We start from the raw sequence: 144,179 nt of genomic DNA, 5'->3' as shown, positions 1-144,179 counted from the left end.
CCTCTTGTATGTCTAAACTCTTACTGTTTTTGACTAGATTTATTTTTAGCACTACGTATCTAAGATGGTAAAATAAAATTTTAATAGCTAAGTACATTTAAAAATTTAAATTATATATTTATGATTCTAAAGATGAAATTATAAAAATAAGCTATGTATCTCACCTTCACTTCATCATTATTTCAAATGATATTAGAACTTCATATTGTTTTGGAATGACTCTCTCGTCGGGCACGGCATCATGCTGCTAGGCAGTAGATAGAGATGGATCATAAAACTTAGCTTTGAGATGGGCTTTCTAATCCTTCCATTTCATGAAAGTGACTTCATAACCCAATCATAAGACAATGGATTGATGTCAGATTTGCTCTATAACGCATTGTGTCGATAAGTGTTATACGGATAAAAAATATCAATACATTAAATTTATAAGATATGCGGCCTTTTAATACGAGGACTATTTTCGACATACGATCCTTCTTCTCATCTACCATGGTCCTCTGATCTAAATAGTTTATTGGTGCCAAATCATCTCTTCAAGCAATTGTTCCAAAAAAAGTTGGAAAACTTAGATGCATTATTTTCTACTGATTGTCCTAAGTCATTACTTTGATTGGCAAATGCAAACACTGTGGTAAACTCCAAATATCTTTTCATTTCTTGGGGCCTCGAACACTCTTGTTGGTACATGCGGAGTCTATATGACACAAAATAAAAATACAAAATGAGCAATTATCATGAGAATATCTTTAGAAGTATGAAGACTACCTCATGAAGTCTTCTACAATTAGCCACTTATTTGATCCTGTTATTTGGTCAAAATATCATTATAAGTCTAATATCTTTTTCTTGATCTGGGTTATAAATTGCAGTGCTAATTGTGTCATGCAAATACGAACTACACCATGCCAATAAGAACTATGCCATGCCAGCAAGTTCGAAGTTCAAAAAATTTGTAAACAAAATTTTAATTAGAGGGAAATTTTAAAATTTCATTCATGAAAGAAGGGAAAATTTAGAGGGTTGGATTTGGTTGGTTTTAATGCTCAAAAAGACTTGTTATTAGTGGTGCATGCTTTCAGCATGTTGATTATAGCAAAACAATATAATATTCCAAAAGGATAAGAAAGAATAATCCAAGCTTTTTTATGGTAAGTGACTCAAAGTTGGCATAATATATTTAAAAGCTAAATATGATTACCAAAATCATACCATCAGATGTATCTAAAATATTTCAGTTATATGAAGTCCTGGACATGAACATAAGGCTCGTAACATAACTTATATAGTATGGTTAAACAAGCAATTATAGTTTCTAGACAAAACAATACCTTAAAAAACTTTAAAACTATGGTCATAAGGTCTTGTCATAACCACTTGTCTCAACTTTGACAAATCTTTGCCAAACATCCACTACTAAAGGATACCTCTTGCATCATACAAGCTTTTTATAGTCCTAACTAACAACTTCAATCCATAATCTCTTCAGCTTCCCTCTCATCTATGGCACAAATCTAAGCACCTCAATCCACTAAAATTGCTTTATTTTTTGTTTTAAATCCCTACACTATCTTTATCACTTCATTCCTCAATTGGCTATTTATAGATCATAGAGAAAATTAGGTGAATCTTATTATGTATTTTTTATTAGAGACTATCATAGTTAGATCTTCAAACTTTTTTTAACAGACTTTATCATAATCATAGAGGAGTGCCACTTTCAAGAAAATAAACATCTTCAGCTTCTACTTGTTCTTGCTTACTAGACCTACTTATAACAGATCACCATGTGAAAGCATATTCCACAAGTTCGATGGTGTCAAGATCTAGCTTTTTGATCATCAAAAAACCCAACAAATAATCAAGAAATACCAAAAAACATATAGTCATGGCTCTGAACATCATAGAATAGAAGAAGACAATGGAGGTTAAGGCTTCATAATTCCTATCAAAGTATCATTCTGTTTTTACATTATGGTATTGCAAGATCAGCTGTTGTTATACAAATAAAATTTTTTTCTGCATGTTATTGCTATTGCCTAGTGCATTGACAGAATTTAGTCTCTTTCCTACTTAGGGGTCATTGAGAGTGCTTCCCCTAAGCTATTGAAATGTTGTCGATAACTTCAAAAGCTGAGGCCAATGCCATGCCGTGCTAATGCAAAATGTGCTATGCCGTGCCGATGCAAAATATGCCATGACATTGTGCTCTTAATCCTACTCATATAGAATGGTGCTATTTAGGTTCAGCAAGTCATAATATGTATATATAGGCAGAGCCCTATGAATTGGTTATATTCCAAGCTACCTTGAGCACAAAACTAGATATGAAGTAATATGATCTATCCACATGATCCAGATTGCATGTCCAGATAGTTTAAGTTTATTATATATTGTATATGCAGGTGGTTGTGTTATCCTTAACAACATATTCAGAAATTTCAACTTTGCATAGTTTTAGCAACTTACAATCTTGTCAGCTTGCATAATTTGGCATAATAATGTAATTTTTTTCTTCAAATAAGCATTTTTAAATTCCAAGCCATAAGTATAGTTTCAGAACATCAATAGATTATACATTTTAAAATGCATTGGAGGATAAAGTATATATTTTGGAGGATACTACCTGGGCTTGAATATATATCTAATAAAATAATGTGAAAGAACATATTTAAGTACAGTTTCAGAAGAGTATCATTAGAGTATCATAGGAGGAGTAGAGTTTTTAGGAAGGCATTCTTTATAGCATTTTTTTCTGAATTCCTCTGTTTCATCAATGCTAAATATATAAGCTAATTGTTAAGCAAGAGTCTTAATTCCTATTTCATTAAAAAAAAAAGATTCTTATTTAGATAAAAAATTTTATATATACTAGACAAACTCATCCAAATTATATAATGAAGTTAAAACCTGATTTCTCGTAGTAACTTGGTGGAAAGTATTTGGGAATGCTAGCTCATTGGTGAAGGAGCAGGATAGCTCAGGTTCCTAGTGGCGCATCCAAAGTTCATGGGACACCCCTTAGCAAGGACAATGATTCTAGCAATGGTCTTAGAGAAGATATAGCAATAATTCTAGTGATGACATTAGCAATGATCCAAGAGAAAATATGGGTCCTAAATGACATGTACTTATGTGCCATTTTGGCGCAAAATGTGCCATGCCATTTGGGTTCAGCATGCCCTAATATGCCGATATGCATATATATATTTGATGAAAATCTAGTTGATTAAGTATGATTTTCACTCACTTGAGCTTGAACTTTGTTTTAAACCTCAAAATCATAATCAAGCTTTTCTCATTTATGTTAGTTTTTGTTTTGTTGAGCCTAGAATCAAATGGAGCATGAGCTAGTTATGGACTATGAATCAGTTGATAGCTATCTTGATTGGAAAACCATTTAGGCATGGCTAAGTCCTCATTAGTATTGTCGTTCATGATACTTAATGCACAGACTTAATTTTCTTAAAGTTTAGACATATTGCTCAAACCTTTTCATTCACTTGGATTGGTTCACATTATTTCTGAATATACGGCTGAAACTTTGTTTAATCATGATCATATTTTGCCATATCATGCCAAGTACTAATTCTTGGCACATACTAGCACATAGGGAAGTTAATATTTAAAAATCGCCTTATAAGGTAACATACTATATAATTCATAAATACAATCTAAATATGAGTATTAAAATATTGATATTACACATCTTAGGTATCAACAAGTTCAAAATTTATGAACAAAAAGTTGGCATATTTCAAAATTCATAAAAAAAATCATTTTTTGCACTTGGATGCCTAGACCAATATATAGGAAGTATAAACAAAATATACATTTATACCTGTGGGTGCCTGAGATGGCAGAGGATCGGAGGAGTGCAACAAGGCTGATGATGCTTGATGTTGATTGAAGTTAGTAGACTCTGTCATAAAGTTATAAAATAAATTATCTCAGTAAATGTAATATTTCTTAGAAGTAATATTCAATATAAATTAGATACATATATGAGCATGTGGGACCAAAGGAGTAGGGCTTGATTGGGGTGGCTGACTTGATGAGGCTTGTTGCTAATTCAAGTTTGTGGGCTCTATAATAAAGTTACAAAATAAATTAACTTATTAAAATATCATTTCTTATAAATGATATTCAATATAAATTAGGTACTTGCACAAGCATGTGAGGTCAAAGGAATTAAGCTTGATGGGGGATCCTGATTCAAGTTAGTGGGTTCTATGATGAAGTTATAAAATAAATTAGCTCACTAAATATAACTTAAAATGATATTCAATAAAAATTACAAACTTGCGCGAGCATGTGAAGCCAAAGAAGTGGAGCTTGATGGGGGTAGCTAACTCAATGAGGGGAGTTGATGATGGTGGGGTCTTGCATATGTAGAATTATACCGTTGTTGGAAGTATCTACCAAGTGCCGAATCGCTGCTGCTTCATTTCGATTTTTGCATGCCATGGTAACTATGTATAGTCCTAAAATGGAAAAAGCAAACTAAAGTTTATGGGCATGTAGAATTATACCGTTGTTGGAAGTATCTACCAAGTACCGAATCGCTGCTGCTTCATTTTGATTTTTGCATGCCATGGTAACTATGTATAGTCCTAAAATGGAAAAAGCAAACTAAAGTTTATGGGCATTTTTAGGGTAAAAATAGAAAGATCATTGTATTAGACATTAAACATGTATTATAGATGCAAATTATAGTTGAACAATCAAGAATATGATATTATTGCAGTATAAAAGCCACTTAAATAATCTTATATAGATAATACTCTTGCAATATGAAAACCACTTGCATACATAATTACATCTTATAAGCATCATCTGATATGACACATCAACTAAACTGTTTTACAAATAGAACTAGATGTCAAAAAGTGGACATTCAATTATCATCTCAATATCATCAAAGTCATCTTCTTCTCTAGGATCATCTACTGGGTATCTGCTAAATTCGCTTCAATGATTGTTCCATCAGCATTTGATTAATCCCAGTTTAATTGCATATGAAATGTGGTTATCTTTCATTCTTTCACCATTATAAAGGTCACTCTCATAGTAAACCTCCGAATCATTGGGAAGAACATTGTCACTCATTTCATACAAACCCCATGGCTTTGTCTTGATCATCACTTGCCAACTTTTATCTGTAGGGTCCTCTACATAAAAAATCTGTTCTACTAGGGATGCAAAGATAAAAGGTTTATTTGATACATTTTGTCCAATACTTATTAACCTATTGAAGTTGATAAGAGTAAATTCAAAGTCATCTTTGATTCTCCAACCTTGTGATGTCACATCTACCCAATCATATTTAAATAATACAACCTTAAAGTGCCCATAATAATAGAGTTTGGTAATATCCTTTAGAGCATTGTAATAAGTAATATCTCTTATAACTAGAGTATTATCCCTTGCACTGACAAAGCTTGATGTCTTTGCCATAACAACAACCCCACTATTTTGACATTTCTTGCTTCTTTTACGATCTTTAGTATGAAATCAGAAGCCATTTATGATGAATCTTGAAAATCTTCTTGCCACTTCATTAGAACCTTGAGATAGCCATCTAATTTCATTAGATACTTGAACATTGCTTTCCTGAAGAAGCTAGTCAATCTATTTACATATGAGAAATATTATTATAACGATTAAATTATAATTACCAATCTTAAAAAGGAGGGATATGCCTATTAGATTTTATCTAACTTGATACAATGTAAAACTTACATGATCCGCAAACAATTCGTGGAACATATTATTGTGCAAACATTTTATGTCCCTTCGTCTTGCATTGGGGTTTTGCATCTTAAGTATAGCAACATGCTTCCTATCATGCAAGATTATTTAATTGAGATCGAAGAAATTGTACCCGATTGTACATAAGGACTTTAATTGTTGAGAAAATTATCTTGCTCAAGATACATACTAATTACAGGATAGTTAAAAGGAACATAGCAATATGCTTATATCTTTGTTATATGATCAAGATCATAAGGCTCAATCTTTCCTATAGCATGACCTACTTATGAAAAAATCCCTTCTTGTGGCTCGCTAGTAATGTCATCATAGTTCCTTGATAACTTGTTAAACTTTATCTCCATGCCATGCAAGTACTGTGAGCAAAATATAATATATTCATCCACTATATACCCTTCTACAATTGAATCCTTTGGATGACTTCTATTACACACATAATTATTTAATGTAAGCAAGTACCTAGGCAGAAAAATTTAGAGATTTTAGAATAATGTAGGCAAAAAAGTATAATATAGAGGAAATTTTATGATATTAATATATACCTCTCGATCAAATACATCCAACGATATTGTACTGGTTCGGCAAGTCTAATCTCACTCGTCACTTGCTAAATGTATAGGTAAGTGAATCGTAATATCAAAGAAAGATGGAAAAAAAATTCTCTCCATATTGCAAAGTATTAAGTGCAATCTAATCCTCCAATTACTGAATATCTACCACTCAAACAACTTTGGAGCATATTTCTCTAAAAAATATACATAAATCTATAATGATGGAGCTGACATTTCTAGGCAAGAATTTTCATGTAGCTAATGAAAGCAGTTGTTGAATCAAAACATGGTTGTTATGGCTCTTTAACCCTATCATTTTGTGCTCTCTAATATTAACACATCGTGATATGTTAGATGTATAACCATCTGACACTTTTATCCTCTTCAACACTTAAAAAAAAAAATCTTTCTCCTTTGGTGTCATTAAAAAACATGCCGAGGGCAAGTATGCTTTCTTACCCCCTTCAATATACTTTGGGTGTAATGCATGCTTTATATTCAAATGTTCAAGGTCAAGATGAGATTTCATATTATCTTTCATTTTTCCTTCGATATTAAGTAATGTATTAAGCATATTGTTACATATATTTTTTTCAATGTGCATGATATCAAGATTATGACGTACGAGAAGGTTCTTCCAATAAAGTAATAAAAAAATATACTTTTCTTCTTCCACCGCTTTGGCTTGTTAGCATTATTATCTCTTTTTCTTTTTCCAAATGTACCTCCAATTTTCTTCCCAAATGTTATCACATAACCCTTTAATATCTTTAGAACATCAGCCCTAGTTAACGGAGTAGATGTAGAATCAATTTCTTTGTTGTTGTCAAAGGAGTAACTTTCATAACAAAATTTATGATCAGACTGCAAATATGTAATGGTCCATATAACAATACTTCCACCCAAACTTCAAATAGTGAGTGAGTATCAATATGGCATGAAGGGCAAGCATATTTGTCCTTTAGTGCTCTATCCTGATAGCACAACATAGTCAGAAAAGTCACTAATTGTCCATAATAATGCTACATGCATTTGAAAATTTTTCTTACAAGAAGCATCATAAGTCTCAACCCCAATTTTTTATAATTCTTTCAATTTTTTCATGAGAGGTTGTAGGTATACATCATTATCATTTCCAGATGCAAATAGTCCCTCAATAAGTAAAGACAGCAAAAGATACAATTGCTTCATGCAAAGCTGTGAAGGCAAGTTATATAGTATTAAAATAACTAGCCATGTGCTATATGGAATGTTCATTGTTCGAAATAGGCTAAAACCATCACTTGGTAACCCAAGTCTAATATTTTGGGGTTCGATGGAGAAAGATGAATATAAGTAATCAAATATTTTTGAAGCTAAAAACTCTACTAGGTGCCTCAACCTCCCGTCATGTGATCTATCTTTTTTATGCCATGTCATTAATAAGGCTCTCTTTGATGATATGAATTATCTCTGAAGCCTTGGTTTTAAGGGAAAGCAGCATAAAATTTTTGTAGAAATTTTATTCTTATTTTTGGATTATGTGATTACATAATCGTCTAAAGGCTTATCAGATGCTCTCCATCTGGAAGCCCCACAAATGGTACATAAGGATACATTCTTGAATTCTTTCCAGTAAAGCATAAAATCATTGGGATATGCATGAATCTTGTTATAACCCAATCTAAGGTTCCTCATTATCTTTTTGGCTTCATAATAGGTATGCGGCAATGTCTCACTATCTAGGAGTGCTTTTTCAGTAACTAGAGTAACAAGGTAAATGATTTGTTACTCCAACCATTCATATATACTTTATAAAAAGTAATCAAACTATAAAATCTAACTTACTATATTCCTTACAGCCTAGGTATAATTCTTGGTTGGCCTCTTCAATCAAATTATAAAATTTTTTGGCTTCAATATTAGGCTCCTCTATATGCTCATTAGTTGGATTTTTCACCACACTATCTGGATTTAAAATTGAAAATGCATCTTGTAACATCTCATATATGCCATCAGGTTAGTTTGATTCATCTCGATCATAAGAGGTATGAGCAGATGTAAAAAAAAGATGTGGCTTTCCTATAGAATATCCAATTAGTATATCCCTTAAAAAATTCATTGCATACCAGATGGTCATATACATCTTCTTGAGTCTTTCATAAGTTGTTACTACAATTTTTGCATGGACATAATATCTTTTTCTTATGCAATATCTTAAGTGATGCATTAGCAAATGCAAAATCTAAAAATTGGTTCAATCCCTCCAAGTATGTATCGCTCATCTTAAATTTTTGCACGATAAAAAAAGGACAAATTAAAGCAAAGAATTGAAATAAAAAGAATTGATATTCAATATTAGAATATACGTCTATTTATCCTAGGTTGATGGATCCACCATTTGTCTATAATAATATTGTATGCATGCTTTCAAAAGTCGACCAAGAAATAAGGTAATCTAATTGTGAGAACTGTTGGAAAAAATAATATAGAATTGAAATCATGAGTTTGAGTAGAAAATTTATGGTTTTAAGAATACAATACTGTATAATAAAGACTTGCTTTTTAGATCAAATCTACGTAGCTAATGCTATAATACAAATATCAAACTTATACTATGAAATTTTTAATTACTCTAAATAAATAATCCTTCAGATAGAAGACAATTATTATAGAGCCTATCAAAATAAAGAATATATGTTGATAATATTTGTGGAGTCATGTCAAAATCATCGCTTAACATAACCATAAGCTAGCCTACATTTAATTTTTCAGCAAGATAAATTTTTGCACAAGAGTGTTGTATAATTATTATCACAAGATGAATCTAGTAACCTCACCAACTTGCTTAATTATAACCTTGGTAATTTTCTATTCTTATATAATTGGTATTCAAATTTTTGGTTTATCCTGGCCTAATGTACATATGGACTTCTTTTCTTTGTTTTGTTCCATATAACCTCTTGTTGATTGGCCACTCTTGCTTACATCCATGTATATTTCTATTATGCTTTTAATAATATAGTTACAATTCCCATTTTACCAAAATAAATTATATATATGATACGAATACTTAATAAATATATATAGAATTGATGCATTAAAAAAACTAATTGTGTAAGAAATAAGAGACCACCTTGGATCTAGATTCTTTGATTTGTTTTTACCATGAGATTTATATTGATTTTCCGGTGCAAAAGTTTCTAGCAACAACAAATGCATATGCGAGATCAAAAATTTTTATGTACTATAAATATCAAACATCATTAAGGCTAACAAAATTAGAAAGCTTCTTTAGAATAGTGAAATGACATAAACATATATTGATAATTATTATATATGTCTTTGATTATCTTTATGCTAGTTGTATATGAAAGCTTACATTTTATTTTCATTTCTTGGGGATCCAAAAGCTTAGTCTAGTATTTCTTAAGTTTTAAGCTCCAAGGCAGGCACTTATTTGAGATGTTAAGGTGTAACATACTTATCAAGATGATTTAGGAGCTACTCTCATCTAGATTTCTTTGTTATTAATCAACTACTTGATTGTGCTTTTCTTAATATGCAGTAACAGAACAAACGAATAAAATTTTGTAATAAATATCTTTAAATATGACTTTTATGTTGTGTGAAAAAATACATGTGCAACTTGCATGGAGATTGTAAGTTGGTGCTAGTATTGCATGCCTTCAATTCTATAAATATTTTGAAATGTAACTTCAGTTTAAGAAGTAAGACAAACATAATGTTTAATAAAATCAATCGCCTATTCTTCAGCTGATCCTATGAGATCTAGTGGAAAACTTTCAAAAGATATTTGTTTGAGAGAAAGATAAGGAAGGAGAGAAACTTATGAGGTTGCAGCCACCAATACTTCATCTAGATGCTGATCAAAGAGGATTTGAAGTAGTTGGGAATAGTAAAGATTGATGCGGTTGAGGAAGAGGCAAGTGTGATGTATTTAATGATCAACCATGGAGCGAGAGGGTTTTAATCCTGATTGAAGCAGTTGAGGCTAGCAAAAATTGATGCGGTGGAGTAAGAGGCAGGTATGAGGCATTTAACAATTGACTATGGAGTGAGGGGGCTTTAGATCTAAATTTTAGGTTGGCACGAGTAAGATGGTGAAGAAGGGGAGGATGCATTTAGTGATTGACCAAGGAGCGAGGGGACTTTAGATCACGTATGAAATGGTGAAGAAAGGAGGACCTCATATTATTTTAGAAAACTTAGGTGAGAAATAATTGAATTAGAAAACATACGGCAGTGTGTTGGCATATCTCTATGAAATCAAATCTTCTCAAAAATTACAGCATCGTGTGGAGTCAATTGATTAACATCGCATCGCTGTCCATGTGATTTAAGAGGTGTGGAGTGATTGTATTGTTCAAAGAAAAATATGCAACATAGTTCGTACGAAGAGATGTGGTTTGTGTGAAAAAGGAAACACATCATGTGGTTTTTAGCGGAGAGGTGTCGCAAGCTTTTCTTTGCGATCATGACGTGATTGTACTTTTTTTTACTATCCAAGAGAGATCATGATGTGACAATATTTATTTTGATTGAAAATAGGCATATAAATAGGGATTCTCATATTAATGAGAAACAAATCAGGATTTGTCAGTTTTAAAAAGTCCTTCACAAATAGATTTTTTTTAACACTACATGGTCGCATAAAGGAACCATGACATGAGGGGTCTTGGGAAGTCTTTCAAAAATGAGGCATTTTTTTCGATCACCACATGATCACATTTCTTTTTACTATTTAAAGGAGTTCTAATGTGAAGGGGTTTGTTTTAATAGGATAGAAGCATCACTAATGGGATGGATTTAGGAAGTCTTTCATAAATGGGGCATTGCATTTAAGATAGAAGAAAGACATCACAATCAAAAAATAAATTAAATAATTTTATAGGACATCGCACTTGAGAGGGGACTTTTCATATTTGCTTGGGACTTCTTCACAAACTTAAACTCCTATAACTATTGTGAGTCATTCACAAACTCAAACTCCTAGGACCTTTCACGTTATCTAACCAACAATGCCTTCTCCAATATTAATCTAATGGTTATTCAAATTTCATGTATCCGAGATATTTTCATAATGAAGATTCTAACCCTTCCACAATGGATAAATTATAAATATATTTTTAATAGCAGCATAAAAGACAGATATTAGAAATTTGAATATGGAAAACACCACCAACCTTTCCTTCACATCACTTATATTCTCCACAACCTTTCCACCTCTCTTTCACATCATTTGTACTCTGCACAACCTTCATACTACTTAAAATATTAGAGCCCCAAGAAGACTACATGTACTATAGTGGGATGGTTTATGAAATAATATTAAAAAGGAATTGAATCCTATTGTACATAAAAAAATCATTTCTTAAATTTTACAAATAAATACTTAGCTGCTTGCATAGATATTTACCTTCTATTTCATTTCATATTAATTTTGTGAGTATATCAAAACCTCTGAAGTTTCTGAATGAAGCCTACTTCTATGTAAACTAACTATTCTCCTACCAGTACTCAAGATCGATTCAGATGCAATAATAGAGACAATAATAGTTAAAAAATCACATGCAATTGATTGCAAAGTGGGATATTTTATCCTATTTATCTTCCACCAATTAAGAATATCAAAGTTTCAAGTCTATGACAAAATAAGCTCCTCCAAGTAGTACTCTAGCTTTGACTTCACGTGCATTATAGATGATGTGGAACTAAAAAATTTAACCAACCTTGCCATACCCCCTTCCTCATCCGCACAACTAACAATGTCTCTTGTAATTGCTGATGAAGTTGATATAGTGGGAGTGCAAGAACTAGAATTGGTTGTTGAAATCCTATATTGGTACTTATGAAGCAAGTCATAACAGATATGTTTAATCATTTCAATCTTATAGACAACATCATAACCATAAATACTTAGAAAATAAAACTCCACCACCTTCAATTTGTATCTAGGATCTAACACAACTAGTACAATCATAACAATGTGCACTACACTCCAAAATTTTTCAAACTTTTCAAATATTTTTATTGTCATTGTATTGATAACTTTATTTGAAGAAATCATCCACTTAGACAAAGCCTCCCTAACCTTATAGATTTTGATAAAGTAAACATTTGCAGTAGGATACTTTGAACTAGAAAATAATTCAGTTGCATTGTAAAAAAGCTTGAGTTTCGAACAAATAATTTGAGTTAATTCTCAATCTTCTTGAAGAGGCATCCCAGTATAGTGTTTCTCTCTAAGTTTTCATCTAGAAAACACATCCTTATACTCCAACGCTATTTGAAGCATCAAATATGTGGAGTTCCAATAGATTTTGCAATCAAGAGATAACTTTTTAATGCACTGAATTTTCATTTGGCAGGCCATTTCTTCAAATTTTTTCACTCTTGAGGGGGTGGCAGATCGATATGCAACACTATCATGAATTTTTCAATTACATCTTGAATAACTAACAATCCGTCTTTCCCAATTAAATTTAAAATATGCACACAACACCTCATATAAAGGACCTTTCCATCAAGTAAAAAACTACCAAACAATTTTTCAATAAGAATATTTATTTAAAGTGCAATTATCTATGGTGATTGTGGAAAGCTTTGTCTCTATATTCAATTCCATCAAACCCTCCATCAAGTGTTGTGCGTGAACATCCATGATATGAGGTGTAGGCATATACACAAACCTAAATTTTTTCACATAAATAAAAACAACTCATATATTTGCAAATAAATAAAGTAATATTTGAAAGTAAAATAAAAGAATGCATGTACACATGTATTAAAAAGAAATTTGTTAGTTTAAAATTTAATGTTGCAACATCCAATTGTCATCAATAAAATGAGTGGTAATACTCATATAACCCTTGTTTTGATTAGATGTCCACATGTTGGTGGTGATAGCTATCTGATTCTGATTTTTCTTCAATAACTCATACATCTTTGCTTTCTCAATATCATAGATCTTAATGATATCACTTTTGATGGTATTACATAGACTATCTTAAAAAGAGATTGAAGGCTAGCAACAAATCTTCTAAAAGTTATATGCTTAACAATTACAAGAGGATACTCATGCATAATTATAGCACAAGCAAGTTTTCTCCTTGAAACTTCTTGATCGAAAATAAAGTTTCCAAACTAAATTCTCCCATCATTTTTTTTTTCTATACTTATTTATTTTTGATGATGCAAAGCAACTTCTATTGAATTATTATTCTTCGCAAGATAATTTGCCAAGTGATTATGTAAATTCTTAATCCCCCATTCTTACTAGTAAACTTAACATTAGACTTACAAAAACCATAATAGTATAATCTTCTCCATTTTTTTTATATATTTTTCATATAATTCCAAATTTTTGAAGTTAATTTTCAATTTTTATATGTCCCATCATGTCCAACTCCAATATTAGTATCAGTAGGATTTGAATTTGGTGGTCTAGGGGGACTTGAGGTAGGAGTAGGTATTTGAAGAACATAACCTAATGATGTACTCGAAGTTAACTGTAAAGAAGAAGGACATGAAGGAGTTGTTCAAGTAGCATTATTACTCTCACTATTTGATGACATCTTTTATGAAACCTAAGCTAAAAAAAGACCATATATAATTGTTAGTTCTAATGAATTGGTGCTGCAATTGCTAACATAACATGCTGATTTTGTGATGACAATTTGTAAAAGCTAATGTTTAGTAAGTAAGGAAAAGGACATGTTAAATCAGGTTTCTTGCACTGTTCTTCAATACTAATCAGGTTTCTTGCTTGAACATGATGCTCGAGTTTTGCTTTATTTTCTTCAATCAAATTTATACAGTAGTACAGTAGAAGGCCTACATCATCCACAGATCTTAATCACTTGGCCATGCATAGTTATAAATGATTCTCTACATCATCCACATAGTTATTATGATAACTCTCTTATTACTCAAAAGACCCTACAAAACATTATGCTTCTACCAAGATTATGCTCTCAAAACCCCAAGGGACCAACTGATACTGCGACAAATCACATAAAATCTCATATGCTCTCAAGTCTTAATAGTCAAAAGCACCAAGAAACCCATCTAATCTTCCTCAGATGCTTTTCTTCCCCATGGATCTCCAAAATAAAGAATGAAATGACAAGAAAAAAAAGCAAAAAAAAATTCATAGGAAAAGCAAATGAAATGATCGATCTATGTTGGAAAAACAAATGAAATGATTAATCTACAGGGAAAAAGGCCTTATCTTTAAATTTTTTTTTGTGGTTCCTTTGATTTCGTGGACTCTCAAACACCTCCATCCCTAGGAAAGGAATCACGATCGGGTGGGATTTGAGAATCATATTCGGTATTCCACTATTTTTTCCATCGTCAAGAATCTCAATCACGTTGGAGACTTTGGCTTGGAGGATGGAGCAGCAACTGAGAGGAGAGGTGAATCCAGATTAAAGCAGCGGCTTGGAGATTAGACCGTGACCTAAGGTTTTGAAAGAATCAATGATTAATATATATATATATATATATATATATATATATATATATATATATATATATATATATATATCCGAGTTTGGATAGTGGGTATCCGAATGTGAATCCTAAACCTATTCCAAACCCATTCGAGTTTTAATATTAAATCTCAAACCCCTTCCAAATCCCATAGGATATGCTAAATGGATCCTATTAGGGTTTGGGACAGATCAGATACCTGAAAATACCCGCCTGACTGCCACCCCTATATATACTATAGTGGGGTGGTTTATGGAATAATATTAAAAAGGAATAGATCCCTACTATACATATAAAAAGTAAATAAATAGATCCTAATGAAATTAAAACTTGGCAATAAGATGGTGAACATGTTTTTGCCTTTCTTCTTTTTCCTTTTTTGGGATTTTAGAGGAAGATTGCTACTGACAGATCATGGATTAATGGGTCATTACTCCATCTCAACAGAACTCTTTTCAAATAAAGTATATTTAAAAATTAATTTTTAATAAAAAATTTATAGATGATTATTAATGGCATATATTTATTATATGCCACTATGGTAATATCATATCTATTAAGTAACGATATTAATATAATCAATTCTGACAAAAAATTATAAAAATTCCAGACAAAAATTTGAAATAGCGATGCTTTTTGTATATGCCAGTGTTTTCTATTGGTCTAAAAGTTATATAGTCATTCCAAGTGTCATGTGAAGGGATTGCCTATTTTGGTTGGCAAGGACTACCATTGTGGATGGCCAAGATTTTGCAGAAGAAAATATAAATTGGATTCAATGTCACTTTTCTAAATCTCCAAGGAAAAAGATAGCTTAATTAGTGGGTTACAAAATTTGATCCTATTTTGAAGCATAGAAAATTAACTTTATTGAGAAGTAAATGATTTGCTAATTTTGTGGAGTAAAATTAATAGAGTAGACACACCCAGTCTAGCTTAAATCGTAGAAGGTTGAAGATATTTTTTAAGAACGTTGATCTTGACAAACTCTGACAATGATTGACCAAAAAATTGGTCAAATTGGGTCCAAGACAGGGCATCTTAGTGTTGAATTTAATCAAAATGAAAGAGAGATAATGAATGATGAAAGTGTGCAAATGCACTTAGACACCAACAAATGTAAGTCAACCAAAGGGCTAAGAAGTAGAAAGGTGTGGAAGGTGAAAGAAGGAAAAGAAAAGGTATTGACTTATCTAAGGAGCATGATTTTGGGAATTTGGCTTAATAGTTAGCTTCTTAGCAAGAGTGTCTTCACATACAAAGAGATATTGGTGAGGGTTTGTACAAAAACCATCAATAGATAATAAAGGTCAGTAATGCTCTTCAAAGAAATTCAAAGGAGTGGAGTTTGATGTCAATTTGCCATCAAGTCCACCTAAAAAATATTATGAAATTGGATGACTCAATCTTTAAGAGAACTAGTTTGGATCACTTTCCATTAATAACCATATGTTCTAAAGAAAATATTTTTATTTATTGCTATACTAGTGATGGACCCCCACTTCACGGCAAATACATATGGAATATAGGAAAAATTCCTCAGGTATTACATATTTTTCTATCAATCAAAAAGCACATTATGTTTTAGCAATTTACGTAACTATTGGTCCCTATCTGGTACGTAAATGCTAATTTTTGTTGGATATTATTTTCTTATTTAAACTATAAATATTGAAAGTAAATATTGCATTAATATATTGTGAAATTATTGACATGTTATAGTGCAATAAAAAGCAGCAATAATGAAAAGAAGTATATCTCGATAAAATTATATTACTTAATATGCAATCTTTTTGCTGGAGGTGCTACAAGAGATTTCCTATATGGATGATGCAAAATTATTTTTTCTTTCACAAAAATAATAGGTAGAGAACTAAATATCTCTAACAAAAGTTTCGTATCAAATTTTGTCAAATAACATTCTTGGAGTAGCTTACTCAAAAAGTTCTGACTGAATTAGTTTGTTAGAAATCTGAATCAATCTTCTTCCATAATTAATGACGAAGAGGATCCATCAACAATCTTTCTTCTCAAAAAAATTTTGTTATCTTAGAATTATGATTATTGGTACTGGAGTTCTATGAGTTAAAAATGATTTGAAAAGCACAGTAGTGGCTTTAATTTTTTTCAACAATAATTGAAAGAACAAATCTATCAGATTTTGGATCTATAAGCTATAGCAAGATTGTATGCTAGTATGTCGATTAATTGTTGAGCTAATTTTTTAAATATAATAAAAATTGTAAAGCCAATGTTATTTTCAATTGTTGCACTTAATTTGTACATTCAAAATTTAGGGATATAATGGAGATAGTTATTTAGAAAAAAGAATAATATTTTTTGATAAATAAATAATACAATGAAAAAGCTATTATTTTTTTATCATGGTATTGGAGCTTGATCATTTTTGCTATACTGATTGCACCAAAAAATATCACCATAAATTTTGATTGCAGATCTATAATTATAATATGCTCTATGCCACTATCCATAAGAGGTATCAATTATCCTTAACTTTGTTGTGCATGTAAATTTTACACTTATAAACAAAATACAAGGAAATAGGTGATTAACTCATTTTTGTTTATCATCGAATGTTCCTAATTTTTCAATCATACTTGATTGTTATATAGGTCTAGCTCCAATAATTCTTTAGTTACTTTTCTATTAGCAGTTCCTTCTTGTATAGGGTTAATAAATATTTTTTTCTATTCTAAAAATTCAATTGTGGCAACTTTGCTGATGATCATGTATATTAATCCATAAATATTTAGATTATGTCATACACAAATGTTCATAATTTTATAACAAAAAAAATCAAAATATTGGTTTCATAATTTGGTTTGCTATTCTTTATTAAGGATTTTGTATATCTGTATAATATTTTATTACAGAAGATGTTGATAAACATAATTTTCCTGTAAATACAAAGTATACAAAATATTTTAGTACAACTATTTTGAATGCACAACAAAAAATATCTTCGAAAAAAGAGATACCTCTATATATTCAATCAGATGTCTATTAGGATAATGATCACGATGCCTGCTTATTCCATCTGACGAATAAAATCCCTATAAAATTGTTCAGCAAATTTTTTTCAAAACATCATAGATACTTTTTATATATTATGTGTTTGATAAATTAAGCATAGTTATTTTATAGTACTATAACATTAAAATTTATATAAGAAAATCAAATAAAATATGTGTATAAAAGAAATGTCAGAAAAAAATTAAATTTGTATGTGTTACTTCAAATCTTATATTTTCACATTTCTTTTTTGAACCATTTTTGGTCTCATATTTGTTTGCTCAATATATCCCATAACTATAATATGGCCAATTATTTCTGCAAAATGAATGAATAAGGTCAATATAGTGATGTTTTTGCTTTCACAAATTACTATATATAATGTTAATACATATCTATTTGATAGAGATCATTATAATTCCTTAACTATAATTCCAAGAATGGGACAAAATCAAATTTTTGAAGCACTATGGAACAATCTTCATCATCAGTTTGCTGCACATTTATCTATCTATTAAAATAAATAATATATCAATGTGCAGTGGCTCTAAAGGCTTTTTTTATTTGGAGCTATATTAAATTTTTCAAAATAGTAAATATTTCCTTCTATAAGTAAGCTTTGGAATTATAAAGAATCTTCTTTTCGGATTGATGCTAGGATCATAGAGCCCTATATGGTAAAAAAATTATCATAATCATCAATATATGTGTATCACAAAGACATATTTAGAAATATTAAAATAACTATACTAACCTTTTCATCAAGTAAAATACTGTTAATACTGATCAATTGGTTATCAACAATTGGATTTGTTAAGTCCCAAATTCATATGACCCTAACTTTGATTCTTCAGTTGTATTTTTTCAATAATAATTGCGATAACATACTATATTTCATATTTTTCTATTCTCCCAAGTATCTATTTCTGGGGAATAGAAGAAAACGAACCTAACCCATCAACTCACTAGACCAAAAACCCACTAGCGCAACCTATTAATAGAGTAACTTGAATCTAATCATTTTCCCCCTTCTTTTTTTATCTTTTATCATCAAGCTTCCTATACTCTCTTTCCTAAACAGTCAGAAAAGGCCACTGCATCCGAAATAGGAATCTTTTAAATCTTTTTCTCTGATGATAGTTATCTATAAGATTGGAAAGTTGCCCTGTCACAAGCAGCTATCTCTCATGCACTTGATGAAAAAAAATTGACAGCAACTCTCTCAAACATCTATTGTTTTTTTTCTTTCATGACTACTCTCCTAATGTACCCTATCTACAAATGGAAGTGGAGGGTTGCTGCATCCACAATTGCAACCCTTCCAAAATTCTCTCAGATGATGTTTTTATCATTGTAGATTGATGAGTGGATTCTTATAATCCCATCTTTTTTTGGTCTCCGATCACCCTCTTCATGCACTCTAACTCAAAATAAAAAAAAAAAAAGTAGAGGGCTACTATATATATAGCAACAACCTTTCCAAACCTCTCTCAAATGATGTTCTACCTTAGTAAAATGATGAGAGAAGAAAAAAAATTCAAACTAAGATTCTTATGGCAAAAAGAAAAAAAATCTAGACCTATCCTCTTTTAGCAGGCATTGCCAATCCCACATTTCTTCTAACCTATAGAATCTCCCTAAATATTTCGATGCTGGAGAATGACCATGACATGACCAGCCATTTTTTTCCCACTCATTCCTTTCTTTTTTTTTTCCAAATCAACTTTGAAACTTTCTTTCCCCCTCTATTTTATATCTCTTCATTCCTCATCTTGTTGATCTTACTGAATCTGAAACTTTTTTCTCATATAAACGACAATCTTTTCCTTAATAAAGAGGAAAGAAAGAACTCTATTCCACCTACTCTCAAACCACATGTTCGATGGTTGTGCTCTTTTCACCCCCAATAGGTACAGCACAAATTGACAACACAATAATATAACATGTTAACTAGATAGTATAGAGGATATGATATACGAACATGAGGATATAGTAACCAACTACAATGGTATTGCTAGCTATATTCTGAATCAACAATACCTTCAACCTTGTAGATATTTTAGCGTAGTTGGCGTACCATCTCTATAAATCACTATAAACATTTTGATCCTATATCAAGTAAATAAATCTTGATATAATATTATCCTCTATTATTATATAGCATATTAATAGCGAGAGAGAAATCAGAAGTCCATCTCTTCAATAGTTTTCAGTGAATAGCTATTCAATCTAGCAACATGTGGCTTCACAAATTGGCAACACATATCAACATAGGAGAGTTTTGAACTCCCCTTCATATATTAGAAAGATGAGTCTAGTGAATCCTTACATAGCTAAAGCAAATGCATAATTTCAACAATAGAACCAAGCAAAGCATTAAAGATTGAATGGCCACTTCCCTATATGCAAGCCAAAAGGAAAAGGGGTCAAATACGATGACCAATTCTATCTTCTCCACTTCTCAATTCTTTGTAATGACAGAAAATTGATACCACTTCCATTATATGTCAACACATACTCTATTCCTCCCTCAATGTTATTCATATTACTAATTGCAATGATGCTATTGATCAAAGTATTTTATAACTTGTCACCATCTGGCATGAAATACCTAGATGAACTATTAATTAATACAAATCCCTCCTCTTGCGAGACAAATAATAGTGCTATGATAAAGATCTTGAACCTTTTTGCACAAGAAATCCACCAATGACGAAGTCGTGGATAGTGAAAGCATTGAATGGAATAATACTCATGTGGGTGTTGGTACTGTCAACACTAGAAACAATAAACCAAGCAAAGATCAAAGATCTTTTTCTTTTTTTCTTTTAGTAATATGGTGGCTATCTACATCACACGGGATTAAATTTGGGACCTCTCCTATAGAGAGTTGGGTGCCAACCAACTAAGCTAATAATAATTGTTAAGGGTCATCGATCATAAACATTGAGTTCTAAGAATTTGAGGGTTCTATCATCTATAAAGATTCTCATCCATACTCCTTGACTCCTCGTGAAAAGATAGCCAATGAGAGGAAGAGTTGCATCCATATTAAAAGGAGAATTCCTCGCATCTAGAGTAGGAATGCAATGAATATAAGAATCCCTTGCATCTATATTGGGAACATAGTAAGCCAATCGAGAACATTTCTTCTTTTGCTATGGTAGCTCCTGCTTCAAGCATTTTTTTTAGGATTAAAATGTATTTAATTTGCATGACTTCTCATTATTTGTTGAATAGAAAAAAAATCATACATTCAAATATTGCTTCACAAATGTGCATGTTTTCTTCTTTTTTTTTGGGGTGGTGCCTTTAGGCTTGGATCATGCAGCTTATAGCAATAGCTGATGGTAGAGAGCAATGGCGAGAATGAGGAGCTGAAAGGTGGAGAGTCTATTGTTGCCCAAATGTAGCAATCTAAGAAGAAGATAAATTAGGTTCTTTAAAAAAATTAAGGTGAATATGTGCACTAACTATAGTTTTGGCATAGGATTAACATATATGCAATAAGAATATGCAGAGTTAGGTTAAGAGATGAAAAGCAAAATAATAAAATAAAGCACAATCAGAAACATACAAAATTTATAGTGGTTCGGTGCCAAATCCTATACCTACATCCACTTTTCAAGATCCCTTACTTGAAAAATCCAACAATAATTACTTTTGATTATAGTCAGATTATTTTATCTGGACTTATAATCAACCGAATTGATTTTGTATAGAATCACCAATTAAAACCTTCCAACCAAGTCTCCCCAAGATTTAATTGGCACAACCATCTAATTATGAGCCTGGATGCTTATCTCATTAGTTTTTATCTCAAGAAACTTATGAAGAAAAGAAGATATACAATAAGATCAAGAGAAATGGACAAAAGCTCAAGAATTACAAATTTTTTGATGTAGTGCAATGAAGTTGTGGATGAGTCTCTTTGAAAACTTTGACTTCTACTTTTTGAAGATTGAGGAGTTAATTATTGATGATGATTTTCCTGTCTTGTAGCTCTAGGGAATAAAAGCTCTCATTTTCTCTCTAGCTTAAAAATTTAATACTATTTTAACCAGTGAAAGGCTACGGCAGCGGTTTGCTATAGCAGCAGTTGCAAAATCGCTATCATACCATTCTATGGTAGCGATTGACACAATCGTTACCATATCTCAAAAAACTGTTGTCATAGACCTACGGTCTTATTTTGTAGTAGGTACTTGAGTATCTTTAACTCTCTTTTCTTATTTTTCTTTTCACAATACTTCTCTTCTTTAATCTATCATTCCTTAATTAAATTTAAGCATTTATAGTTTGAAAAGATATTAGAGAGCCATTTTTTGCCATTGGAGATGAATAAATAGCATTAGAAGCCTTTTATATATTTTGTATTTGCAAAAAACTTGCCATTAAAGCTATTAGTTATAGAGGAGTCGACTTCTGAAATTAGTGAGTCAACTTTTGAAATCTTAAGGTCAACTCTTAAAGAACCATAATTGACTCGTGTAGCTCACAAGTCGACCCATGAAACATGTAGTTTTGATAATTTTGTCTTTCGCCTATGGCCATTCTAGGGTTGACTTATGGATGTTCGAGGTCAATTCATCTACTTTAGAAACTTCCAAAATAAATTGAATGGTTCTTCAATTTTATGATTTATTCTTCTAAGCTTATATATATATATATTTCTAATCTTTTAAACTCATGGAGCTCCCTATAAAATAAATTAACTATTCAAAGAATACACGATCATTAATATCATACTCAAATATTTTTAACTCATCAGAATCAAACCATTAGGTTAACAACTATGTTTTCCTTTTTCATAGTTTGAGATATGTAAATATGCTTCTTTTTAATAAGGATTAGTGTGTCAAATTAACTTCTAAGATTTCAACTAAATATTCCTTTTGGTGCCACATTTTGGCATCTCTTGCCCCTTTGGATGCACCCATCTAGTCAATACTTTAGGTTCTCATAGTAATTTCAAAATTCAAGGAAGTTTTAGATCACAATAAACCATCGAGAACCAGGTTTGTAGGTGAAAATTATTAACTATTGGTCTTTGTTCCCATTGTTGAATCTTTTCATCTATGGCCTGTGATTGTTCCCATAATTGCAAGTCTCAACCTCTTGTTCTATGTCTTCCTAGATATTAGAAGACAGAATTGTCTAGAAGATATAGTCTTATATGAAGAGATATTTTCTTGACAACTACAAGCTATGGCTATTTAAAACTATTATATGTCTTATCAATAATCACAAACAAATCACTTGTGGAGTTAAATTTAACATTAAAATCTTTTCTCAACTTTTTTATCAGCCACCAAAAAAGAAATTCCCTTTTCTTTTCTTCACCCCAATGACAGTGCCCCTTAGCAATACACCCATTGATATAGCTACTTGTCATATAATGGAAAATACTTATTGTTAGTTATGAATTGAATTTTGAGAAACCAAATATTAATTACACTAGAACAACCATTATTCCCTATTAAATGGGGGAAAAATAACAACTAGAAATATAATTTAGTTGTTAATAATGTTGATATTTACTGCCCAGTCTTAAGCTTATTAAAGATTTCTGTTTGCATAGTTGTTAGTTTTAAGAATTTTAGGATTTAAGTCCATGTTAAGTTAGATTGAGTCTTAAATACAATATGTACAAAAGTTTGTCTTTTAGTGGAGGTAGGAGATGATAACTCATTATGCATAGGTGCAAATATATGATTCCATTATGATTCGATATTCGAATCATGATACTTGACTTATCAATATCAGCTTAGCTATTTTTGCTACCACCACTTGTCTCCATAAATAGAACAATATCTATTTTCTAATTTCTAAATCTTTGATTAAGTTTTATTTGATGGAATAAAATTTGTGAGGTATCTTAAAAAGTTAGAGATGATGCCAACAGATATTCTTAGTAATAAGATTATAAAAAAAAATGAAACTTGAAATTTAGAAAAATGATATGAATTATTCAAGTTATGGTAGATAAAGAGAATTATATCCATATATGAGAAATAGGGAAGCTAAACAAAAAATGTGAAATTTTTGTGGCTATTCACTCAAAATCTAGTAAAGTGAGCATTAAGATATTCTCAAATAAAAATTATTTGAAGAGTGGATTTTATTTTTAAATTTTCTTAAAAATTCAAAAGAAGAGTAAAATTAGTTTAAAGATGAAGATTTGGTGAAGGAAGAGCTTGATCAATTAGAAATTGGATCAAGTTTGGAAGAATTAGAGTATGGTAAAGTTAATCAGCTCAAGAATCAATCAAATATAAATGAAAATTTTGAGCAAGAGGAGCCCGATCAGATTGATATTATATTAAGTGCAAAAAAGTTCATAATTAAAAAATTGGTTGATCTTGAAGTTGTCCATAAAAAGTTAAAAGATGCTACAATTGATCTAGTTATAGAGATCTATATTAATGAGACAAATCATGTGAAGAGTTTAGTGGTATCCAAGATATAGATGTTTTGTTTAGAGATATAGTGAGCCATTAGGATGAAAAACTGATTAATTTTTAAATAGCTTTAGAGATTAAATAGCAACAAGATATGTTTGGAGTGGACAACTTATATGGTGCCTTAAAATTCGATAATGCTTCGATGCGCTAGTTAATTTTGAAACTACTCTAGAGATCAAATAATTAAAAGACTATGAATGAGGAATTTACTTTATGTGTAGGAGTCAATAGTGTACAAATACATAGAGCTGATCCACCAAAGGCATGGGAATGTGGCCAAAATTTTGTTAAGGATTTAATTATTAGCAAGCAATAATCGGTGTTTGTAGTGATTGCAACTGATAATATGATGCTTGTTGGGATAGGATGGATGCTTAATTGAATCTTAGCATAATCTTACTAGGATTTTTATTTTGCTGGTTATCAGTTCTAATAACTTTAGGATTTAGTTCTTAAGTCTTAAACTCAATAATTTACTTTTTAAGCTAAGTTAGTGAAATAGTTGGCTTTATAAAAAAGAGAAGAAAGTAAATTGATGAGTTTGAAGAAATTCCTTTTTTTTAGATAAGACCAGACATTTTTGAGTGTGGAAGCCAAATTTGTTGTGTTGGTATTTATTTTTTTTCAATAAATTATTTTTTATTATTTTTTCATCACTATTTTTTAATTTAATTAGTATTTATTATAGATTCTAGACTAGAAATCGCTTGAATACAATGCTGCCGTACAAATAACTTTTAAAATAATATTAGATTTGGAAGAGACATAAAGGTTTAAGTATCAAATATCATTTTAATTAAATAAAAAGTGAAAAATTTTGCACAGCAACTATTACTTATGTTATGCTAATATTCATCATTTAAATGTACATCTTATAAAAAATAAATTTATCACGATCTAGGCCGTTCATTGGTGGATTTTTTTATTTTTAATATTTTTTATTTTGTATTTCCAAAACTATCCCCTCTCTCAACTTATTTCCAAAACTATCATCCACCTCAAAATCACCGGTTCAACCGGTGATTTCACGGCCACCTTGGCGCTGAGGTGGCTAAGGGAGGGGTAATCATTGGTCGGGCTGGCGATTTCAGAAATCATTGGCTCAATCGGTGATTTCTCCTTTTTTTTATTATTTTTTTGTGGCCGGGGGCAGATGAAGGGCAGAGGAGGGGGTAGGGTTTAGGGGCCGATGGGCGGTGGCACGGGATCGACGGGCGGGGGGAGGGAGGTTGGCACGAGCGGGGGAGATGGGGGGCGGCGGGGGTTGCAAGGGGTGGGGGTGCGCGGTCGGGGATGGCATAGGCGGCACAGGGGGTTGGGGGGTGGAGTGCGGTCGAGGGAGGGCGTAGGGGGTTGTGGGGGGTGGGGGTGCGCGGCTGGAGGTGGTGCCGGCAGCTCGAGGACCACAGGGGTCGGGGCTAAGGTAGAGAGGCAGGTCGGCCGAGGGGGGTGGGAGGAAGGGAAAGGAGAAGATGAGGGGAAAAAAAAAGAAAAAAAGGAAAAAAAAGAAAAAGAAAAGAATAAAATTGAATATTCTTTTGTTATGAAATATTTAAATAATAATAAATTTAAATAAAAATAATAAGTATTTATTTTTTTTTTATTTATTTATAATTTTAAAATATTTGTAGTGAGTCGACCCTTCAAAGGGCAACTTTCTGAAAAAATATTTTTATATTTTATTTATTTATTTATATTTTTTATTAATAATTTTTTTAAAAAAATAATTTTAAAAAATAATCTTTAAAAATATTTTTAAATAATATATTTTATTTTATTTATTTATATTTATTTTTTATTTTATTTTTTTTGATTTCTTTCTTCTCCCTCTCGGCTCTGCACCGAGCACGCACTGTCACCCCCTTGGCGCATATCAGAAGGTTGACTCAAAATCATGATTGCCGCTGTACTTTGATGATATTAAATTATTATTAATCAAATTATAATAACTTATTATTAATCAAATAATAGTAACTTATTATTAATCAAATTGCTAGTTTGATACTGTTCTATTTTCAGGTACAGAAGTCAGGATATATAAGATTTTTTCAGATGAATGTTCAAAAATCAAATAATTTTGGATTTTTATAAAATTTAAAATCTCACTTACTAGTAAACTCAAAAATCTACACAAAAAATTTAAGAATTTTTTGAAGTCTCTAAAAATAAAAATCATAATTTCTTTGAGGATTGCGCAGGGTACCGTTTGCAAGTTTTGATGTAGAAAGTCAAGACATATAAGGTCCTTTCAGATAAATTTTTAGGAGTCAAATAGTTTCATATTTCTATGAAATTTAAAACCTAACTTACCAATCAAATCAAGAACCTACACAAAAAATTTGAAAATTTTTTAAAGTTTTTGGAAATAGAAATCATAATTTTTCTGAGGACTATGAAAAGCACCTGTTTATAGATTTTGATGTAGGAAAAAAAATACGTCAGTGACTTGATTACAAGAACTATGTCGTATCTTTAAAATATTAAAAAAGTAAAAATATAAAGCATTTATTATGAATACAATATTTTCATAATAGATATGACGTGAATAAAATATTTTCATTCAAAGTATTAGATTTTTAGGTCTTACATTTTTCTTCTTTCTCAAGCTATCAATTGGAAAAACAATTGTCATTGGTTCAGACACTAAGAAAAAGTTGGAGACATCCTGACGGCACTGTCAAGAGGAGAAACTTACAATTTGATCCAATTGTCTCGTCTCTTACTAGAAGATTGCCTGTTTTGGCTGCTTGAAAAGTATAAGACTCGAGAATTCATTTGAAAGAACCTTACACGTCCTGACTACCTACATCAAAATCTACAAATAGGTATCCTGCACAGTCCTCAGAAAAACTGTGATTTCTATTTTCAAATACTTCAAAAAATTCTCAAATTTTCTGTATAGATTTTTGACTTGACTGGTAAGTAAGATTTTAAATTTCATAGAAATCTAAAACTATTTGATTTCGAAACATCTATCTAAAAAAAATTTATACGTTCTGACTTCTGTACCGAGCACGCACCGCCACCCCCTTGGCGTAGATCAGAAAGACTGTCTTAGAACCGATAGTAGGGGAGAATATGAGGACCCTATGTGTGACCTATCATTCTGACGTCACTAAGACTGTCTAAGCTCAAGATTGTCATGAAGGAGTTTGAAAATAGAAATAGTATTAAACTAGCAATTTGATTAATAATAAATTATTATTATTTGATTAATAATAAGTTATTATAATTTAATTAATAATAATTTGATGTTATCAAGGTACAGCGGCAATTATGGTTCCGAGTCACTTTCTGATTTGCACTAAAGGGGTTGGCGGTGCATGCTCGACGCAGGGCCGCAAGGGGAGAAGAAAGAAATAAAAAATAAAAAATATAAATATAAATAAATAAATAAAATATATTTTTTAAAATTATTTTTTTTAAAAAATTTATTTATTAATAAAAAATATTAATAAATAAATAAAATATAAAAATTATTTTTTAAAAAGTCATCCTTTAAAAGGCTGACTCACTACAAATTTATCACAAAATAAAATTAATATTTTTGTTAATAATATAATAATATTTTTTATTAATAAAATAATAATATTTAATTACTAATTATTCAGTCCAATGTGATTTCGAATTATTTTTTAAAATTAAAAATTTTTTAGTATTTAAAAATTTATTTTAAAATTAATATTTTTTTATTTTTTTCTTATTTTTAAAAATTAATATTTTTTTATTATTTAAAAATTTATTTTAAAAATTAATATTATTTTATTATTATTAAAAGATCAATTTTTTTAAAATTAAAATTTTTTAGTATTTTAAAATTTTATTTAAAAATTAATATTTTTTAATTTTAAATTAATATATATTTTTTTCTCTTCGTTTCTCCTTTTCCTTCCTCCCAAACCCCCAATCGACCCATTTTTGCCCTCCGACCCCTGGGCCCCCATGCCGCCCTCGACTGCGCACCCCCCCCCCCCCAAAACCAAATATGGTGATCTTAGATCACCTCAGGATTTGGATCACCAATAATCTTAGATCACAGTGGTGATCCAAATTGGGTCACTAAACGCCCCCATAGTACTCTAAGTATGTATTTACAAACATAGATAAAGACACTACTCTTGCTATTACTGTAGAAAGGCCTATGAAAATGTATTCTAATACTGTAGTAATCTTCTGATTAGTGTATATTTTCATCTTTGCATCTTTAAAAAAATATTTTTTTTATGTTTTCCTTTTTCCTTCCTTCTCTTCTCCCGCATGCCATAACTCATGGTAGGGGTCACTGAAATTGCCAGCTGAAGGAATTCTAATGAGAATTAAATCAAGTTAAGAAGGCAAGTCTGGTCTAGAAATCAAATTAAAGAAGAAAGACTATTTAAAAACCTATGACAGGAGAGAATATTTAATATCCCATATGTGGCCTGTCATTCTGACGTTGCTAAGACGCAACGGGCTGAGTGATGCTTAATGAGAATGAGGATGAAAAAAAGCTCGAGCTTGAAAATGGAAGTAGTATCAAACCAGCAATTTGATTAATAATAATTTGACATCATCAAGGTACAGCGGTAACTATAGTTCCAAGTCAATTTTCTGATCTGCGCCAAGTGAGTGACAGTGCGTGCTTAGTACGGAGCCATAGGGGGAGAAGAAAGAAATAAAAAAATAAAAAATAAAAAATATAAATAAATAAATAAATAAAATATATTTTTTAAAAATTATTTTTTAAAATTATTTTTAGAAAGAATTATTTATTAGTAAAAATATAAATAAATAAATAAAATATTTAAAATATTTTTTTCCAAAAAGTCACCCTTTGAAAGGTCGACTCACTACAAATATTTTAAAAATATAATTAAATAATTAAATAAATAAAATATTATTATTATTTAATACTTATTATTATTATATTATTTAATACTTATTATTTTTATTTAAATTCATTATTATTTAAATATTTCATTACAAAAGAATATTTATCAAATAATAATAATTAATTATTAATAAAATAATAATATTTAATCAATATTTAATTTTCTTATTATTTAAAAATTTATTTTAAAAATTAATATTATTTTATTATTATTAAAAGATCAAATTATTTTTTAAATTAAAATTTTCTTAGTATTTTAAAAAATTATTTTAAAATTAATATTATTTTAAAATTAATATTTTTTTTTCTTTTTTTTTTCTCTTCGTTTCTCCCTTCCTTTCCTCCCACCCCCCGATCGACGCGCCTATGCCCTCCACCCTCCCCCGACCATGCGCCTCCCACACCGTCGGTGCCGCCCTCGGCTGCACAACCCCACCCCTAACAACCCCCTCTGCCCTCCCATGGTCGCACACCCTCCGGCCCCCTGCATCGCCTGTGCCATCCCCAACTGCAATCCCTCCAGCCCCTGCATTGCTCCTGGTCGCCCCTCTCCCCCCGCAACCCCCTTCGTCCTCCATAAAAAAAAAAGAGAAGAAATCGTCGGTTGATCCGATAATTTCTGAAATCGTCAGTTGGAGCTGTCAATTTGGATTGGACCCATCGGATTGGTCCATCCCGCCATATAAATGGGATGGGTTGGGTTTATATTTTAGCAATCCGTTTAAAAGCGGATCAAATAATTCGTCCCGTTTGGACCGACGAGTCGGGACGGGTTAATCTGTCTCTTTTTATTTATACATATATATATATATATATATATATATATATATATATATATATATATTTCAAAAGGGGTTCTAATGTTATTGAAGAGATAATTGATGAAGAAGAGGAAGAAGATGAAGAATTGAATGATGCGGACCATAATAATAATATAGAGGATAATTTTTTGGGACTTTGATTTGCCTCTAAATTAGTTTAAGAATTGAAACCGAAAGTCTTTTAAGTTTGGTTGTATAAAATATTTAGTTTAAGTTTGTTAATTTTATTTTATGACTTTAAAAATTGAGACGTAAGATTTTAATAAGTTGATTTGAGTTTAAATTGAATATAAAATTTAGTTTATATTATTATTTATAATTTTTTTTTATTTTAAATTTTAATAAATTAATCTGATAGATCGGATTGAAATTTTTTTAATTTATTAATTAAATAGATTAGATATTTAAAAATAAATCGAGATGGATCGATTTATTTTGACATTCTATCATCGATGCAGTCGGTGATTTCATCCTGGTCACACCAGTGCCGAGGTCATCATAAAATTATCGGTTGACAATAAATTGAGGGGAAGATATTTTGAAAATTAAAAAATTAAAAATAATTAAAAAAAAAACCGTTCGCGGGCTACCGATAATGTCAAAGGTAACTCCGAGATGCTTGGTGCTACGGACAATAATGGAGTCACCAAGCTCACAGATGCAATTAATATTTGTACGGCCAATAGTATCTCTAAATGGCACTTAACATGACTTTCCACCTTGAGGTCCACTGTTCAGGGCCACTCGATCAACGTGCCACCAAGAGAAATTTTAGACGGTGGGATAAAGCTAAACGGAGGGACGATGCGGTCACATGGGAGGGCTACAAATTAAAGTGGTAAAATTAATAGATCCGTTGGGGTCCATTCATTGGATGGTCCAGATCCTCGATTTTGAATGAGACACCACTACAAGGCGGTGGGTCCCGCCGTACTAAAAGAGAGGGAAGCTCGAAAACCGAAAACAAAACAAAACCGGGATGGATTGAATGATTTCGTCCCGGTGTTTGGCCAACCGAACGGAAGCACCCAGCGTGGCACTCATGACGCAACCATGCTGCAGGACCCCGGATATTAGGGAGGAGTGTGATGGTGGGGGTCGTCAGGCAGGTGCGTTAGGAGGCGTGGGGTCCGGCGACGGTATCCTGTAAAAGGTGGGGGGCGCCCTTTCCTCACCCGGCCCATTCCGCCTTCCAAACTGTCAGGTCGGGCGGTGTGTCTTTTCGTAACTAAATATAAATTATTATAGTTTTCACAGCTTAATTGTTACGGAGGTCTGATCACCTTCGCTGGTACGCATACGGCATTCGCTCCTCTGTTTTTGCAATTTATTTGTAAGTATAAATATTAAAAAAAATATCTTATTTATTAAATTATCTATCATTAAAATAATAATAAAAAAATTTCTCATTGAAATATTTGAACTAGTGCATTCTAAGATGGATTTTCTACCTTAATAACAACACTAATTTACATTACTTTTAAATAACCACTATTTGAAGCAAATGATGTATACTGAAAAAAATATTATATTGTTGAATTTTTCTATTAAAATAATATATCAATATATGAATCACATATAAAAAAGCATAAAATATTTTATAATCATCCATTTAACCTATTGTCTTAATTTAATATTAAAATATTTTCACGTTGTATCGATGCTCCTCACTCTATTTTTGGTAATTTCTCTCTTTATTTTAGATTGAGATTGAAAAAAAATATTTATAAAAAATAAAAATAATTATAATTGTGTAAAGACTGACTGAAGGTAGGAGATTTGGTTGTTTGATTAAATTTAATTATTTTATAATAATAAAAATAATTAGTTAGAATGTAAAATTGAGAATCTATAATTACAATACATACTGTGTAATATTATTATTAAATTATTATAAAAAAAATATTACTATATAATCACGATAAAATTTTGAAATGTTTATTTAATATAAAAATAAAATTAAATATTTAGTTATCTACATATTTTGATCATTTATTTAACTGACAGGATCATGTCAAATATTTAATAAATTGAGAGCTCTCGAGCAGAGACTATCAAAGCTAAATTTTATTTATGATTTGTTAAAATAATAAATTAAAATTATTTTATTATTAGAGATATATGAACGGAACATTCACAGATAGGGTTGTTATGACAGTTTATTTTAATGGTAGAGCAGAAAAATCTTAAATAATCAATATTTTTTATTAAATTATATATTTTATATTTATCTCATATGATAATAAAAATATTTTTATAAAATAAAAAATAATATATATATATATATATATATATATATATATATATATTGAATAAGAAAAAAATGATATATCGAATGCGTCAGAATAGGCATACTCATGAAACTGAAAGCATTACGAGATCTCTACTCAGTTGATGTTAGAAAAATGAAAACAAGAAAAACAAAAAGCTGGCAGGGTGAGCCGTCCACCGAACGGTGACCGGCTTCCATCTCCACAAATAATTAGCAACTAAAAACGTCGGTCCAGACACCACGCTGTTTAAGACCTAAACTTTCCTCTGTATCCGGTCAATAAAAATAAATCCTTCAGAAAAAAAAAAAAAAAAAAAAACCATTCCCTTTTCCCCCTTTTCTCTCTCCTCCTTTTTCGCTTCCTCTCCCCCTCTCTCTCTCTCTCTCTGAGGTTTCTCCCAATTTAGTTCCTCGGATTCCCCAAATCTCTTCGATCAGAGCCGCTTCTCCTCCCTAATCCCCTCATTTCGTCTTGTTTTTTTCCTCCATTTTCCGTGATTTTTTCGAATTTATAGGGTTTCGGGAACTTGGAGCTGAAGAGCTCGCGTTCTGGAGATGGGGAGATCTAAATCGGAGGAAATACTGGTGGGATTCACCGGGCGAAGCTTCTCGTGATGATTGGGGTTGAGAAATTGGAGTGGATTTGGATCCGCGGCAGGTCTGTATCCGGAGGAGAGGGATTGATGCGGTGGGAGCTCGGTTTTTCTCGGTTCTGTGCTCCCTGTCGGTTGGATCTTTGATCGTCCGGGGGTGGATTGGAGGTCGTGTTGGGCGAGCTGGGGATTGGACCGTGGGCGTTGATGAGGATTTGGTGCGGGGCGGAAGAAAAGTTTGCGGCTTCACCATGTATTTCACCAAGCTCGATGATTCTCCCATGTTTCGGAAACAGGTGAGGTGCTCTGAACTGAGAATGGCTCAATATTTCCCTATTTTGGAGGCATTTAAATGCATGCATGTTTTTAAATATTTCTTTCCTTTTTTATCTCTCTCCCGATGTAGATGTTAAAAAAGGCCATTCCTTTGGTTTTCATATGTTATGAATTACTTTAAATGGATCATTTATTTATTTATTTATATTTTTTTGTGGAGCATAATCCATCAGTTTATGAGCATTTTAACTCGAAAGGCACACTCTTTGCAGTGGGTCGGTTTTTTGAACATGAAACTAAATGATTTACTCTTAGGTCATGTATATGAGTACCTAGAGAGCCGTTGAGAGGTCTTACATGATGCTAGTCCGCTGATTATAGGATAACACAAGGAGTTCCTTTGACTAGATACTACCGAGAGAAGTTAACTACCCATTTGGGAACATGAACAATGCGTTGCCATTATTCTTGCAATAAAATTGCATTCAGCAGCAATCTGCAACATCTCGGCCATGGGATTTTTTCTCAGTAGTATATGACGGACATATTGTTCCAGAAAGGTGGTATTTTGAAATCCAGCACATTCATGCATGCACACACGCATATTGGTCAAAGTGTAGTTTGTTTGTTTAATTAATTGTGAAGTTTTGCTGACATTATGAAGAGATAAGTATTCAAAATATCAAATCTTTGCATGATGCACTTAGAGAAGGAAGTTGCTTAGTGGCATAGCCAATTGTTGAAACATTTTTTTTTTTTGGCACAAATATCCTTTTCTGAAGACCCATAGTGGTGTCAGATTGTAGCTCCCATAGCAATGATATCTTTGGGCCTCTCCTTCCACATGCTCATCTGGTCTCCTTTTGAGAAGTCAAAAAGCTGAATCGAAATCCAAGTTTGATGGATCCATTTTTTTCATTTTAAATGAATGATGGTGGTGTTTAGGACTTCATACATAAACAGGCATAATGTGCCAATTTCTTCTCCATCAATGACCAATCTTTTGCAGAGAATATGCACCAAATATATTCTCATGTCACATGAGAATAGCATGATGTGCACCATTTTTTAAAAACAGTATTAGCTTCTAGATTTAGTCTGAAACTCAGATTTTAAGTGAACTTTGTTCTAGACAAAAATGCATCTGAATATCCTAACTAAGTTTGCTGTACTGGTCGATACCGTATTTTACCGGTACCAAACCAATACACTGTACTATACCATACCAACACTCAATATGCCAAATCTTATCATACGATACGGTGTACCAACACTATAATAGGACGGTACTGGTCGCAAACCTTGATCTTAACACTAGTAAAAAACACATAATAGAAAAGCATTAAACTTATGTGTGGGGTCAAAGAAGTGTTAAAATGAGAGACCAAGGAAATGTTGCTTGCAATCATGGGCCTCAACTTCATGTGAGAGTTTTTCTCGAGGGAAATAAGTGTTATATAGCTATTCACCTATAAGTACGAGCCAAATACTTGCTGGTGCTAAGGATATCAAAGCCCCAATAGGAGGGGTGACGGATTTGATGTTCCAACTTCTAAGTACGTCCAATACGTTTTTGTGATACACTAGTTATAATGCATGTGGCTGCTAAAGATTTTCAATATAAGGCAATGTTAATAAATTCTTAACATTTTTTTCATTGAAAAAATAAAATCTAGGATTAGAAATTAAAATATTAGTTATTATTTTTTGCAAAAATGGTTCTTGTGAGTGAAGGGTCATGTGTCGCAGAAGCAGCAGAACTAGTAAAGCTGAAGAGTTTTTAGAATTACAGCCTGGTAGGGTGGAGATAGAGATCAAGGATGTTGGGTAAGAAGATTGTCAAGGACTCCTAGAAATAATACATCTAGGATTAGGAAGATTATGCCAGTTTTAAAAAGTAGGGATACTAGTGGAAAAATATAATTAGGGGTATTCGAGGAATTGAAAAGTTGGGTGATATTGCTTCTTCTAGATAATCAATGTTATAATATCTTGTTCCTTGAACTCCCTTTTAAACTCATTGACACCAATGAACAAACTAGTTCTTGTGCAAACATTGGTTCTTTAAGTATCAAGTGTGATAACTATTATGGAGGATGGAGCTTCAATTTTGCATGGGTCTTCAAGTATTAGTCCTTTTTTACTCAAGATTATTGGGTGTCACTATGACTTTGGATGATGCACATGTCATAGACTTAATGGACTTAACTGATATGTACTTGAACTAATGTATGTCAAAGGTTGATTAAAGAAACAAAGGAGTTTGATATTGGATTTGGGCCAAAGTCATTTCTAAAAGCCTACCATAAGTTAGGGAATAATCCTATAGATCTAGTTGAATGAGGCTGTTGGCAATAAAATCTAGTCAAATTTGGAAGGACCCAATTATCAAGATGAGCTAGAGATTTCATCCAATCAAGTGGCATATTACAGGGGATATGGATATTAAAATGAGTTTCGAGATCTTATATGATCAAAAGGGATATTACAGGGAATATTGTTTTGCACCAAATCAAACTGTATCATGTTGTTGAGAATATTCCTTTTTTCCCTTATATGTAAGACTTGTTTACTGTTTCTGTAAGAAATGAATGTGGATATATTTGTGGGTAGGGTCCTACAACTACAGCTATAATACCTATTCCTATTGTACTCTATTGTACTTTAACATATGGAATAACACATCGCTATGATACCTATTCCTTTGATCTACAGTTTGCATTGGATATTCTTCATATGTCAGACCCTCTTAGAGTTGCAAGGATTCATATTTCACAACATGAATGGGGTTTGATTATGTGTACCAACAAGTGTAGGTGGCAGGGCAATTCTATAAGCTACTTCACCAATCCTTTGTGGTATTTCAAATGGCCCTATATATCTAGGGCTTAGCTTACCTTGAAACCCAAATATTACAATTCCTTTGGTATGGACACCTTCAAAATACATGGTCATCTGTGCCTTCTAACATCTGTATAACTTGTCAGGCCCTCATAGTCTACACTAGCAAGTGTAGATGGCGAGGCAATTCTATAAGCTACTTAACCAATCCTTTCTAGTATTTCAAATGGGCACACATGTCTTGGGCTTAACCTTATCTCGAGTCCCAAGTATTGCAATTCCTTTCGTAGGGAACACCATCAAAAAATGCACGGTCACCTATTTGGAATTCTAGTTCCCTCTTTTCTAATGTATGCATAACTTGTCTATCTACTTTGGGCTCCATGGAGTCATTTTCTGATCAATCGAATCTTCTCCACTATCTATTGCATTAGGTCAGGTCTTGATAATCTTTTCTCACCAACATTATCCCAACATAAAGGATCTTCATTTCCTTCCATATAATACTTCATAATGTACCATTTGTATACCGACCTGGTAGTTGTTATTATAGGTACTAAAGGTAAATATTTCTCCCTAGAATCTTTCATATTAATGACACAGGCTCTTAATACATCTTCTAATATCTGAATGATCCTTTACGATTGTCCATTTGTTTGAGGATGGAAAGCAGTACCAAAATTAAATTTAGTCCCAAAGGTTCTACGCAAACCTTTTCAAACTTGAGATATAAATCTAGTATCTCTATCTAATACAATATTCACAGGAAAACTATGCAGCCTCACAATTTATTTGATGCCAAGTTTAGCCAACCTTTCAAGAGGATGACCAGCTCTGTAAATCAAGAAATAAGCTGATTTTGTTAGGCTATCCACAATCACCCAAATTGTATCATTGCCAATAGGAATCTTAGGCAAACCTATCACAAAATTTATGGTATTGTGCTCCCATTTCTACTTAGGAATGGGTTGAGGCTGCAACTATCCTCCTAGCCTTTGATGCTCAGCTTTTACTTGCTGACACATTAAACATTGTGCAACAAATTGTGCAGTTTCTTTTTTCATATTATTCCACTAGAAGGTTTCCTTCAGATCCTTGTACATTTTTGATGCTATCGTGGTATGTAGCATAACTGGTATTGTAAGCCTCTTGTAGAATTTACTTGTTCAAATATGGAGTATTACGAACATATAATCTATTTCTGAATTTCAAAGATCCATCCTCATCAACTCGAAACTTTGGTTGTCTACCAAAATCTACTTTCTTCTAATTTTCTGTAACTCCAGATCACTATCCTGAGCAACTTTGATTCTTTTGATCAAATTAGATTGCACTTTGGGATTCGCCTATTGTGCCCCAAGCTCATGCATCTGTGCTTCAATCTCTAAATTTATTAGATTATCTAGAATATGCTTCTAAGCAGTGATCAATGCTGCCTAATTACCTGAAGATTTTTTACTTGAGGCATCATCCACTATATTAGCCTTTCTTGGATGGTAACTGATGGACAAGTCATGGTTCTTTAGTAATTCTAACCATTTTCTTTGCCTCATATTCAATTTTTTCTAGGTGAAGATGTATTTTAGGCTTTTATGATTAGTGAATATTTCACATTGTTCATGATACAAATAATGCATTCAGATTTTAATTGGAAATATTGCCACAACTAACTCCAAATTATATGTTGGGTAGTTTTGCTTGTAAGGTTTCAATTGCCCATAAGCATATGCCATAACCTTGTCTTGTTGCATCCCAAAACCATTATCACTATATATGGTAAAGCCTCGTCGATGCCCCACTATTGAAGTCCAACTTGTTGATGCAGATGATGAGTGGGATGGCAAGTATGAAGAGGATGACACTGATCAACTAGCATTGGTTGGTGAACCTATTTTTGGTGATGAACTAGGTGATGAACCCACCATTGAGCTTGAAGTAGATTGAGGCCAAAGTAGGGGTGCAAATGAGTCGAGCAGCTCACAAGCTGCTTGAACTTGACACGAGTCCAAGCTTGGCCCGACTTGAATATTATAGAGCTCGAGTCGAGCTTAGGTATCTCAAACAGTTTTTTGAGTTAAGTTCGAGTAGCAAAATACTCAGCTTGAAGGCTTGCGAGCCTATTTGAGTATTTATATGTTTAATAATATTATATTATATTTATAATATATATTATAAATTTAATATTTTAAATATAATATTATGTTATATTTTATTTTAACAATATTTTTTTAATTATGACAAAGGCTCAAATTCAAGCTCGAGTGTGGCTCTGTTGCTGTTTGAGTTGAGTGGAGTTGATCTCGAGTATTACTTTTATTTTTGATTGAGTTGAGTTTGTGCTTGGATATTAAGGCTTTATCGATCTTAGATCGAGTTTTGACCTCGAGAATTTTGAATCGAGTCAAGCTCAAAAGCCTTTAACTATGTGACTTGGCTCGGTTTGATTGCACCCCTAGCCCAAAGTCTTATGTTGTGGTGAATGATATATGCACCTAAAACCGAAGAAGCAAGTGTTGGTTTCGAGCTAACATTTTTCACACTTGCTATACCACTAGTGGATGTGTCTATAGTGTCATCATCGATATTGGGCCATGTAAAAATATTGTATCTCAAATGTCATGGACAAGTTCGATCTAAAGGTAGAGAAGCATCTTTGTCACACAAAATTGCCTGTTCAAAAAAGGCAATGAGGTCATCGCCTCCGAATGTTGCCTTCTTAATTTCTCAATTGGGCCAGCTATGTTGATAGCGTATGGTGTGACATAACACCAATGGATGCTTGCCATATATTATTGGGTTGTCTTTGGCAATATGACTGAGGGGTGATCATAATCGTAGATACAAAGGTATATTCATTGTCTAAAGATGGTGTAAAGATCATACTCTGACTCGTGAAGAAAGAACCTTCACCAAAGAAAAAGGGGGATTTGAGTCTCCTTTTATCAAAAGCATCCTCAGTGAAAGTAAGGGGTTTGGTTGCATCTGCATGGTCATTCGTGAAGAAGAGGCTAATGTAATTCCAATGCTCGATGACATGAAGCAACTTCTTGAGGAGCTTGATAATCTGCTGCCTAAAGAGTTCTTGTATGTTTGCCCTTATGCATGACATACGACATGTGATAGACCTTGTTTCTGTTGCTAACATGCCAAATTCCCTATATAATCACATGGCGCCAAGGGTGAACGGGGAGCTACGAAGGTAAGTCAATGAGCTTTTGTGGAAAGGTTTGATCCACAGGAGTTTAAGTCCTTGTGCTATGCTTGCCTTGCTTACTTCAAAGAAAGACTGGACCTGGAGAATGTGCGTGGATGGTTGTGCTATCAATAAGATCCGGTGAAGTATCAATTTTCCATCTCTCGATTGGATGATATGTTGGATCAGCTTGTAGAGCCCATATCTTCTTTAATATTTACCTTCTTTTGGGTTGACTAAATTTGTATTGCCCAAGTGAGGAATGGAAAATTGCGTTCAGAGTAGGATTGGCTTTACGAGGGCTCTTCATGCAGGTCGGTCTCTCTAATGTCCCGTGACATTCATGCAAATCATGAATCAGATGCTTGGAGCCTTGCACCAAGAGTAGCTGCATATGAATGCTAAGCGGTGCTTGTGGATGGCCCAAATTGATCTTTCTAGGATATGTTGTATCTGAAGATGGCATCCAAGCCGATGAGAAGGTTAGAGCCACCAAAGAATAGCCAACTCCTTGAAACATTCACAATGTCCGGGGCTTCCATGGACTTGCATCATTTTATTGGTGCTTCGTCAAGAATACCTCCACCATCGCCTCTATCTTTGAGTACAGGTTCATTTGAATGCAACATTAGAATAACTTCTATAAATTGAAGGAGGTAATGATACAAGCACACATCTTGACACTACTTGACATTGACAGAGTATTTGAGGTGGAGCGTGATGCATTTAAGGTCAACATTGGTGTAGTTCTCTCGTAAGAAGGTCGACTAGTGAACTATTTCATTGAAAAGCTAAATGGAAGTTGCCTCAATTACTCTACTTATGATGTAGGGTTTCATGCTATCATGCGGGCCTTGCAACATTGGAAACTGTACCTCCAACAACATGACTTTGTGCTCTACTTAAACCATGAGGCATTGTGCTTGCTTGGTGGCACAATATTTGCTTTAATAGTTGACATGGACGATGGGCTGCATTTCTTCAGCAATTCAACTTGGTGATCAATCACAAGTCCAGCATGATGAATTAATTAGCGGATGCCAAGGTACGTCATTTCGATATTGGGCCCCATATTGGTGTCATCCCATTACAGTGTTGGTATATAGTTCGGTATGATATGAGAGCATATCATGTATCGGTACGGTACGAAATATTGTATTAGCATGATCCGGTATGCCCCGTACCAGGCGGGTACAAGGCGGTATAGCAAACATTGGTGGATGTAATCAGCGATGCAACACATTCTAATCAATGAACTCGATGGAGGTGGTGGGCTTTGACCTATTAAAAGACATATACAAGGAAGATTAGATTTTGGAGCTATTTGGTCTTCCTTTGAGCATGGAGGCACTCTTAACTTCTCTCTTATCAATGGTTTTCTCTTCTTTTGAACTCGACTTTGCATCCCAAATGTTCCTTGAGAGAGAAGATCATCCAAGAACCATAATCTGGAGGGTTGGGAGGTCATTTTGGATAGGATAAAACCATGGCCCTAGTAGAAGAAAAGTAATATTGGTCTTTGTGATGTGATTTGGTTCGTGATGGAATGCTGAATCTACTAGACTGCTAGAGGTCATATGCAGAGCACAGGTCTTGGTACTCCTTTGCCTAACCGTGCAGCCGCATGAATCAAAGTGGGCATGTCCTTTATTCTTGGCTTGTCTACAACACCATTTGGATTTGATTCCATGTACGTAGTGTTCAATATGTTTAATAGGATGCTCACTGCATCCCTTGTTGGAAGATGATGGATGCTTCACATGTGGCGAATCTGTACCTTAGGAGTTGCTTCGATTGCATGGAGTTTCCATGATCATCACTTTTGATGATATCAAATTTATGAGCCACTTCAGGAGGATATTGAGGTCAAAGTTGGCAACATGGCAATTTAGTGGTGCCTACCATTCATGGTTGGATAGCCAAATCACGGGGGTCAAAAGAAGCCTTGGGAATTTACTTAGATGCCCTGTGCGAGACAAGCTACAACTTTTGGAGTTGGTTTTTTCTTAAGCCAAGTTCGCCTATGATAGCTTGCAAAACCATTCCACTAGCCGAAGTTTGTTCGAGATCGTGTATGGGAGGACTTAAATAGCATGCCCGATTTGGTGCCACTACCAAACGCCTAGCTGGTTCGCTGTGATGTAGAAGACTTGGTGGATCATATCAACAACATCCATGACCAAGTCCAAAAGTAGCTAGAGGAGTCTGACACCAAATATAAAGGAGTTGGTGATGCACATTGCTGGCAATAATTTTACAAAGGGGGTGACCTCGCGTTGATCTACTTTTGGAAGGAGAGATTTCCTCCTAGAACCTCCAATAAGCTAAAAACAATGGAACATTGCTCCTTGCGAAATTCTATGAAAGGCCAACAACAATGCCTTTCATGTGGAACTTCTTGAGGGATATGGTTATCTTTCCTAGTTTTAGTGTTGCAGATCTTTTTGACTTCTACCGAGATGAGGATGATGAGCTCGCTCCAACTCGACTGCCAGAAACTACACCAAAAGATTGGATTTAGTAGCTATTCAAGAAATGGTCCATCACTGCTCGAACCACATCCTGATGTGCCCAGACCTAAATAACTATCTTGTGTAGGTAAGAATAAAGATTGGAGCATAAGAAAAAGAGAAAAAAAAAGAAACTTTTGAAATCTGATTGATAAGAAAATCGCCACAATCAGATCACAAAGGGGTAGAACGCCACACTCAAGAAAAAAAGAATGTGAGTGATAAGTTCTAGGGTTTATAACTCGCCACTAACACACAGGGGTTAGATAAGAGAAATCAGCAACACTCATTTTCATTCATTGAAATCTGAATTGAATACATAGGTCGCTTCCCTTTATATAGATAAGAGAGGGAACATAAGACATTCAGTAAATGGAAGAAAATAACAGAATTTGACTATCATAGAAATGATGATGGCTATATCTTACTACAAAGAAAATAATAGTGGCCGTATCTTGCTACTATGGAAATGATGGTGGCTGGAGATCATGATGAATTAGGAAGAACAAAATAACTTTGGCTGCATCTTGCTACTATGGAAATGATGGTGGCTGGAGATCATGGTGAATTAGGAAGAATAAAACAACCTTGATTGCGTCTTGCTATTATGGAAATGATGGTGGCTGGAGATCATGGTGAATTAGGAAGAACAAAATAAGCTTCTAAACTCGGCTCTTTTTCCAAGCAATAATTTTTTCAAATTTCTGTCAAATCTGATTCGCACCATATCATGCTTCTACGCACGTGAGCAAAATCATCAATTTGGCTCTTGGATCCATATATGGCATGTGATCATCTCTTTCTTCATGATGGTGCACATCATTTCTCCCTTGTTGAGTAGGATTTGCCCTCAAATCCAAGTCTTCCTCATCATCCAAACTATCCTCCAAGTAAGGAGAAAGATCTCGAACATTGAATGTAGCGGACACATTGTAGTCATCAGGCAATTCAATCTTGTAAGCATTGTCATTCACTTTCTCAACAACTCGGAATGGACCATCAGCACGCGGCATGAGCTTACATGAGCTTAGATTTTCTTTGGTTTGGAAATCGTTCTTTGCAAAGATGTATCCAAACAAGATCACCTGGAGCCAAGCGAACTTGTTTTCTTCCTCTGTTGGCTGCCTTCTCATAAGCCGCATTCTTCCTCTCAATCTGCTCCTTGATGCTCTTATGCATGGACTTAACCAACTCAGCTTTCTTCTTCCCATCCATACAAACTCTTTCGCTGATTGGAAGTGGTGCCAAATCAAGTGGGGTGATAGGATTAAACCCATAAACCACTTCAAAAGGAGAATGCTTAGTAGTGCTATGAATACTACGATTGTAAGCAAACTCAACATAAGCCAAACACTCATCCCAATTCTTCATATTCTTGTTAACAACAGTGCGAAGCAAAGAAGAGAGGGTACGATTTACCACTTCGGTCTGACCATCGGTTTGCGGGTGACAAGTCGTGCTGAAGAGCAATCTAGTACCAAGCTTCTTCCACAAGGTCTTCCAAAAGTAACTCAAGAACTTGACATCTCGATCAGACACAATGCTCTTTGGTACACCATGCAGACGTACTATCTCTTTGAAAAATAATTCTGCAACATGTGAAGCATCATCGGTTCTGTGGCATGGCACGAAATGAGATATTTTTGAGAATCGATCCACAACCACCAAAATCGAATCCTTCCCCCTTTGTGTTTTTGGCAGCCCAAGCACAAAATCCATACTCAAATCTACCCATGGTTGATCTGGTACAGGTAGCGGCATATACAACCCTTGTGAAGTCTCTTTGCTCTTCGCCTTTTTACAGGTAACGCACCTCTCAATGACGTGATGCACATCACGAATCATAGCTGGCCAATAAAAGTGCTCTTTCACCATCTCTAATATTTTCTTCTCTCCAAAATGACCCGCCAATCCGCCACCATGAGCTTCTCTCACCAAAAGCTCTCGAATAGAACTGTTAGGAATGCACAGCCGACCTGACTTAAACAAGTATCCGTCATGCCTGTAATAGCCATTTACAGCTCCTTTCTCGCACTCTTCATAAATATTTGCAAATTTTGGATCGTCCTTGTATCGATCTATAATCAACTCAAATCCCATTAGTTTAGCATTAAGCAATGAAATCAAAGCATACCTCCTGGAAAGTGCATCAGCCACGATATTGACATTTCCTTTTTTGTATTTGATCACATAAGGAAAGGTTTCCAAGAATTCCATCCACTTGGCATGTCTACGATTCAGCTTGCTTTGTCCTTTCAAGTGCTTCAAAGACTCATGATCAGTATGGATGACGAACTCCTTTGGCAATAAATAATGTTGCCAAGTCTCCAAAGTCCGAATCAGAGCGTAGAACTCCTTGTCATAGACAGAGTAGCTCAAGCTTGCACCATTCAACTTCTCACTGAAATATGCTATGGGACGCCCTTCTTGCATCAGAACAGCTCCAACGCCCACACCGGAGGCATCACATTCTACCTCAAAAGTCTTGAAAAAGTCGGGTAGAGCTAGAATGGGTGCTGAACTCAACTTCTCCTTGATCAACTCGAAGCTCCTTTGGGCTGCTTCAGTCCATTTGAATTCTCTTCCTTTCTTGATGCATTCAGTGATAGGAGCAAGAATAGTGCTGAAGTTCCTCACAAACCTCCGATAAAAGGATGCTAGACCATGAAAACTCCTCACTTCAGATACATTAGTAGGAACAGGCCACTCCTTGATCGCTTTCACCTTTTTCTCATCAACTTTCACTCCATATTGTGACACAACATAGCCAAGAAAGACTATGCGATCCTGACAAAAATGACACTTTTTGAGGTTGCCATATAACTTCTCTTGTCGCAGAACCTCAAAAACACCCCTGAGGTGTTCCATATGCTCTTCCTGATTTCTGTTAAAAATTAGAATATCATCAAAATATACAACTACAAAATCATCAATAAACTTACGCAGCACATGATTCATCAATCTTATGAATGTGCTAGGTGCGTTGGACAAGCCAAATGGCATGACCGTCCACTCATACAATCCGAACTTGGTCTTGAATGCGGTCTTCCATTCATCACCTTCCTTCATGCGAATCTGATGGTATCCGCTCCTAAGGTCTATTTTTGAGAAGACCTTAGCTCCATGCAACTCATCAAGCATATCATCCAGTCGCGGGATTGGATAGCGATATTTTATTGTGATTTTGTTTATCGCCCTACTATCCACGCACATCCGCATAGATCCATCCTTCTTTGGTACCAACAGAGCTGGTACTGAACATGGGCTCATAGACTCCCTCACATAACCCTTCTCCAAAAGATCTGCAACTTGCCGCTGCAACTCCTTGGCCTCCTCGGGATTGCATCTATAGGCTGGTCTATTTGGTAGGGCAAACCCTGGAATGAGATCAATCTGATGTTCGATCCCTCTGATTGGTGGCAATCCTTTTGGTAATTCTTCCGGGAACACATCTATAAATTCCTCCAAGATCTCCTTCATTTGCGGTAGAAGGGAGACTTCTTCACTTGGAACCTGCTTAGCTACAAGAACAAAAATAATTTCATGGTTAGTCAAAACTCGCTTTACTTCCCCCTTGTTGGCAAATAGATTCTCTTTCTTGTCCTTTTCAATCACAAGCTAATCTTTCTGGACCTGTTGCGGGCTAAGTGGTGCCAACATTATGTTCTTCCCATTCTTGGCAAATGAATAGGTATTTTTGAAGCCGTCATGAATAGCCCTCCGATCGTATTGCCAAGGCCTTCCCAAAAGAAGATGGCTGGCTTTCATAGGAACCACATCACAAACAACCTCATCTTTGTAGGACTTGCCAATAGAGAAAGGTACTACAACCTGCTTTGTAATATTCACATCACCATCGTCAGTAAGCCATTGCAATCTATAGGGACGGGGATGCTTCATAGTCATCAAATTAAGTTTTTCTACCAAAATAGTAGAAGCCACATTGGTACAGCTACCTCCATCAATGATAACACCACATACCTTATCATGGATGGTGCACCTGGTATGGAAGATATTTTCGCGCTGCTCATCATCCACTTTGGCTTGTAGGTTCAAGTTGCGACGAATAACCAACAGCTCTCTTTCATCTGCAAACTCCACATAATCTTCTTTTACCTCTTCCAAAATAGCCTCATCTTCACTTTCAATTTCTTCTTGTGACTCTCGAATGAACATCACCCTCTTGTTTGGACATTCAGAGGCTATATGACCGTAACCAAGACACTTGAAACACTTGATATCTCGACTTCGTCTGGGAGGTTGTGAATTTCCACCTCTTTTTCTTTGGCCGTATCTGTGACTCGCTTGTTAGAATCACCTTTTTCTACTTGTTTTGGCACCGTCTTAGGGACGGATCATGGTGATAAGGAAGATGAGTTGGTAGTCTTACTTGGCTTACTTGCACCACGCTTGCGCTGTCTCTCCACTTTAACAGCAAGTTTGATCACATCGTTAAGGAACACATAAGATTGCAACTCCACCGTATCAGCAATCTCCTTATTCAAGCCTCCTAAGAACCTTGCAATGGTCTGTTCTTGAGGTTCTCGCAAATTGCATCTCATCATCAGCATCTCAAATTCTTTGACATAATCCTCAACACACATCCCCCCTTGTCTCAAGCTTTGTAACTTGATGTACAGCTCCTGCTTATAATATTGAGGGACAAATCGCTTCTCCATGATCTGCTTCATAAGCCTCCAGTTTCGGATCTCCTCTTCTCCATCCCTCCTACGCTGAGCTTTCACATTCTCCCACCAAAGATTAGCGTAATCAGTGAATTCAAGGGCAGCAAGTTTACATTTTTTTACCTCAGAATAGTCTTGACATTCAAAGACCTTCTCCACACGTTGCACCCATTCCAGATATTCTTCGGGTGAGCTGGTTCCTTTAAGGGATGGGATCCTCATCTTAATATTGTCTCCCAAACTCCTTTGCTGCCGCCTTTGCCATGGGTGTTCCTCCACACCATCATCATCTCCGGGTTCGTCATACTCCTCTTCATCATTGCGATCAACTCGTCGTGGTGCTGGATGGCCATGCCGCTGTGGTGGTGGGGGAAGTGTTGCAAACCGCTCAAACGCTTGTGTTAGGCGATTGAGTTGCTCCATCATCTCTTCTTGACGTCGCTGGAGCCCCATAATCTGAGCTTGTTCCAGACTCATGCCTCTAGGAATGACAGGGGCCTCGTCTCCTCCAGACATGATTTGGATGTCAAATACTCCCTCAGGCTCTGATACCAAACTGATGTGCCCAGACCTAAATAACTATCTTGTGTAGGTAAGAATAAAGATTGGAGCATAAGAAAAAGAAAAAAAAAAGAAACCTTTGAAATCTGATTGATAAGAAAATCGCCACAATCAGATCACAAAGGGGTAGAACGCCACACTCAAGAAAAGAAGAATGTGAGTGATAAGTTCTAGGGTTTATAACTCGCCACTAACACACAGGGGTTAGATAAGAGAAATCAGCAACACTCATTTTCATTCATTGAAATCTGAATTGAATACATAGGTCGCCTCTCTTTATATAGATAAGAGAGGGAACATAAGACATTCAGTAAATGGAAGGAAATAACAGAATTTGACTATCATAGAAATGATGATGGCTATATCTTGCTACAAAGAAAATAATAGTGGCCGTATCTTGCTACTATGGAAATGATGGTGGCTGGAGATCATGATGAATTAGGAAGAACAAAATAACTTTGGCTGCATCTTGCTACTATGGAAATGATGGTGGCTGGAGATCATGGTGAATTAGGAAGAATAAAACAACCTTGATTGCGTCTTGCTATTATGGAAATGATGGTGGCTGGAGATCATGGTGAATTAGGAAGAACAAAATAAGCTTCTAAACTCGGCTCTTTTTCCAAGCAATAATTTTTTTCAAATTCCTGTCAAATCTGATTCGCACCATATCATGCTTCTACGCACGTGAGCAAAATCATCAATTTGGCTCTTGGATCCATATATGGCATGTGATCATCTCTTTCTTCATGATGGTGCACATCACATCCTATGCTCTTTACTTGGTTATATGGAGGAACAAGCCAACCATCGAAGATTCTTAGATGTCAGAAGCTGAGTTGATGAAGCTCTCCCCTTCTTTGCCGGAGACATACAAGTTTTTCACCTTAAGCATGAGTTCTCTCCAACTTGGGAGGAATGATACACATCATGGACTTAGTTGACATGTACTTGAATCTATGTGTATGCCAAAGGCTGACCAAAGGAACAAAGTTCAGCATTGTGTTGGGGCCTAAGTCAGTTCTAGAATGTTGCTATGGATCGGGAAATAATTGTGGAGATCTAATTGAGGACGGCCATTAACAATAAATTTAGGCAGATATGGAAGGACCCGATATCAAGATGAGTCAGACATCTTATCCAACCAAGAGATATATATTATAGGGAATATTGATGTCAAGATGAATCAAAGATCTTAGCCAATCAAGAGGCATATGATAAGAAATATTCTTGTGCACCAAAATAGATCCCAGCATATCATGGAGAATTTTTTTCCCCTTATCTTTGTCACAAGAAATGAATGTGAACATATTTGTAGGTAGGTTCAAACGGTCCTATAAATATAATAGGTCTGCCCAGCCATCGTAAAGAGTATCTTGAATTGAATGAAATTTCTAGCCCTATTCTCCATTGTTTTGTGTGAGTGCTTTATTTTTCTCTCTCCTATCTTGCTATTTTATTGTTGGATAGATTTTCTTCCTCAAGGAGAAAGATCTTCATGTGCACTGCTGGATTACATGGTGATTGGGAATCCTACCTTACAAATATTTTAATAAAAATTTTAAGTTGAAACTATTTTCCCCTTCTTTTTTTAACATGGTTAAAGGCATCTTGAGCCAACATTGACAATAGCTGGGGTATTCTGTTAGCAAACCATTTCAAAACCTGACACCTCACCTATTCTAAACAATCAAACTAATTTGGTCCATTGGCGGACTAAATATAGTATCTGATGATCAATGTCTCAACCTATCTGGGTTAGCTTTGCAAACCCTTTCTTCCAATATTTCTTGTTGACAGGTATATGATAAGCCTTAACAAATTCTTGCTGACTTCTATGTATTTTGTCTTGGGTCTTTATCCCATCTTACCTATGCCTCCCTTTACAATCTGGAGCACCTCTCCTTATTGGAGCTTTCTCAGATCTTCCTTGTGCACGTCCTTGTCATCTTGGTCGACTCTTCAGCACTGTGGCCTCTGTGGATATCAAAATGGTTCAGTGGTCATCACATTTTGATGTTTAGTGATCAAATGTATATATGCACTAAAAATGGCTGCTAAATAGTTAAATGATTACAGAAAATAATTTTATTTTGTATGCATACATATAACTAGTTGTGAACCATAAATTATTATTATAAAGATTCTTGACTATTTGGAATTTATTTTTAAATCTGTTTCAATGTAAATTTATGGGCAACTTGAGGGATGCAGCTGAGGAAGATAACCATTGGCAAGTGAATACCTGCAAAGCTATTGCTGCTGGAAAACACATAACAGAGAATTTAGACATAACAAGGGGCAAAAAATGAGATGACAAATAAAGGGAACAAGAAAGCATGTATGGATAGGAAAAAAATGAAGGCTGATGCACTTAGGGAAACTATGTGGGCCAGTACACAATACATTATCCTACATCCTATTATTGTTTGGTCTAATACTTTGAAACTTGTGGCTGGCACAGCAATTAGTTGCATTTGGAAACAATTTGTTCGAAGCAAAGTTGTTGACAATTGCTGTCTGCTGCTTTGTGGTCTCAGCTATTAGCTTTGTTTTTGTTGCCTTTACATCGTACGGCAATCTCTTTGATTTAAATCTAGAGCTGTCTCATCCACTGTTTCTTTCATTGACTTGTTCCTTGCTTTTGGATTATTTGTGGTTCTGACCAACAAAATTGGAAGTTCTGATGCTCTATTCGTGTTGGGATTCATGCACTCGTTTCATCTTATGGGCAAAATACACTGCTACTGCAACAAGCTTTTTATATAGTCTATGGTATCTAACAAGATAGAGATGTGCATTATTCATCTGACACCAGGTTGAACCTCACTAACATCTGTTTTCCTTTAGGGAATATATTGCTATAGTACCTTGCCCTCCTCTCACATATAGTAACACCTATGAAATAAGAACTAGATTACAAAAGTTCCTATCCTAGATACACTCCCAGAAGCAGCAATTGTATGCTTGACTTAGGAGATGGTAGGTCTGGGATGAATTCAACTATTATTCGGATGAAAGGGTAAATTCTATGGAGACGATGTGGAGTTTTTTTTTTTTTTTTTTGTAGAAAGTATATCCATAAGGTTGGGCTATGGGGTAGCTCAGCTGTTGCTGAACCAATTAAAAAGGAGGATAATTCTGATGTATTCCTAGATGAAAGTCTAACTGATGATCCTAAAAGTGACTGGAATTTCAGATATTCAGCCTGACCACAATTCAGATTGTATCGCTTTTGGAATGGTTGGAAGTATAAGAGAGAAGAGTGGGATGTGTGTGTGTGTGAGAGATTAAGTGGCTTATTGCATGTGCTATGGAGATGGGTGTTGGGTTCCAGGGGCGTAGCGGAAGGACTAGGTGTTTAAAATTTTCATTCAAAACATCTGACACATTGAAATCCTAATGCTCAGAAATCCTTGACTATAACAATTAAAATATAATTAAATTAAACTTGGATAAGAAGAATACTTGTAGCGCTAATCCTAATTTTCACGAGGCGTCCAAGTGTCCGCCCTCCAACAGTGATCCACACGAAAATCAGACCAAGAATAGCACTCCTTCATCTTGCTTCTAGAGTTCTAGCTCCTAGAACTCGACTAGCCATCAGTCGAACAAACCTTCCTCCAGATCCGAGTCTGGACTTCTCAAAATCTTTTACTGGACCTAACCACCTTCTTCTGAATCTCTTAAACTCTGTCTTAAGAGGATTAGGCTTGTTTTAAAAGAACAAGCTTTGTCCTAAAAGAACCAAGATTGTAAGAGAGGGAGTGGATAGGATGTTGTAAGAATTGGATGATCATCCTATCTGCCGCCCTCTATTTATAGCAATAGAAGGGGCGCCAGAGAGTCTAGATGAGTCTCTCCGCAAATGGTATGAATTGGTGTATCAGATGCTAAGAGTCTTATAAGAGGACTCTTAATTATCTGATACAAAGATTCAGCCTTCTTTCGCATCCATTCGGGAAAAGATGTATCTTCTGTGTCTCATCACAAATCAGATTAAATCTGATTTTGCCACTTAGATAGCCATTTGAATGAGGCTTCTTATGGCACAAAAACTGAGGTGTTAATATACCCCAGTGGAGAGAAAAGATAGCGTGAAGACGCAACTCCTCACGTCAATTCTTTCTCCTTGCGCGTGCACGAAATGGGTGTTTCAGGCATCTTTCCCTTTCCAGATAAATCTGAAAAAATTTCAGATAAACTTTCATTTGATTATGTAACCAATAAGAAATATAATCTGGTAGGTGGCATCCGTATAAATAAAATTTAAACATCAGAAGGACTCTATAACGCGAAAGGTCGCGTTACTCCATCTTGCGCGTGCGCCAACATCCAGAAGTGTTTCCACGCCAAATCCAAAGGATTTTTCATACTATAAAAGACATGCGAAAGAGGTTAAGGATCTGATCTGTTGTCATATGGGTCAGAGACCCAAAGCAGGACTTTGGTCCTTTTGCACGCCAAAACCAAAGAGCTTGTGCGCTCTTCTTAAATTTGCGCCAAGAGTCCTTAACAAAAAGGACTCTTGGTTTTTGGTGTTAAGATGAGTTGAAGCGCCCCTCTTTGGGTTGCCTCCAGGTGGCACGATCTAATCCAATTGCTCATCAAATTTAGTTAGCAAATTAGCAAGCATTGAGATCAAATTTGATCTCCTAAGGGGTTAGGGTTTCCACACGTGCTAGCATACTTATCGAAGACCCTGATTGGATCCAAAATTTCAATCGACCTTATCAAGAAGATCTTTGATCAATTTTTTTATGTGTGTGATCCATTGGATTTCACATCTAGCCAACAGTAGGCTTGGATGCAAGTTGACGTAATTTGATTTGACTCCAATCTAATCGATTTAGGTCCAATCGAGCTAATCCGAGTTCAATAATTAGGATATTTTTTAATTGACGATCGAATTAAACTCTTTAATTCGATCAAATCTACAAGTCAAGATTGACGTCAGCAATGTATTATGACTGTCCAAAAGATGTGAAATTTGATGAAAATATCAAATATATCCTTCAGTGACAAGTTACTATGCAATTCAATCCTTGATCATCCCTGCATCTTGAATATGTTCATAAGTATGAAATCATGTCAAACTCAATTGCATATTCATATTGATTCTCCATCAATTAATGATGACTCTGATGATGAAGTATTAGAAACTCTTTCTAATTTTCATCCTGTTTTTGGCTAAAAGATATTTTTTGAGTCATCTAGGGATGAGAATACACAGGATGCGATCTCTTCTTACTAGGAGTGATAGATTCTATATTGACTGACTCATAACCTTCGTATATATTCCACTATATCCAGAACATCCCGTACATATCTTAATGCCATGTCTAGGTATAAACCAAAACATGGGTTCATGTGCACAAGATTTCATGAAAATCTCAGGTCTAAGGATCACTTGCACCACTCCTACTTAGAGAACCATTTTTGACATGCAAGTAAGGTTTCCATAAGATGTTCTCTGTCAGTGAGTCAGTTCAGTGGACTCATATCTAAATGAGCACCCACATCTTTGTATTAGTATTCCTATACAAGTGGCTAGTGAGATCAGCCACCCTCTCCATCAAGCATATATAGGATATGTCAGTCTTTCCGAAATACTAATTTTTGACTCAATGCTCCTACGATCAGAAATATTTAAGATTAGGGTTTTAGGATTTTAAGTCTCATTAGCATGACCCATTCATGTCTCCTAAAATCATTGTCCTAATTTTTGAGGTTCATCATAATCTTAGATATAATAAGATGCAGCTAAAATAATGAATCAATTTCTCATTTTATTATCAAATAATAAATGTCATTATATGAGTTGGAAAATTACAAAGAAAAGTCCCATCGCAACATATATGCGATTAGCTTGTAGGATATTTTTCTTTCAATCTCCCATTTGCACTAAAGCCAATCCCTTTTGTATTTTAATTCTATACAATTAAGATGGCGATCAAATAGCCGTTATGGTATGGCCTTAGTGAATGGGTCTGCTATATTGTTCTTGTTCTAAGACAACATTTTGTCCCTTTATGATTTTTCGAATGAGATGGAAGCGTCAGTGGATGTGCTTGGGTGTCAAATGAGACCTATGTTCCTTGCTTAAGCAACGATCTCAGTATTATCACAATAAACTGGCTCTGGTCGTTTTATCTTAGGAACCAATACCCAATTTTGTAATGAATATATTCATCCGGATTGCTTTTTTAGCGGCTTTACTAGCAGCGATGTATTCTGCCTCAGTGGCTAAGTCAACTACAATCTGTTGTTTGGAATTCTTCCAACTCATTGCTCTATCATTTAGGATAAACACGTATCTTGATATTAACTTACTATCATTCGGATCAAATTGAAAACTAGAATCTGTATATCTCTCTAGTTTCAACTCTGATCCTCCTCCAAATATGAGAAAAATATTTTGTCCTTAGGTTCTTTAGGATGTTTTTCACAGCTTTTCAATGATCCTCTTCTGGATCAGTCTGAAATCTGTTAGCTACGTTTAAAGTATAAGCTACATCAAGCCTGGTACATAGCATGGCATACATAATTGATTCCACAGTCGAAGTATAAGGGATTTCGTTCATCCTCTATCTCTCTTCTGGTGTTTTAGGACATTTTCTTAGAGAGACGTATATCATGACTTACTGACAAGTAACCTTTCTTACTTGCTTCCATATTGAATTTTTTTCAACATGAGATCTATGTATCGAGACTGGGACAAGCTTAGTATCCTTTTAGATTTATCTCTATAGATCTTTATATCCAGTATATAAGATACTTCACCCAAGTCTTTCATAGAAAATTTATTTGATAGTCAAGTCTTGATCGATTGTAATATTGAGATATCATTTCCAATGAGTAGTATGTCATCGACATATAGAATCAAGAAAATAGCACTTTCACTTGTCTTCTCATACACACATGGTTCATCCTCATTTTTGATAAAACCAAACTCTTTGACCATCATATCAAATCAGATGTTCCAGCTCTTTGAAGTCTGGTTTCATCCATAAATAAATTTTTTCAGCTTGCATACTTGATTTGCCTTCCCACTTGAGATAAATCTCTCTCGCTGAGTCATATAGATCTCTTCCTCAAGATTACCGTTGAGGAAAGTGGTTTTTACATTCATCTGTCAGATTTTATAGTCATAGATGCAGCTATAGCAAGCAAAATCCGGATGGACTTGAGCATAGCCACCGGTGAGAAGGTTTCATCATAGTCAATTTTTTGCCTTTGTTTGAAACTTTTTGCCATCAATCTAGCTTTGTAGGTTTCTGCTTGGCTATCTACTTTGATCTTCTTCTTAAAGATCCACTTGCACCCTATTGGGGTCACACCCTCAGACGCATCAACCAAAATCCATACTTGATTAGTGTACATAGAGTCCATCTCGGATTTCATGGCTTTCAGCCATCTGTCTGAGTTTTTACTTATGACAGCTTCCGAATAGGTCAGTGGATCATCATCTTGAATGATGTTGATCGAATTGTCACTCTCAAGGACAATCATATTTCAGAGGTGCTTGACGCATTCTATCTGATCTTCGGAGAAGAGATGTGTGTTGTAGATGTACCTCATCCTTGGGTACTTCTGGTTAAGGATTTTCTTGTGGTTCAACCACAAGTATTTCTGGATTGATTTGTAGATGCTGAACTTTCGTAAGTTCAATATTCCTCCCACTGCCTCCTTGGATGAATTCATTTTTTAAGAAAGTGGCATACCTACCAACAAATATCTTTTGTTCAGTAGGATGGTAGAAGTAGTATCCATTAGTTTTCTTAGGATACTTTACAAATCTACACCTGTCTGATCTAGCACTAAGCTTATGTCCGAAGACATTCCTGACATAAGCAGGATAGTCCCAAATCTTAAGATGTTTAAGATTAGGCTTCTTTTCTTTCCATATTTTATATGGAGTGCTTGTAACAGATTTTGAAGGCACCTTGTTTACGACAGTCTCTAGGGCATATCCTCAGAATAATATTGGGAGATCAGTGAAGCACATCATAGACCGCACTATATCCATCAAAGTGCGATTCTGCCTTTTTGCTACACCATTTAGCTGTGATGTATAAGGAGGGATCCATTCAGAGAGAATACCTTTACTTTTAAGATGATCAAAAAATTCACTGAATAAGTATTCTTCTCTTCGATCAGATCGAAGAATCTTGATACTTTTTCTAGTTTGTTTCTCGATCATGCTTTGATACTTTTTGAACTTATCAAAGGCTTTGGATTTATGTTTCATAAGATACATCTATTCGAATCTTGATGGATCATCCGTAAAGGTGATAAAATAGGAGTATCCTTCTCTGACCTGAGTTGTCATCGACCTACATGCATCTGAATGTACTAGGACTAATAGCTCCTTTACCCTCTCTCTTCATATCCAGAGAATGGAGTCTTGGTTATCTTATCCATGAGACAAGTTCACAAGTTCCCAATGATTAAAAATCATATGGGTCAAAGTATTCACCTTTGTATAACTTGTTTATCCTTGATTCACTAATACGACCAAGGTGGCAATGCTAGAGATATATAATATTTATATGTTCTCTCTTTTTTTCATATTTCTATCAATATAAAAAATATTTTTATTGATTGTCAGAATTAAAAGATTGTTATCAATATAACCACTGCCATAAATTTCATTAGAAAAAAAAATGGAGCAACCATTACCTATTAATTTTATTTTATAACTTTGTTTTAATAACAAAGATACAGAAATAATATTTCTAATGACTTTAGGCATGTAATAACAGTCTTTTAATTCCAAAGTCTTGTTCGAAGGCAAATTAAGTATGCAGGTTTTTACAGCCTCTGCGCTAATGGACTCTCTACTTGCGTTATAAAAAAAAAATGCAAGGTCACTTCTTTTTAGACCTCTGATATGCTGTAGTCGCTGCAATGAATTACATATTTGCGATCCACAGGCAGTATCCAATACCCAAGTATCAGAGTGATGCACTCAATGAAAAACAGGTCTGAATTATATACACACCTTTTGGTGCAACACTTGCATCCTACTTCAAATTTGCATGATAATTTTTGTAATTATTCTTTCAATGTTCAAATTTGTCACAAAATGAACAGATGATATCCGAGTGGACATCTTTTGCCTTCTTATTTTTGTAAACATTATCATTGATCGATCCAGGATCAGGAATATCTAGAACATCGGAGTTCTTTTTTGGTACGAACCTAATTTGCAAATTTTTCAACCAATCCACATAGTTTGGATCAAGGTTTGTAGAACCGGTACCGATGGTTGGATCGGTCGGTCGGCGGTACGGTTCGACATGCTTCTATTCCGTTCCGAATCGAGACGAACCAACGAAGAAAAATAGAGCCGAATCGGAGAAGAAAAAGAGAGAAAGATAGAGAGAGAGGGAGGAAGAAAGAAAAAGAGGGAGGGGGTCTGTCGGAGGGCCTCCGGCAGGCTGTCATGGCCCGCAGGGGGCGTTTACGGCCCCTGCGGCTCTGCGGCATGAAACAGGGGCGATCCGTCCCTGTTTTTGTGTTTTTTTTAAAAAAAAGATTTTTTAAAATGAAGCCGGCACTGGGTTTGCAGGCATCACTTAAGTGAAGTCGGCAAACCCCATGTCGGCTTCATTTAAAAAAATATTTTTTAAAAAATATGAAAAACAGGGGCGAGGGGTGGATAGCCCTTGTTTCACGCTGCAGAGCCGCGGGAGGCGTTTACGCCGCTCGACGGCCGCGATGGCCCGACGGAGGCCCTCCGACGGCCCCTCCGGCAGACCCCCTCCCTCTTTTTCTTCCTTTCTCTCTCTTACTCTCTTTTCTTCTTTTTCTCTCTTTTCTTCTCCAGCACCGGCATGTGCTGTTTTTCATGCCGGAACCGTTTCGGTTCCTCACCGGGACGGTTCGGCATGCCTCGTATCGGGCGGTTCGGTCAGCTACGGTATTCTTTGATTTGGATCAATCAACTTATTTTTATTTATGGTTTCATGCAGTGAAAATAAAGAAGCCATAATGCAGAATGAAATCTACATAAATAAAGAACAATAATATAAGCAGACCACTCATGTTTGATATGCATAACTAGATGAAGTCTTTTGACTAGTTATGTCTTCCACTATTTTATCAAATACCATAGCTCTCTCTATAAAATCCTAAATTGGTTTCTTAGTGGGATTGAGATCCTAATCTCTCAATGAAGCCTTGTGGATATCACAACAAACTTCAATGAGTTCAAAAGTAGGAAAACCTATTCAATTACATCTCATGTAATTTTCACATAATCTTTGCCTCTAAAAACACTTATGGCCTTATGGATACCACGACAAACTATAGTATTTTTTAGTTAAGTCAAATCTTTTATTTCTATACAGTCATATCTGAAAAATGCTACCTTTATGGATATCATAACAAAGCAACATATCCAAAATATGCTGTAAAGCATCTAATATACATTAAGACAACCCCACATTAATCTTCATAGCAAGTCTTGTGGATATCACAACAAACCTACTATGATTTTTGATAGGATATTGACTTAGCATGAAGGAAGGTAAATGTAGTGTTTAAAATACTAAACAACCATCATTCAAGATTTGAACTAATCCAATTGACCAGAAAAGTATTAAGATTGGCGGGGTCCTTCCGTTGCTTTTTTTAGACATCAATAAATTGGTCAGATCAACGAACGGAATCAATTAAAGAACCACTGTACTTGAAATACTCAGACATCAATTGATTAATCGATTCAAGAAATTGGTTAGCTACTAGTTCATAACACTACGACTTAATATGATGTTTGTGAGGGCTTTAATGCTTTAATGCACATCTTAATTCAACTAATCATAACGATACACTATTATTGTTGTGTTTTTATAAACATAACAACTAATCATGGCATCTAATCATATCTCCAAGATATGAAATCATAATCATACAATATGATTATTACTTAGCAACTTAAGCATATCATATGCATGCAGTACTAATAGCATGCATCAATATAAAACATTCTTTTCGTGGTTCTTCTTGGGACATCACAGTGCCATCCCTACACGCCATAAGAGTACCCCATGGAATGGAAAGAGAGGGTCTTTGAATCCTACTTGCTCTTATGACCGAACGGCCTAATGATGAACCCCAATCCGACTATTAGGCTACTAAGAAAAATTCTATATCTACATATGCATATAGAATCCATACATCATGCATTTAAGCATAACGTTATGTATCTAAATAAATCTTTACGACATGCTAGGGTTTGGATGTTCAATTGGGTTCAACCATTGATCCGATTTGAATCAAACCAAAAATCCAAGCTTGATCACAATCAAGACAATATTCTAACCTTTGATTGTATAAATCAAGGTAGGCTCTGATAACAACTGTTGGGTACCGGTGGTGCAGCAGAAGGACTGGGTGTTTAAAATTTTCATTCAAAACACCGATGCACTAAAACACTAATGCCCAGGAATCTTTGACTATAACAATCAAAGCATAATTAAATTAAACTTGAATAAGAAGAATACCTTTAGCGCTAATCTTAATTTTCATGAGGCGTCCAAGTGTTCGCCCTCCAACGGTGATCCACACGAAAATCAGATCAAGAACAGTGCTCCTTCACCTTGCTTCAAGAGTTCTAGCCCCTAGAACTCGACTAGCCACCAGTCGATCAGACCTTCCTCAAGGCTCGAGTCTGGACCTCTCAAAATCTTTTACTGCACCTGATCACCTTCTTCTGGACCTCTTGAACCTTTTGTCTTAAGAGGATTAGGCTTATCATTTTGGCTTGTCTTAAAATAACAAGCCTTGTCCTAAAAGAACCAAGGTTGTAAGAGAGGGAGAGGGAGTGGATAGGATGTTGTAAGAATTGAATGATCATCCTATCTGCCGCCTCCTATTTATAGCAATAGGAGGGGCGCCAGAGAGTCCAGATAAGCCTCTCCGCAAATGGTATGAATCGGTGTATGAGATGTTAAGAGTCTTATAAGAGGACTCTTAATTATCTAATATGGAGATTCAGCCTTCCTTCGCATCCATCCGGAAAAAGAGATATCTTCTGTGCCTCATCACAAATCAGATTAAATCTGATTTTGCCACTTGGATAGCCATCTGAATGAGGCTTCTTATGGCACAAAAATCAAGATGTGAATATATCCCAGCAGAGAGAAAAGATAGCGTGAAGACGCAACTCCTCGCGTTAATTCTTTCTCCTTGTACGTGCATGAGATGGGTGTTTCAGGCATCCTTCCCTCTCCAAATAAATCTGGAAAAATTCCAGATAAACTTCCATTTGATTATGTAACCAATAAGGAATATAATTTAGTAGGTGGCATCCGTATAAATAAAATTTAAACATCAGAAGGACTCTATAACGCGAAAGGTCGCGTTACTCCATCTTGCGCATGCGCCCACATCCAGAAGCGTTTCCACGCCAAATCCAAAGGATTTTTCATACTATAAAAGGCATGCAAAAGAGGTTAAGGATCTGATTTGTTGCCATATGGGTTAGAGATCCAAAGCAGAAGGACCAAAGCCAAAACCAAAGAGTGTGTGCGCTCTTCTTAAATTTGCACCAAGAGTCCTTAACAAAAAGGACTCTTGGTTTTTGGCATTAAGATGAGTTGAAGCGCTCCTCTTTAGGCTGCCTCCAGGTGGCACGACCTAACCCAATTGCTCACCAAATTGGGTTACCAAATTAACAAGGATTGAGACCAAATTTGATCTTCCAAGGAGCTCGGATTTCTACACATACTAGCATGCTTACTGGAGATCCTGATTGGATCCACAATTTCAATCGATCTTATTAAAAGGATCTTTGGCTAATTTTTTTATGTGTGTGGTCCATTGGGTTCCACATCTAGCCAGTAGTAGATTTGGGTGCATGTTGACCTAATTTGATTAGACTCCAATCTAACCGATTTAGATCCAATTGAGCTAATTCAAGTTCAACAATCAGAATCCTTTTCTAATTGGCGATCGAATTAAACTCTTAATTCGATCAAACCTACGAGTCAAGATTGATGTCTGGCAACGTATCATGACTATCCAGAAGATGTGAAATTTGGTGAAAATACCAAATATACTCTTCAGTGGCAAGTTACTGTGCAATTCAATCCTTCGATCATTTCTACATTTCGAATTTGTTCATGAGTATGGAATCATGTCAAACTCAAATGCATATTCTATTGATTCTCTATCAACCAACGATGACTTCGATGATGAAGCATTAGAAACTCTTTCTAATCTTTATCCTGCTTTTGGTCAAAAGATTTTTTCTGAGTCATCTAGAGATGAGAATACATAAGATGCGATCTCCTCTTACTAGAAGTGATCGATTCCATATTGACCGACTCATAATCTTCGTACACTCCACCATATCTAGAACATCCTGTACATATCTTAATGTCATGCCTGGATATGAACTAAAATATGGATTCATGTGCACAAGATTTCATGATGATCTCAGATCTAAGGATCACTTGCACAACTCCCACTTAGACAACCATCTTTGACATGCAAGTAAGACTTGCATAAGATGTTCCCTGTTGGTGAGTCAATTCAATGGATTCATATCTAAATGAGCACTTACATCCTTGTATTAGTGTCCCTACACAAGTAGCTAGTGAGATCAGTCACCCTCTCCATCGAGCATACATAAGATGTGCCAGTCTTTTCGAAACACTGATCCTCGACTCAATGCTCCCATGATCAGGAATATTTAAGATTAGAGTTTTAGGATTTTAGGTCTCACTAGCATGACCTATTCATGTCTCCTAAAATCATTGTCCTAATTTTTGGAGTTCATCATAATCTTAAACATAATAAGATGTAGCTAAAATGATGAATCAATGTCTCATTTTATTATCAAATAATAAATGTCATTACATGAGTTGGAAAATTACAAAGAAAAGTTTCATCGCAACATACATGCGATTGGCTTGTAGGACACTCTTCTTTCAATGGGCAAGCTTGTTGTCTGGATCTAGGGTTTCAGTCTTTATAAAACACTGGCAAAGGCTTGCTGGAAGCCTGGAATCAAACCATACTGGCAACATCAACATGAAATGTCATGACTGGAGAACAGAATATTAGATTTTCTAGACAGCAGCACTCTGATGTTTCAGAAGTGGAGAGTAAAGGAATTTGGTGAGGTGAGGAGATCAAGTAGAGAGATCGAAATGGGGAGAAATAAGAGAAGGTAACCTCAAACAAGATGTAAAATGATAATTGCTTTAGAAGTTAAGGGCGTGCTTGGTATTGCTTAAAAATAGCGCTTTTTGGCAACTTTTAATGGAAAAAAGCACTTGTGCAAGAAGCAAGTTTTCGGTAATGTTATATAAAAAGTTAAGGTCCTTGTGAGATATTATTGAATTTTTGGTTCAATGTTTTAGTTGTGTTCTGTTAGCTAGTTCGATCTCCCAACCTGAACTATCTTTGGTGCAGTTTTCCAGTTGTAACTCAGTCATCTGCAGTATGTGTTTACTAACACTGCAAACATCTAGATTGGTTGGGGCAGTTCAACTTATCCAGCACGTGTTGCATCTCTATTATACAGGAAATTGGGTATCGTAAACATAGATTCTAGATGACACCATCTGCTTGATTCTCTTAATTTCGATATGCTTTTACATTTCTTGCCTCTCTTCATACTGTATTTTGGTACTACGATATATCTTATAGGTCTGATGGAGATATTTTCTGCTGCACCATTTTCAGTGAAAATTTTCCATTATATCAGTGAAAGAGTAATGAAGAAGGGAGATGCTATGTAGTGCAGTAATGAAATTTTGTGTTCCATATCATAATTCAGTGAGTAGGTGGATAATTTAACATTTTTCTTTGAGAAGATCTCATCCTTTGATCTCATTTGGAAGATCATGGAATTAACTCACAAAAATAAATCAGGTAGCGGGAAGAATAGGAGATTTATTTGCAGTTAGGTACTTCTGGTGGTTGTGGGCTGCTAAGTAATATGGATGGCCAAAAAGCATTATATGGTTATGAAGAGTAATTGAATAGAACAATGAATCGTTTCACTTTTGTATCCTTGATTTTGTGTATTTTACTCATGTATCACTGAGTGTTATTCCTTCAGCATCCTATTGACAACTGGCTTGTATTTGGTGATAAACAGATTCAATCACTTGAAGAAAGCGCTGAATCATTAAGGGAGAGGTGCTTAAAGTTTTATAAAGGCTGTCGCAAGTATACGTATGTCAGGATCTGTGTTTCTTTTAAAATACCTTTTACTGCATACTTGTCTCTGGGAATACCATTTGCATGATAAAGTAGGCATATTCACTGAGAAAATTATGCAATCATTGTGGTTTTGAGTATGACATAAACCTCTATGTAGCATGCATTATCATTATGTTTCTTGTGAAATTTTGGGAAGTTTGTCCCTTTGGATGAGCACATAAGAAATGTCCATCATCAGAAAAGAGATTGTTTGTTGTTCATAATTGGTCTCTTTAGTAGGAATCTTAGAATAATTTTTAATTACTATCTTTTGATATATTATATTATAATGTTCTACTTATGATCAGATAGGTGATATGCGCATGAATGAATGTTGTGTAAGCACTATATGATACTACCACTCATTGTTTTGCAAATGTAAATAATTCTTTCTGCTCACTGTCTGTGCGCTCCCATATCGGTTCGGTATCGATACATTATGGTATGGTCAGTGCAAAACTTGGTTCTTATATTTTATAACCAGTATTAAATATGGCAGGCTAAAAGAAGGGATGAGGACAGGGGCATTCTCATGGTAGTTCTACATTATCATCTCTCCACCACCTTTAGCAAGAGTTTTTGTTAATGCACCCATGCTGCGATTGACATAATTACTATGATCATAACTAAGATTCATCATCTCGATACTAGATCTTGTACCGTCCTATGCTAGTGCAGCGTTATAATGCTTAGTATTGGGGTTGGTTCGAGGTGTTGAGACTCGTTCCGATATGGTATGGTGTGGATTGTAACGGCGAACCATGATCGTAACCAAGGTTCATCATGCCGCCCTGAATCATTTAATTGGGGGCATGCCGTACCGCACCGAGGGCGGACCCACATTGTTCTAGCCCTCTATTTGAAATATTGCCGAGGGTAGGGGAGAGTGAGAATGGGAGGGAGGAAAAGAGAGAGAGATGGAGGGGGAGGGATGGGTGGAGAGGGAGGCGGACGGTCGGAGGATGCCGGCCCTCTTCCCCACCCTCCCTCTCCATCTCCTTCCCTCCCTCCACCCTCTCTCTCTTTTCCTCTCCTGTTCTCTCTCCCTTGCCCTCTCTATTGTATCGATATGGACTTGACATGGAACGGCACAGGGGTGTACTAAACCTGCCGTTGGGCAATCTGTATGGGCTCCGATACCAGCACAACAATGAGCAATCCTTGATCATAATTGAAAATAGAGAAGAAGAAGAGTGATTTTGTGAAAGAATGGCTTGTATATCTTTCATGTTACAAGAGGCTCTATATATAGAGCAATAAAGGTCTAGGTACAATGAATTTATTGATCTCCTAATGATATATTTCCTAAACAGGATTTGATATATTTTCTGTTTAGAATTATACTGATTTGATATATATCCTAAATAGAATTATACAAGGAATATTCAGAATGATTTATATGTTAACATAATATGCTATCTAATTTAACATATTCTCAACACTTCCCCTCAAACTGGAGCGTACATGTTATATGCTCCAAGCTTGTTACAAATGTATTCAATCTGAGAGCCTCCAAGGGATTTAGTAAAAACATCTGCTAACTGATCATTTGAATTGACGAAACTGGTACCAATGCATCCTGATTCAATTTTCTATCTAATAAAATGACAATCCACCTCTATATGTTTTGTTCTTTCATGAAAAACTGGATTTGAGGCAATATGAAGGGTAGCTTGATTGTCACATATCAACTTCATTTATTTAACTTCATCACACCCCAATTCTTAAAGAAATTGCCTTAATCAGATAAGCTCATATGTTGCAAGTGCCATAGCTCGATATTCTGCTTCTGCACTTGATCTAGCAACTACATCTTGCTTTTTACTCTTCCAAGAAATTAGATTCCCTTCAATTATGATATAGTATCCTGAAGTAGATCGTCTATCTGAGGGAGAATTTGTCCAGTCTGCATCCGAGTACCCAACAATTTGTTGACCCTTGTCTTCATACGATAGACCTTGTCTTGGAGCTCCTTTGATATATCTGAGATTGCGGATTATTGCATCCCACTGACTACTATACGGAGCTTGAAGAAACTAACTACACTTACAGTAAATGAAATATCTGATCGTGTGATTGTGAGATAATTTAGCTTCCCAATCAGTCCTCGATATCTACAAGGGTCTTCCAATGGCTCCCCCTGTCCAGGAACAAGTTTGACATTCGGATCCATAGGAGTGTCCATATGTTTGCAATCTAACATGCCTGTTTCCTTTAGTATGTCTAAAGCATACTTTCTTTGTGAGATAGCAATGCCTATTTTGGACTGTGCTATCTCAATCCCCAGAAAGTATTTCAATTTTTCCAAATCTTTGGTCTGAAAGTGGTTAAACAAATGCTGCTTGAGTTGAGAAATCCCATCATGGTCATTGCATGTTATGACAATGTCATCAATATGGACCACCAGATAAATGCATTTACCATGACCATCATGACGAAAGAACACCGAATGATCAGCTTCACTTCGAGACATTCCAAACTATTGGACCACAACACTGAACTGTCCAAACCATGTTCTTGGAGACTGCTTTAGACCATATAGTGACCGTCGTAGACGGCATACCAAGCCAAACTCCCCCTAAGCAACAAATCCTGGTGGTTGCTCCATATACACCTCTTCGGCTAGCTCTGCATGTAAAAAGGCATTCTTAATATCCAGCTGATGAAGCGTCCAGTGATGCATTGCTTGCAAGGAGATAAGAAGACGGACTAATGCAATTTTAGCTACTAGAGAAAATGTATCACCATAATCAAGTCCATAAATCTGAGTGTATCCTTTGGCAACAAGGCGAGCTTTCACCGATCAATTTCACCATTAGGTCCTACCTTCATGGTACAAACCCAGCGACACCCAACAGCAGATTTGCCCTGTAGCAGTGGAACCACCTCTCAAGTACCATTATCATGAAGAGCGGTCATTTCCTCTATCATTGCATCTCGCCACTTTGGATGTGCCAATGCTTCTCTAATAGTCTTTGGTACGAGAATATTAAACAAGATAGAAACAAAGGCATAATAGGATGGAGATAAACGATGGTAACTCAGAAAATTATAAATGGGATGTGGGTTGCAAGATGAACGAATACCTTTTCGAAGGGTAATGGGTGGAGTTGCTACTTCTGCTGAAGGCATGATTGGAGTAGGTGATGGAGGAACAGGAGAAGAGTCATCAGGAGCTGCCATTGTACCTGTATCATGGAGAGAAGTTTCATTGGCATTAGCAAGAGGATGAGAACGACGTGAGTAGACTCGGAGAGGAGGATTGACTTGTGATGGAGGAAGAACAGGAACTGGTTGAGCTTCAGGAATGAGATTTGTGTTTGTAGTGTTTGGTGAAAAATATGGAGATGTTTCAAAGAAGGTTACATCTGTTGAGATAAAATATTTGTTTGTTGTTGGATCATAGCATTTGTAACTTTTTTGAAGACGGGAGTATCTTACAAAGACACACTTGACTGATTTGGGCTGGAGTTTGTCTTTTTCAGGAGTGTGATCATGAACAAAACAAATACAGTCAAACACACGAAATGAAAGATGATGGGGATTTTGTTCTGAAAATTGAATTGAGTGAGGATTTTGATGCTGCAACACAGAAGAAGGCATTCAGTTAATTAAATAACAAGCGGTGAGAACAGCATCCCCCCAAAATCGAAGAGGAACATGATGGTGTATAAGTAAGGTATGGGCAGTTTCAATGAGATGCCGATTTTTACGTTCGGCGACTCCATTTTGCTGAGTATATGCACAGGAGGTCGATGAGTGATTCTCTAAGAAGATATGAAATTGGTAAAGGAAAAAGATAAATATTCTCTTACATTATCATTGCGTAATACCTTAATTGAAATACCAAATTGATTATGAATCTCAGCACAGAAATTTTGAAATATAGAGAATAATTCAGAACGATTCTTCATTAAAAATACCCAAGTGCAACGAGAATAATCATCAATAAAAGTAACAAAATAATGAAATCTCAAAGTTGAACTGACACGATTTGGACCCCATATGTCTGAGTGAACAATATCAAACATAGATGTAGCCCTATTATTGAGTCGCTTGGGAAAGGAAGCTCGAGTTTCTTTCCCAAGTTGACATGACTCACACTTTAAAGAAGACAATGTAGAAAGATTAGGTACTAATTTCTGAAGTTTGGTGAGACTCGGATGATCCAGACGGCTATGAAGAAGATCGGCGGAAGCAGTGGAAGTGAAAGCAACTGGTGGACTTGGATTAGAGAGGTGATACAGTCCTTGTGACTCATATCCTGTTCCAATTGTCTTTCCCGTACCCCGATCCTGCGCAATAACAGAGTAAGCCATAAAAGTGACAGAACAATCAAGATTTTTGGTTAATTTGCTAATGGAAATCAAATTGTATGGGCATTCAGGAGCCAATAAGACTGAGTTTAAAGAAACAAAAGGAAGAGGTTGAACTTCTCCTATTCCTTTAACCACAGTCTGTGAGCCATTAGCAAGTGTAACTTTAGAGAAAGTTGGAGGAGAGGTGAGGTTAGAGAAAATTTTTTTTTTATTGCCAGAGATATGGTCAGATGCATCGGAATCTAGTATCCCTGGGCCAATGGGTGAAGACCTGGTCAGACAAGCAAAGAAATTACCAGAGTGGGAGATGCTAGATGAGGATGACTGCTATTTTGCTGCTTGATACTGCAGGTAATCATTGTAGTCAGCTCCAGCTAAGGTAATGGAATTGGACTGTTGATCTTTTGCATCAGCTAATGGAAGGAGTCCTCCATAGGTCTAAGCCATATGAGCTGCAGATCGGCTGGTGTTGGTAGATTGATTATTGTGTGGTGGTCGATCATGCAGTGCCCAACAGGTGTCTCGAGTGTGACCACCTTTGTCACAATAGGTGCAATGTGACTTAGAGCCTTTTCCTTTCTCTTTTTGAAAGCCACCCTGTCCCTGCTGATTTTCAGTCTGTACAGCTAACACAGATGTCTCAATCTCATTAGTATTATTTGCATTTAAAGAAATACGCAACAGCTGTGCAGAGACATCTTCCAAAGAAAGAATAACAGGACTTGTCAAGATTTGATCTCTTACAGAACAAAGATCAGATCGAAGCCCTATAAAAGCCAAGACCATAAAGAACTTATCTCATTGCTGTTTCTGTGCAGTGATGCTGTCAGAGAATGGCATGAGAGAATTGAACTCATCCTTTAGTGTTTCTACTTGCCCTAAATAACTTGCCATATCTTGGTGGTTTTGCTGCAGATGGACAATATCTGAGATGACTTTATATATGCATCGCACATCATTAAATATAAAGTCTTGGCCTTGGTCCACACCTTACAACAGGTTTTACAGGACTGGAATAAGGTGAGCAATTTAGGATCAAGGGAATGCCATAATAGACGACATAACCGTTCATCAATTTTAACCCAGCTTGTTCTGTCAGTGGCAGCAATATCACTAGCATTCTTAACTAAATGATCATCAAAACCTTGCCCCATAAACCATAACTCTATTGATGTTGACCATGATATATAATTATTACTACCTTGCAGTTTGACAGTAGTAATGGTTGGAGAACTAGAAATTGAAGAGAAGAGTGGTTTAAAGTCACATGTATTTGAAGAATCTCCTTTTTCAGACATGTTTGTTAATCACAGAAACGACTTGTTGACTTGTGAAGAGAAGCACAGGAGTAAAATTGAAGTCTGTAAGATTCTGTGAGAAGAATAACACTGATTCCTCACTGAGAAACCCAAAACCAGAAGGCCCAAAGCTGCTGTCTCTTTAGTTGTGTGAGAAAAAGAGAAGACCCAGGGATGGGTTATGGCTAAGGAGAATCGCTGATCTGAGGCGAGTCCACCGGTATAGATTCCGGCGAGAAAGGTCGCTGGAAAGTTGCTCACGCGCTGGCACATGGATGCTGGTTCTGTTTCTTAGAACCCAAAAGAACGACGGGTAGAAGACATAACAAAAAAGAAGTAAAATCAGATCTTAACAGACTTTGATACCATGAAAATAGAGAAGAAGAAGAGGGATTTTATGAAAGAATGGTTTGTATATCTTTTATGTTACAAGAGGCTCTATATATAGAGCAATAAAGGTATAGGTACAATGAATCTATTGATCTCCTAATGATATATTTCCTAAACAGGATTTGATATATTTTCTGTTTCGGATTATACAGATTTGATATATATCCTAAATAGGATTGTACAAGGAATATTCATAATGATTTATATGTTAACATAATATACTATCTAATTTAACATATTCTCAGCAATAACCATGAACAACAAGATATAAATCAATGATTTAGGGCCAATGTATGAAGTTCTTTTACCTCTTATTTTTGTTGCGAGCTACATTTGCTGTCGTCGCTAGCTTTTTTTTTTTAAATATTTATGATTTTTCTCAATCTCATTTCTGGAACACATGTTCAACATGCTTTCTTAATAGTGGCCTTCTTGGATCTTTGCTTTTCATGCCTATATTCTCGGTAAGTACTCCATGTGCCATATACTGTTGCACTTCTTTTAACTTGCTTGTTTTTGATCTTATCTAGTTGGTTTGAGTTAACATTCACCTTAACATTCTTGTCTTTGCTATAGAACATTCTCATCTTTAATGCTATTTGATCATCTTTATGGCTTATAGGAATTATACAACATTGCAAGTCACAGAACAAGGTCATAAATTTCAAAGGCATTTAATAACCCCGAAGTAGTTGTTTAGATGCTTTTTAGATACAAGATAATGAAAATGCTCATGCAATTTATCCTGGCCATCAACTTTCTAAGCAGCTTTATTTTCAATTCTATTTTAACCAAGACTGTGTTCCACATACCACTGTACATGTATTTCCTGTTTTTATGAAAATGCTCATGCACTTGGTTTTCTGTCAATATTCCATTTTTAACATCCTTTTTCTCATCTCATCAGAATTATTATATTTCTAAATTGCATACAGTGAAAAACTGCATCAAGTTTCACCTATTACAAATGTAAAAGCATGTGGGCTTAGGGCTACCCATTGGAGTAGCCTACAACTTGAAATTCATCTCATCACAATTACATGGGACAGTTATAATTAATCCATAATTGTCCAGATATTTTTAAAATAACCATAAAGTGAATCATTCTTGACACGCCAAATTGTGTGCTATCACAGTCCGTTGGATGTATTTTGTTTCATGGGTTGATAAATTGAGCAATCCCATTGAGTGTGTATTGTCATTGCAAGTCAGTGAGGTGCCCATGATTGAATCATAATGTTTATCTTGTTTCTTTTATTGTATTTAAAATTGATAAATGATTGGGTATTATGAGATCCATGGATTTAAACCAAACTTGTGAGATTAGAACTATGCACATTCAAATGCAAAGATAATTATGAAAAAAAGCTAACTATAGCATTGTAAGGGAGTCATAGAAGCAATATATTGACAATCATGTCCCGTGTCAGCTTGTGAACAATGCACCTCCTCAAGCATCATATGCGTCCAATGAATTGTACAACATGAATATGTTAAGGAATGGAGTGGAAAATGCACTAGTGAGACATGTAGCAAGGAATGACAATAGGGCTTCTGAATGGCTTGCAGAAAATGCTTGATGTAATCAAAACAAGAAGATGTGGGGGACTGAGCATGCGATGCCTATGACTCTAATTATCCTCCCAAGGGAGGATATGCTTTTATGAGCCTTCATGATGAATGAAGTTGCCCGCAGGTCTCTTTGACCCCCTAGAGAAAATGACAGAAACAAGTACTGATTGATAGTCCTTTATTGTTGTTTGATTCTGTTCAAGCACTAGCACAAATCATTTTTGGAAGGGTGTCGTCATCAAGAATGCTTAACATATGTCATCTATTTTTGTATATTCAAGTCACTGATAACTATAGAATTCATGGTGACGTTCCTCCTCATTCTTTAAAATTGATAGAATATTGAGATTAGCTACACAATCATATCCTATCTTAGGGAAATTGTAGCCACTTGCAATACGTCATTGAGTTTTTTGAAAGTATTGGTGCTTCCAATGTGACTGTCCTATAGTGATTACTATTATCTTCCATGATATTGTAACTGATGTACACTATTTATGTAACTGCTAATCATCAATTGTTTGGTTATCACTAACAACAGTGTTCTCATCAGCTCCATGATCATTCTCGTGAAGGTCTAAAAAACTTGATTCGGGTATTGTATTGATACCTTACTGGTTTAGTACGATATGGTTCGTATGGTACAATATGCACCATATATTGAAATAAGCTTGCACCCTTTTTTCTCACTCTTAGCAATGGTGCTGCCCAAAATGATGCAGTACGGGGCAGTTTTGCTTGGTTTGGACTGGTTTGGCTCATATACCAAATAGCCTAGGAACCATCCTGATTCCACACCGGTTTAGTATGGTACATGCCAATACAGATGGTTCAGGATGTTTCTCTAGACATTGGTTCCTGCTCACATGATCTCTGACATTACCAATGTCATTGATGGTAACATCATGGTTGTTTGTCAACCCTGATAGTCTCATATATGTCCCTGCAAACTGCTCCTAGCCAGACTGCCACTTGTTGTAAAACAGCTTAGTTATAAAAAGTGCAAAGGAAAGTGGCTGTGCCCTATCCTTTTGTAGATACTTATCCATATTTTTAGTTAATACATATTTAATTGAGTGGTCAAATAGGATCCATACTCAAACATGGAGACATAGGGGTGAGAATACAAATTTCTATGTCAAATCCTTATATTATATTTTTAAGCAGCTATATCCTAGTCTGCATCCCAATATCTAATCAAATTCACACATATGGATCTCCCTACATGCATAAACATATTCAGAAGCCCACACCAGCTAGAACTCTAAAGCACTTCATGATCCTAAAAACAATCTTCGTGTACCATTTGGTTCTTCCATATCCATCAGCCAGCTTCCGAGATGGAAAACATGCTTCTAATGTAACAAAGTTCATTGTCATAATTAATAATTTCACCAATCTGATGAGATCTCAGAATTTTAATCAGCCTTATCTTTTAATTTCCTTAGGAAAGGAATTCATGCCCATGCATCTCTATTATTTTGAAAGGCATTAATATTGTAGCTTTCAAAATCTATCCTGGAGTGGGATACTGCAAACTTTGCTAGTTCTGCCATGAACAAGATGATAATTACAATTTCTACCCTAGGGGATCCAAAATAAATATCTCAGAAGAAATAAAGGGTCACCCTATGAATAGGGTTTTTGCACCTCATTCCAAATGCTGCAGTTAAAAGATATTGTGCCACATTGCCTCAGTCATGAGTCTGGATTTTCATGTCCTATTCCTCTCATTCTACATCTCTGCCAAGGTGCATGCTGCACCATGTTCCGCCCTTCCCGATCTCAGAATAAGAATAGGTTCCAAAAATTTGACCAGGATCATGCTAAAATATACTGGGATAAGAAGAAATTACCCAGGACAGGCTTTGATTCCATACCACAAGGAACAAGTTTGGTTTTTTAGCACTTTCTGATGACAATGAATTTTGATCTCTTGCTATATAACGTGCAGACCATTAACAAACTACATGCTTGCTCATTTCAGTTGTCTGTATTGTTTGATAAAATTTGTCTAGAATCTCTAGGTGCCATGGTTGATTCAAATGTTGTCCATTTACCACTGTGTTATTTGAATGGAAGTTTGTAGTGTCAGGCCTATGATTGTTTCAAAACTCTTTTTGCACAAAACCTTTTTGCTGCCTGTAAACATTGTAGTTATTTTCATAAAATTGATTAGCTTATTTTTAATTTGGAGCTTGAGCGTGAGCCATGGTGCGACAGTATGATTGCTTGGTTGTAACTAGGGTGTCAGTGTCACAGCTTTGAAGCACGGAAACAACCTTGCCGCACATGGGGCTAAGGCTGTATACATTTGATCCTCCCTAAACCCTACATTGGCAGGAACCTGGTGCCTGGGCCACCCCTTTTTTGTTTTAAGTCGGAACTTGAAATAAGCTTCACGATTTGCCCTTCCCCCACTTTTTATCATATTGTTTATTTTGAATTGTTTGTCCAATGAAAAAGCTTTTGCAGTTGGAGTGAGGTATTGGCATGAACATTTGTGATCGGCTACTTATCTCTTTTGTGATACAATGTAATGATTTGATTTTTTATCTGTTCATTTTTACTAGCAATTTTTTAAAGTATACATGATGAGCAGGCAATGTCTACTCCCTCCCTCCCTCCCTCTCTCTCTCTCTCTCTCACGTTTGCGTTTGTATGCATGTGTGTTTGTGCGCGCATGTGTGTATAGTGACACTCACAATCTTTTTGCTGGACTTTCAGAGAAGGACTTGGTGAGGCATATGATGGGGATATAGCTTTTGCAAGCTCTCTCGAAACATTTGGAGGAGGGCACAATGACCCCATTAGTGTCGCTTTTGGAGGTTAGTCCTGTGTTGATATTTTTCATGTAATACTTTGTTATATTTTTTGGTTATTCCGCGATGCTGCTTTTCTGTTTGGTTTTCCTGTGCAATGTTTGGTAATACCTTATTATTTTAGTCCATTTCTATCAAGAAAAGCAATGATTATGTCACTTTGTGTGATAAAAGCTTGCTTGAGCAAAACATGGGTTAGAGTATTTAACTGCTCATATGGTAGAAATCTATGTGTAGTTTGTGTGTGTGTGTGTGTTCCTTCCCTCTTTTTTGTCTTTTCTTATGACTTTTTACCTGCCAATTGTTTCTAGATCTTTGTAGGTGTTAGTTTAATTATTTATAGTGCATGGAAATGAAAGTGAGTTACTTTGTCACATTGTGTAATTATTTATAGTGCATGGAAATGAAAGTGAGTTACTTTGTCACATTCTGCATTTTTTTGATAACATCACTTGCTATACCATCATATAACCATTACTTGTTGCAGTATAGGTCTTATTTTTTAATTTCTCATTCCATGCATCCGCCAAATGTTTGTTCAATTTGTAAGGTTTTCTTGTCATCAAGTTGTTTTTTTTTTGCCCTCACTCTGATGTTTAGGAAGTATAGGATATCCTGTTACTTGATTTACTTGCTTACTGGGTTTCTGTTTCTTATGCAGGACCTGTTATGACCAAATTTACAATTGCGTTGAGGGAAATAGGAACATACAAAGAAGTTCTACGTTCTCAGGTAAAGTGCCTAAGTTATATGATTCAAGATGTATGTGTTTGTGTGGAAATAAAGTTCACCTTTATTACTTTCTTCTTGCCCTAGTAACTGTCTATATATCAGAGACTTGATCAATCTTCATACAAATATGCCCAAAAGATTTTTTTTTTTCATGTTTTTATTTCGCTCCGTGATGAATGTATCACTGATTGGTATTATTAGAGTTACCCTTTAACTATTTTAGAAGTATGAATTCTGTTCACTTTAAAAAAAAAAAAAAAGTAATTTTGTTATATTAGAGACTGTATGATATTAAGAATAATAGATTACTTCAGGTAAGGCAAGTTCTTGAAAAGCACAAGTGGAAAATGAGTTCTACCTGAATCTGTATCAATTTACTGGAAAGCAGTCAGATATTGCACTAACTAGATAACAATATTTGCCAAGTTGAGATTTAAAAGTGCTATGGCAATATATATTGCCTCCTACTGTCTTTACAGTATCACAGTTCAACTTGTTAGTTAGTTTACCTTTAAGTAATGAGGAAGGATCTGATGTAGTTTGGTTTCATGTGGGATATGATATTATAGCCGAATGGTGAAAAAAGATCGAGAAGGCTATTTATAGATAGATTTCGTATATTTCCCAATTACATTACTAGTTCAACATGATGCGCTAATACATACAGACAAGCTGCTTCCTTCTCTGCTTCATTTCATCTTTTGGTCAGCCAATTTGTCATCCAGTGCCAACTCAAGCTAGTATGACATTCAGCATGTAGAGTCCTGCTTCTTCTTCTTCATCTTCTTCTTCTTTAAATCATATAATCTAACTATATTTTGTATTATGGTCTTCTTTGCTTCTTCTAGTGCTGAATTTTTTGATATCTTCTGGTACAGGTTGAGCACATGTTAAATGACAGATTGCTGCAATTTGTAGATATGGATCTGCATGATGTCAAGGTATGTTTATTATCTATTGTAGCTTTGGCATTGCTATTACTTTGAGCAACTTTAACTCTACATTGTATACTTCTCATCATGTGGCAGGATGCTCGTAAGCGTTTTGACAAGACAAGCCTTCTCTATGACCAGGTCAGTTTGTAGCATTGTTATTTTATATCTTAATTATTTCTCTATTCTTTTGCTTGTGTTAGATGGCTATGTAAATTTATTGTGAAAGGGTGAAAAGAAAGTAAATTGGTCTATCGTGGTTTGTACCTATCCTACCTGGTATGTTGGTTCACATGGTATGTGTTGGGTTTTGCAATTCAAAATTCACTGCCAACATATGAACTGAATATGATAGATGTAGGATTAGAAAGTATATTTTATAAATATCAAAAATATACATTATTTTTTATTAAAACAATTGGTTGTTGGAGCTAAAATTATTAAAATTTGAGTGAGAAAAATTAGAACCCTTTGATCAATTTTTTTTTTTTTTTTAAAAGACAAGTAATGTGTAACTTCTCTTCTGGGAGATTTTAGGAAACACTAACTTCAACTTTGTCAGGTTCCCTGGTTTGACCCCTTAATTCCGCATCATCCTGTGGGACAAAATCTCCTACCATTGTGGAATCCTGTTGTCAGCAGCCTCCTTTCCTGTTGTAGAATTCCATTCTCAGCAGCCTTCCCATAACTTATCCATTGGAGGAACTGAAAAAGTATAGCTTTATCATGATCTTCTATCTCCCGAGTTATATCGAATCTTATTGTGAACTGGTTCGAAACATACCAATTTGCAAAATGACTATATAACTAGCAATTTAGGTAACCATGGTCTGTACATCTATGCAGAGATGGCTGATGGTTTAGTTACATACTTACATCTGCTACGTGGTGATGTGTTCTTTAGCCTACTGATTTCCTTGTCCCTTGTGTTTAGTCATTGTTGCTTTGTTGCTAAATGAACTTGAGATTTGACCCCGAAAAAATTGGCTGATGGATGATGATTTATGTTATTATTATACTTTAAGTGGGGCTAGTAAATAGAAGTATAGAAATATTTTGTCTTAATAAATTATCTTCAGCAACCAGCTTACATGTGTACTTTTGTTTCAATAATTGGATGGTATTCTTTTTATTAATAGGGGCGGGCCTTGGCACAATGGTAAGGTTGCTTCATTATTATCTGGTTGTCATGCATTTGAAATACGGAAACAATCTCTCCGCATGCAAGCATAAGACTGCATATATCTAACCCTCCCTGGATCTTGGAGTGGAAGGAGCCTTGTATATTGGATGCCCTTTATTCTCTATATTAGTCTGACCAAGAAATGCATGTGGCTGACTTGCAAAAGACATAACTTAGGGCTACCATAACATCCTTTTTTTTTCTCTTTCAATAATTTGACTATTTTAATAACCAGGTTAACAGCCATTAAATATATGATAAGGCTTACCCGCCTTAAGTTAGAAATGTTCAGGAATTAAAATGTTAATTAGACATTTTTTTAATAACTTAAAATGTTAACTAGATGTTTTTTTAAGGACTTCTTAAAAATTAAGAGACTGTTTTAATCCCTTCAAGCAAAGTTTGCCGTCTCGGTACTGGATTCTGTATCGATGAAATTCTACTATAGTGTCGGTACGTGGTATGGTATGGTATGCTTGTGTTGGTATGAGGCGGTTCGGCATATTAGTATGGTACTGATAGAATACAGTATGCTTGTATTGTTTGGTATGGGGCAATACAGCAAACTATGCCTTCAGGAGAAGAAGACAAGAAGGACAAATCTAGCTAGATCTTTTTAAAAAAAGATATGTAGTTCATGGCGCTTTATCAAGATTACAGATATCTAGGATTCCTGATTGTTCAGAGAAGCGGAATTTTCTTCTAGTTAGTTCAAGTTATGCAATTCTTGCGAAATACAAAATGCAAAAAAAAAACTAGATCTCTTTCAAGCAAAATATCAGATCGAAATAGCCTACATTGGTGGATGATTGTAGCAACTCTCCATGTTAGTACTCTTATGCTGAAATGAATAGAAATATTGATTGTATTTCTGGTGGATCTATTTGAGATTGCTCAGCCATTCTGAGTTATCTTCATAATTACTATAATTGATTTTTCAACGAAGTTCAAGATAACCTTTTCGCCTATTGACTACCAATCAAGGTTCGTAGATTTGGTATCGAAACCCATGTCGGCCGACCAGCGGTACGGGTTGGTACGATTCCGTATCGGACCGGACCAGCATGAACTGACACGCAAAGGAAGCGAATGGGGAGGAGGAAAAGAGAAAGAGAGAAACAGAGAGGGGGGAGAAAAAAAAGGAGGGAGGGGAACTCATCGGAGATGTCGTCGGATAGACTCCAGTTGGTCGCCGTGGCCATCGGACGGTGCATTCCGCACGTGCGGTGCCGCAGACTTTTTTTTTTTATAAAAAAAGCCTGAAATACTTGAAGCCGGCAATCGGTTTGCCATAAGTGAAGTCGGCAAACCATTTGTCAGGTTCATTATTTTGGTATTTTATTAAAAAAAATTCAAAAATGAAGCGGGCAAAGTGATTGTTGGCTTCACTATTCATCTTCATTTTTAAAAAGGGCGATGAACAAAGGCTGTTGCCCCTGTTCCGCGCCCGTGGCTTCGCCCGCACAGTTTCCATCGTTCGGTGGTCACGGCGGCCACTTGACAAACACCGGCGTCCCCTTCGTTGGTTGCGCATCCTCTGATACGTCACTCCCCCCTTCTGAGCTCTCTTTCTTTCTCGCTCTTGTAAAAGCACTATCGGGCGATAATCGGACCGCTGGCCTCCGGTGGCTAGGGCTTTTTCTCCCTCTCCTCCTCCCTCTCTCTCCCTCCCTCTCCCTCCCTCTCTTTTCCTCTCCCTCCAGTATATCAATTTCGCCGGCTGAACCGTCCTGGTTCCCCGTCGGTCCAGCTTGGTATGGGGTGTACCAGTCGGTTCGGGCCGGTATGGAATTTCTTGCTACCAATAGATTTTGATGGTTTTATTGATTGAGGAATATATTATTTATATTTTATTATGATTCTGACATGATTGTTTTTGGTGTCTAATTTGTGTGACAGGCTCGTGAGAAGTATCTATCACTGAAGAAGGGCACAAAAGCTGACATAGCAACTGTATTAGAGGATGTAATTACCATAAACTTTTCTGTGCAAAGTGATTTTTCATATAATGATAGAGTAATTTATCCCGAGTTCTGCATCTTTTTCCTTGTAAATGTCCTTTTTTAAATTGAGGATTCTTTTTCTTAATTATGGACATAATCCAGGAGCTCCATAGTGCAAGATCGTCATTTGAGCAAGCCCGTTTTAATCTGGTACTAACATCTCCTTATCTAACTAATTCTCATCCACTCAAGGTGTCTGCATTTCTCCACAGGTATTTATAGTGTTTGATATTGTTTATGTTAAGAGGGATTTCTCATGAATATCCAGGTTACTGCTCTTTCAAACATTGAAGCAAAGAAGAGATTTGAATTTTTAGAGGCTGTTAGTGGAACAATGGATGCTCATCTTCGTTATTTCAAACAAGTAACTTTTGGGTTGCACTTATCAGGTTTTTGTTGCTCTGCTGTGCTGCAGTGATTTAGAACCTTTTATGGCCATTTTGTGCAGGGATATGAGCTACTGCATCAGATGGAACCATATATCCACCAGGTTCATTTTTAGCATATGCCTTTTGACTCTTTGCTAGTTAGCATTCTAAGTCAGAGATTTTGGCTATATTTATAATCATGCAATGTTGGTTTTATGCTTGTAATGATTTATATCTTTTTACCGAAAAACTTTCTGAAGTGCATGTAGAGATTGATCATGATAACAGACACAAGTTTGGCATTTGGGAACTATTTGGCTAGATGTAATTAGGGGTGCAAATGGGTTGGGTCGGGTCGGACTGGGTCACGAGTGACCTTAACTTGACCGGGTTCCTTGATCGGATCCTAATGTTGGACCCAGACCCAACCCAATAGAAGATCGGGTTGGATCCACAGCCAAAATTTTTGACCCAGTGGGTCATTGGGGCCGGGTCCATGTATAAGCCTGCACCAACCTGAAAAATTTGGGTCCAGATCGGGTTCGAGTCGGATCTAGATCGGGTCCCTCTATGTAAGGACTCCTTGTTTGAATTAGCTTTTGTTGTCCAGAAGATTATTGTGGCAGTTGTAATTGCTGTAATTAGCTTTTGTAATGGAGTATAATGAGTAATAACAACAAAACAACAATACTATTTGTCTAATTGTTTTCTTACAAATATAATACATATCTTTGGAGCTTTATGCCTGTACCTTTATAATCTGTTCAAGAAAAATAGCGGCAAAGACATATAGTTTGTTTTTGAACATTGAAAGATCAAATAATGCTATATCCATAATGGGTTCTATGTCAGCCACTGTAACTAGAGGCATTTTTGTATCTATACCACTTAAAATATGGGTGTTTTTGTGTATTTCTTTTATGAAATTATACTAAATTCCTTTTCACAAGATTATCTATTTGAGGTTAACTTAAACTTATGTGAACTTATACAGACGAGATACATCCATCTATCTCTTATTCTAAGCCCAGATTCAATCTGAAAGATATCCGGGAGGTGATTGATAAATTTTCAAATACTCATTCAGATAGTCCATAAGGTCCTTTTCATGCAAGTATAGTTCATAAAGCTGGCCACTAATAAGTAGTCTCTTCAATGAATTTTGTATAAGGTTTCTTTTATTGCTTCTGTTTGGCAAGACAAAGGGCCCCAAGAGTGAACAGGCTGAAGAAGTGGGTAACAAAAACATCCGGAAAGAAAATGAAGACCAAACAGAAAACCCAAACTAAACTGAGCAAATCAGCTAGTAGAGCCATCCAAACATCAAATGGGAGGGGTCAAAAATGGCAGCATAAGAGTAACTGCAAACTTTTTTGAGTAACAGTAACTACATACAGCTTTTGTAATCTTCTCAGAAACATTTAGCTTCAATAACCAAGAACTCCAGGTTAGAGTAGAGACCAACTCAACCACCCGTTTGCAGGCCCTAATGGTATACTGGGTTTGGGTCCAGTCAGATAGGGTCGGGTCATAGGGTAGAAGATCTAAAATTGATGTGGAAATCAAATGGGACTGGTCGAGTTGGGGCGGGTTGTGTCGGAACAGAATTCAGTAAAATCAGATCCAACCCAGAAAAATTTTAGAATCCAACCCGGCCCCATGGGTCCATAGCAGGTCAGATTAGATTTGAGTGGGTTAGATCGGGCCGGGTCATGGGTCAACCCAACCCATTTGCAGTCTTAGATGTGATTTGAAATTTGCAAAAACAATCTGGAAAATCCCTCAAAAGTTGGAAAGAGTTTGGATATAAAGAATTAGAAAAATAATAAATTTAAAGAATATATGGACTTTCTAGAATATTTATAGATTTATCCACTTAAAAATAAGTATAGAGATGCAAAAGTAACAAATGATAGCAAAACATACCGCTAGCAACAATATATGGTAACATTAATTTGTAATAAATAAAAAGTTCTTAAATTCGTGATGAGTAATTTGTGAATAAATAGTAAAATTCATGTATGATTTGAGAAGAACTGAATAATTTTGGGCTTTATCATTTTTGGAAAATAATTCAGAGGATAATTCAGTTAAGAGGAAAGCAGATAATATTTTGAGATTTTTTCAGTGATTTAGAGAATGTTGTGACTATGCATGATTAACATTTCTTGTTGTTTCTCAAAATTACCATTGCCTCTGTTAGTTATCTCATCCAACTTATCTAATACTAATTTATACCTTATGGATTGAGACCAAGGTTTGAGAACTATGCTTTATGTATTATGCAGGACGAACTTGAAATGCCCACCTCCAGTCTTCTACATATGAAAAAATTTGGTTATGTGATGCATCTGCTGTGTTTTGTTTTGTGGAATGGCATAACTCCAATCCGTTGTTCATGCTTATTTGCAATCACTGCCAGAATGGCATGCTTAATATATGGTTCTACCTGCTTTCCCTGAACATGCTATGCCACATGAATGAGAATGTCAGAGAAAGCAACTTATTACTGGCTTTCTTGTTAAAAATGTGGGAAGGAAGAATAGGCACTTTGTTGCTGATATTGACTAGGCTGATCTTTATATATTTCTTGATTTTCCTTGTATATCCATAAATCTTGTCATTATGAGAAAAGATAGAGAGGTTTGCTAAAACCTGGTAGCCTTGTGCAAGAGCATGAAGGGTTGCTGTGAAAAGGGGAAAAATGGGTAGAGCATGTACTTGTATTGAGTAACATTAAATTTCATATACAGCTGGCTTTATATTTTTGAGATTGTAAGTGCCAGAGTTGGACTGGAATTCGCCGGTGGTCTGGGCAACTTAGGTAGAGGACTGGAATTTGCCGGATTGGAGATACATCTACCATAGTTCTTGAGGAATATCTAGAATGTATTAATGATTTCTTTCATGCTTTTGGTTGCATCAGTAGTGAATAAATATTAGAACAGAAATCAAATCTGGAACAAAATTTCACAAAGAATTTGATGACCCCGGAAACAAGCACCAATATAATACCACATGCACGTCACTGCTAAGGGAATGGGTAAGTTTTTCTAATTATTTTGTTGAATATTTTTAGACTGCAAGGTTTTAAATCCTGGTCCCTGATCCTCTATGAGCTGGGGACTGGGTCAGGATGGTTGCATATCAGTAAGTCACTTGACACCATTTTTTTCTTTATTTTCTGTTATCTGTTGCTGTTAATGATTGTTTAGAATGTTTTTAAAGTTTGTTTGTCATTACTACAAATCAGGGTAGGTATTTGAGCTGATGATTAGGTATATGGTACCAGTATTTACAGCAGTTTGCTATTGGGTTTATGTTGCCATGATCTGATCTCCCCCCCCCACCTCCCCTTTTTTACCTCCCATCTGCTGCTGTGTGTTGTTTTCAGAGGATGTACTGTTACAATGCCTAACCTTGGATTTTTGGCCCGGGGGCTGAGGCCCACCGATATCATTAGGTCAGAAAAGCTATAACTACAAATTCAGATTCAGAAAACAAAAAAATTTCCCAAAGTAGGATTCGGACAATGACCCATTAGTTAACAGCTTTTTTTTTTTTCTGAAGATTTGTATAACCAGATGGAAAGAAAAAGAGGCTTATTGTCTCTTTTTTCTGTCCCAGCCAGTGCAGACTGGTATCAACCAGGATGACTTGGTTTAGATGTACCAGGGTCGTGGGCCTGTCCCAAGACCCAGACTCTCACCAGGCCAATCCGGGACAGCCAGGCCAGACTGGGTCTTGAACATTAAAGTCCCTGTAAATTTCAGGTATAATTCTTTTGGTGTTACTGTCATCAAATCATTGGTTGTAGCTATTAAAAAACCTTCAAAACTTTAAATTACAGGCACAGTCTAACATCAAGGGAAAAACCTTACTGTACTGCTTAGTTGTAATCAGTACCCCCCCCCCCACACACACACACACATATGTATGTGTATATACACGCATGCATACATACATACGCATGCATACTTATGTGTGTGTGTGTAGGTAGGTGGGTAGGTACGTATGTATGTGTCACTCACGCACGCACGTATGTACGTACGCACATACATACGTACATACACACACATACGTATGCATGCATATGTATGTATATACATATGTATGTATGTGTGTATATACACATACGTATGTATATATGTGTGTGTGTATGAGCTGTCCTGACAGTGATTAAATGTATTAAAATTTGTCCAGATTTTTTTGTTGTTGGAATTTTATGATTCTTTAGCTGCATTTGTTACACATCCCTTTTTCTATTGATGTGAGATGTCCTTGGCTAGACTTTTGTCCAAAGTCCTCATATCTAAGCAATAAATCATCTGATTGGTGCCTTACTTTTCTCAGCCACCCAAGCTAACATTCAACACCAATACATGCACATATTATACAATCTATAATGTAGAGTACTAAAATCCTTGTGTGCATATTGTTTAAAGGTTCTGGCTTATGCACAACAGTCAAGAGAACGGTCTAACTATGAGCAGGCGGCTCTTGTTGAGAGAATGCAAGAATTCAAAAGACAGGTTGATCGAGAAAGTCGATGGTCTTCTAATGGGTCACATGATTCTCCTAATGGAGATGGCATACAAGCTATTGGTAGAAGTTCTCATAAAATGATAGAAGCAGTGATGCAGTCAGCTGCAAAGGGAAAGGTGACATATTTCGATTAAATTCCTATTTTAATTGCTCAAAGTATATCATTTTTTTTGCTGAAAACTGGAATACCTCTTACACGGGTAGACGTTCGCAAATACTTGCACTATGTAATTTAATGTCATTTTTACAACTATTGATGTGATGTTGCAGGTTCAAACCATTCGGCAAGGTTATCTTTCGAAACGATCATCGAACTTGAGAGGTGATTGGAAGAGAAGGTTTTTTGTTCTTGACAGTCGAGGAATGCTGTATTACTATCGCAAGCAGTGGAGCAGACCATCTGTAGGTCTTTACTGTATTTAATGAGATTCTTGAAAATAATTTTTTTGTTCATTTTCTTGACACGACTGTACTTTCTCTGCTTTAACTCTTTTTTTTTTTTTTTAATTTCTATTGTTAACATGCTCCTGTAACTTTAGGGAGGTCACTCTAGTCAGAGAAATCACAACTCATCTGAACATGGTTCTGGGTTGCTGAGCCGGTGGTTCTCTTCTCACTATCATGGTGGTGTACATGATGAGAAGTCTGTTGCACGTCATACTGTAAACCTGCTTACTTCAACAATAAAAGTTGATGCAGACCAGTCAGACTTGCGTTTCTGCTTCAGGATCATTTCACCAACGAAGAACTACACTTTGCAGGTAGGATGTTAGGCCGTCATAAACAGTAAAATTATAATTATCTTGCTACTCACTTCTTGTTACAACTTAGAACGGCATGCTGTTAATACTGGGTTTGGAAATTCCATTACTTATCATATTTATCATCACCAAACATTAGAATTATCTTGAATTCATCAAAGTGGAGTATTCATTTCCTAGCTGATTATGTATGTTGATGCAGGCGGAGAGCGCAATGGACCAGATGGATTGGATTGAAAAAATAACTGGAGTTATTGCTTCTCTGCTGAGCTCCCAGTCTCCTGAACAGGTTAGTAAAGAGAATTTTGTCACTGCATGACCACACACTTCATGGCTTCATCTTAATTGGTTGTCCCGAATTAATTTCAGCGCCTCCTTGCCAGCCCTACAAGCAGTGGCCATCATCGTGCTGCCAGTGAGAGTAGTTCAATTGGTAGCTCATCTGATTTTGATCACTTAAATGAAGAACCATCGATGGACAAGAACTTTATGAGTGGACATTTTGAGCGTGCTAGCAGAAGCTCACAACAACATAGGTCCAATGCGAAGCACGAGAAACCAATTGATGTGCTAAGAAAAGTATGTGGAAATGACACTTGTGCTGACTGTGGTGCTTCTGATCCTGACTGGGCATCCTTAAACCTCGGTGTTCTGGTATGCATTGAGTGTTCTGGGGTTCATCGGAACCTTGGTGTGCATATATCTAAGGTAAGCACAAGATTGGCACCATATATACATGTTTTGAAATTATCACAGTATTCTGGAGTGCATGTTCTTGTATTTGTGTAGTCACAGATGCATTTGCATTTAGATGCACATCCTTCTGTGCATGCTTTACTTGTCACTACTGTACAAAAATTTTGCCAGCTATCTTAAACTGTTCTTAAAGTTTTTATTACTGAGTATGTTAAGTATTTTGCTTTCCTTTCCCCTTATCCGAGAACACATGACTAATGAAACTGTAACCTCCTGCAAGTATCCTCATGAAGCTTGTCAGGGTACTTGGACAGTTCCCCAGTGGAGAAAGGTAATGATAGGATTAACATTAAAACTGGCAATGATTCAAATCTCTTAAAACTAAATGCTGGGTCTAAGGTTAGTCATGGATGGGTACAGAAGATGAAACATTAAGAAGCTAGTGGAATCTGACTTGTAGAGGGCCCACAAAATCCTAAACTTGAATTTGTATGGCTCATGATGATATGAAAACCTAGCAAATGGAATCCTAAGAATGAGATTTGCCGAAAGAAAAGAAAGAGATTGGAAACGAGTTCCAAGCAAGGTCTACCAATTCGGTATTGGGGCTCATATCAGTTAGTGATTGGGATAGTATGGTATAGGTCTGTATCATGCTGTTTTGAGACGTACCAAAACAGGGAGAGGGAGGGAGAGGGAAAGGGAGGGAGAGAGGGGATGAGGAAGTTTGAGCTTTCATGGTGGAGCTTCGAGAGCTTTAGAGCTGGTGATGGGGTTTGAGGGGGAGAGGGAGAGAATCGAAGCCCTAACAATTGGGACTGTAGGGGAGAGGGGGATAGAGAGAGAGGGAGAGAGGCACTTTCTTGAGATGGGCTTCAGGGATTGGGGCTGCAGAGCTTAGGGCTTCGAGAATGGAGGGTGTTGCGGGGGGAGGGATTTTAGTCCCATATCGGATAGTGAGTCAGGGACACTTCGCTTTATAAGGCTCGGAGACTCCTCTCCCTCAAGAGGCGCCTTTTGGGCCGAAGGCCCAGAGGGGCAAAGCCGTGAGGCTCGGTTGCCGAGGGCAAATCCATCCAGTTAAAGCATTGGTGCCAGAGCGGACAATACCTCTTGCTCTGGAGAGAGCCGGATCCAACCTCATGAGGTCAGGATTACCCCGACCACATTACTGGTGGCCCATGCAGGTCCTCCCAATAGACAGTGTCCTCGATAAAGGTCCGACTACTGAGGGTGAGTCCGTCCGATTTAGGCGGTGGTTCCCTGACGGGGGGGGGGGCTACTGTTGTGGGGGAGGGACTTTAGCCCCATATCGGATAGTGAGTCAGGGACACCTCGCTTTATAAGGCTTAGAGTCTCTCCTCCCCCTCAAGAGGCATCTTTTGGGCCGAAGGCTCAGATGGGCAAAGTTGTGAGGTCCGGCTGTTGAGGGCAAATCTGTCTGGTTAAAGCGTTGGTGCCAGAGCGGACAATACCTCTTGCTCAGGAGGGAGCCGGATCGAACCTCACGAGGCCGGGGTTACCCCGACCACAATAGAGGGCTTCACTGCTTCAGGGATAGAGGGCTTTGTTGCTTTGGGGATGGCTTCAAAACAACTCGATCGAGCAAGGAAGAACCAAACAGAGGCTAAAAAAATGCAGCTCTTGTGTACTGAACCGACCGCTTGAACCATGTTGGTAACTGACTGCTCTAGTTCGGTATGCTCTGAACTGGCTAGTTCGGCATGGTTTGGCTAATATTGTTTCCAAGAATCTGCTTGCTAAAAGGAACAATCTAAGACTCTCTAAAAGGACAATAGTGTTAGACTTTCTTCTCCCACTTTCTTTTCTTTTCCATAGGAAGCCCTCCCCCGGTGGGGGGGCATGCGGGGAAGCATGGAAACCACCCAAAATTCCAAGACATGAGCCTGCAATCCAATAACTAAAATTAGTAATGGAAGAACAATAATAGTAATAGTAAAACGACGAGAATGACGCTGATTTGATGAGGCAATACAGAACTCCTAAACAATAACAAGTTTAACATTGGAAGAAGTAATGGACTTTGGTAACCCAAACAAAAATTCTTAGTTTTGGGTAGATGATCCAAAGAAGTCAGACAAACCACCAGGAATATTGAAGGAGGTTTTGGAGGTGGATCGAATTGTCAATAGCATTAAAAACTGTATTTTGACTGATGTTAAAACAAGAAAGGTCCCAGCCAACCTGATTCAGGCATCAGATTTAGCTCACTCCAAATGGCTGCCTGTTGGTAGACGATAGAATTCATCAATGCCAAATTGGTTGGCCAACATGCCTCATAGTAGGTATGCTAGTTTAAATCATCCTGCATCTTCTATCCTACCCCACATAAACCTTTGCTTTCTGAGAACTTCTGAAAATATTGCTTCTTTTACCTTTTTGTTGATCTTATTGGAGGAGTGCCTTGCTCTGCTGGATTTCAGCTTCATCAGATGATTGACCTGTAGGTTTAGTCTTCCTCAGCAACTCCAAGCAGAAAGCTATGGCGTAAATTAGTTCTTACTGCTTTACGTGATTGGAACACTTTAATATGGCTGAGAACAGATCAGATACAGTTTCATTTCAGTGTATCCATATTCATATCCATTTGATGAATATGAATATTGATATCAGTTGGATCTTCAAATTTGTATCCGTATTTGTTTTAAATAGATTAGGATACTGATTGAATAATGACAAACACTGATATTAATGTGGATATAAATCAGATGGTTAAATTTTATGGTTAAATGTGAATATTATTCAATTAGGATACTAACTGAATAATATTCCATTTCATATTTTAACACATTCTAAGTGGGTAGGCCTCCCGACTTTTGTTTATTACTTTTTCTAAGAGACACAAATAATCATACAGAGAACAATAAAATATACTTGCACTGTTGTAATCATCTGACCTTTTAGTGGATTGTAATAAATTTGCTAAATAACATACAGTAAATTAAAAAACTGTTTGTATGCAATCAATAAAATGAAAGATGTCACCATATGAAAGATGATTGGACCAAAGATATGTTGATGCTGCCATTTGTTTTCCTTTGGATTTTACGAGAGTTATATGAAACTGAATAAAATTATAAGTTGTAATTGAATCAGATATTCAGATATGTATCAAGATACATGTATTGATATCAGTATCTGCTTTTTTTTTGATGCATACAAATATAAGTATAAATATTAGTGGGATGCTATAATTTGTTGTCCATATTCAGATAGATTTAGATACAGAAATGAATCTGGATGGTTTCTATCTGATGCATTTTCACCCCGCACTTTAGTGAAAACTGCAAGCTGGAGTATGAGGGCAAGTAGGTATGAGGATAGTTCGTTCCACTCGTAAGCAGGATATCACACCTGGGAGTGCACCTATGGAATCCACTTCTAACCAATAAAAGAAACAGCCAACTTTGGATTTCACTGGATAAGGCCTACTTTAGTATAAGCATTTGGTTATGGCATCTTCTGTTTAGAAAACTATTGTTATCGAGGTTTCATTTTTCAATTTGATGTGTACAAAATTCATCTTATGTGAGGTGATACTTTTTAAAAGTGCATCATAAATAATGATTTCGAATATGTTCTTTTAGGATAATTTGTAGCGCACAAGGAGGCACATGTAGGGTTCATGCCTTTTTACACGTTAAATTTGGCCACCTTTGAATAGTGTAATCTGGACACTCACGTCCAGTGCTAAAATCTTGTGTCTAGAAAGGACTCGGATGTGTATCGGATATTTGGATACTTAGGAAGCGCTTTGATAGCACTTTTAAAGATTGGAAGAGAGTTGAACTCTTCAAACAATGAGTGAGTTGAACTCTTCCAATGAGGAGTTGGATCCTACAATTTGATATTAGGAATGAATAACTGTTCTTTTTCGAGGTTTCTTAACAATGTAGATATTAAAACAACGTTGCAAAAATATTATTTTGCTAATATCCTTAAGTTAATTGGGATATTTGAACAAGAAAAATGTATATTGAAAGATTTCAATGAACAATATATTTTAACATATTTTTTTTATTGTTTAAAAAGAGAATATTCAATGGTATAAATAGATAATGAGCCAAACTTGGCTACACTCGAGTGAATCTCCGATTAGATTCGATCAAGTCTACATTAGATAATGAGGGTCCTGCATTGGTGATCTGAGCCACTAGATGTGATCTACGATCTCTAAACAGGTTACACACCAAAAGTCATATGATTTGGAGATACCTAGTTTATGAATCAAGTGATCAAAAAAAAATATATAGCTCATGTGATTTGGAATTTTTTATTATCCACTTGATGCATAGGCTAGGAGCCTCTAAATCACATGATTTTTGGTGTATTAGCAATTTAGAGGTAATAGGTCATGTTCAACCACTTGGATCATTGATGTGGTATCCCCACTAAACATGAGTAGATTTCAGCGGACATCCACTCAAGTATAGCCAAGTCTAGCTCATGTATAATTTAGTCAAATTTACGTTTCCATGTAACTCTCTTTTTCCCTCTTGCCAAGTCAGGTACTTGGATATGTGTGTGAATCTGATTCTCATATCCATGTTCATGCAACACTGCTTTTGAACTTCTTCTTTTAATGGCCAATTATCTAGAACCTTTTGAATTAAGGAAAAGAATAAGACAGATTATGAGAAGTAACATCAATATTCTTTTGCTAAAAGAAATGCAAAGGTTATGAATGATGTACTTTGTTGTTACGAAACAACAATTATGCCAATTTGTTCAGGACAGAGAAAACCGATGCATCCAAATTCTAGTTTTGTCTTATGACATGCGATAAGTTAATCTTTACTCAAGGATATAACAGAAAAGTAGTTGCTTTTAAATTGTGTTAATTTTTGGTGGCCTTCTTTCTGGTCAAGTCATGCAGTTTATCTTATTGCCAGTCAGTAATGGTTTTCCTTTATGGTGGAGGGTGCAGGTAAGATCTTTGACGCTTGATGTCAAAGTATGGGAACCATCTGTTATTAATCTGTTTCAAGCATTGGGCAATAAATTTGCCAACTCCATCTGGGAGGAATTATTGCCATCAACAAGTAATGGAAAATGCGATGACGTTTCTAGGTAAAATTACACTGAGGTGATTGTAATTTTGTTATATAGTTGGGCTAACATGTCACTTGTATAGTTAGAGATTGGCTGAGAGAAAGTTAACAAAATTTTGTTGGATATATTCTTGCGATGCAGTTCCAGTAAGTTAGACAAGAAACAACAGCAGACATCCATCAGCAAGCCCAAGCACACAGACCCTATTCCAATAAAAGAGAGGTTCATTCAAGCAAAGGTATTGCAAAAATAATTATTTATTTGTCATAGTTAATTCAACTAAGATGTTTTCTCCTTTGTAAGTGAGTAGTTGATTTGTTCTTTTTGTCTATCTTCATACTGGTCATTAGAAAAATCTTTTCTTCCAGTGGAACTAATTTTTGTTTCAAGAAGAATGAGGGATTAGGCAAGGAGACAGGGAGATCCTTAAGCTCTTGGGACAAGTTAAGTAAAGTTAGCCTACATAACAGTGCTGCTAATACTTGGAAATGAAAACTAAATTGTGTTTGAACCCTGGTTGTTTGTGAACCTTATATACAGGAGAGGCTTAATAATTGAGATTATGTTCTGTCAAGTTTTGGGAACATTTCATTATTGGCTTCAACCTAATTCCTACCTGTAAATTGACCAATTCTTGGACAGGATAACTTTGGCTAGAGGGCCCTGTCATCGCCTGGATGTGCAATTGGCCGCTAGACTAACATAATTAAAAGTTTATTATTAATCCAGATCAGTTTACAAGAATAAACATCATCTGGTTAATGTAGTTTAGAGCAGCATCATTTACATTTATTTAGACTTTATTAATGAAGGACTAGACCTAACATTTATCCTTTGGTAAGTTGACCATCCTATGCACTCAGTGAAAATCGTTGAGTTTGTGCTTGCACATAATAATGTTGTATGATCAAAGCTTCTGCATGATGCTTTCATTATCTTGTCATGCATCAGTGTGGTCAGTGTTAGAGAAAATAGTTTTGTAGACAGCATTTATGCATGGCTGTATGTATTGGGACATTGCTTCTATGTAGCAATTTAGAGCACGTGGTGCCTGAAAGCAACATATGATGAGCAAACCAACAAACTGTATCACTTTTCATTGATGGGTTTCAATTGGTGTTATCTCTTCTTTGCTCTCATGCATTTTGTGGACCTTGTGGGACAGATCTGCACTGAATATCTGTCAAGTCTTTGATGAACCACTAAAACTTTTATCTAATTTAAGCAATCAATAGGGTTCCGGTTTGATTTTTAAGTGAGTTTGTACCTAAACCTTGATCCTCTAATGATTTGCAGTTTCATGCATTTGGAATGTGTCATGCCAAAAATTGTGAGTTTGTGACAACTTTTATGTTATTTAAATTCTCCTCCATTAAGGATTTTTAAGGTAGAGAGATCATCTAAGTAGTGTTCGAGATTTCTAAGGTCACCATTTGAACCATTCTGCATCAATTTGCTTCATCCCTCGTGCGCCACTGCAGTTGCTTCTCCTTAGACTTGATATAATTTCTTGCTTCTGTGGAATTGTACAATAGTTTTGTCCTTTTTTGTGTCTGCAAACCCAGATTTAGGTTGGTTTTGCTGTTCATCCAAATCTACCTTTCCTCCCTAGATGACTTGCCCCTCCCCCTTGCAGTGTGTGCGCTGCGTAAGTGCAATAAATTATTATTCCCGGTCACTTTAATAAGGTGCACTTTGTTAACTAGCCACTAGAACCCAAGAGCTTTAGCTGATAGGGAATGGGATAACAATGCATTATCAGGGTTGACATATTTGTTACTCTAAACTGGCAATTGCAACTCTAGTATGTCTTTCATGCCTTCTCATGTCTAACAAGCTGGTCTGTGAAGAAGCTTGCCTCTCTTGTTTTATGAATTTCTTTTCCCTTCTTCATCTCTCTTTTGTTCTTTTCTTTTCGCAACATAATTCCTTCTTTCATATCATTAATTGTGAGGTATTTAACACGCCCGCCCGCCCACGCACACATGCACCCACACGCGCGCGCACACACCCACCCACCCGCCCACCCATGCACATGCACCCACACACGCGCACGCACACATGCACACCCACGCACACGCGCGCGCGTGCGCACACAATGCGTTATCAGGGTTGACATATTTGTTACTCTAGACTGGCAATTGCAACTCTAGTATGTCTTTCATGCCTTCTCATGTCTAACAAGCTGGTCTGTGAAGAAGCTTGCCTCTCTTGTTTTATGAATTTCTTTTCCCTTCTTCATCTCTCTTTTGCTCTTTTCTTTTCCCAACATAATTCCTTCTTTCATATCATTAATTGTGAGGTATTCAACACACACACACATACACGCACGCACGCACACACGCGCGCACACAGAGACATATATATATATATATATATATATATATATATATATATAGCATTGTTTTACATTCTTTTCTACCCATGACCAACTCTAATTCAATTGTCATACATTCCATTATGAGTAAAAAAACTTGGACGTCATACATTCCATTATGACTAAAAAACTTGGACACACACACAGAGAGAGGTATATATATATAGCATTATTTTACATTCTTTTCTACCCATGACCAACTCTAATTCAATTGTCATACATTCCATTATGAGTAAAAAACTTGGACACACACACACAGATATATATATATATATATACATATATATATGTATATATGTATAGCATTATTTTACATTCTTTTCTACCCACGACCAACTCTAATTCAATTGTCATACATTCCATTATGAGTAAAGAACTTGGCCTCGTATTTTATACCACATGCATCCTGAGGACCGTATGTTGTGGAATTATGTGTATGAGAGATGCCTAACACTTGATCCACCTTTGGCTTCTGTCAAAGATTCTTATGTTATCATGGCCAAGCCCTGCTTCATGTCACCACATGCAGTCATGTTAATTGTCAGATCATTTGCTTCAATTTCTGGCTCCATGGATTACTTTTCCCTTACTCTGCATCACTCTTTGTCCTGAACTAATGCTTTTTGCTGCCCTATTCTGTTAAACATAACTTATGTCCTCATGTCATGTGAACCTCTTTTCAGGATCTCTATGGCTTCCACCTTCACAATTTTTCTTTTTTGATCTGTATGCACATACTTACTATCTCTGTATATGCATGCATGTGCAGCTTGTGTTTTGTAGTCATTACAATTTATATTTATATGACTGAGCTATATATGTATGCTGTGATCTTATGTCAACTTATCTTGAAGGAGTGGTGTGACTGCACATGCTTGCTCTATTTTGATGCTACTAGCATGATAGGTGTTTTTTGGAGTGTATGCTGTGCATTGTTTCCTGAGGGCGGGCCTTGGTGCAACAGTAAGTTGCTCCATTGTGACCTGTGTCATGCATTTGAAACACACAAGCCACCTATCTGCTCTCAGGGGTAAGGGTGCATACATCTGACCCTCCGCAGACCTTGCAGTGACCAGACATGCCTGCTCTGCTCTGTTCTTTGGTTCTAATAGCTGGTTTTGTATATTGCAGAAAAACAACTTTCTCTGCAGAACGTGTTAATCATGCTTTTTGTGAATCATTGATCTGGTCTAACTTCAGTTTGCTATACCCCATTAGAAGTTGTAGATACCTCAGTAACAAGTTTCTTGGTTCTTCGAATGTGATACTGAAGTACCTTTCTGTGCTTCCAGTATGCAGAGAAGTATTTTGTTCGTAAAGCAATGACAGATCATCATATAGTGGCTCAAAAGATGTGGGACAGCGTCCATGCCAATGACAAGAAAGCAGTATACCACCACATTGTCACTTCAAATGCTGATGTTAATGTTGTGTATGGGCAGGGATCTTTCAACTCATCTCTAACTCTTGCAAAAGCAATGCTTCTGCAAGAGCAGCCAACTGCAGTATTGGATCGAAGTTCTAGCTGTGCAGCCGGAGATTCCCTGCAGAAGACTTCCACTATCAGCTCCTTTAGCTCAGCGAGCACAAATGAGGACCGAACTGAGTTGGATGAGTGCCTCGAGGGCTTCTCCCTACTTCACCTTGCGTGCCGAACTGCAGATATGGGCATGGCAGAGCTCCTCCTACAGTATGGTGCCAATGTAAATTCTGCTGATTTTAGGGGAAGGACACCACTTCATCATTGTATTCTTAAAGGAAGACATTTGTTTGCCAGACTACTGCTTTCCAGGTCAATTTCCTTATCCTTGTTGACATCTCCATTAGGTCATCAATATCCCTAATCTGAAAGCAATTTATGGCAAATCTTTAGAAGTTTCTATATTATTATACGTGGTTTTTGACTCTAAGAGACACTATTTTTAGAAAATTTGCTCAACTATTTATTACATTTATTTCAAGAGATATTTCTTTATTATGTTTTTTAACAATGTATTCTTTATACAAACACTTTTCTCTGTCTGATTGTTCGTTTCCTCATTCTCACTACAAGGACACTTCTTATTCAATAGTGTTTCCAAATGAATACCAGACATGAACAACTACTATGACCGAAAGGCCTCGTATTTGTGTGGTTAAAAAAGCTGTGGTCTGTGCATAGATGCCTTTTATTTGATCATGGCTGTTCAGTTGGTCTGTGTGGGTTTGCCTAGATAATTTGTATGATTGCTTCTAGGAATAGGAGTGACTGTAAGGTGGCTGACATGTTATGTAGTTGCTGATGGACAAAACACCTGCTGCCAAGCATATTGCATGTGTTTAGAAAACTTACAGGACACATGGAAACTGCGGTGACTTGAAAGAAAAGATGGAGCACCTGGGTAATGTTCCAGCCATGGTGCCTTACGTATATCTGCTGTGTTGTCTGCTAGGTGTATGGTACATGTTTTTATATGTGGCAACAATATTTTGTTGTCTACATGTGACAGAGTATGTTCATCTTTCACCAGCAAGCAGCTCTGATGGTCCTTTAGTTGATTATTCAGGTAGGAGGTCATGCTCAGTGCCATGCAACACCATGTTATCAAATTCTAATCCTCCAGTAAAAAGTTAAACAGTAGATAAAAAGTGAGTCTGTGTCTATCTTGCTCAGGTTAAATTCCATATTGAGGTTCAAGATTGTGTAGACTTGCATTATCTTTATTTTCGCATTCCTTGTAAGATGTGCGAGTCATTGCATGGCTGATGAATAGAGGCTGCATGAATTATTTTATATTGGATTACCTGTATGGTAGCTTTAGATTACCATGACAGACAACTGTTGCTTTGATGCATCGATCCATAATCAAGTGATTGGAAAATAGATCACAAACTTGTAAACCAAATACCTTCCCACATTATGTGAGATAATTGTTAAGGCTGTAGGTTTACAGTTATATGCAACTCTGTTATATATGTTATTCAAGACCACATTAAGTGGATGGCAGCTTTGTATATTCCAGATTATATATGGCCTTTATGTCATATTACCAAAAAGATGGCATGTTCAAGGCAATCTAGATGGGATTCACCTCTATAAATTGGAGCCATTCCATGGCTTCATACATCAGTCAGCAAGTTAATGTTCTTTATATATATATATATATATATATATATATATATATATATATATATATATATATATATATATATTATAACACAGAGATATAAATCCATTAGGTGGTTTTCTGGTTGCAGGGGGGCTGACCCACAAGCTACTGACAGAGAAGGCAAAACCCCCCTACAGTATGCATTAGAGACGGGAAATGTTGATGATGAAGAGGTTCTTTTTCTCTTGGAGGACCCAAACAGATAGTGTGAAGACTCGGGATATTTACTTGGTACTACATTCCAAAATTTTTGGGTCAATTCCTGAAAGCATTCGGCCTGCTGGAGCAAATGAGCAGATTGCTTATTGCCCGTGACCTGCAGACGCCCATGCTCAACAAGCCTACTGGTTCCACACTTTGTTTCTGGGGATTGGAAACAGGATATGGTTCTGGTGCTTCTGTAATGTAAGGTGTCTGCTTGTTTATTCAGTTGGTTTTGTTTGCAGCTGCATGCATTGTGTGAGTTGTGTACGTTGCCTTGTTTCCAAGTTTATTTAACTTGGTCCACTTGTTCTTTGATTGACCTTGATTAGATATCTTTTTGGTCGTGGAAATTTGTATATATATCTGGTTCCATGATAAACTATAGTGTTGGAAGAGAGAAGCAGTATTTGTATCATTTGGATCTCTTTTGATTCAATATAGGAATCGACCTAGTTTATCCGAGCCAACCCTCTTTGTGAAATGTGATCCACTCTACTCAAAGAAATGGATTGCGTCTGTATATCTGGGATGTTTGTTCCTTTTATTTTTGATAGGTCAGCAACGGTAGTTTAAACGTATAAACCTTGAAAGCAATTGAGGAAACTTGGTAAAGATACAACTCCTATCTACTGGATACAATCAGAGTATTTCTAATCACCATCGTAAACCATAAAAAAAGATTTTCATTTTAGATAATAAGAAAGTATGATATTTCTATTTCAAAATTATGACCATTTTTTCTTGCATACAAAAATTTTAATTTTGAGAGTAGATCTTTGAAGTTTCCGTTTGTTGGCAATATACGAATAAAATGATCTTGTTCCTGTGATCAGACCCTACTACTTGGAAATTAGAGATTTTTGGATTCAAATCTTGGATGATGCATGTCTGAGTATTGGTGCCTGGATAACGGTAACATGGGTGGGTCTATCTCGAAAGGACAGAAAATTGAAAAGAACATAAAATTGTAAAATGACAATGAGATTAGGAATGCAAATTTGAAAAATTTACTGAAAATTGAAAAATATAATTTATTAATGTTATAGTCCTTTTTTTTTTTTTGTTCTTTTGGCGAGGGGCAGAGCTTCTAATTCTAATTATAGGGAAAGCCAAATTTATAATATGCAAATTTAAAAAATAATTGGTGGATGCCAAACTTATGGCAGAAGATAATATAAAAACTTAGCACAACGATTTGTTCCAAGTGGAGAAGAGAGAATCGAAACATGCTCTTAAAAATGGTGATGCCTTCTCTCAATGGGAGAAGTGGCATTGATGCCATCTCTTTCTTTCCTCCTGACACATAACAAGATGCCCATTCTTGTCCCCTCATTGGCATCTCTGAGCATCGAGTAAATGCCTGTATGCCCACTCATGCACTCTTATCTCCTGATGATACTGTTCAGTATTCCTTTCCCTTTATTTATTTATTTGTTTGTGGTTTTAAACTTTTAAGCACATCTTTCCATGCTAAAAAGAGCTTCCCATGCGCGGCTAAAGAAGCGTCAAGCAATTAAACTCCGAAGAAAAGTAGAAGAAAGCGAAGAATATTCCAGCCGTATAAAACGCGGTTTGGACCGGCCAACCCAAAGGTATTCTTCCCCTCCAAAGGCACTTTGGCTGTGCAATATTCTATAAAGACTGATACTAATTGCACCAAATTCTAAGTCACTGAAATGTGGGGTCCATAAGAGGTGGTACATGTACGTCAATGGAAGGGTCCCACCTGAGAAAGAGGTTGTGCTGAGTGCTCTTTGATCCTAAAATCACCCTCGTCTTTCAAGTTTATTCTTTGTACCTGGCCTCCCTTGGCATGGCCCCACTTAACTTACAACGCCTCATTAATTAGCTTGGCAAATATGCTACGAGGCGTACAATTAGCCGGCATAATTCAGACCCCACTTCCATAATTGACGCGGATAATTAAGAGACTTATTTACCCAAAAAAAAAAAAATCTAAAAAAGAGCCATTCATTTTGGGTTATAAAAGAAAAGCAGTGCTCATAATTTTAGACTAGGCCGTTTTAAATATATAATAGGTTAGCTGAGTAATAATTATTCTCGCTTCTCAATTTCCATTTGTCATCCTTGTGCAATGGTGATGCTCCTCCTCTTAGTATCATAATTCCAATCTCATGAAGTAATACAGGTGAGATAGTTCCGATATTTGTTAGTATGATTTTAGATAATCATAAAATTTTAGATGATTATATAATTTTAAAAATTATATAATGATTTATAATATTTTTTTATTGATGTGATCTCATAAAATATTGATGGAAGAAGAGGAAAAAAAAAAAAAGAGAGAGAGATTGAGAGAAGAAAGGGCTTTTATCATTTTTGCTTCAGTCACATACTATATATCTCAAGGATAATATATTAGTGCACAGGTGCCATACAAAAAAAATAATATTAGTTAATACATAATCATGCTAACAAAAAAAATGATATAGAATAATGTTAAAAAAAAATATTATGGGATCAGGCCAATAAAGAAAAGTATTATGGGTGGTCATGCGGTCCTTAGAATCATGTGATCATTAAATCATGTGATCATTAAATCATGCTAACACTTCTCTCCAAACTCAAGGTGGTATCGTAGATACCAACTTGAATTTAGAAACTAGATCATGAATTTATTTAGAAGTTAGTTTGATAAATTGATATGTTTGCTAGTGTGGCTTACTTGGATGACGTGAGTGTGAAAAGATATAGAAAATGATGATTGTAGTAAGACCGACGCTCAAAAAGAAGATAATTGAAGGTCGATAATTTTTATAGAAAAATACCACAGGAGAGAAGATTGGCACTTAAAAAAAAGACAACTAAAGATCGATGATTCTCATAGACAAAAATACCATAAAAGAAAAGATTGGTGCTTAAAGGCAGCTGAAGGCTGATGATCCTTGCAGACAAATATATCATTAGAGAGAAGGCCTATGTTCAAAGAGTAGGCAGCTAAAGATCAATGATCCTCATAGATAAAAATGTCATAGAAAAGAAGAATGATGCTCAAAGATAAAATAGTCGAAGATCGACGATGAAGAAAAATTTATCGAGTGATGATAAGGAGAAGTAATCGAAGATTTGAAGCTCAGGAGAAAAATAGTATAGAGGAGCTGCAAATTCATCAAAAAATAAGATTGAAAATAGAAAACCTATAGATATACTAAAAAATAGAGGATCTACAGGAAAAAAATAGATCCATGAATTGCCAATTAGGATCTGCAAGGATTTTAGATATGGCAACAACAGCCACAGCAAAGACAGAAGAGATAATAATGGTATATTAGATGAATGGTGGCATTGACATTGAGTTAAAATATTAGTGAAAAAAGATAAAAAAGAGATAGAGAGATAGAGAGAAGAAAGGACTTTCTTATCTCTATTTCAATCGTATTCGGTATATCTCGAAGATTATATATACTAGTATACAGCTTTCGCACAAAAAAAATAATATTAACTGATACAGAATCATGCCAATAAAAAAAATATTATGGACTGATATGTGATTACTAAAATTATATAATTATATAGAATCAGGTAATCACCTAAAATCATACCAACAGTAGCAGCTTCAAAGTGAAACGAATGACTTTTCTAAACAAGAAAAATTAGTCCAAGCATGATTAAACTGATTATTGAAGTAAGAAAAATAAACTTAATTTTGAAAACTAAAAAGCCAGGAAAATAAGATCTAAACGCTATATGATATTTAGTAGCTTGTTGCCTTGCTACCAAAGGAATTTTCCATGTCAAGGATTCCACAAACTAATACCTTGGAGTATGTTGTGACGAAGAACTCCACCAACTAGCCTCGTCGTTGTTCCTAAAATCCATCAGAACTTCGCATATTCTAGCATGCAAAGAAAAAAAAAAAGATAAGTACACCAAAAAAAATAATTTTCTTAACTTATATAAAATTAGGGTATAAAGTGTTCAATAAAATTTTTAAGATTAATTTCTCACTTAAAATGAGATGATGATAGTGAGAAGGAAATGTTCAAAGAATGCACTGGAGATTGATTACTTCTTTAGTCTATTCGAACGTCATAGGTGTCCTTTTATTCTTGCCCAATTGCTCCTCGACCAGTAGCTACAGATTATGCACTTATGAGACTAATATGATTTTTGTTTTAGATTAATTAGTGAAACTAATTGGACTTATTTTATGTGATAGAACATGACTTATGGTATTTAATGTGAGATATTTGATGTTTACCTATCTTGGTGACATATTTAGCTTGGACTTGAAATTGTTGTTGTTTGTAATCAGTACCAATATTTCGCATACAATGCAGAATAACTATATTGTGACCCGTTATCTTTAATAGCTGGTGATAAATTCAAGATTTTTTTTTTTTTTTTTTGCTTTTGCCCATTGTCGATGTTTACTTGAATATATTTTTGATTATTTATCATGTCTTTGTATCCTTTAGCCCTTCCAATTTTGTATAGACTGAAAATCTAGTTTGGTATAAAAACATCGAGCTTCAATTACAAAGAGATAATACATGATAAGTATGCAAAGTGGACCCGAAAGTATAAAAAGTATCATGGAAAAGATGGATAGATTTTAGCTACTTATCTGAAAACTCAATGTCAAAGAAGATGGGCAACCGTTTCTAAAATTACTTTTTAATATATAAAAAATATAAATAAATTATTTTTTTATCAAAATATTATCGGGGTAATATCTATCCATGAAAATGCAAATTTTCACGTAAGTTTTTTGCCCCCAAGGATCGAGCCCTTACCATTTCCAAATTTCTTATTCTCTCTCATCAGGATTACAATTTTCTTTTCCATTCAGAGCATTTATGTTTGTGTTAATATTAGCTATGTATAGATGAAACTTCAATCCAAATTTAATAAATTGCTTGAAACGATTTATAGTAATACACTATCCATGGAAACTTGATAGTTTATCCTCTATACATACATAATATGAAAGCGTTTGTTTTGGACTACAAGGTCTTCCAGGTTTTTACCTAAAAAAGCTTTCAAAGTCCTATGCACAAATGTTGCATGCGGCGTGCATGGAATGCGGATTGCCATATGAAATCCATGCAGCATACTTTTAGAGTTCTCCCCCTCTCTGGACATGATAACTTAATGTCATTTGGCTACCAATATTATGGCTAACAATCTTTTATTTTGAGAAGAAAGATAGATAGACATGCCATCCCATTTCATCAACTTCATGAAATACATAAGCTTACATAACTAAGTCAATCTTCTAACACATATATCTAGAATATGTAGTGTGTGGAGGGTAAAATAAAGGCCAATAGTAGGGCTGAAATTGGATTGGATGTCGGCATATCCATATCGATATTTGTTTAGTCTGACAAACACAAATATGGATACGGATATTATTGAGATACAAAAATTTATATCCATATTTATTGTAAATGGATATGAATATAATTCTGACACTAAAAGTATAAATATAATTATAAATATAAGTTGGATAATTAAACTTTATGACTATAAAATTAAAAATATTACTAAATATATGACAAATCAAATTAATAGCAAATTTATATGGTTACTTATTTTTCTTAAAATTTGTTGCGATCAACTTCCTGTCGCCTGTCATCGATAAAGAGCACCTGCAAGACAAAAGTCCTCACAGACCGGAGTTGTGTTCGGTGGGGACCCTCCGATACTTAAGTCAGAGAAATGATTGGTAAATAGCTAATAGGAATGTTGAGAGTGGCAGAGTTTTGACTCAGAATTATCTTACCCATGCTGCTCATTTATCTCCCCTTTTATAGATGATTCTGATGTAACCGTGGAGCATGTGGTCCCGCTTTTTATGGCGCTAGATTATCGGGCCATAATCGTAGAGTTAGTGGGCTGTTTATTTTCACTAATGATCATGACACGTAGTCGATAACCGTTCAAAACGGTTAGAGTATGTTGAGCAGATAAGCCGACTATATGTCGGTAATACTGATACGTCGGTAGAGATAAGTCGGTAGAAGATCTGAATGACCATCAGCTAGTAACTCTGATATGTCGATGGTCTTCGGTCGGAGGTTGATCAAGTCGTTTGTTATTGGTCGATAATAGCTAACTGTCGGTCGGTCAATCGATTATGAGTCGGAGTAATATATTCATTCAGTTGATGTAGAGTCGGAGTTAGGGGTCGGTTGGTTTGCCCCAACAGTTGCCCCTCACTCCCAAGTCCAAGGTGGTTCGACGTGTATATCATCAGGTGGTTTGTCACGTTGGATGAAGGAAGTTGTCACGTACCATCTCGAGCCCTGACTCAGCTATTGTCCTATATAGATTTTTTGAAATACAAGAGTTCTTCGGCTGTTTTATCATTTTGGTGGCTGCAAAATCATTATTGGACTGTTATGTTGACAGGACAATTCGATATCGGACGTCAGTATCGGACATCATTTCAGAAAGATAATTCGACATCAGACGATATGATTCTGACTAGTAGATTTTGGTCACGTGTTCGGATGTTATTGGATTGGAGCTGTTCATGCAGATGATGGTGAGGTGGCATGATCAGGAGCAGATACATCGAACTGTTTGATCAATGATCGATCCGAATGTTGCCACGTGTCATCATCTGATGAGACTCCGATTTGATCGCTTCCATCCTAGCCATTGAGGGATCCTATATATATAGGATCATTTTTGGCCAGACTTTTACTTTACATTTTGTCTTCATCCTCTGCTGCAGAAACTCTACCGGAAGGTCGCCCCAGCACCAGAAGACCAGGGTTTCTTCTCCTCCTTTTTGCTTTTAGCTTTCAGGTTAAGTATTTTTATCCTTCCTTCTTGGATCCATCTCCTTTTTGTTCTCTTTAGTCTTCTTCTTCCATGGCTAGGGCTTCTTCTTCTCGAGATAGTCGATCGAAAAATTCAACCGACGACTCTCTATCGGGTCTGAAAGTGGAGGCTTCTTCACTATCCGAACCTAATGTTGAATGGCTCTGAAAATAATAGCGTATTCTAGAGCAGTATCAGCTCTTTACGCTTGACGCTGATGGTCGGGTGAACTCCCTTTCTTCGGGCTAGATTACTTTCTATGTCGAAGACCTTCGGGCTGGTCTTCGATTTTTGATTTCAAAGTTCGTCTGAAATCTTCTAGACTATTATGGTCTCTGTCTCACTTAGCTGGCATCAAACTCAGTCTGGCTTATAATTAGCTTTACTTTGTTGTATCGATTAATATCGATCGAGCCTCGTCTTTCTCTTTTCTGTTCCTTCTTTATTCTTTGCTTCCATCCTAAGGCCAAGGGTTGGTGGCTCTTCAACCAAAAAAAAATATCTATCCTTCGTCACCGGTCTTCCATCATCTATTCATGGATGGAAGAATCAATTCTTCTTTGTTGCTTCTTCTCTTTCCTGGGTTTTTCCTTCATGCTGGGGTGATCCAAGGACCGGCTCTAATGAGAACAGTCGGATGGAGGTCAACGATCGGAAAGACTTCCACCGAATGAAGGACATGGCGGTCCTATCGCAGAGAGAGCTGATGACTGAACAAGCTCTCTACGATGCTGGTCTTAGTTCGGTCACCACTTTAAGTATAGCCTAGTCGATCACTTCCATTTTTATTTTGTTTGTTTCTGAATTGTGCTAACTTTTTGTTCTCATTGCAGCTATGCAGTCTAGGGTATGTGTATCGACCTCCGAAATTCATCAACATGCTGCCAAGAAAAGGACAGCATCCGAAGCTAGACCTTTCCAACTGTCAAAGAAGGGTCGGGCAACTACATCTGTGCCAGCGAGGGAACTTGACGTACCATTAGTATTGGTTCTTGAGCTGGTTCTGGTGCTGTCAGCCCCGACAGCACTTCCTGAAGTGCCATCTACCGAAGATGGGGCGGCAAGAGAAGACAGAGTTGCCGCAGCACCATCGACAGCTCAATCAACAGAGGTTCGGGTCGAGGTGGAAGTCGCAGTCGAACCTGAACAGTCTGTAGCTTCGTCGGTCGTTCTTTCAGTGGGACTTTCTTGGGCACAATTGAGCTCCAGTTTCTCTGTATTCTCAAGCACGGGATTGTCGATTGAAGATCGGAGAAAGGCGTCGGTGACTTCAGCTAACGATGGATCATCGTCAGGGCACACCGTTCACTTCGACATCAGGCTTTCTGATGATGAGTCAGCCTTGGTCAATCCAGAGTTGGCCAAACAGCTCATTCAAGCTGCCCTTCTCCTGATTGATCGAGAGAATAGGAAAAATCATACTGTCGTCGAAATATTTTCCTCTTTTTATCTGATGATACTTAGGGTAAGTTTTTCTTCATATTTTTTTTGACTGATCTGACTTATCTTCTGCTTTCAGTTGGCCTAAAAACCAGCTACCAAAAGGTTGCAGACTTCCGTCAGACATGGATGGATAAAGTGGTGGCCACTAATGCTGAAAAGACGGCTGCCCTTGAATAACTTTGGGCGGTGATTGAGCGGGAGGTGAAGCTTCAGGAGAAAGTCTCCCATCTGACCGCCGACCTTCAATCTTTTGGAGCCGAACTTGAGTCGGTTCATCAAAACATATTGGCTCTTGAGTTACGGATCAAGAGCAAGAAACATTCGATCCATCGGCTTCGAGGAGAAAGAAACGGGTGCATCATTGAACTCGAAGCTAAATGTGGAAGACATCGGGCTAGTCTGAAAAGGTTGGCACTAGCTGATGACGAATCGGCTTCCACAAGGGCTGACATAGAGTTGGTGAGAGTGGAAGTAGAGTCGGCAAGGGAGGCTCTAAACCACGCCATTAAGAACTTCTAGAATTCAGAGGAGTTTAAGGAAGAGATTCTCGAAGATGGATTTGCCTCTTACTGCATTGGGTATAAGGACGGCCAAGATGCGATCGAAAAATTGTATCCGGATCTTGACTTCAGTAGCATCATCCTTCCTGTGCTGGAAGATGGAGCTGCTGAGAAAGAAGCTGCGCCGTCTCAAGATGAAGCACCGATAGCACTAGAAGTTGTCCAAATCACCGATGCTATACCAGAGCAAAGAGATAGGGACGACGAGTTATGATCGGTGTAATCTTTTATTTTTTTTTGTAATCAAAAACTTTTATAATCGGACTTTGATCCAATTTTGTAATCTTCTTTTTTCAATGAATAAATTTTTTTTTCTAAGTGTAGACTCTCTTTTTTGTGTGTTTGTAATTTTGTAGAGTAATTATTTAACTATCGAATATCAATCGATAAACCAAACATTCGATAGTACTTATAGAATTATCTATTAGTCGAATATCCATTTGACATACTTTTGAGCATTAGGATAAACAGTAATAAGTTGAATACCCTACGTCTGACCTTAGTCGGATTAGTACGTCAAGTTATTTGATAATTGATGGCAAACTGAATATCCTTCGACTGACCGTAGTCAAGTCGATATAATTCTAATCCAATCTTGATCGTATTGACTTAGCATTCTGCTTAGTTAAGACTAAGTTGACATAATAGTCATTCGACTATGATGACTTTTACAGTGAAAAGTCGGGATATGTTCGGTACCGAGACACAGTCGGTATTGTGGCTTTTACAATGAAAGCAAAGTATAATTGATATGTCGGTTTTTACAGTGAAAAATTGAAATATAGTCGATAGTCGATGAATTGACCATCCATCTGTCGGTCCATTACCACTTTATAGTTGACCGAAACTTGTGATTCTGAAATTCAATATTTCATTTTGAATGATAGATATACAGACAACTTTATTGATAATATATTTTCAAGTTATTAGCATTCCATGTTCGGAGAATGGTTACTCCCTCTAGAGTTTCTAGCCGATATGCGTCCGGTCAAAGTATTTTCGTTATTCTGTAGGATCTTTCCCAATTCGGAGATAACTTTTTCTCGTCAAAAGATCTCGAGACTTCTGCTTTCCTTAGGATCAGGTTTCTTGGACGGAAGACCTTCGGTTTAACTTTTGTATTGTAATATCGGACTACCCTTTACTGATATACTGCCATCCGAACTTAAGCTTGCTGTCGGACTTCTAGAAGTAGATCTAGATCGACTCTTAGATAATCAAAATTGCTCGGCTCACTATATTGCTCAACCCTTGTTGAAGGTAATCCGATCTCAAGTGGGATCATTGCTTCTGTTCCATAGGCTAAATTGAATGATGATTCTCCCGTTGGTATACGAGGAGTCATTCGGTATGCCCATAAGATCGGATATAGTTCTTCTATCCAGAGTCTTTTAATTTCATTCAGTCTAATTTTGAGTCCATGCAGAATTATTCGGTTGGTTACTTCCACCTATTCGTTGGATTGTGGATGACCGATTGATGTGAGTTTGTGTGTAATATAAAATTTCGCACAGAACTCTTTAAAGTTTTGATTATTAAATTACCGACTATTGTCAGTGATGATGGTGTGTGGCAAATCAAATCTGCATATGATTGATTTTTGAATGAAGTCTTCCATCTTATTCTTAGTAATTTGTGTCAGAGGTTCAGCTTCCACCCACTTGAAGAAGTAATCGATGGCGACCACTATGAACTTTCTCTGACCAGATATCAAAGAGAAAGGATCAAGTATATCAATCTCCCATTGTGCAAAGGGCCATGGTGCGACAATTGATGTTAACTGACTTGCCGGTTGGTGTTATATATTTGCATATTTCCGACATAGTTCACCCCTTCGGATAAGTTCAACCCCATCTTTCTTCATGATAGGCTAATAATATCTTTGTCGTAGACCTTGTAAGTTAGCGCTTTGCCCCTCAAGTGATTTTCACAAATCCCTTCATGAACCTCTCTGAGTGCATAATCGGCATCTATTGGTCCCAAACACTTCAATAAGAAAAAAGAGAACTACCTTTTGTATAGATGACCATTCATTAAAATATATTGAGAGACTGTCCATCTGAGTCATTTGGCTTCTGAGGGATCCATAGGAAGAGTCCCATCAGTCAAGTACTGGATAATTGATCCATCCAGCTTGGTTCATCTGTGAGTTGTAATACTTTCTCAATTTTATCAATACTCGACTGTTCAAGGCATTCGACGAATGTCTGACCTAGCGAGTTGAAAGAAGAGGTTGCGAGTCATGAAAATGCATCGGCTCGAGCATTTTCAGTCCTTAGGATGTAAAAGATTTCAAAATACTTTAATGTTGAAGATAGATCTTTCATCTTCTAAAGATAGTTCATCATAATAGGGTCTCAGACTTTAAACTCATCCATAACTTGTCCAGCAATCAATTATGAGTTGGTGAAGATCTTCAAGCTGTCAATATCAAACTCAGCAATTTTTAAGCCGGCTAAGAGTGCTTCATACTCGGCTTGATTATTCGAAGCTTTAAAGTTGAATCGAAGGGCATATTTAGTTATAACCTTTTCAAAATTGGTGAGGATGAGACTGACCCCACTATCCTGTGCATTAGATGCTTCATTAATATGTAGCACCCATACCGACGCCAAGTCGGGTTTGGGAGTTGTGGCCTGCTTTCTTTTGTCATTAGCTTAATCCTCAGGTTTATTATCTGATATTGTACATTCGGCGATAAAATCGGCTAAAATTTGTGCCTTTATTGATGGATATGGACGATATTGTATATCAAATTCATCGAGTTTTATTGTCGACTTTGCCATTCGACCCGATGTATCAAGTCGATGTAAGATTGCCTTCAACGGCTGATCCGTCAGGACAATAATAGAATATGCTTAGAAGTATGGACGAAGTTGTTGTGATGATATGATAGAGCGTAGATCATCTTCTCCGCTCTTGAATATCTCATTTCAGCATTGTAAAGTACCTTGTTAGTATAGTAGATTGACCGTTGAATTTGATTTTCATCTTCTTAGACAAGTACCAAATTGATCGTTTCCGTTGAAGTTGCCAAGTAGAGATACAGAGTTTCTTCGATCTTTGGCTTTGTAAGCAGCAGTGGAGATGTTAAATATCTTTCTAGATCTTCGAAGGATTGTCAATACTCATCTGACCATATGAAGTCGTTTGATTGCCTCAAAGTCTTGAAGAAAGATAAGCATCTTTCTGCTGATCTTGAAATAAATTAGCTGAGTGCGGTGATCCTTCCGTTAAGTTGCTTTATCTCTTTTTTAGAACTAAGTGTAGCGAAAATTTAGTGCAGGGGCAAAATGATAATTTTAAAACTTTTTCAAAATTATTATTTTACAGTGGAATTATTAATTAATTTTATTAATTAATACTAATTAATCCTACACTAGGATCTAAATATGATACAACAGCATGCATTTAAATTTGAAATTCAAATTTGAATTAGTAAACCTTTTATAGTACTGTGTTCAGAACACATCACCTTTTGTGGGTAGTCGATCACTGCAATCTGATCACCGTCGGAGGGCTCTGATCGTCACGTCGCAGCCACACAAATGTCTGGCCTCTGTGGATCATCCACACGAAGCTCCCGTCTGATCAGCTCCTCACGAATGCTAGTTCGTGATTTCACCCTTTTGATGGTAGATGTTGATCGAACTCCTTCGATCGATGTGTGCCGACTTCTTGGATACTCTGAATCATCTGCACAGTTGCTTGAGAGGCTGATGGATCTCTTCCTGAAATTTGATGGACTCACGACACTCGTGGCACACCAATCTCACTTCCCAAACCTTAGGTAGAAACCCTAGGGTACACACTAGAAACCCTGCGTCCAATTTTTTCTCTTTTCTTTCTTTTTCTTTCGGAAGGTTTTGGACCTTCACCTCGTACACAAGCCTTCCTCACGCCCCACTTTCTTTCTCTTAATTTTTCTGCACACGCCCCACCTTTCTGCCATTTTTAAAACAACATCGAACGTGTCTTATCCGCGTGAGAGGATAAAGACAAGTGGTTACACATTTAAATTCAAATCAAATTTGAATTCAAATGAAAACCAACTTATCCCTATCCTTTTGGGCGTGAGAAGAGAAGGGGCGTGGCTCTTTGTGCGTAAAAAATGTTTCACGAGAAACCTTTTCTCGTGTAAGTAATGTGGCGCACAAAATGGATAAGGATGAAGGGGCAAGTGATAAGTTATCCATTCAAATTCAAACATGCTTTGAATTTGAATGGCTAACTAATTATTTTATCCATCCATATGGCGCACAAATGAGGGTGTGGGGAAGGGTTTTGCGTGAGAAAAATTTTATGAGAAATTTTTTCTCGTGAATTCAAATGGGTGCAAGGAAGTTGGGTGTTGCAGGGAATTTAAAACAAGGTGGTTTGATTCAAATTGAGCCAACCTAGTTTAAAATAGGTTAAGCACAATTAGATCAGATTAAACCCAACGTAATTAGGCTTAATTAGGCTCAATAAAATTTTAATTAAATCAGAAATTAACTAAGCCTAATCCCTGATCAAATCAGGGACTAAACCACCTTAGCGATTAGGTCTACATTAAACCTAATCGGGTCAATCCAAACTGAATCCAATTCAATTGGACTTGATCCAAAAATAATTACTCAATCAAATTGAGTTAATTAGCGATCAAATCACTAATTAAATCTCTCATAAATATTGAGTCCAAATCTGATGGGCAATCAGGCATCAGAGACCATCGATATGAAACCCTGATCAAAGAATTCAAATTTTAAATTCAAAATTTGAAATTCAAAATTTTGACCCCGGTACCCAAAATGTGTGGAACTCATGATCAGAGAATCTTAATTCTCAATCATAGAGTCCCAGATAGATAAGACTCATAATCAGTCATCAGATCAGAAAGGAACCTCTAATGTGTGTGACCCCGCAGGTTCGAACCTAAGCCGGTAGCACAGAAACCAATTCCTGTACTAATCGAAGTGACCATCTAGCAATGGTACCTGATGACTGAATAGATCGAATAATCGCAATCGCAATATTCAGAACCTATGTGAATATGGTTACCGTATAATTCATCCCTTTTGACCCCTATGTTTAGGACGACTCAGGGTTAAACTGTCAATCCTGATGATATCATCCGAATCGTGCTCAACTCAATTAGTCCTGTGACTCCTCACTAGGACTACCCTGACCAAAGTTTTGCTAAATTGAAACACGACTGTACACAGCTCCTAAACTGGAGTGGTCAATCCCATCTTGACACACGCACCGACAAGTCAAGTACTTGACTACACCCAGCAGCCTTCCATCATTGAATTAAAAATTCAGGTAGTCCAGTGTCTAAGTGCAGTGAGTTGCTTGCAAGTCACCGTGGCGGTCTCAGGTCGGAGATACATTTATACCCATATCCCATCAGAGCAAATCTTGACAGCAGAAATAGCTCCGGAGTTGGTCACGTTCAGTGCAAATGTACCATTACATCTCACCTGTATGCCATAGAAGTGTCTCCACACTCTTTGGTTATGAGGACAACCAACCCATATGGCACACAACGATCTATGCTCGATAAACGTTGTCGTCCTTGGTAACAACGTATCATTTGGTCGCGAACATGTTTAAGGACTAAGCGACAAATCCTCCTTTGTCGAGTCTAAATAGTCCTAAGGACTTCACCACAACACAGGAGTTCATTAGAAGATGAAACATTTGTGATGAAAAAATATCAAAATAATTTTTATTTATTTATAATTCATGTACAAATACAAAAGGAGCACAACCGTCAACAGGCTGACGATTGGCTTTGGGATACTATTCCCAACAATCTTCCACTTGGCCTAAAGCCTATCGGTGCAGTATCTAATACCCATCTTCGACTTGTAGTCGTTGAACTCCTTCACCGCAATGGCTTTAGTGAATGGGTCGGCCAGGTTCTCCTTTCCGTCGATCTTCTGAAGGTCGACGTCACCTCGATCCACGATCTCTCGGATGAGATGGTAGCGGCGCAGAATATGCTTCGTCCGCTGGTGTGCCTTTGGTTCCTTCGCCTAAGCAATGGCTCCAGAGCTGTCGCAGTAGAACAGAACTGGACCAACAAGGGAGGGTGCTACTCCGAGCTCGGTGATGAATTTCTTCAGCCACACCACTTCTTTGGCAGCATCTGATGCAGCAATATACTCCTCCTCGCATACTGAATCAGCCACAGTGTGCTGCTTGGAACTCTTCCAGCAGACAGCCCCACCATTAAAGGTAAAAATAAATCCTGACACACTCTTGCTATCATCGCGATCAGACTGGAAACTAGAGTCTGTAAACCCTATAAGTCTCAAGTCCGATTCACCATATATAAGCCACTGGTCCTTAGTATTTCTTAAATACTTCAGGATGGTTTTAACAACCTTCCAGTGATTCTCTCCTGGATCAGATTGGTATCTACTCACTACCCCTAGTGAGTATGCCACATCTGGTCGTGTACATGTCATGGCGTACATGATAGATCCCACTGCCGAAGCATATGGAATCCTATCCATACACTCTCTCTCTTGAGGTGTTGTCGGATAATCTCTCTTCGAGAGAGAAATTCCATGGCCTATTAGTAGATAGCCTTTCTTAAAATTTTTCATGCTGAACCTTTTCAGCATAGTATCAATGTACGTGGACTGGGATAAGCCAAGCAACTTTTTGGATCTATCCCTATAGATCCTCATCCCTATGATGTAGGAAGCTTCTCCCAGATCCTTCATGGAGAACTGTGACGATAGCCAAATCTTTATTCCCTGTAATGCAGGGACATCATTCCCGATTAAGAGAATGTCATCCACATACAATACAAGAAATACTACTACTGGACCATTAGCCCACTTATAAATGCAGGGCTCTTCTCCATTCTTAACGAAGCCATACGTTTTGATCGTCTTATCAAAACGTATGTTCCAACTCCGAGATGCCTGCTTAAGTTCATAAATGGACCTCTGTAGCTTGCACACCTTAGACTCATCTGTGGATGTGAACCCTTCAGGTTGTATCATATACGCCTCTTCATCCAGCTCTCCATTTAGGAAAGCTGTCTTCACATCCATCTGCCAGATTTCATAGTCCAGATGGGCAGCTATCGCAAGCATAATCCGAATGGATTTGAGCATTGCCACAGGAGAAAACGTCTCGTCATAGTCTATACCATAACGTTGACGATATCCCTTGGCAACCAGACGGGCTTTATAGGTCTCCACCTTTCCGTCTGCGCCCCTCTTCCTTTTGAAGACCCACTTACACCTATGGGTTTTACTCCTTCGGGTGGGTCAACCAATGTCCACACATCGTTGACCTTCATGGACTCCATTTCGGATTTCATGGCCTCTAGCCTTTTCTCAGAGTCTGGTCTCTGCATTGCATCCATGTAGGTGATCGGATCCTCATCATTTTCATCAAGTTTGACAGGATCACCATCCCGGACCAAGAAACCATAGTATCTGTCCGGTTGATGTGGTACTCTACCAGACCGCCTTAAGGGTGCATAATCAATGGGCTCCGGATCTGATCTAATCAAATCCGGTTCAGGTTCAGTAACATGTGTCAGTTTTTTCACCTGTCGAACTTCGTCAAGTTCGACCTTAGAGGCAACAGTTTTTTCACTAAGGAACTCCTTTTCTAAAAAAATTGCCTTAAGGCTGACAAACACTTTTTGTTCATCAGCAAGGTAGAAATAATACCCTTTGGTCTCTTTTGGGTACCCTATAAAATTACACTTGTCAGACCTAGGTCCAAGCTTGTCTGTAATTAAACGTTTAACATAAGCCGGACACCCCCAAACCTTAAGGTGCGAGAGTACTGGCTTACATCATATCCATATCTCATATGGCGTTTTGGCTACAGACTTACTCGGAACTCTATTTAGAAGGTAACAAGCCGATTCGAGCGCATATCCCCAGAGGGAGATCGACAGACCAGCAAACCCCATCATGGATCGAACCATGTCTAACAGGGTCCGATTCCTCCTTTCAGACACACCATTATGCCGTGGTGTTCCAGGAGGAGTCCATTGAGAGAGAATCCCATTCTCCCTTAGATACGTCAGAAACTCATTGGAAAGGTATTCACCTCCTCGATCAGATCGAAGAGTTTTAATATACGTTCCAGTTTATTTTTCTACCTCATTTCGAAATAGTTTGAATATTTCAAATGATTCCGACTTATGCTTCATTAAATAGACATACCCATACCTAGATAGGTCATCTGTGAAGGTTATGAAGTAGAAAAATCCACCTCTTGCACTTGAGCTCATGGGTCCACATACATCAGAATGTACCAGACCTAAGAGTTCACTGGCTCGCTCACCTTTTTCAGTAAAAGGTGACTTGATCATCTTCCCAAGAAGACAGGACTCACAGGTTGGAAGTGATTCACAATCACTAACTTCAAGAATTCCTTCTTAAGCCAACCTGTTTATCCTGATCTTATTGATATGACCTAGCCTACAGTGCCAAAGGTAGACTTCTGACACATTATCTATTCTAGAGCGTTTACCGAAGTTTTGAACCACATTAACAGGCTGTGATAGTAAGTAAATTTTATTATTTAATTATCCAACAAATATTGTAACACCATTCAAAATGATATTGCAAATATTTTTTTTTATTAAAAAATCATAACTGTACATGGCCAAAAGGCCTACAAAAATAATATTTAATAAAAAACTTGGACAATAGTGACATTCACTCAGAATTACATTACGAGAATTGATTACAAGACTCATGATTCCTAAAGCTAGAACTGAAACTTTGCTTCCATCTCCAACGTTCAGGAACCTCTCACCTTCATCAAATCTTCTACTGACCTGCAGACCCTGCATCGAATTACAAATATGATAAGGGCTTCTGGTATCCAATACCCAGGCAGTAGTATCACAAATCAAAAAGTTGCAAGGAGTTATCATATAATTACCTTGCTTCTTCTTTGGCCTGTTCGGGTCCAGGGAGGCAATGTATTGAGGACAGTTCCTCTTCCAATGCCCCTGCTTCTTGCAAAAGAAGCACTCCGCCTGGCTCTGGTCGTGCTTGCGCTTCTTGGTCTGACCCTATGCTACTGTCCCAGCATGGATTGCACCTTCTTATTTTTCTTCTTCTTGTTCTTCTTCCCCTTTCCAAAGGGTTGACGACGAGAAGAAGACCCTCCCACTACATTCACCGACTCCTTATAGAGTTGGTGATCCTTCTCAAAGTTCTGCAGCAACCCCAACAATCCGTGGTAGTTTACTGCAGACTTTGTCATTCGAAAATGAGTAAGGAATGGGAGGAAGGACTTGGGCAAGGAATTAAGGATCGCATCCTTACCGAGCTGCTCGTACAGAGGAAAGTCCAATTTGCTTAGGCGCTTAATCATCTCGATCATGTACAGTACATGATCAGTGACTGAGGCCTCATCCCTTATCCGAGCATTAAAAATGGCACAACTAGTTTTGTGCCTTTCAACGTCGTCAGGCGTGCCAAAAGAGTCGTTCAACATTTGAAGCATCTCCTGTGGCTGGGCATTCTCAAACCTTCGGCTGAACTCGTCATTTATTGCTGCCAGCATAATACATCGAACGGTGGTGCGGTCATTGAGCCACTTCAAGTAAGTGTCTCGGATCGTCTTACTAGCGTTCGGAGCTGGCTCCTCAGGTGCTGGATCCGTTACTACATAAAGGATCCGCTCATGCTCAAGGACGATTTTTAATTTTCGATACCAGCTATCGAAATTGGGTCCCATGAGCTTGTCATTATCTAATAATGATCGGAGCGACAGGGTAGTGGCCATAGCTGCATAAAGAAAAATGAGACCTCTATTAGTACATAAATTAATACTAAAGACTTGAACTTTAGTCTAAAGTTTTTTTCAATATTTTTACGAACTGGTAGCCTCATCCTCCAATTCGAAAATTATTTTAATTCCTTAATGGGTACTAGAATCCACACAGACTACACACGAGCCCAACTTTGGTTGGTCAACCCATGTGCATCTATGGGTAGGTTCTTAACCAGTTGTTTCTCTAAACAACTTCTAGTAATTGATTTTGCCCCAAAACCTAATCAGTAGGATTTGGCCTCCAATGAAAAGATCTGGTTAGGTCCAACCATTAACATGACTTAATTTAGTGAATCGGATCAATAAATGATCAGGCCCGACTTTGGCCGGCCAACCTAACCACCATCAGAAAGACTCAATCAAATTATCATATTATGAATAATAATTCCATTAGCCAATGAGCACCAGGCCTTTGGGCCTCCAATGATCATTGAACTAATGGACTCATTATCATTCACTTAATGGGAGGCTATGACTTAGTTATCATTATAACTTAATCATTTTAGGGACCTAATAATTTTGAGGATTTTATTAAAGAATAGTAGAGAAGAAATCATCCAGCCAATTTCAATCCTCCCACTGACTTCACCAAGTCAGATTAAAAAAGATTTAATTAAAGCTGGTATTAGGAGCACCTAAATTAGTCACACTGATTTACCTAATGACATGGGTGAGCTCTAATCACCAAGTGATCTAATCAAAATCTAACTTACCAGATTGGCCAGGTAAGTGAGATCAGTGGTGGGGATTTGCCATTAACTCGTCAATGATCGAATCAATGCGAGTAGCTCCCGCTTAAGAACCACTGGTCAAAACTGCCGAACTTACCTTAGACACCAACCGGTTCATTAGTTTTAATTTTGATCAACTTAGTAAATAGGGCTCCACCGCGTAGCCATGAATTAAGTCCATCTTGGTCTAGTTAAAGACATGGACCCATTCAACTACAACTATTGAAGTTGAGTCTAGAGTATCCTTGATCTAATCTAATTCAACTTTTGATTAGATTTGATCAATTACTCCATTTAATCTATTTTTTAAGCTAACCGTAGGTCTAACCCAATTATGGACCTAATTCATCTAACCCATTGACCCACAAGTTTATGCAATTGTCTTAGGTCTTAATTCATAATTCTAGACCTACTAGACAACACTTAATTCTTTTAATTAAGTACTTGGGCTGATGGGTCAGGGTTTGGCATTTTGAAAATAATTTTTAAATTTTGAAAGATTTTATTTTTTGTTCACCAAATATGTTGACTCATTTCACAAACGGGTCAGCACAATTCATAAACAGCAATCCTATTGCTCATTTTATAACAGAAAATAACTCAAAATAAATCATAATTTTTTTTTAGATCTAATCTAACACATTCATGATAAATTTTATAATTAAGTCCTTTCGCTGCTTCATCGGCATGGGATATAATTGCATCGGCACCCCTACCGCCATAGGAGACCCCATCGAATGGGAAGAGAGGGCCTTTAAACCCTACTTTTCTCTTATGACCGGACGGCCATGGCAACCAACTCAATTAGATTACTTGCTACTTGGATCAAGTATATCTAAATATACTAATTTTAAAATTTAAATTTTGAATTTCAAATTTCAAATTTCAAATTTTAAATTTCAAATTTGAGATTTCAACCAAATTTCAAATTTTGAATTTTCAATCTTTGAATTTTAAATTTTGAATTTTGAATTTTAAATTTCAAATTTCAAATTTCAAATTTGAGATTTCAACCAAATTTTAAATTTCAAATTTTGAATTTCAAATTTGAAACTTCTAACAAATTTCAAATTTCAAATTTTAAATTTTTTTGAATTTTGAATTTTAAATTTTGAATTTTAAATTTAAACTTATAGATTACACCTTAATCTACGCATGCATATGTATATCATATTCTAGAACCATGCTCTGATACCATTTGTAGTGAAAATTTAGTGCAGGGGCAAAATGGTAATTTTAAAACTTTTTCAAAATTACTATTTTACAGCAGAATTATTAATTAATCTTATTAATCAATACTAATTAACCCTACACTAGGATCTAAATATGATACAACAGCATGCATTTAAATTTGAAATTCAAATTTGAATCAGTAAACCTTTTACAGTACTGTGTTCAGAACACATCACCTTTTGCGGGTAGTCGATCACCGCAATCTGATCACCGTCGGGGGGCTCTGATTGTCACATCACAGCCACATAAATATCTGACCTTTACGGATCGTTCACACGAAGCTCCCGTCTGATCAGCTCCTCACGAATGCTAGTTCGTGATTTCACCCTTTTGATGGCAGATGTTGATCGAACTCCTTCGATCGATGTGTGCCGACTTCTTGAATGCTCCGAATCGTCTGCACAATTGCTTGAGAGGCTGATGGATCTCTTCTTAAAATTTGATGGACTCACGATACTCGTGGCACACCAATCTCACTTCCCAAACCCTAGGTAGAAACCCTAGGGTACACACTAGAAATCCTGCGCCCAATTTTCTCTCTTTTCTTTCTTTTTCTCTCAGAAGGTTTTGGACCTTCACCTCACACACAAGCCTTCCTCATGCCCCACTTTCTTTCTCTTAATTTTTTTGCGCACGCCCCACCTTTCTGCCATTTTTAAAACAACATCGAACGTGTCTTATCCGCGTGAGAGGATAAAGACAAGTGGTTACACATTTGAATTCAAATCAAATTTGAATTCAAACAAAAATCAACTTATCCCTATCCTTTTGGGCGTGAGAAGAGAAGGGGCGTGGCTCTTTGTGCATGGAAAATATTTCATGAGAAACCTTTTCTCGTGTAAGTAATGTGGTGTACAAAATGGATAAGGATGAAGGGGCAAGTGATAAGTTATCCATTCAAATTCAAACATGCTTTGAATTTGAATGGCTAACTAATTATTTTATCCATCCATATGGCGCACAAATGAGGGCGTGGGGAAGGGTTTTGCGTGAGAAAAATTTTATGAGAAGTTTCTTCTCGTGAATTCAAATGGGTGCAAGGAAGTTGGGTGTTGCAGGGAATTTAAAACAAGGTGGTTTGATTCAAATTGAGCCAACCTAGTTTAAAATAGGTTAAGCACAATTAGACCAGATTAAACCCAACATAATTAGGCTTAATTAGGCTCAATAAAATTCTAATTAAATCAGAAATTAACTAAGCCTAACCCCTGATCAAATCAGGGACTAAACCACCTTAGCGATTAGGTCAACATTTAACCTAATCGGGTCAATCCAAACTGAATCCAATTCAATTGGACTTGATCCAAAAATAATTACTCAATAAAATTGAGTTAATTAGCGATCAAATCACTAATTAAACCTCTCATAAATATTGAGTCCAAATCCGATGGGCAATCAGGCATCAGAGACCATCGATATGAAACCCTGATCAAAGAATTCAAATTTCAAATTTAAAATTTGAAATTCAAAATTTTGACCCCGGTATCCAAAATGTGTGGAACTCATGATCAGAGAATTCTAATTCTCAATCATAGAGTCTCAGACAGATAAGACTCATAATCAGCCATCAGATCAGAAAGGAACCTCTAATATGTGTGACCCCGCAAGTTCGAACCTAAGCCGGTAGCACAGGAACCAATTCCTGTACTAATCGAAGTGACCATCTAGCAGTGGTACCCGACGATCGGATAGGTCGAATAATCACAATCGCAACATTCAGAACCTACGTGAATATGGTTACCGTATAATTCATCCCTTTTGACCCCTATGTTTAGGACGACTCAGGGTTAAACTGTCAACCCTGATGATATCATCCGAATCGTGCTCAACTCAATTAGTCCTGTGACTCCTCACTAGGACTATTCTGGCCAAAGTTTTGCTAAATTGAAACACGACTGTACACAGCTCCTAAACTGGAGTGGTCAATCCCATCTTGACACACGCACCGACAAGTCAAGTACTTGACTACACCCAGCAGCCTTCCGTTATTGAATTAAAAATTCAGGTAGTCCAGTGCCTAAGTGCAGTGAGTTGCTTGCAAGTCACCGTGGCGGTCTCAGGTCGGAGATACATTTATACCCATATCCCATCGGAGCAAATCTTGACAGCAGAAATAGCTCCGGAGTTGGTCACGTTCAGTGCAGATGTACCATTACATCTCACCTGTATGCCATAGGAGTGTCTCCACACTCTTTGGTTATGAGGACAACCAACCCATATGGCACACAACGACCTATGCTCGATAAACGTTGTCGTCCTTGGTAACAACGTATCATTTGGTCGCGAACATGTTTAAGGACTAAGCGACAAATCCTCCTTTGTCGAGTCTAAATAGTCCTAAGGACTTCACCACAACACAGGAGTTCATTAGAAGATGAAACATTTGTGATGAAAAAATACCAAAATAATTTTTATTTATTTATAATTCATGTACTAATACAAAAGGAGCACAACCATCAACAAGCTGACGATTGGCTTTGGGATACTATTCCCAACACTAAGATGTGTCATATTGATGATAGTTTTTATTTTCTCAAGATTGACCTCGATTCCTCGTTGGGACACAAGAAATCCAAAGAACTTCCCAGAAGTTACTCTGAACGCATATTTTGTCGGGTTCAGCTTCATCTGATGTCGTCAAAATATGCTGAAGGCTTCTTCTAAGTTCCGAATATGGTCAGTAGTTTGAGAACTTTTCACCAGTATGTCATCCACATATACTTTCATATTTTATCCAATCTGTGTCTTGAAGATTTTATTCACAAGCCGTTGATAAGTGGCTTCGATATTTTTTAAATCGAAAGGTATTACTTTATAGCAGTAGATGCTTTTATCGGTTATGAAAGCTGTATTCTCCTCATCTTCGGATGCCATCCGAATGTGATTGTAGTCTGCAAAGGCATCCATGAAACTTAAGAGTCGATGATCCGAAGTCGCATCAACTAGTTGATCAATCTTCGGTCAAAAAAAAACTATCCTTCAGACAAGCTTCGTTCAGATTTGTATAGTCGATGTAGATTCTTCATTTCTCATTGGCCTTTCTCACCATTATTACATTGACGAGCCAATTGGGATAAGTAGCTTCTCTGATAAGTCAGCTGTGAGGAGCTTGTTGACTTCTTCATCGATGACCTTCTATCTTTCAGGAGTAAAAAGTCTTTTCTTTTGTCTCACCGGCTTGACCTTTGGATCAATGTTTAACCGATGGATTATTACTTTTGGAGGAATGCCCGGCATATCAGTAGCCGACCAAGCAAAAATGTTAGCATTTGTCCTGAGTAGATTTATTAATTGCTGCCGCTTCGGATCAGACAGTTGCGATCCAATTTGGACCATCTTCTCAGGATCTTCTTCTTTTAATGGGATGAAAACTAGTTGTTCGGCTGGTTCAACCCTCTGTTCATTTTTTTGTCCAATTTATCAATGGACAAAGCATCTTCAAGTTTATTATTTTGTATGGAGATTAGAAAATAATGTTGAGCAAGTTGTTAATCTCCACACATCTCTCTGACTCCATTCCTTATCGAAAATCAAACTAACAGATGATATGTCGAGACTACTACTCTCGGGGCGTTAAGTCCAGATCATCCGAGTATGACGTTATAAGTCGAAGAAACTCGGACAACCGTGAATGTCAAGAGTACAGTACTTTGTTGTAATTCAGTTCCTGCGATTAAGAGAAGAGTGATTTTTTTTTTCATAGTAACAGCATCTCCAGTGAAACTGACCAATAACGTCGAGACTTTTTTAAGTCGATCAGTCGGTAGTCACATTCGAAAAAAAATTGAGTAAAACAAAATATCTTCTTTCGAAAAAATTATTACATCGTCGATTCATCATTTCTTTGCTGATTCTTCTTCGAATGTTGCCCCCCAGTTTGGTCGCCCAAAGATCATGTTAATCACCCCTGTAGTCGATCGACTGTTGATAGTCTCCTCAGTTTACGGCTGAGGTTGTCGGTCAGTAGGAGGTTGAGTCGGTTGATCTCTTCAAAACTTCTTGAGGTAGCCTCGTCGGATCAGGATTTCTATCTCATTCCTAAGCTGGATGCACTGTTCGGTATCATGATCATCATCATGATGGAACCGACAGTATTTCTTTCTATCTCGACTCCTCGATGGTACTTTTATTGATGGGGGGTGTTGTAAGTATTCTGCTCTTTCAATCTCCATCAGGATCTGCGCACGAGGAGCAGAAAGAGGAGTATAGGAGTCATATCTGCCATAGTTTGGCTTCGAACTCCGTTGTCGAGGTGAAGCTCTTTTGTTGACAATCGGCCTACTTGATTCGATCGGAGCTTCACTTTTTTTTTGTTTCTTCTTCAGACCTTTTTCATCTATTTGGTGTCAGTCAGAAGCAACTTCATCCGTATGAATTATTTATACGCGTGCTCCAGAAATTCAGCATAGGTCTGAAGGAGAGTTTTGTCAAGAGAGTAAGTAAATCTGGATCCCCTCAGACCCCTTTTCATGGCCGATATAGCTATATTTTCATTGAGGTCCCTGACTTTAAGTATGGTTGTATTGAAACGAGCCACAAAGTCTCTTAGTGTCTTTATCTCATCTTGCTTGATTGAGAAGAGACTGTCGGATGTTCGTGACGGTCTTCGACTTATGCTGAAGTGGGCCACGAAAGAATGTTCAAGCTGCATGAAAGAGTTAATGCTCTCCGACTGAAGCTCGAAATACCAGGCTCGAGTAGCTTTCCGAAGAGTTGCTGGGAAGTTAATGCATAAAAGGGCATCGATTGCCTCTTGGATCATCATGAGAGCCTTATAGCTCTCCAAGTGGTCGATCAGGTTGGTTGAGCCATCTTATGACTCCATATGTGGCATCTCGAACTGAGAGAGAATTGGTTCATCCAAGATACACCGGGAGAGAGGCTGGACGGTGTGAAAGTCGTAGTCATTAGAAGACTTTCGACATTCCACTTGAAGTCAGACGAGTTGACGATCAATTTCTTGAAATTTGAGTTCATAATCGTCAAGCTGCCATTGCTGAAAAATTCTGGGGGTGGAACCCCCTAAAGAACTCGAAGAAGTAGAAGCAGAAGGCATCCGTGGCTGTTTCCCTTTCTTGATACTGTGTGCACAAGAAGGAAAGGGAGAACGCCATAAATGGTTGGTGGCATGATGAGAGTGTCGAGAATGCGGTTGTCCATCTTGGTGGGAGTGTCGAGACGGTCGCTCCGGAGATGAGGAGGGTGAACGTCGCGAAGGATGGTGGCTGTGCCTAGATGGCACTGACTGGGCCACCGGTTGATCCACCGACGACTGCTGCTGCTGCTAGATTTTGCTGTTGGAGGTTTTAGACCGTCTCTATCAAAACCTTCACTTGCTGCATGAGTGTAGTGATCTGTGTGTCCGTAGTGACCACAGGACGCAAGGAACTGGGCTTTGCCACTAGAGATGGAGGAGGAACATCTTTCTGACGGGAAGACTGCTTCACCAATCCAGTCGAGTGTTAAGCTCTAGTTCTCGGTATGGTTGACTATGGCTTCTCCCTACCTGGTGCGTCAATCTATTGCGGTCAACTCCCTATCGTCTGTCGCCAGTGAAGAGCACCTGCAAGACAAAAGTCCTTACAGACCGGAGTTGTGTCCGACAGAGATCCTCTGATACTTAAGTCAGAGAGGGGGTTGGTGAACAGCTAATAGGAATGTTGAGAGTGACAGAGTTTTGACCCAAAATTATCTTACCCGTGTTGTTCGTTTACCTCTCCTTTTATAAATGATTCTGATGTAACCGTTGAGCACGTGGTCCCGCTTTCTATGACACTAGATTATCGGACCATAATCATGGAGTTAGTGGATTATTTTTTTCACTAATGGCCATGACATGTAGTAGATAACCATTCATAACGATTAGGATATGTTGAGCAGATAAGCCGATTATATGTCGGTAATACTGATACGTCGGTAGAAGTAAGTCGGTAGAAGATCCAAATGACCATCGGTTAATAACTCTGATATACTGATGGTCTTCGGTTGGAGGTTGATCAAGTCGTTTGTTGTTGGTCGATTATAGTCGACTGTCGATCGGTCAACTGATTGTAAGTCGGAGTAATATGTTCATTCGGCCGATATAGAGTCAGAGTCGAAGGTCGGTTGATTTGCTCCAACAAAATTAATAAATACTATTTAAAATTATATAAGATTACAGGTAAAATCGAATATTCGGATAATGATCGATAGTTATCTATCCATATCTATGTCCATTTTTCTCTGACGGATAAAGATATTAGTTGAATCTTCAAATTTCTGTTTATATCTGAATTAATTCAGATATGAAAATGAATCCAAACGGATATTATCCATATCACTTTCACCTCTATCCAATAGAACCAAATCTACTTAATCTCAAATACGGTAATTGATTTAGTTTTAGCTTCAAAATTAAAGATCCCTGCATTTCTCCTTTCTCAAATTTAAAATCTTCCACTGCTCAACATCCAAACATACCATCCGTCACTTGACATCAAAACCTTTGGCTTTCAATTTTTTAAGACGTCCTAAACAAATTAACACAATCATCCCATGCTTTAATTTCTCCATATTACATGTCTGAATCAGTGCTTGGTGCCGCAAAAGAAATATTGTATCTTATCAGCACATGATCGACTGGCTCCGCAGGGCAACGAGAATGACGTCCAATTTGCTCAAGGCAGAGGCCCCAGGAAGAATAATGAGACCCATGCACCCGAGACCTTATGATGTAGGGCCCACACAGCTTGCAATTGCTTGTTTGGTCTGCACACGTGCCGGTGGGCTGTTCATAATGTTGGAACCCACGGAAATCACCGTTTTTCCGCAACGAACGCACTTTGATACCGACCGCCACCTGGGTACAAATGAGACGAGTCCGTTCGGATCTAAGTCCGACTCAGCTCAGATATAATCCAAGTTTAACTCGAGCTCGAATGGTTCGAACAGCTATTCAAACCAAACTTAAATAGTAAAATATTTTATTTCTAAAATTTTTGAATCTAATCGAATATGTATAATTTTAATAATATTGTATTTTATTTATAATATATATTATTAATTTAATATTTAAATATAATATAATATAATATTTTTGTAATTATAATGAAAATTCAAATTAGAGCTCAAACTTCAGTTTTATCCTAATGCGATTGATGTGCAAGTGGAGTCAACACAATCTCAAACTGAAAATCAAGCTTAAATGTTTTGGATCAAGCCGACTCTAAATGTTTAGTTGTTTGACTTAACTCGATTGCATATCTATTTAGCTCATATCATATAATTTAGCACCAAGATAATTGTTAATTAAAATTTTCATGATAAAAAAAAGTCACTTTCAGGATCACCAGATAGCACAATGATGATACCGAGTAATGCTAAATTGCTAATCCAAGATAACTTGAAAAAAGGTTGACGATCAAAAAAAATCATTGTCAGCACTCTTTTTTTTTTAATATATATATATATATATAAAAATAGGTTAGCCATCTAATCATCACCTACTAAATTATCTTTTACTGCACACTCTCTCTCTCTCTCTCTTTTCATTGATATTAGTTGAGCATTTTTCTGATAGTAATGTTAATTATTTTTATTTTTTATAAGAAAGAATATTACTATTATTTGTCCAATCCAATTTCTAGCTAGAAGTTTTACAAATAGAATGAATACGACAGTTGCTTTGAGTTATCATCGTAGAAAGTGATGAATAGTAACAGCAAAACAATACAACTATTTGATTCTGGAGAATTGAAAATTTTTTTAGATGATAAAAATATTTTAAAATTAAAAAAAAATATTTTTTTTCGTGCATAAAATAGCTGACCCAGGCTGCATCAAGCAATAATGGTCCCAACCACTATCTTTAGATCGGAGTAACAAACAGTCATCATTGAAAATTAGCTTTATGGATATAAATGGAAGCCTTTAAAACTCTATAAATTATTTTAAATCTTGTTTATAATGTTGTATTATTATTATTATTATTATTATTATTATTATTATTATTATTATTATTATTTTTAATTATTATTCTGCTCTAAATATATGAGAAATTCAAATGTTTTGTTTCAACTTAAGAGCGATAGGAACGCTTAAGACTGGTGAAAGTGACAACTGATAGTTCCGACAATTTTATCCCAGCAGCATATTTCGTGGAGGGCTATTGTCTGTAGCTCATTTGCCGATCCATTATCTTCAGACATTTGTCTGGAATGATTGCTACTATAGTCGATATATGCTGCGAGCTCTTTGGTTACAAGGGCACGTGATCAATAAGGATATCTAACCTACCATGGACCAATCTAGCCACTTTAGGTAGATCAAAATAAGATTTGGGAGCAACATCCCACCATATCTGGGACTCAATTGCAAACCAAAATTTTGACATGTCATAACTTCTAATAAGAGAAAAATTTGACAATACAACGAGAGACAACGTTGATACGAGAGTGAAGATGTAGTTTTTATTGGGATATAATTTTTTTTATGATATCTTTTGCTTTCAAAGTTTGTCCTCACTAAGAGAAAATAATATAATTATAAAAAGGGCGCACTTCACCACGACAGATAGAGGACTTGTAACATAATTTTATGCATATTGTGCGAGGATGAAAGTAAAATGAGTCCTATACTACTTTCTATCTAATTATTTTTTTCAATTAGAAAAAAAATCTGTTATCGGTGGATGTCTGGTTAGAATACTATCTCTAAAAATTTTTTTAATATCATATGTCGCAGCAAGAAGAAAAAAAATAAAATAAAAAATAATCAAATATGTGGATCAGTAAAAAAAAAACTCACCTTTATGGAGCAACAAATTTCACTATGAGAAAAGAGAAAAATTATAAGAGGAGATCATATACTCAACCCTTGTATATCCAATCTCTCCCTCACAGGAAGCTCTCTCTCACAAAAGCTCTCTCTCTAGAAAGAACCCCTGAATCCCTGAAGCGATGCTGTCTGCTGTCCAACAGTCTTCGTAGAGCCTCTGCTCCTGCTCCTGTCAGCGCGGTGCTTCTGTTCATTGAATTTTTTTCTTGAACAAAGCTGCATGCCATCATAGGTCTCTGTTCACGGATCAGAGCTTTTTAAAGACTTAAAACTGTGAAAGAATAGGATTAAGGACTCCCCACAATATCCAAAAATCTTTCTGAACCCTTGGATCTTGACCGGCAGCGCCAGAGATTGTCGAATCGCGACATGGTCCACGAAATAAGCTGTAGACGGTGAAAAACGTGAGTGAAATGGTTGTCGATCCATGATGGACCGCGAGAAATCTATGGAAAATGCCCACATGGTCCATGCGCCAGGTCATGAACCACCCGATCTACCATGGACTGGGATATCCAAGCCTGATCCCCGCGCGCGTGCGCGTGGGAATGGGCCGCGCCCGCGCCCGCACGCATGTGCCCAGGCCCGCAAGTCCTCATGCTGGGCCGCGCTCGAGCCCGGCAGTGCGCGACTGCGCCACCATCGCCTCCGTCGGCCCGCCGTTGGTCCCCGCTGCTTCGAATTTTATGCCAACTTCAATCGAGCATATCTCCTTCATCCAGACTCCATTTAAGATGATCTTAGGCTTGTTGGACTCCGTTCGTCGTCGCGGACCTCGCTGTAGGCTCAATATGAATCGAATCTCGAGACATCAATTCCTAACAAAATCTATCCTAGATTCAAAAGGAGAAATGATATTAGTATAAAAAGATGTCATTTGTATCAATTTTGTTAATGTTTCTTTAAATGAAAGTAAACTCAATGTCTTTTTTTTTTGAATTTATTTATTTATTTATTATTTTGTGATATCTGATTGAATGGATTGAAAAAAAAAAATTTTTTTAATCGGATGAAGTTAGTATTAAAGCTTAGAAAGCCTATTTTGTAAAATCATAGTATATGATCCAAACACAAATGAAGTATAAGTAGACAGGAGAAATGATTTTGATATTTGAAGTACATGAAAGGATAGAAATTATTAAAACTAATGTGCCAAGATATGGTTTCTCTCTAGATTTAAAAATTTTTAAAAATATTAATTTTGTTTTGGAAATTTAATCTTGGTTAGAAGAAGACCTGACTTAAATAAGGGTAGACTTTATTAATATAAAATAGAGAGCATGTACCATATATATATATATATATATATATATATATATATATATATATATATATATATATATATATATATATATTGCATATTAAGAAGGATGAAGGCAAAAAAGGATACCATGCATTCTTGCCAATTTCTTTTTAGCTTGAAGATGAATCCAAGCTCGATTCAAAAGTGCAAATTCATTGTTATAAAGAATAGGCTTTGTATATCAGTTTGGATGATGAAAGTTAAAGGTTTTTAAAAATATTTTATTTACTGGTATATTATTTAGAGATATTCAAATTAAGTGGGATAAAAGAAATCTTCCCTTCTTTCTAATTAGGTCCGTAAGGCAGCAAAAAAGACTATTTCAAAGGCTTTAGAGATTAGGAACAGAAGACCATTCATTGAGAATGACTACTTTAGCCTTGTCATGATCCTTAATGGAAATAAGGTAATTCAATCAAAGACAAGGTTTTGATTGAAAACTGCTCTTTTCACTCCAAATTGTTTGAGGAAATAAAATTTACAACATTAGTTTGCAAATCATGCAAAAATCATGTACCACAACTTTACATGGTTTGATGATCCATACAAAAGAGGCTGTTGACATATTATTCCAAGATATTTTAGCATGTAAATGATGTAGGGTCTCACTGTCCTTGCATCCAGGGAAGATTTTTTTTTTAAAAAAAAATAGATCACATGTAATTGAAGATAAAAATTAAGTCAGATCAGATTTAATATGAAATAAATCAAAAATTTATCAACTCAAACTCATCTATTTATTAAAAAAATTAAAATCTAAATTTATATCTGATCTTTTTATTAAACAAATAATTCGATCAGATCTATATAATTTATTTATTAAATAAATTAAATTAATTATTAAATAAGTTAAAAAGAATTAAACATGTTTAAACTTTCGGTCTAAATTGATCTATTTAATAAATATATATAGATGAGTTAAATTTATTTATCATTTAAATTTATTTATATTAAATCTAAACTTACTAAAAACTGGTACGATAAGTATGATGGAACGAGCCATAAGTTGCCATCTTTGCATGCAACTCCATTCCTCCGACCTATTATATAAAATATTTTTTTATGCATCAATAAAAAGTATAATTTTTTTTATTTTTAAAAATTTTTTAGATAAAAATTATATATTAAAAATTTTTATATAATAAATTTATTTTTAACTAGGATGATAAAGGATCTTTTCAAACTAAAGAAGAGGGAGAAGTGGAAATCTATTAGAACAAACAAATTTAGGATTTGTTCGGATATTTCTACCTAATAGGATCGAAAATTTTACAGGAATTGGTCCCATTGGCCGCGCATCTTCCAGTCCGTTCAGATTGAAAAAGAAGGGCCAGGATTCGTTCTCTCTCCTCCATCCTCACACTCGTTTCCATGCTGTCGCTTTCGGTCTCGTGATCGCGACACAGCCGCATCGTCCCGGGCCGACCTTTTCCTCTTTGGGCCCACCATGCAAAAAAAATAAATAAATAAAACAGGCGGGAAAGAGCCAAAACATGGGATCTCTATACATTCACGCCTCCTTTTGTATCCTCCTCGCAACTCCTCCGAGCGACTGGAGTACAAGGCTTATTAAAACTGGAGTAAGGATATCAAGCTCCAAAATAATTTCAAAATAAAAAAAAAAGAAGCAGTGAGAAGAGACAGAGAGACATGCAGTGTCACACGGATTTGCACACAAATCGAGAGCTTTTCTTCCGCCTCCCCTCAAATTTTCTGTAGCTGATATGATCACGCCTGTTTGTTCTTTCTACCTACTTTGAAAAATCCGGAGAGACAGACATGGGGATAAAATGAGCGTGTATCTTTTCGAATTTTCTTTTTTTAATTATATTTCTAACTTTGGGTTATTATTATTATTATTTTGAGAAATAGGCTTTTGTTATTATACCGTCAAGAGGAAAGCTTGGGGAGGGACATCTGGAGAATGTTGGGGAAATAGGAAGGATGGGGCTTTGAGATTGGTGCTGTTGGTTACAAAATCTTGGATTCGTATTTTTTAAAAAAATTGAGTGATATCTAATGGCCCAACGTTTTTTTCAGGAAAATGAGAAATGATGTAGAAACGAAGGCTTTGGTCATTGGTATTTGTTGAAGTTTTTGTCTCCCTTTTATCATTTATAAGTTTCAGAGATTATCCTGGGGAATGCCTTGCTTTTTATCTTTAGTCTAAGCTGTTGATTCTCTGTTTTCAGCCTTTTTTTTTTTATTTTTTTATTTGGGTGCTGGGAAATCAACCACAAGGTTAGATAAATGTGGCAATTATTTCTTTGTCTGGTTTTCTAATTAGGATTTTTCAAAAATAGTCATTTTATCCTATCAAAAGAAAAAAGTCATTTTATCTTTTTTTTTTTGTTAAAAAAAGGTGCTACTTTTGATGCGTTTTGAGGGTTCTTATACTGTTTTCCACCTAAAATCCTCATGAGAGCCTCATTGTTGGCTTGCCTCTTTTCAGTCTTTGGGATTTCTTGATGTGATTCGCAGATTGTTGGCCTCTTTTCATCTCAAATCCTTGGAAAATCTCCCTCTCTGGCTAACTAATGTTTAGCTCTGGTGAGATTTTTCTCAGGTACTTCGAAGCTTGTGGCTTGTTCTCCAGCTAAAAAAACTGAGGAACTCTGGTCTTGGATTAGCTCCCTTTTAGTTTAGGAACAACTTATAGTGGTGTTTTGGAGCTTGTCACTCTGTTTTCCATTCAAAATACTCCAAAAGAGAAAGGAAAAAGAAGTTCTATCTTGGATTCCCTTCCTTTTAGTTCGATGATAATTTCAATTTTTTAAAGGTGTTCTGAGGTTTGTTATGCTGTTTTCCATCTAGTATCCACTTGAAAAATCTCATCTTGGCTCAACTCTCTCCTAGGTGATCTGAAAAAGGATTTCCCTTCTTTTTTTTTTGTTCCCTTTGGTGAAGAAAGGATGGGAGAAACCCAGCCAAAGATTTATTTCAGTGAGAAGTGGAGAGATGGAGATTTTTTTTTGAGATGTATTGAAGTTTTGTTCTTCTAGTTCCCATGCAAGAGTCTCTCAAAACCCCATCTCTGGTTTGTCCCCTTGTTTTTTTTGATGTCTTCTAATGTTTGTTGCTCTGTGTTCTATCTGAAAGCCTCAGAGAAATCCAGTCTTGTGTTTACTTCTTCTAGCTTTTGGGGTCTATCCTTATCCCCAATCTGTGCTCCTTTCATGGGAAACAAAAACCCTAGAAAAACCCTAGCTCTCCAAACCCTCCTGCTCCTCCTTGCTTTCCTCCTCTTCCAGACCCCAGAGACCACCCTCTCCCAACCCCTCCACTCAGAGCCCATCTTCTCCCAGTCCCCCACACCCTCTCCCCCATCAAAGATTCCCAAAACCTCCCACACTGCCCACATTCGCCGAATAATCCTCGGCATCGTCTTCGGTTTGTTCGCCGGCATTGCCGCCTCGGTGGTCTTCCTCTTCTTGATTCGCCTCTTCATCCTGTTTGCCAACCGCACCCCAATTCTCAAAGGCCCGGTCATCTTCACTCCCCAAATCTCCCCCAAAACCCTCCAATTCGCACTCTCCAGCCAATCTGAATCAACCCAATTGCTTGGGTCCAGCATCAATGGAAAATACTACAGAGTGGTCCTCGATGATGAGCTCATGGTGGCGGTGAAGAGGCTTGAACCCATCTGCTCCAATGCCTCTCCACTCCCAAATTCCAACTCTCACAAGAGAAGAGTGCAGCAAGAGCTCGAAATGCTGGCCCGGGTGAAGCACCGCAACGTGATGAGTCTCAGGGCCTACATTCGTGACCATGATCGATTCTCGTTGGTATATGACTATGTTCCTGGTGGAAGCCTTGAGGATGTGATGAAGAGGGTGAGGTCGCAGCAAACTACTCTTGGATGGGATGTGAGGCATCGGATCGCCGTCGGGATGGCGAGGGGACTGAAGTACCTGCATTTCGAATGTAGCCCAAGGATTCTGCATTACAATCTGAAGCCCTCTAATGTGATGCTGGATGAAGGGTTTGAGCCAAGGTTAGGTGATTGTGGATTGGCGAGGCTGGTTGCAGCAAGTTTGGATGTGCCAAGCTGCTCCTACTATGTTGCTCCTGAATGCCATCAGAGCTGCAGGTAAAAATTTGATTGCCAAGGAAATTTAGTATATACACACTGCTTCACTAGTCGGTTGAGATCCATAAAGTATGGATTGTTATGGACGTACTAGTGTTAGTGTCGATTTGTTTTTGATTTTGAGGCATTGATGGTGATTCATTTCGTGTACCTGGTTTGTGTTTGCTCTTTTGAATGCCTTCTGATCTTTTATGGTAGTATTTTAGTGTTTTGTTCTTGTCTGCGTTTCTAATGCATCAGTGGCAATCCAAAGCATGATCTTGAAATTGGTTTTTCTTGCATTTTTTCCAGGCCATTGATTTTCATTCTTAAATGAAGGAAGAAGCCATGGAGGTGGTTTAATAAAATGTTTGTTTCTTAAATATGCTAGATCCCATGACTGTCAATCTGCTTATTTGGTTAATTTGCAGTTGATTACAGTCTAAACTCTTGTTATATTTTTGGAGGTAGAGTTTATTTAATGCAATGATTGTAATCTGTAGTGATAGCAATGGATTTCTTGATCTATCAATTCCATCATTGCACTGACTTCCTTGGAGTCAGGCTTGTGAAAAATGATGCCTTTAATCTCATCCTAGCTCCAAAGAGAATGCTGGTTAGCTAAAATCAGTTTTATGAATCTTATCAAGGGCAACCCTCCCTGCAATCTGAGACTTTACTGATCATGCATCGATATTCCACAGGTACACAGATAAGAGCGACATCTATAGTTTTGGGATGATCCTTGGTGTGTTGCTCACGGGGAAAGACCCGTCGGATTCATTCTTCACTGGAGAGGCAGGGAGGGGCAGCTTTGGCCGATGGCTCAGGCACTTGCAGCAAGCTGGAGAGGCTCAAGAGGCATTAGATAAGGCCATATTAGGGGAGGAAGTAGAGGAGGAGGAGATGCTGATGGCTCTTAGAATTGCTCTTGTGTGCTTATCGGACTTGCCAGCCGACCGGCCATCAAGCGACGAGCTCGTGGCCATGCTTACCCAACTCCATAGCTTCTGACACCACCCTCCCATCTCTTCTTGTATCTAGATTGTGATGATACCGATTCAATGCCATCTCGGTGTTGGTTATTGAGGCCCAAGCTGTTTCCATATTTCATTTGATGCCACCCTCCATTCCCTTGAATGTAGTCTCCTGTGATCGATTCAGTCTTGTGGTTGTTGGTGAAGGTCTAAACATGTTGTCATGATTCGCTTTTGATGCCATCCTCACCCAACTCCACTCTCATGCTTGTAGATTATGATGGCTCAAGTTTTGTGAACCTTTTTTTTTTTTGGCTTTGTATCTCTAAACAATGTAAATATGTGCTTTGATCTGAGTCTATTCACCATTCATGACTGGTTTTTTTTTTTTTTTTTTTTTTGTTCTGGTGTATAAAAACTAGGGTGTACTGTTTGCAAGAGAGGATAAAAATTGTTTCCTATGTGGAAGTCCCCTACCAAAGACAGTTAAAAAGTTACAGGGGATCCTTTGTGGGGAACACCAGCAATTATTGTGGGTGGATTCTTTTAGATTGTCCTTGTTTCATAGGGACCATTTCAGCAGGAGATGCTCATATTACAGAGGCTAGACGAGGGGGTGGTTGTGGTCCCATGTAGCTTATAAGCATGATGTTTTCACTTTTACCACATCTGCTGAAGCCTTTGCAGTCTCAAAACTGTGGGTTTTGGTGGGGCTGGGGGCATGCATGCTTTGGAGACATGGAAAGGCCATGAGGAGAGCATGGGGGTGGTGCAGGCATGCATGTGGGGGGCTGAAAAGTTATGGGCTTTTGTCGCCCAAAGGGGTGGTGGGCTACAAAGAGCAGAAAGAAAAAATAAAGAGGATAGATTGATGAAGGAAAAAAAAAAAAAAAAAGGTTGGTGCTGGAAAGAAGGGATGGCAGAAGAAAAGAGACATGGTCTCAAATCATTATTACTACTGATCAGCTCCCTTTAGCCATTAAATTGATTTGGCATTTGGCTCTTTTGGATATTGTATTATCAGATACACTAAAGAATCCTACACTTGATGTTTGGACCATCCAACTGTAAAGGCATGGCATCTCTTCATTTGGCAAGATAGCTCTAGTTTGGCTCGCGTTCAGTCTGCATGGTTTAGAAACAATCGAAGCTAGAGCCAGACTTAGCTTTCTCTAGCTTGACTTCAGTTAGCTTAAAATACTAATAGAGAATAAATTTTATACATTTATATATTTTTTTAATTACTATTATATCTACAAGTAACTATTTTATAATGTATTTCAACTATAAGATTTAAATATAATTGAGATTTTTCATTCAAATTATGTGAATGAAAGATTCTTAACTAGTATTAGATCTTTTAAGCAAGAATTTTATGAGCAGATTGAGTTTGACTCAAAATTAAATGAGCAAGTTAGAGCTCAGCTTGATTATAAAACGAACCAAACCAGCACTAGATCTGCCTCGGCTTGTGTTAGGCTTGTTTCCTCGCTTGACTAGAGGTAGCTTGCTACTGCAAATATAGTTTAAACATGCACCTCACATTTAATTGATTTGAATAATACGAAATTGTACATCCATATGGTTCAATACAGACCAGGTCAATTGATTCAAGGAGCCAAGCCTACCACGTATTGAGAGTTTGCTTGAACGGCCTTCAAATGTCAGACATAGGGACAGCTCATTAATAAGTGAGAGACGGTTCTTCCATCCATTGTAGAGTGGATAATAGTTGGAGTCGGCCAAGGCCTCTCGGAAAAATATGAGCAGCAAATTTCTTATCTTTTGCCTCAAGGTGAAAAATTTAATTCATGCTATATAAGGAACGAGTTGAAGCCTTAAATTTCTCCTCAGATAAATAATTATTTCATTAGTTTTCTTTAAAAATTTATTAGATTCATTCAGTCCATTGTAGAGTGGACAATTGTTGCAGTTGGCCAAGACCCATCAGAGAGAGAGAGAGAGAGAGAAAAAATCTATTCTACGTCAAAAAGAACGAGTTGAAGTCTTAAATTTCGTCTCAGATAAACAATTAATTAATTCTCATAAAAAAAATTGTTGGATCATATATTTGAGAATCAATAGCTTTTGGAAAAAATCACACTAAAATGATAATCTTTGCTGCTTCGTTAGCTCTCTCTCTCTCTCTCTCTGCCTTACAGTCACTCAGTCACGGATCTTGTCTTTTTGCAAACTTCCCAAACTTATTTAAATCGTTGATGCAATAATTTTACACCATATTTACATTTTCTTTTCTCGTGGCACATGCCTCTTTTCTCGTCCCCTCAAAGCCATGCGACTTTTAGATTCAGTTAAATTGGGAACCAGCATATCGCTGAAATTATAATACTATATATCATACTACATATAATAGTATATGATAATATATGTAATATATAAATATTTATAAGTATTAAGTTATACCTGTCAGATCCGAATCATTGATCTCTATGACTCTTTGGAGAGATGATGTACCAGCGACCTGTCAGGTACATAAAATCTGTTCAAATGATTTAAAAGAGAATGGCTCATCAGAAGTCCATCTCAAGTAGACTACACATAATGAGTCAAGCTGGCAGGTGCACCTTCCTGGTGTCCCTTCTCACATCAATGCACCATTAGAAAACACCATTTATTTCTCGTCAAAATATATATATATATATATTGAGAGAGGATGCTTAACTTAGCTACATTCGAGTAGATCTCCATTCCATTCAGATCTATTCAGAACAAAATTAAATGATGATGAGTTTCTTTATCCAAATCCCATCAAAATTCACAAATAGCAAGAGCTCCACCTCAAGAGTCCTCCAAGAGGTTGGTGCTGGAGAGATTATCCAGGCCTTGTAAAACAGTCCTCTGTCCCCAGGCCATGGATTTAGCTGCTCCTGAAACCTCCATTCTTGACCACAGCTTCTTGACTTTGTACGTCAATCTTCTTCCCCTCGTCTAATACTTCTTAACCTGCTGATGAGAAAAGCTATATTCCCTTTAAAATTTTTATAAATAAACATCTACATAGTTTCTGAAATCATAAATGAACAAGCATGAGTGTTTAAATATATAGATTTTTAGATATACAAAGAGTACTATAGCATAGCGATAGTCATGAAATTTATCCAATAATCAATACAAAGTTGAGTTGGATTTATGTCTCTAATTTATCACACGCATGGATGATTTAAATGCTCTTGAAATGTGAATAAGCTGCAGATTATTAATTTGGAATCCAACAAAGGTTAACCATGTCTAGCTATTGGGTTGGCTTTTGAGATCATGTGTGATCTCAGTTCTCCGCATTCTCAAAAACAAGATTTATGGGAACAATCTATACATTTCATGTCCGAAATTTTTCACTCAGATCGGGATCGTAGAATAGCCTCGCACGCTTAGTGTAACAAAACCTCAGAAAGTATGCAAATCGGATGGTTTTAAAAGTATGTGTATAAGCTCGTAACGAAGGATATGATCTTGCTCGTGAAGATAATGAAATTATCCATGAAACTAGCAAATTGAACCCTAAATTAGCTGCCGCTTATAAAGTATACAAGGAGATCAAATTTGAATTCGAACTAGTAGATAAGCTGGATGGATGAAGAGAGAAAATAAACGTGCATAATTCAATACAAAATTTTGGCTCTAATCACTCGATAATTTCTACAAGCATAAATTTAACTTTGTAAAATCTATTTGAAAATTTTAAAATTCAAGAACGGATCCATCATATAATCACGAACAAGCAATGATACCATTTGGAGCGTCAGTACTTTTAGCAAATGAATTTCAGAATTAAATCCCATAATATTAATCTAAAAAAAAACTAAGGCACTACTATTGAAATATTCTAAGGTTCATATACCGTAGCCTTTCCGAAATAAATATTTGATATATATAGGAACCAAATTAAGTCTTAATCCTCCAGTATACATCTTGTACCCAATCCTTGCGGCTTCTAAGTATGAGTTAACAATCTAGTAAGTTATATTTACCTATAGTTGGATCAAGCATGTGATATATAAGAAATGCCAAGTTACATATAAAATGATTATAAACTTTAGATGAAAGTAATTTACCAAATGCAGGATGAACTCCATAAAAAGTATGTCTATCAATATAACACCTTTAACATAAAAAATATGTAATGCATCCGATAAATTTTCAGTTAAAGGTATTTGAAAACCTGTACTCTCTTAATTTTTGCAACTAGGACTACAACTAGCTTCATGACAAACTCTAAAAGAGACCAACTCTTGAATACAAAATATACCATCTACATCTATGTGCCAGCAACTAACCCGACTAGATAGGTCCAAAAGAAAAATAACTCTGAGATGCATGAAAATATTCCAGTGATTTAGCAATTAGTCCTGACTAGCTAGAATTAAAAAAAAAAAACTAGTTCCTAAATACATGTGGCTAAAGATTAGCCCCGTAGGCTAGCCTCAAATCATAATCCGACAAAAGAGTAAAAACAACTTCTATTCCAAACCAATTTCTCAGTCATATAAAAAGTCCACAAATATTACAAACATGTTTCAGTAACCTGTTTCATACTCAATCAAATCAACATATATGTTGATGCATCATAATTCATTTCAGGCAAAAATTAAATATTTCATTGTTGTTCTAAAAATTTATAATTTATTTTTTTATGCAAAGTGCATATAATATTTAATTTAAATATAATACATGAATAATTTTATAATTTTAATTTTATATATTTAGCTTTTTTTTTTGAAATGTAGATATAAAACTGAGCGATATAAATCTTAAATCAGATATACAGCATTTATGATAAAATCACTGGAGGTAGAGATACTGATCTAAGTTGGCAACACTCCAAATCATTTCCAATATGAGTATACATGGCCTAAAATAAATATATTGAAGATGTTAGGCTTTCCTTCAGAACCCTAACTAAACCTCTATAATTCAAAATACCCACCAGGGTTGCAACACCCATTCAAGGCCTAATTATTTAAGATCCCTCCCCTTATCAGGGGTGTTAGCTCTGGATCTACACAGCAATGATTTGGGAGCTAGGATTTAGGCACGCACTAGTCTAGCATCCAAGAACCCATCTATCCCCAGATCCAAAACCTAGACCAAACATTTTAATTTAAAATATATAGGAACAAATTCATTGGGGATTACCTTGGATGTGCAGCTTTCTTTCTAAGCTGCATGCTTCATGAAAGTTGAGGGCCTTGAGTAGAGAAGTAGACATTGTCAACCACATTTTCAGCCTATAGTAGGATATCAACAGTGTCACATTTCTAGTCTATAATGAGCATCAATGGTACTATATTTTCAGCCCATAGTAGCGCATTAGCAATACCACATTTTTCTTTTATGGTGAGGTATCAACAATATCACATTTCCAGTATGTGTTAGGACATCAATAATAGTACATTTTCTATCTATGACTGGGCATCAACAACATGGCTAATTCAAAATATGATATCTTATTTTTCAATTATACAATTCATTTTCAAACTTACTAAGTAAAAATATTCAATGCTTGATCCTTGCAAAAATTCAAAGTGCATGAGTATCAAATTCACTATCAGAAATCAGCCTTTCATCAAGAGATATCACTAAGGGATCTGTCCCTTGAAAAATCACTGAGGGAGTAGAAAGAGATTTTCAAGGGATGTTAAGTTGCATTCAAAACTTAATTTTACTAAGAAATCTTTAAGTGATTTGTGAGGGATTTACTGCCCTCGATAAATCCCTTAGAAATCCCTTAGTAATTTGCAAGGGATCAGTGAGTGATTACTTCATTAATTTTCACAGAGGGATTTATAAAAAAAATTTTGTTCCTCGGAGATTTACCAAAGGATGAATCCTTTGATGCTAATAAGATATTTTTAAAAATCAAAAAAATTATATTAGAGAGAGATATTTCCTCAGAAGTCCCTTAGTGATACTGAAATCCGACACCAATACTATAAGAATTGAAAGTATTACTGATGCTATAAAAAAATAAGGCATTTAATTCACTATTATAATATAGATTCATATAAGATACAAAGCAAATGAAGAGTATTTAACCCTTTGCTAAAGAAATCTTATCATCCGATTAGGAAGAGAGAAAAAGATATATGAATTGGCAAAAGCAAAATTTTTACATCCTCATTAATATCATTGTTCATTTAAAATTAAGTTACACAATTACATTCATAAGAATATTACTCAAGCTCGATCGAATTCATCTTCCTAATTTCAATATAGCTCACTTTTTTAAAATATATATGATTAATAGAAATAAACTCGTAAAAGCTAAAATTATACAGATGATAGATTTCAACTTCTATATAAACTTTGCTTTTTATCACTCTATCTGATTCTTTTTAGATTAGGAGATATACTGATGCAACGTTTGCGAATAAGAACAAAGATTCATGCAAGATGAAATTCTTCAATGTACCAAGGAAGAACATTAGACTCCAACTAGAGAAATAAATTTGCGATTTTATTGAAAAGAATCGAATAACATAAAACAAAGGTATTTATAATATTGCATTCTATTTGTCTTTTAAATTGATATTGTTCATAAGAGATTTGAAAAATTCTGAACATAATATTTGAACTAATTTGATTTGGATTTGAGTCCATTTCTAATATAAAAATTAGTTATGCTTTTTCTGATCCATCTGATTCATGGCATATTATGGTTATTCTTATTCAAAATTGTGCGCTAAAAAAAATAAAATTGTGCCTACCGACTATTTTTTTAAAAAAAATCACACTTTTTTCCATCTCTTTCAAGCGAAAGTCCTAGCTAACGGTCTATGTGTTGGATGCATCGGGTGTAATTGGATCGCACCAAAACCCATGATGGATAATAGGCCGTGTTACCCATTGTATTTCACCAATTCTTGATTGCACGCTGTCCAGCATGCATGTACTTCGAGATTTGGGCTAGTTCACTTGGACCTGGTGCATAAATTTTTTTTGGCTAACGTCTCAACTTTCCTATTCAGCCACTCAAAGCCTCCCACCCGATTGAGCCTTTTCCCCTTCCTCCTAAGAGAAAGCCCTAGCATCTAAGCTTCCCTATCTAGCCGCTGCAAGTTTTCCACCTGATTGAGGCTTTTGAGATAGAGTAAATAGAGGAAAAATTGATGAAAAATAGAGAAAAAATCGATGGAGAATAGAAGACAAATGGAAAAAAAATCAAAAAGTAAGAGCTTTTCCCATATGGATCGATCATTTTTTTCCTTTTCCCATCCTTTTTTTTTTCTTTTATTCTTCTTCTTCAGAGATCTGTGGGAAAGGAGAGCACCAAAGAGAGATGAGAGGGGCTTCTAAGGAGCACTAATATATTTCCTAGAACACCTAGCAACCAAGGATAGGTCATTTTGCCTGGATGTCATTCAACTTGTATTCCTCACTTCAGGATAATTGTAGTGAAAACTATCTGAAAGTTATAATTCTCTTCTCTAAGTAACAAATATTTTTTTGATTGATTTTGGATAATTTTCTTTGTTAATGCATTTTGGCATTACCATGAATTTTAGGGATTGCAACATTTACTATAGTTCATTTTCTAATATAATGCATGTTTGATTGCAAGATAACATTCATTACTGTTCTTTATAATTGGCCTTTGGTGTACAGCATTTACAATTATATAAGAGAGTTTCTTATAAGCATATCTCATGCTGTCGGCGGTTCCTTGAACAGTGCTTTTATACACTAAATATCCTAAGACTGCCAGTATATTTTTTTTTCAATTTAGCTCTAGAACTTCTGAATATTTTTAATTGTTCTAGTGATGCCTTGCTGGCATTCGGTTGCTCTTATGTAGTTTTGATGGACTATGAGGTATAATTTCTCATTCTTGTAGAGTTTTGATGGACTATGAGGTATATCTATACGTTAATATATATTGACATATGTATATCCATAAACATATCTATAAGTATTGAATGGTTGGACATTAAATTGAATGGTTGGTTTGCATTATTAACAGGTTATGTGTTTATTATTTTTGAAAGTTATAGTTTTAAAGTAAACTTTGCTAAACTTTTAAGAAATATCTAATAGATTTTAGATATTTAAATTTGTAGAGTTATGATGTTACATTAAGAGATAAATTATTATTATTCTGTTTATCTTGTTTTTATGTATATCATCCATAAAATAGAGATACTTGCTTATTCAATTTTTTTAAAGATCTGAATATTTTTAATGTATCATTGTAGGAGACATATAAGGCTGCTCTTATAGAAAAGTATAGCTAAAGATTGATTCACAGCCTTCATTTGATGCTACTGTGTGGGTAGAAGCTACAAAAGGTATTTCTAAGAATAAGGTGTATGGATTTGGATCGAATGTACATTCATCCAGCATACTCATGAGGACGCCTACATCATGCTCTGCTTCTCAACTAGATGATCCTTCAAGGAGTGCATCTACTGCCTATTCTACTACTCCAGGAGCTATAGAGATGACACAGAAGCATATTGTAGCAGCTTTGATGAACCCTCAACATAGAGATATGCTGTGATCTCTCATTTTTAGTCTTGATTTTACATCATCTGAGTAGTTGTCATCTCCTCCATAATAAAAAAACCTAGTTAGATATCTCTCCAATCGATCCTCCATGTGATTGATTCTTGGATATGAACTTATTAGATGCAGTCTTATATTTAATGCTGGAAACTAATTAGAGTTGAATTGTTTAATATTTTGATATATTACATTTGTTTATGAATTGAAACCTTGATGGATACTAAATTTATATTTTGTGGAAGCTTTATGAAAATATGTTTGCTCAAATGTGTTGATGTGTTATTTTATGTTATAAAATATTGGGTTATGGTTGATAGATTGAGAATTAGGATATATACAGGCCTACTAATATATTTATAAAATAGTCTTCCAAGAGAAAGCTTTACTAAGAGATTTGCAAGAAAAATAGAATGCTATATGAAAACTTTACTAAAAGATTACCAAGGGTCTTTTTAACAAATCTTAAACCATCACCGAGGGATTGTTGAGGGTTATCACTAAGGGATCTGCAAGAAAAAAATTTTTACAAATCATCTAGCCGATCAATTTTTAGCAAGAGATATTCCCTTGATGAATCCCTTGTCAATTATCGAGAAATTTTTAAGCGCATTTTGGTTAGTGAATCTCTTGAAAAATGATCGGTTTTTGGCAAATAACCTTCAATTTCACCAAGAGAAATTCTCTCGTTGAAATTTTTTGATCTCTTGGTAATTACCAAGGAATTTTTGAGGAAGACTTTCACCAACATCATATATTTCAAAAAATAGATTTCTTTTAAAAATCCTTGGGTGAATCTCTTTATCAAAGGATTTTTGACTTTCACTAAAGGATTTTGTCTCTTACTAAAAGGCTGATTTCTGATAGTGATTCCAAGCAAATCAAAATGAGTAATATATGAAACATGCATACATATATACATACAAACAAACGTACATACATATACATACAAACAAACAAACAAACATACATACATACATACATATACATACATACATACATACATACATACATACATATATATATATATATATATATATACATACATACATATATACATACATACATGCATACATACATACATACATACATACATACATACATATATATATATATATATATATATATATATATATATATATATATATATATATATATATATATATATATATATATATATATATATATGTATGTATGTATGTATGTATGTATGTATGTATGAGGGAACATACATCCACAACAAAAGATCATGCAACGAGCACCTATCATATTCTATGCAAAAGCAAAGTCATTGATGCATGAAAATAAACATGGACATACGCATATACATATCCATACAAGTGATCATGCCCATGGATTCTTACAAATTATCTATCTTCATCATTAGCATATGATACATGCATATATTAAATATCTGAAATTATGCAAGTGATCATGTACTACATCTATTAGCAGCAAAATCTAAAAATGGTGCTTATCAATCTAAATGTACTCCAAATATATCCAATTAATCTAAAATTAGTATAGGATTAACTTATCCTTGATCAACCATCAATAATATTAATTAACTAATTATTGTTAATTTTCTAACTTCAAAGTCTTAATGTCCAAATTACTCAGCCCTAATTTCTCCATTCTATCTTAATTTGGGACTAAGTAAATAAATGAAGAAATTAGAGTTTTACCTCGACATAGGGACTATAGAGTAAAATTCTTAATTTTGCATCTTTTTGTCTGCATGATTGCACCCCTATGAAGCAAAACCAACAATCAAGAAAAATTGTAAAGTGATTACGATTAGCAGTGCAAAAATATGAGAGAGATATAGGAAAAGATATGACTGGATTGTTAATGGTGTCCAACAGCACGGGTAGGTCAGATCTGGGTGACTTAATCGATGGATCATGAAGTGAAATTTGATCAGGACAAAGATGATATGATTGGGGTCATCAATAATGGGTTTCAGGGATGCCTGATAAAAGCTTAGTTTGATGTCAACATGATGAGTGGTCGTAGTAATGCCAGTCTGAGATCCTCTATTGGGATTAACTTAGGATCCATAGAGGAGTCTAGGACCCTCCACTAGATCCACTGAGGCATGTAGAGAGAGGAAAAGAGTTGAGAAAGAGAGAGAATATAGAGAGAGAAGGGGAAGAACCCCTTGTGACCCTCTCAAAAGAGGGGAAAAGGGATGTGGTCTGGTGGCTAGATGATGACATGATTGGAGGGCCATGATCCATGATAGAATGGTTCAAATATTGGGCGATCTATCTTGTTTGCTTCAGCTCGAAATATTTTGGATAGGTCTGGGTTTTTTTTAAGCCCGATGGGCTAGGCTGAGCCTACAATTTGAACCTATTCTTTAAATGGGCTAGGCTTAGATTTACATCAACTAGGTTTGAGCTAAGCTTGAGCTCGATTATAATATATAATATATAAATTATATCTCTTACATAATACACAGTTATATGCCCTTAGCCAACACCCATGGCTTGAGCTTAGTTCTATTCCTTAATGAAAGGAGGCAATAGTGAATAGGGTTATCACCTCTTTGCCTCAACTCTCCACTAGGCCATTGAGGCCAACACCAGTTCAAGCCTTTGAGGAGAAAAACTAAATCCTTTCTAAATGCCTCCTTAGCTTCTTGGCTCCTCACCTCCTCTCATCTCCCTACTGGTCAGGTGAAAGAGTTCACCCCCTCACCTCCTCTTAAGTAGGCCCTTCTATTGATGGAGCCTCTCAAAGAAAAACCACCGCTTCTGGGTGGTCGTCCTTTAGAGCTTCACTACTTAATGGTGCCATCCAAGCGATGCAGCCCCTCTATCTGTCACCTTTAAAAAGGATGTCTAGTGGGCCCACAGGAGGATCAGAGAGGATCGGGTCCACATTGTCATGTTGGAGGAGCCCTCAACATTGAGATCCAAGAGCTTGACCGAAATCAAAAGGGATGCTTAGGTGCAGCTGATGAACTTCCATGCCTTCCTCTTTCTCAAGGTTGATCCTGAGACTTCAGAGCTCGTCGGTGGCTTCAACTTCTCCCTGCCCACCCACTTCACTGATGAGTTCCATGCCCTTGTCCAGTGCCTCCCTGAGTTCTAGTGCTCTCTCACCTTTTCCACTCCCATTTTATTTGTTGTAGTATATTGTATTTCTATTCCCTACTCTCACTTGATCCAGCCTAAGGCTTGGTCTGAAGTCCAAAGCTATCGAACTCGGGCCTAGCTAATTTTTGTCATACTTGGAGTTGAGCTTGACTAGAACCTAGCCTAGCTTGCCCAATTAGTAGTTCTAGTTCACAATAACTAAGGGCGACGATGAGCAGATGGCAACAAATAGGTAGTTCACAAGAGAGAAAAGAAAGAGAATAAAAATAGGGGTTCAACTAAAAAGAGAGACAACTAGGATCTTTTGTGATGCGGTCTGCGTACCATAGAGTACTGTATATCTCTGGATGGCTACCATTAGGAGATGGACGGTCATCAACAATACACATCGTGTATAATATAATGCACACTCATGAACTATCTTGTTTGATAGCTATCTATCTCCTAATGGTGGTCATCCATAGTTGCACGACACTCTACGATACTGCATACAAACTGCAGAGGACATATGCTCAAAGAGAGATACCAACAGGATTCTACATCCATTTGCACTCCAACCTACTTATTGGTGATCGAGCACCATTGTGTGTGTCATGCCCCCAATCAGAGATCATGAGCCAAAGATCATGGCAACCGCCGTATACTTATGAAAAATTTTCTCCATAAACATGCAAGGTATCTCATCATGATATCAATGCATCACAGTGAAATAAAATTCAAATAATTATTATTCAACTTTAATTCAAATAACTAAATCAAATGTCTTACATCCAATAAAGTTTCATTAAAAATAAAATAATAGATTTAAGTTCAACGAAGTTGATAATGCTAAACCTCATATTTAAAAGCTCTATCCCAACATTATTACTCACGCTCGTAATTAATTATCTGAATCTGAAAAAATAAAAAAAAATGATAATGAGCTAGACAGCCTAGTAAGTAACAAATATCTCAACTAGACATTTCAGATATTATATAATATTCAAGAATAATACTGTGAATAAACATAAAAATATATTTCATGCTAATTCAATGCAAATCCAATCTTTTCAAATATTTATATATAATATAATCATACATTCGATTCGAATCAAAATACTCATAACTCAACAGCCTCGACTGTAACCAATGTTTAACTCCCATTGGCGGGATCCACTGAATATCAGTGCATAATCTCCACTGGCAGGGTCCACTGAATATCAGCACACAACCTCCACTGGCAGGGTCTACTAAATACCAGCACACAACCTCCACTGGCATGGTCCACTGAGTACCAACGTATAATCTCATTGGTGGGGCCCACTGAAAAATAATTAGGCTGAGAGAATAAATCTGATCTATATCAAATACTTTTATATCATAATATATCATAATTTTCACTGAACATATGTATAATCAATAAACTATAGTATTTCAGAATCACTTTTCGTTCAAAACATAATTTCATAAATCATGCATAATTTTAAGAATAATTATATTTGCTTTCAAAATAAATATGAAATATCTCGAGAAGATAATTTATTACCTACTTTTCACAGATCACTATATGAATAGATCGATTAACCTTTAGGATATTCTTCAGTGCCTATTATTCAAAATTATATTCTTATATTAATTCTAATTCAAAATTAAATCTAAAAAATTTTTAAATCAAAATACCACTTAGGATCAGACACTTCATTAAACTCGATTAAAATTATCAAAAGGAAGCTTTTCACCATGCTAATCTTAGAAAGATAACTTTGAGAGAGAGAAATCCATCAAGAGAGAGAAATAATCTAGAGAGAAAATTTTAGAGAGAGAAAATAAAGAGAGAAAGTCCAATATTTTAGAGAGAGAAAGTAAGGGTTCAGACTGAAGGGAGAGAGAGAAACTCTCTCTTATATTTTTTTTTAGTTATTTTTTTTCTTTTCTTTCCTTTTTTTTCTTTTTTTTTCTTTATGGGAGAGGGAACCCGCATCCCTCTCTCCTTCTTTTTCTTTAACGGAACAGGGGAGCTCTTGCTCCCCCTTGTTCCCGAGCTTGGAGGACCCTCCTCTCCAGCCGACCACCACTCAGGCCGGTTGGGTAGTCCCCAACGACGTCGAGCGATCGGGTCCAGTGACCGACAATGACAACCAACGGTCGAAAAATCAAAAAACAAAGAGAAAAATAGGGCATCTAAAAAATAGTAATTTTTAAATAATTTTTCAGTAGAAAATTTTATAAAGATTCAAGATTAAAACCCCTAAAAGAT

General features: G+C 36.2%; 2 protein-coding genes across 4 annotated transcripts; both read left to right on the top strand.

The window, feature by feature from the left end:
• The first annotated feature begins 32,582 nt into the window (after nucleotides 1-32,582).
• Nucleotides 32,583-95,046, top strand: LOC105049025 (ADP-ribosylation factor GTPase-activating protein AGD3). Of its 3 annotated transcripts, none has more exons than XM_010928563.4 (19): nucleotides 32,583-33,168; nucleotides 62,057-62,133; nucleotides 72,467-72,567; nucleotides 73,223-73,293; nucleotides 74,172-74,234; nucleotides 74,322-74,366; nucleotides 77,308-77,373; nucleotides 77,514-77,561; nucleotides 77,680-77,775; nucleotides 77,860-77,901; nucleotides 82,225-82,440; nucleotides 82,595-82,726; nucleotides 82,864-83,085; nucleotides 83,288-83,374; nucleotides 83,455-83,793; nucleotides 88,730-88,872; nucleotides 88,996-89,092; nucleotides 92,674-93,023; nucleotides 94,469-95,046. In XM_010928563.4, the coding sequence occupies exons 1-19, from the start codon at nucleotides 33,124-33,126 to the stop codon at nucleotides 94,584-94,586; spliced, it is 2,358 nt and encodes a 785-aa protein (XP_010926865.1). In that variant the 5' UTR covers nucleotides 32,583-33,123; the 3' UTR covers nucleotides 94,587-95,046. The 3 variants fall into 3 exon arrangements, with proteins under 3 accessions (XP_010926865.1, XP_010926864.1, XP_073117015.1); XM_010928562.4 differs by having other exon boundaries at nucleotides 92,524-93,023; XM_073260914.1 differs by lacking the exon at nucleotides 62,057-62,133 and having other exon boundaries at nucleotides 92,524-93,023.
• Nucleotides 95,047-127,675: 32,629 nt separating this feature from the next.
• On the top strand, nucleotides 127,676-130,694 carry LOC105049024 (inactive leucine-rich repeat receptor-like protein kinase CORYNE). Its single transcript, XM_010928561.4, has 2 exons — nucleotides 127,676-129,366; nucleotides 130,050-130,694. The coding sequence occupies exons 1-2, from the start codon at nucleotides 128,336-128,338 to the stop codon at nucleotides 130,357-130,359; spliced, it is 1,341 nt and encodes a 446-aa protein (XP_010926863.1). The 5' UTR covers nucleotides 127,676-128,335; the 3' UTR covers nucleotides 130,360-130,694.
• Nucleotides 130,695-144,179: the final 13,485 nt, after the last annotated feature.

Source organism: Elaeis guineensis, chromosome 7 (genome assembly GCF_000442705.2).
Source record: "Elaeis guineensis isolate ETL-2024a chromosome 7, EG11, whole genome shotgun sequence".
Lineage (NCBI taxonomy): Eukaryota > Viridiplantae > Streptophyta > Magnoliopsida > Arecales > Arecaceae > Elaeis > Elaeis guineensis.
This window is presented reverse-complemented; position numbering and strand designations above follow the sequence as displayed.

Bases quoted from the DNA above. Each gene is read 5' to 3' on its own strand.
- LOC105049025 (XM_010928562.4), top strand. From the start codon at position 33,124: ATGTATTTCACCAAGCTCGATGATTCTCCCATGTTTCGGAAACAG. The intron at 77,374-77,513 runs GTAATTACCATA...GACATAATCCAG, and splicing joins TAGCAACTGTATTAGAGGAT to GAGCTCCATAGTGCAAGATC. The intron at 93,024-94,468 runs GTCAATTTCCTT...TTCTGGTTGCAG, and splicing joins GCCAGACTACTGCTTTCCAG to GGGGGCTGACCCACAAGCTA.
- LOC105049024 (XM_010928561.4), top strand. From the start codon at position 128,336: ATGTCTTCTAATGTTTGTTGCTCTGTGTTCTATCTGAAAGCCTCAGAG. The intron at 129,367-130,049 runs GTAAAAATTTGA...GATATTCCACAG, and splicing joins GAATGCCATCAGAGCTGCAG to GTACACAGATAAGAGCGACA.